This window comes from Pomacea canaliculata, linkage group LG6 (genome assembly GCF_003073045.1).
Source record: "Pomacea canaliculata isolate SZHN2017 linkage group LG6, ASM307304v1, whole genome shotgun sequence".
Taxonomy (NCBI): Eukaryota; Metazoa; Mollusca; class Gastropoda; order Architaenioglossa; family Ampullariidae; genus Pomacea; species Pomacea canaliculata.
The window spans coordinates 5,784,859-5,926,573 of NC_037595.1; the positions used below are offsets into that span (position 1 = coordinate 5,784,859).

The 141,715-nt window shown below is 39.4% G+C and overlaps 12 protein-coding genes, 2 long non-coding RNA genes and 1 other non-coding gene across 26 annotated transcripts in view; 5 read left to right on the forward strand and 10 right to left on the reverse strand.

Annotated features, from left to right (window-relative positions):
* The first annotated feature begins 1,154 nt into the window (after positions 1 to 1,154).
* On the forward strand, positions 1,155 to 13,257 carry LOC112567364. Its single transcript, XM_025244063.1, has 5 exons — positions 1,155 to 1,717; positions 1,912 to 2,287; positions 5,026 to 5,241; positions 10,166 to 11,160; positions 12,174 to 13,257. Exons 2-4 carry the CDS (start codon positions 1,943 to 1,945, stop codon positions 10,370 to 10,372), a joined length of 768 nt encoding a protein of 255 aa, XP_025099848.1. The 5' UTR covers positions 1,155 to 1,717; positions 1,912 to 1,942; the 3' UTR covers positions 10,373 to 11,160; positions 12,174 to 13,257.
* Positions 8,951 to 9,021, reverse strand: Trnag-gcc. Its single transcript has one exon. It is a non-coding gene; the product is annotated as a tRNA-Gly (tRNA).
* A 7,754-nt stretch (positions 13,258 to 21,011) lies between the features above and the next one.
* LOC112565978 (ADP-ribosylation factor-like protein 13B) lies at positions 21,012 to 32,787 on the reverse strand. The gene is made up of 9 exons (XM_025241888.1): positions 31,381 to 32,787; positions 30,693 to 30,763; positions 30,260 to 30,512; positions 29,768 to 29,873; positions 29,031 to 29,233; positions 28,192 to 28,312; positions 27,066 to 27,726; positions 26,324 to 26,521; positions 21,012 to 25,606 (listed from the first exon to the last, which is right to left on the reverse strand). Exons 1-9 carry the CDS (start codon positions 31,464 to 31,466, stop codon positions 25,503 to 25,505), a joined length of 1,803 nt encoding a protein of 600 aa, XP_025097673.1. The 5' UTR covers positions 31,467 to 32,787; the 3' UTR covers positions 21,012 to 25,502.
* Positions 32,788 to 32,936: 149 nt separating this feature from the next.
* On the reverse strand, positions 32,937 to 39,416 carry LOC112565980 (peroxiredoxin-2-like). Its single transcript, XM_025241889.1, has 6 exons — positions 39,191 to 39,416; positions 38,415 to 38,532; positions 37,492 to 37,608; positions 37,116 to 37,238; positions 36,502 to 36,667; positions 32,937 to 34,899 (listed from the first exon to the last, which is right to left on the reverse strand). The coding sequence occupies exons 1-6, from the start codon at positions 39,360 to 39,362 to the stop codon at positions 34,828 to 34,830; spliced, it is 768 nt and encodes a 255-aa protein (XP_025097674.1). The 5' UTR covers positions 39,363 to 39,416; the 3' UTR covers positions 32,937 to 34,827.
* Positions 39,417 to 40,873: 1,457 nt separating this feature from the next.
* LOC112566157 (coiled-coil domain-containing protein 181-like) lies at positions 40,874 to 60,671 on the forward strand. Of its 6 annotated transcripts, XM_025242145.1 has the most exons (12): positions 44,985 to 45,003; positions 45,621 to 45,707; positions 46,004 to 46,188; positions 46,635 to 46,872; positions 48,548 to 49,305; positions 49,859 to 49,876; positions 52,090 to 52,164; positions 54,631 to 54,782; positions 55,364 to 55,522; positions 55,845 to 55,852; positions 57,160 to 57,221; positions 57,587 to 60,671. In XM_025242145.1, the coding sequence occupies exons 1-11, from the start codon at positions 45,000 to 45,002 to the stop codon at positions 57,216 to 57,218; spliced, it is 1,743 nt and encodes a 580-aa protein (XP_025097930.1). In that variant the 5' UTR covers positions 44,985 to 44,999; the 3' UTR covers positions 57,219 to 57,221; positions 57,587 to 60,671. The 6 variants fall into 6 exon arrangements, with proteins under 6 accessions (XP_025097934.1, XP_025097930.1, XP_025097929.1 ...); XM_025242144.1 differs by having other exon boundaries at positions 57,160 to 60,671; XM_025242147.1 differs by having other exon boundaries at positions 46,635 to 46,788; positions 57,160 to 60,671.
* A 2,950-nt stretch (positions 60,672 to 63,621) lies between these two features.
* Positions 63,622 to 69,321, forward strand: LOC112567350. Its single transcript, XM_025244029.1, has 4 exons — positions 63,622 to 64,082; positions 66,803 to 66,940; positions 67,727 to 67,964; positions 68,833 to 69,321. The coding sequence occupies exons 1-4, from the start codon at positions 63,906 to 63,908 to the stop codon at positions 69,156 to 69,158; spliced, it is 879 nt and encodes a 292-aa protein (XP_025099814.1). The 5' UTR covers positions 63,622 to 63,905; the 3' UTR covers positions 69,159 to 69,321.
* Positions 69,322 to 70,529: 1,208 nt separating this feature from the next.
* On the reverse strand, positions 70,530 to 71,755 carry LOC112567354. Its single transcript, XR_003099804.1, has 3 exons — positions 71,624 to 71,755; positions 71,055 to 71,285; positions 70,530 to 70,638 (listed from the first exon to the last, which is right to left on the reverse strand). It is a non-coding gene; the product is annotated as an uncharacterized LOC112567354 (long non-coding RNA).
* LOC112567349 (basic proline-rich protein-like) lies at positions 70,631 to 81,796 on the forward strand. 2 transcript variants are annotated; one of them, XM_025244027.1, is made up of 6 exons: positions 70,631 to 70,913; positions 71,650 to 71,782; positions 74,880 to 76,631; positions 76,834 to 77,115; positions 77,579 to 77,671; positions 78,418 to 81,796. In XM_025244027.1, exons 1-6 carry the CDS (start codon positions 70,893 to 70,895, stop codon positions 78,612 to 78,614), a joined length of 2,478 nt encoding a protein of 825 aa, XP_025099812.1. In that variant the 5' UTR covers positions 70,631 to 70,892; the 3' UTR covers positions 78,615 to 81,796. The 2 variants fall into 2 exon arrangements, with proteins under 2 accessions (XP_025099812.1, XP_025099813.1); XM_025244028.1 differs by lacking the exons at positions 70,631 to 70,913; positions 71,650 to 71,782 and adding an exon at positions 74,135 to 74,280.
* A 377-nt stretch (positions 81,797 to 82,173) lies between these two features.
* Positions 82,174 to 87,051, reverse strand: LOC112567351. The gene is made up of 5 exons (XM_025244030.1): positions 86,875 to 87,051; positions 85,075 to 85,135; positions 84,631 to 84,735; positions 84,102 to 84,266; positions 82,174 to 83,420 (listed from the first exon to the last, which is right to left on the reverse strand). The coding sequence occupies exons 1-5, from the start codon at positions 86,890 to 86,892 to the stop codon at positions 83,365 to 83,367; spliced, it is 405 nt and encodes a 134-aa protein (XP_025099815.1). The 5' UTR covers positions 86,893 to 87,051; the 3' UTR covers positions 82,174 to 83,364.
* An 11,046-nt stretch (positions 87,052 to 98,097) lies between these two features.
* LOC112567353 lies at positions 98,098 to 107,061 on the reverse strand. 2 transcript variants are annotated; one of them, XR_003099802.1, is made up of 4 exons: positions 106,815 to 107,061; positions 104,197 to 105,005; positions 103,639 to 103,836; positions 98,098 to 103,092 (listed from the first exon to the last, which is right to left on the reverse strand). It is a non-coding gene; the product is annotated as an uncharacterized LOC112567353 (long non-coding RNA). The 2 variants fall into 2 exon arrangements; XR_003099803.1 differs by lacking the exon at positions 106,815 to 107,061 and adding an exon at positions 105,179 to 105,251.
* A 1,076-nt stretch (positions 107,062 to 108,137) lies between these two features.
* On the reverse strand, positions 108,138 to 113,622 carry LOC112566191 (baculoviral IAP repeat-containing protein 7-like). Of its 4 annotated transcripts, none has more exons than XM_025242201.1 (6): positions 113,487 to 113,622; positions 111,141 to 112,279; positions 110,579 to 110,773; positions 110,069 to 110,278; positions 109,446 to 109,562; positions 108,138 to 108,851 (listed from the first exon to the last, which is right to left on the reverse strand). In XM_025242201.1, exons 2-6 carry the CDS (start codon positions 112,273 to 112,275, stop codon positions 108,655 to 108,657), a joined length of 1,854 nt encoding a protein of 617 aa, XP_025097986.1. In that variant the 5' UTR covers positions 112,276 to 112,279; positions 113,487 to 113,622; the 3' UTR covers positions 108,138 to 108,654. The 4 variants fall into 4 exon arrangements, with proteins under 4 accessions (XP_025097986.1, XP_025097985.1, XP_025097983.1 ...); XM_025242200.1 differs by having other exon boundaries at positions 113,457 to 113,547; XM_025242198.1 differs by having other exon boundaries at positions 113,362 to 113,488.
* Positions 113,623 to 114,255: 633 nt separating this feature from the next.
* LOC112566192 (chromatin modification-related protein MEAF6-like) lies at positions 114,256 to 123,307 on the reverse strand. Of its 2 annotated transcripts, XM_025242203.1 has the most exons (7): positions 123,171 to 123,307; positions 122,424 to 122,539; positions 121,829 to 121,904; positions 121,204 to 121,240; positions 120,868 to 121,054; positions 120,279 to 120,319; positions 114,256 to 116,697 (listed from the first exon to the last, which is right to left on the reverse strand). In XM_025242203.1, coding segments are annotated over exons 1-7 (540 nt in total). In that variant the 5' UTR covers positions 123,252 to 123,307; the 3' UTR covers positions 114,256 to 116,695. The 2 variants fall into 2 exon arrangements, with proteins under 2 accessions (XP_025097988.1, XP_025097987.1); XM_025242202.1 differs by lacking the exon at positions 120,279 to 120,319.
* A 1,558-nt stretch (positions 123,308 to 124,865) lies between these two features.
* Positions 124,866 to 130,440, reverse strand: LOC112565624. The gene is made up of 4 exons (XM_025241181.1): positions 130,066 to 130,440; positions 128,948 to 129,267; positions 128,515 to 128,790; positions 124,866 to 128,096 (listed from the first exon to the last, which is right to left on the reverse strand). The coding sequence occupies exons 1-4, from the start codon at positions 130,138 to 130,140 to the stop codon at positions 126,551 to 126,553; spliced, it is 2,217 nt and encodes a 738-aa protein (XP_025096966.1). The 5' UTR covers positions 130,141 to 130,440; the 3' UTR covers positions 124,866 to 126,550.
* Positions 130,441 to 134,048: 3,608 nt separating this feature from the next.
* On the reverse strand, positions 134,049 to 140,669 carry LOC112565626 (sorting nexin-12-like). The gene is made up of 4 exons (XM_025241184.1): positions 140,459 to 140,669; positions 138,472 to 138,567; positions 138,069 to 138,193; positions 134,049 to 137,168 (listed from the first exon to the last, which is right to left on the reverse strand). Exons 1-4 carry the CDS (start codon positions 140,612 to 140,614, stop codon positions 137,063 to 137,065), a joined length of 483 nt encoding a protein of 160 aa, XP_025096969.1. The 5' UTR covers positions 140,615 to 140,669; the 3' UTR covers positions 134,049 to 137,062.
* Positions 140,670 to 140,738: 69 nt separating this feature from the next.
* Positions 140,739 to 141,715, forward strand: part of LOC112565625 (AFG1-like ATPase) — a 10,709-nt gene continuing 9,732 nt past the window's right edge. Inside the window, exons 1-2 of the mRNA XM_025241183.1 lie at positions 140,739 to 141,024; positions 141,602 to 141,715. The exon at positions 141,602 to 141,715 is cut by the window's right edge and continues 113 nt beyond it. Of these exons, the coding sequence (XP_025096968.1) occupies positions 140,922 to 141,024; positions 141,602 to 141,715 (217 nt within the window). The 5' untranslated portion in view covers positions 140,739 to 140,921. The remainder of the gene's footprint in view (positions 141,025 to 141,601) is intronic.

Genomic DNA, 141,715 nt, shown 5'->3' on the forward strand with positions numbered 1-141,715 from the left:
TCGAAAGGCAATGATGTATTGAAAATGATTCCTAGGTTCCTGACAGATTGGGAAAGAGTAATGGTGGATCCAGAAAGAGTGAGTGATGTTGACCGAGGTAAATGTTTAAACAAATGTTTGAAGGCTATCGGGATAACTTCATTGAGTTGTAATTTCTTCATTGAGTTGTAATTTGTTCTTCAACATCCAGAGTTTGTTTAGTGCTAGCAAACAGTGTGTGTAGTTGGCAAGCTGGGCCAGGAGTCAGGAGCTGTGTGTCGTCTGCATTCATGTGGTACTGCAAGCCAAAGTGGTGAATTACAGTACCAAATGGCTGGACATAGGCAGTAAACAATGGAATCACAAGAGCTAAGCACTGAGGCACTCCATATTGACCAGCAACAGGTTTGGATGCGAAGCGGTAGACTAACAGACAGAATGGGTGCGAGCAGGCAGATAGGATTGTGCTGGAGAGGCAAAAGGTCGTATGAAGCATCTGATGGTCCAGGTGTCAAAAGCAGCCAGTAGATCCAGCATAGACATGACTGATATGTTGCCATGATTATAAACAGATAAGTCGTTCGCCACCCGCATCAGAGCAGTCACAGCACGAATGTGTACATGTTCGTGGTCGCACTCAAGACTATCTTGTCTAGCTGTTTGCCTGCTAGTCCATCCATCGGTCTGCTCGAGCTTACTAAATGTATTTATTTATTTAAAAAAAAAAAAACAAAAACGGAAGCCATGCATAGCTACACCAAGCTTTTTTGTCGTACGCAAGAATTTATGAGGACGCGAGTTCAGATGACTACATCAACAGCCAAAGAGGCTTCTAGGAAGTAATCTGTCCAGTAAGACAGAAACTTCAAGTACATAATCTACAGAAAGAAAATCTTTTTATTTTCTACAAAGAACACTATCACACGTTGAAAAAGAGCGAAACAGAATCAGGAAAATACCTGGTCCCAACAAAGACCTCTTGGTCACAGTGGGGAAAAACAAATGAAGTAAAGGTGGATATGTCAAGGTTAGCAGGACTTCCAGAAATAAAAGTCATAGAGGTGACAACCAAGGGAATAACCGCGTGACAAGAAAAAAGAAAAAGCATCGGAAAGGGTAATGACCAGCCGTTGGGTGAAACCCAGAGAATGGCAAGTGGAACCGAAAAAGGTTATGAGACCTTGTGCATCTCCGGCCAAACCAGGACTCTTGAATAATGATGATAATAATGACGAAAGGTCCTATTGAAGAAGAGAATTGGCAAAGATGGTGATAAAATATATATTTATTCATTTGAATAACTGAACGGATGAATCTACGCTCGCGCGCGCGCTCACACACACACACACAATGTGTCATCGTTGTTAATAATAGTCGCACGTGCTAACAGGATGCTCTTTCTGAAGATGACGTCATCTGATGAGGACAACAGTCTATTGCACATCGACCAACGATGACGTCAGTCTGTGACGTCTTGACCCCCAGCACAGCGCGCGATGTCACGTGCAGATCAACGTCATCCCGAGCTCGTGGCCACCTGCAGGGGGCACTACTGTCGGTCGTGCGTCTTCTGACCAGCGCGTTGCTCGCTCTGCAGTGCGTGTGACAAGGAGGCGGAAGGCGGCCACCCGAAGCCGATTTCACCTTCGTGGAGGACTGTCTGTGTGGAGCTCACTGTCAGAAGTTTCATCATCCAGAAACGCCTGATTCGTAGGCTTCAACCTTCTAAACTTTTGACGTATGTCTTTTTTTTTTCCTCTCTCTCTCTTTCTCTCTCAGTTTCTCTTCAAAATCAATCGATTTTCGTCCACTGTCTAAACATGCACACTCGCAGACGTATACATATACCCAAGCGAAAAACAAAATAAAAACACATAAAAGTCACTATTTCATCGGTAGTGCGCGCATTTAAATAAACAACCGTGTGTGCAGCCTACCCCGGTCTACCAATTTCGCAGAAGAAATGGAGAAAGCGATGTGGACAGCCATGGCGTTAAGCCTTTGTCTCGGGAATGCCACTGCTCCAGCTTGTGCCATGGACTCGAACCGTTCTGATGTAGCCCTCAGCCTCGATGTCACTCCCATTGGGCTATGGAGTGTTAGCCAGCACTGGCGGATCGTCACCATGACCCTCAGTTCTGTGGGAGTCTTGCTCAATGTGATGGCGCTGATCATCATCGTGGTTCACAGGCAGGTGACGTCATCGTATCGCGCCATGCTCTTCAGCCTGACGGCCATAGACTTTGGCCTCATCCTGACCACCTTCCTCCTGGCTGTTACATCCATATACGAGGACACTATTGTCCAGGTAGGTGTCCAATAGAACAGAGTTTTAAATAATCACTTTTTACCTGTACATGCTTACTTTTTCAGAAACGAGAATTATTTGTTCATCCATCCGATGGACTTTGACTATTCTAGTCACGAGAAACAAATCCAGTATTGATGCAAAAACTTTCTTTCGCAAGATCAAGAGCTGGTTGCCTACACCACGCAGGTTGATGTATAGACCAGGGATATTAATTAAAAAAGAATAAAAGGTCCCTAAACCAACACCTGTGATTGGTACGAAATAGATCGTCGTCAAAACATTGTTAGCAAACTACAATCAACCTCAGCTGGTTTGAAATAATCAGACTTCTTTGTCGTGAATTTTCTAAGCAGAGCAAACGAAAATGCGGTGACTAATGAAAACCTGAAATAATGCAGACGATGGGCGCCTCTGGTTTCAGAGAAGCATGATGCTTCGTCGGCATCGACATTGCCTTTCACTTTCAGATATCTTTATTCTAAAAAAATGTCAAAGTGCAATTGGTTTAGTTCGTGCTCCTAAAGTTTAGCCTGTGGGAGCTTTCAAAATCTTAAAAAGAAAGAACACTGTGAGATTTTCGTATGATTGTATTAAATAAATTACTGAGGAGTACTGTTTAATAGTAATATTGTCACAAATTTTTTTTATGTAAAAATGATTCATTTTCCTGTGCAGCATGAATATCACAAAATGTATAATTTTTGCCGTCAGAGATGACCAAAAAAAAATAAAATAAATAAATAAAATAAAATAAATCCCTATAACAAGAGAGCTTCATGCAAAATTAAATTCGTTTAAAAATTCGTTGATCCGTTCAAATACAATGTATCCATGCTTAATAATCAAAGAGACATGTAAAATATGTTGCACATTAATCGCAAATTTTTTTAAATTCCTTTCATTTATATTAAGACATATACATTTTTATTAGCTATCATTTTATTGCTTTACTGTAACTCTACGTTGGTCCCATTCTCACACACATATATATATAGATATGTCGAGTTTGTATTTTTATTATTAAATACTTGTACCTAGGCACTTGCCCCTGACAACAAGGTCCGTATATAATTCGGAAGTATCTGGCAATAATTTTCTGCGCTGATCTTTCGTGCATCTAATTATGGAAAGGTCCATAACACACCGTATTTCCCACAGTAAACCCAATGGTCGAGTTTTCTCACTTTGTAGTTTTGTGTTGACTGCCTTGATTTCAACAAATATTTACACTGGCGCACAAGCTCATCGGTTGACCACATGCAAAATACACATGCAAGCCGGAGACCATAGGGATAGGCACATTCAGTTGAATAAAAACAAATAAAAATAAAATTAATCAATCAAACAGACATAATCAGAATTGCAAGCTTCAGCACGAGTTAGATGTTTCGTAAAACAGCTCGGGTTGTGGACACACAGTGCTAAATTAATAAACTGAGGAAAACAAAACAAAACACAAAAAAAGGAATAATGCAGTGAAGGAAAAAGAAGAAAAGGGGTGGCTGATCGAATAATTAGGCGGCAGTGGTATCGAAGGAGTAAGATCCGATTACCAACTTATGCCTGACTTATCCGATCTGTCATTCACCTATGCGCACCGAAAGAGTGCACGTTGCTCAGTTCATCATGCGATAAAATAATCATTCATCCCTCCCCTTTTCCCTCCCTCTTTCCCTTTTCTGGAGCTGTAGGTATGGTTCGGAGGTAGAGAAGCCGCCGGGGTAGCTGACGCCTAGCTACGGCCTCTTCTCTGTTAGCAAAAAATAATAACGATCATAATAATAAAATTCACTTATATAGTGCCATGTCCCAGCCCTATGGACAAACTTATGGCGCTTTACTACAAATAATAATAGGAAGAAATTGGACTCCAAAAAGACAGGAAAGGAAAAAGGATAAAGCGCGAAACGGAAAAAAGTGTGGTGCTGTTTGATTAACAACTGACCTAACACAGGACCCCATTATCAAACAAGAAATAAATACGAATTTCCCCATGTTCATAGAACCTTGTGGAAAAATCACGTAGAAAGAAAAGAAATGGAGGACCAGCTGTTCGTGAAGCCTGGTTTCACCACGGATGTGTATAGGTAATAAAGTTCGTTCTTTCACTTTTTTAACAGTCCAAGACTTAGCTTAAATCAGCAGTTTATTATATCATCCAGGATGTCATTAAGAAGAAGAGACCGAGAACATCCATGACAAACCTTTTCTCATGTCAAACTGGCTGTAGATAGCTTTTGCTGCCCTAGGTCCATCTCGTTGTCGACGTACACAAAACAGTTGACTGTGATGGTTCCGTCATGGCGAGAGAACAAAACTGAAGAGTGAGAAAAGCTGAAGTCGTATAAGCAAAACAAAACTTCACGGTCACGAAAAACAGTCCAGCATTTCACAAAGATCACAGCAGGTCAAACCATAGACTCAAAAATAAAAATTAACTTAGAAAAAAAAATATCAAAGAGAAATCTAGAGATTGTCTTCTCAAGTCGGTAAAGTGAGGAGACATTACTCTCACCTCAAGACAATCTTTGCTGCATTTGAGTAAATGTCTGACACACCCAGGGTATCCTCTAGAAGTTTGTTTTATTCTCGTCTACGTATGTAGAGTTTACTGACATGTGTGCGTGTGCGTGTGTGTATGTGTGAGGGAAAGGATACAGAGAAAGACCAACAACTCTGTGACACGATCTCTTCTATCTATTATTACTATTATTTTCTTTTTGTGTATTTCACAGACTGGAGGCACGAAAACGTCGCAAATCATCAGCGGCGCGAATTTCTCAATGACGATCACGCAGCCAAACCCCAGTGTCAAAACCGCCTGCCTCATTCTAACCGCCATGTTCCACAGCTTCCTCATCAGCGCAGCGACCACCACCCTGGCCACCTCTGTGGATCGGGCCGTGGCGGTGCACAGCCCCGTCCTGTACAGAGTGCTCAGCACCTCTAAGGTACCTATACATAGTTGTCACTTACAGAGCTAAATCTGTCCCTCCCTGCATCTCATCAAGCGCAATCTTACTGATGTACTTCAGTATTCATGACCGTGATGCCCTCATGACCTCGATCGAGGGTAGTGACAAAACAAACAAAAAACCTAAGAGTGATGGCATCAGCATGGTGCTCTTTTGTAGGTTAGGAGTGGCGCTAAGCTGGTAATGGTGATGGCGATGGCGAACGAATGGAAGTAGTGAAACACGTGATCTATTATTTCTGTATTTTTCCTCTTTCCTGTAATTTATCAAAGTGATTGATGATTTCACAAGCCCGCGGAGACGACCTTTACCAATAAAAATGTTACGTTTTTCGTTCTCGTCTTTTGCATCACACATTTAACATTTTACTGCAGCGTGGCGCAATTATATATTTGCTGAGCTGTTTGTGTGCAGCATTTGCGTGATGTATAACTGGTCTTCCAGAAAATATGATTATATATAGATAATTTATATAGTCGACCCGCCAAAGTAAGGGTATATGGAATGCGTCAGGAGTCAGTCAGATAGCCAAATCGTGAGATGAGCACCCGTCACGCTGCGACGACACCCGGCCCTTTGTCGAGACACAGGACGAAAGACTGAAGCTCGAGAGCCAACAGAGCGCGTCTGAGGCTGACCAGAACTACCGTTGCAGCTGTGAGTCTACGAGAGATAATGACTGCGACTGCAGAGACTGCAGCACCCTGCAACGACAGGCTTGTGTCGAGGAAGAGAGACACAAGACCGCCAGCCCGGAGACAGAGGGTCGGGTGTCGTCACAGCGTGACGGGTTGACTCCCAACAATCTACCTATCTGACTGACAAGCTGTGCACTGCATTTTATTTACACACTCATCCTCCATCTTGACACATAGATTAGCATTGCGCAAAAAGCAGGGGACAACAGGGACTCACAGACAAGACTATCTGCACGTTGCCTTCGCGCCTATGTATTTTCTAAGCTAACCAGTGCTCGGACAATGTCAGACACACGGGGATTTTCACAGAAATTTTACACAATTCTGCCTACCAGGGTTATTTTACAAGAGGGAAAACTATATATGTGTCCTATTTCTTGGAGGGCCATCTGTATATCATGCAAAGAGATACATACATCAGTAACAAGTACCATCAATCTCCTATAGTGATGCAGGTGGTACACGATTCTTTATCACTGTCAGGACCAACAAATAGCACAGGCGCAAAAAATTTGTTTCACGGGACTTTTTTAAAATTTCTTTTTTGTGACAATGCTTTTCTTTTTGCTTCTTTTGTAGAGCACGATGAGCTTAACCTTTGGCTGCGGTATCGCGCTATAAAGGCTTACTTATTCTACTTTTTCTTCTTCTTATTATTAACTGCAGATTTTCACACAACTGAACGGGAAGTAGCGTAGCATAATAGAGCCAATCAGAACGCACGAACCATTTCTAGCAACCTTCACAGCGACACTCAGCGTAGATGTTACAACTCTTCTTCGCTTCTGGTTTTAGCTTTAATCCATGCGCTCGGCGATTGGTTCCACTGGTTAAATGAAATACTCGTATTAATAAAAGATTTCAGACGAAATAACCCCAACTGAACTGTTTTCTTTATAACGAGAAACAAGGTTGCGAGTGTAAGTGATAGTAGAGAAGTCGAAAGCCGAGCGGCTGCGGCCTCACACAGCAAAGACAAAATTACAACTCCTTTCCCTGCGGCCTCTTAAAAAAGTGAAATCGATGTACACTGATTTCGAACAGGTTAAAAGTGCTGATGTTTATTCTCTCTCTCTCTTCCCAAAGGTAATTTGCGAAACAAAAGATGCTTTATGCTGGTCTGTCAGCCTCCAACAACATTTTAGGAAAATTTTGCGGTAACAAATTTAATCATGAAAGTGTTCGCACTCACACTTTTTTTTTCCTCAAATGCCCATCCCAACCCGTCCTTTAGTTTCCAGGAAGCCATATGGTCATGCGCACTAAGTAGCTTCCAGGAAGCCATATTGGTCATGCGCACTAAGTAGCTTCCAGGAAGCCATCTTTGTCATCTGCACGTGGTATGGGCGTCAGTTCGCACGCACCCAAGTCGGTCGTACTTCACATGCACACTTTCTTTGTTTTACATCTGGCGATTTCTGTCCTTTAAAAACTGAATGCTACAAAATAAGAAGGAAATAAAGAAAAAGTTTTAACTGGGCACCTCGCTACCCGATATGCGGGAAGCCACATGCCCTTGTTACATAATATAGAGAGTGGATAGATAAAGACGAGACGATATCAGATGATAAATAACACAAGACAATAGTTCATAACATACAATACTATTAATGCTACTACAACAATTAAACACAAAGGTCCGCTCCTAACCTAAAGCTAAAAGCCTGCTTCTACAATCCACGTGACTTACTTTAAGCAGCTAAGTCGTCCGTTCACTTCTCAACCCTCCTCAACGCACGTGACTGACGTTGCCACATCTGTCTCTGACGTATAAGGGTAAAAGCGAGAGAGAGAGCTACCTGGTTGGTTGATTTAGTAGAAAAGTGCTTGTACCTTGAGGTGATTTCTCACTATGGGGGAAGAGGGAGGAAACCGAAGTACCCGGACGCCCAGCCCTATGAACAGGTGTCACGTACAGAGAGTGAACTCTGAACCTTTTACTGCAGTGATGACAAGCGAGTGTTTTAACCACTACACTCCTGGCCACCCGGAAGTGGTGTCAAAACTGTTATCTGCCGATGACAGAAGACAGTTAGTCAGCTGTCTGAGCAATGTGCTGTGACATAATTGCTTGGTGCCGATGGGAGCATCCTCCTGCGGTCTCCTGCAGGGTCACAGAGACAGCCTTTGCTTTGATCAGCCAGGACTAATGCTGCTTCTTCGACTCCTCGGGAAACATTCAATTAGGCACAAATCAACATCAACATTAAGCCTTCCAGAACCATCTGCCGCTGATGACGTCAGATACACTATTAATGGAGCCCACAGAGAGGCTGCAGCGGCTACTTTTTGTTCAGTCTGTGGACATAATTTATAATCCTGCCCTTCTTTCTGGCCACCGACTGCACACCAGGTAGTAAACAACAATAAATGCTTTTAAGCATCGTGCTAGTAGAGTACTTAATTCTTGCCAGTGTAATAGGGGCTCAGATGCTTGCCTGTTGCGAGCAAAGTGAAGTGTAGCTTCATGGAGTGCCACCGCATTTCCTGACTTTTCCTATCGTTTCTGCTTCTTACTCGGGAGGAAAGAGCTCGCCGAGGAAACCGTGTACTTTCACCATATTTCATTTTACGGAAGAAGACAACCCACAAAGCAGGGGGCATCCTCCTGTAAAATTTATAAACGATTTAGCAGTGACGGAGGTTTCCTTTCGAAACGAATAATGGAACAAAAGTATTTTAGAGAGCTTCATGTGCTTCAGACTATTCTGACAGCAACTTGAAATTTCATATTGTACAGGGCAACCACTTTCAATTGTGTAGACACAGTAATTGCTGGGGAATGTCTGCAATTGGTTGTTAGGATATTTTGTCTTTGATGTAAGAGGCCGCAGCAGCATCCCCTAATATTACGTCATAACTAAAAAAAGAACAAAATGAATGTTGATATTTATGATTAATAAAACTCTTACTAAACTGCTAATCATAATATAGGCACTAACTACTTGAAACATTCGAAGCAACGATCGAATAATAAAAATTAAAGTTGCATCGACCGGGAATCGAACCCGGGTCACCCGCGTGGCAGGCGAGTATTCTACCACTAGACCACCGATGCTTCGGGAAGAGGTGTCGGAGGTTTATAAAATCTCTTGTGCACTGTTAAGTTTTCCCAATCAGAGTTTTCTTGTGTGTCGTCGTTGTTGTCGTTTATTTTGAGAAGGAAAAATGCTTCCACCTGAAGTTTTTCAGTTTTCAATTACATAAATTAATTTTTGTAATACTGTGACTGCGATAATTGTTAACGGATGCTTTGGCTCTGATAAAGGTGTTGCTAAGTGCATGTCATGTAAGGCCATTAGAGTGGTTGAGCATGCTATACTGCTTGAAAAGGACTTATAACTTGGGTTAATGACTTAAAGTGCTTGAGTTTAACAAATTGCTTTCTGATGACCTCCGTCCTGTTGTGTTGATGCTTGAAATTATTGGTTGTCATGATAATAGAAATGATGGCAAAGCTAGTGTTGTACTGGTTCGATTCTAAAAGCTCTGATACTGGTGCTAGCATTAAAGCAATATCCTGATGTCCTACAAATCCTATTTTTTCTGATATGTCCTTAATGGTTGCAAGATGACTTTTTGACAAATGATTAATTTCTTAAAACCTTTTTTTTAAAAGGATAACATTAACGTGCTTTGTGCTAAATCGTCTCCCATTCATTATGCAGCTCATGCCGTGAAGAACTCAACGCTTTTGAAACATTTTGCAACCTCTTCTTCTGAACTGATTTTAAACTACAATCACCAGTCAATGACTTTTTTCAACATTGCAAAAAAATTTCCTTCTAAAACAAGAAAAAAAAAAATCGAAACGAATTACACTTTTTCATGGACATGCAGACGTTTCATTAATATGATGCAGTAATGGATATAATGCCATGTGATGATGCAGAAGGCTTTGTTTTATTAATGTTTCTGTAAGTATGTGCGTCAATCTGCGTTTTAAAGCTTTAAAGTTTTACGCAAAAATTATGATTTCATGCACTTATTTTGACCTCAGCAAAATCGTAATACATAGGTTAGTCTCATAATGCCGTGGTAAGCAGCATTTCACCTGAAAATATTCAGCCAATTTTTCACAGCCTGCTCTGATGCCTCATGTATGTCATTGTGTATGTCATGTACGCCATCATGACGGGCAACCAGAGGAGAAAAGGCGAAACTATGATCTCATATAATCCGTGGCTTAATACTTATTTCAGGTCAAAATTGCCGTTGAAGTGTCGCCATCTATACTCATCGTCATTACAGGCATACTGACGCTGCCCTTTCTGCACCAGCCCGAACGAGACCCTCTTCTGCGTACCCTTGGTACTTGCAGACAACACTGTACTTATTTTCCAAGTAAGCTGGTCAGTCTGTCCCCTTCCCTTTTTCCCCAACAGGAACTGGGGCCTGGGGACTTTTGAGGGAACCTGACGGGTGGGTCACCCACGACTCGACCACTGCCAACTCGTCCAATGTCCAAGTGTCGATGATGGTCGTATCGCTGTAAGGTTTCGTGATAGCCTCAAACTTCTTTAGAGCTAGAGAGCAACAACTAAAACAAGGACAAACCTGAATATCAAACAGAACATTTATCTCAGGGCACTATGATAGTAAAAAGTAGCTTCTGAAACTGAAAGCAGCCGAAAAACACAAAGTATTTGTCTACAGGACCTGAAACAGAAGTTGCTAGAACGTTCTAGAATAGATATTTCTACACATTAATGATAGCAATTGTCTGGTCCCTTGCCAATGGTCGAGTCGTCCGTCGAGAATCTGTCATGAATCTTGTCCTGGATGTGTCATCCTCGGAGGTCTTAGCTTGTCCTTACCATGGGCAGAGCGATCAGGTGTCACAATGGTTAACGTGTTTGTCACCATCTTTACTTTTTGTGACATTAATTAATCCAACTGTATATTTTGTAAAAAAAATCCTATCTGGCTGCACACGTAGGCCTGCGTGCTGCTGCTGTCCGCCGTGGGCATGACGTTGACCTACACCAGCATCGCCTACAAGCTGACGAGGCGCGCCATCTTGGTTTTCCCCTTCTTCAGCCAGCGCACGTCTGATGACACGGCGCATGAACGTTACAACACGCGCCTCAGCGTCGTGCACGCTGCTGTACAGGCCATCTGGTTCTGCTTCGTCTACCTGCTGTACGCCATCTACATCATCTGGCTCGCCGTGTCTGGCATCGACCGCGTCATTGAGGTATGAGCCCTCGGTATGGCGGACTGGGGCCGGGCTGCACAGTGCGCTTCTAACTTCTCAAAAAGCCTTTTTAAAGTCGTGTCTAAGTAGGCTAGAGGCAAAGCATGGGAACTATAACAGCGTTTTACTCGTGATTTTTGTTTTTAAAATTCTTTTAGTGAAAACCGTTCTAGAATCATGTTGCTCACTGAGTTTTTTCAACCATTTTCGTTAAAAAAAAGTTAGAATTGAAATAAAAGCTAGAACTTTCAATTTAGAGACGTGCACCCGAACCCTGGACTAGGGTGGCTCGAGCGTTTGTGACTGGAATTCTTCTGGATGCTGTAACCCATTTTACACACTGATCAACCCGATAACCTCTATTTTTGGATAGATTAGACAGATAGATTAGGTAGATTATTGGATTGAAGTGCCTGCAAGTGGGTTACAGATAAAAGTGAATATCTATCCAAGCTCGCATCTCCTCCTCCATGCTTTCAAAAAAAAAAAAAAATGAATTAAGGACTTGGGGCGTTCTACTGACCATGTTTAAAATACATGCATGGAGGAAGAACTCCAATGCTCTTGCTTTGTTTTTGGATGGCTTGCTTGTCTGCTTTCCTGATTGAGTAATTAATTTTAGATAACCGCTGACTGTAATTATATTTTGTCCAGGTTGTTGGGTGTTTTTAAAGCCATAGAGTTAATTAATCACAGAGCAGAAAAGCAAGGGCTGATAGATATATTGATAGTGTCGTAAATTTGGTGAACTGTTGGCACTGTCTGGTTCATTTTCTCCATATTTCATTGACATTGTGAAATGTTATGGATCAGACGCAGAAAACTTTGATCGGAGCATCTTTTTTGAAGCGTAGTTTCAGGTTTTTTTGCCTGCATTCTTTGAGAAGATTGGGCGAGGGATGGAGAAACTTAGAACAAAGATACATGTTTTCTTGGTGTGACCATGTGACTGACAGTCTACATATTCAGGGCTTGGAAAGTTTATCTTAGACTTTTCTCTTCGTTTTCTGCAGGCCCAGCAAGTGCGCTTTTTGCTTTTTTCCTCTCTGCCCCTAACGAACAGCCTCACCAACCCTCTCTTGGTCTTCTTCCGTCTGCTGAAAGTGCGAGCCTTCTTAGTGCGCATGCGTTCAGAGCTGACGCACGTCCACACGGCGCACAATACCGACAGACCTCTTCAGGGACAAATGAACATCAATGTAACGCAATCTAGTTGTGAGGACAGGGATCATCTCTCGGCTGTTGGCACCTCGGAGCAGGGAGGAGCTCCAGGGGCTCTGCACTCGACACTACACCTCCGTGTTGCCGCGGAATGTGACACCACGACACCAGCCGCCGCTTCCAAGCCTGGTATCGATGACCATCGGCCTTCAACGTCTGATAAATAAAGTTCTCAGGAGTTGACGGACTAATGAGACATCCGGGAAGAAAGAAAGTGATCGATTTATTTAGTTTTTAAATTAAGGTTCGGAAAAAAACATGTTTTTTTCCTTTCATTCTTTCTTTTTCATTGGCCTTATCCTCTGGTTCTTTCTTTCTGTCTTATTATTTGCATTCTCTTTCTTTCTTTTTATCACTCTTTATCATTTTATTTCTTTTGTTTGTTCCTTCTGTCTTCAGTTATTTTTTTTTTCTTGTCTTTTTTTTTCTCAGTTTAACGTAGTTTATCAAACGTTGTCAAAATGTTATATTCGGTCCGAAACTTGACATGTTCTATACTGTTTTAAATAAGAAGGGAAAGACTGTGCTACATAAGCGAGTACGATGGGTAACAGGGGCGTTCTCGAGCTGTAGGTGACTTGTATACAGATTAAGATCGAAGACGGAAAAATGTCTGTTCTGACGAGCGTTCGGAGATCGAGTGTCCTCCGCGGTCTTCAAATTACGCCGTCCCCTTCCCATTGTAACCGCTTCTATTCCAAATAGAGCCTATGTATATTCAGCGATAGATGAATGAAAATAATGATTATGTTTCGTATATATATATATGTTTGTATTATTATGTAAAGATGGACGAATAAAACCGTAATCGCGTTGGGCTTATGTCACAAAAACCTGTTTTGTCTCTAAGAGATATCTTTGTAAAAAAAAATTAGAAAATTTAATGCTGGTTAACAAAGGGAAAATTTATGACCAACAGCTTCACTCTGAACTGTGCAGAACTGTGCGCTCATTTAAACGCTCTTTACAGGCTCCATCCTCGGACAGGACAGCCTACTACTCAGGTGCGCAAATCCCAGTTGTGTTTACCTGCGTCCGCTGAAAGCGGGTCAACGTGCTCTGATTTGAAAATGTGTTTTCACGAAACTGCTTCCAAGCCGTTTAGAGGTGTCGTGTTAGATTCAGTTTAAGAATGATTAACTCGGAGCTGTTCTAAACTTTTTTTGAAAAATACAATTTTAACGTTTTTAAAAAAAAATCAACATGGCGGTCTTGATTAAGCAGATTAATTTTTATTTATTTATATTTAAAAATTGAATCGACGAGATTGCTCGTAAAAAAAGGGACCTGATGTTGAATGCTGAATTATAAAAAGAATTGAGTTGTTTCGGTTCCGATTTGATATAAAAAAAGTTGTGGAAGAGATTGAAGACGACTGTCAAGGAAAGGTAATTTGAACCCTATTCAGCAGGTTCGAATTGCACTTCGGGTTTTTTTTTTTTTTTTTTTTCACGACCTGAAGTATAAAGATTGCGATTTGGTGGGGATGGGGAACAGGATGAACGTTCACTACTCTACCATTTTGCGAGTGATTCGTTGTGTATAAAATACCCGTGCACACCTTGCCCACCTGCACACTTCATCTCCTGACCAAGACGAGGCTAATCACCAAAAGCTGTTACTTCATGCCAAAGCAGGATTGTCCAATGTTGTTGGCTGTATTGACTGGACTCATGTAAACATAAAGGCAACTGCAATGCAGGAGCATGAGTGTGGGAGCCGTCGCAGGATGCACAGAGTTAATGTGCAGGTAAATAGTCTGTGATGCACAATATGGACTATTAAACTGTGTTGTCAGCTTTTTTGGATCAATGCACCATTCTCGAATTGTGCAAAAAACAGCAATTAGAGAGGATGTTACGGGCATACCAAGCATCTAAACGGCTGTATCCTAGGAGACAGCTGATATTCACTTCCCAAGTAGCTCATGAAACCTTTGTTACACCCACACACACAAGCACAAAGAAAATAGGTCCAACTTTAACTGTAGCTAACATTTTATTCTGGCATCCGTATGTTTCACAAACAATCATAAAACAGAAACTTATTTTACTGAATCATGTGCTGCTTATTAAAAAACATCAACATCCTTTGCACTATGCGCGCGCGCACACACACGAACACACGCAGACACATTTGAGAGAGATTAAAATACATGTAAACAAATTTAATAAAACAAACTTATACCTTGTCACACTACTTTCTCTAAAAGAAATGTTAACAGAACAGTTTTAATGCAGAAATCCGCGCGTGCAAACTTTATTACCTAGTAATTTCATCAAAATCTCTGTTCATCCATGTTTGATCATAAAAGTTGTTTCAGGAAAGGAATGTGTTTAAATGTTAAAACGAAGAACCAGAACACGCACACACGTACAGATGAAAGATGGAGTCAAACATTCTTCTTCCTGCTCATCGGAGGAGGTACCGGAGGAACAAATCGTAGAGACGCAGCATGGGTGAACTCATGCCCCCCCCACCACCACACACACCCCCGCGAGAGAAGATCCCCCAGTAAACAGTCGGTCCCCCCAGTGAACAGCCGTTCCCCCCAGTGAACAGCCGTTCCCCCAACCATTTCACGTTTTCTTTGACTTGCCTCGGTGTCGACCGCCTTCAGCGCAGAACCGTCGACTTCAGGGTGTCATGGCGGACAAGAAGACCACACCACCCCAGCTTCTGTCGGTTGACGGGGGCGAGCAGAGGCTCCTGGGGACGCACCCAGCTGCGGACGAAGTCGTTTGTCTTCTGTTCACTTTAGGAGATTCGCTTGAATCAGCTGCTCCACGAACTTGTATTACTGGACTGCTGGCAGACGATTTTTTCCAGTTTACTAAAACGAGGCAATCGTTCTAGAGGTCCATGATTTACAGAAAAAAACTAAGATCAAATAACGGTAATAAAATGAAGGATGAAAACACTAAACATATTTTAGATTGGAACACGCATTCACTGATAGATATGCTGTTTCTTAGATGATGAAATTGTGCTGAATTACCTTAGAATTATGAATAGTGCATGTTTCCTAATTCTGAGGAGACTTCAGAGTCTTTTAGACAAAAGCTAAAAGTGCATTCTCCAAAATCTGCAGGCTTCTTCATATATATATATCAATCAAAACACAGTTACACCCTCTTAAGTCTATACTCATAAATAGAGTCAAACTAAATTGTCCAATGCAAACCACCATATGTATGTGGACAATCTTCACTTTCATGTCAGCCATATAATTTTTTTCATTTTCTTTATTTGCTAGAAGAGCAGGAAAAAGAAACACTCAAATTCAGCTGAAAAGGCTTGTTACATTAACAATTTAAAATTGTATTAGCATATTTCAGTTTACTCATTTTAGCAGTTAATGTAGAGATGACAGCACTATCACATTAAATATATATTGGGTCCTTTGGTAACCAAACGTGTACCTGGGTATTGATAAACTGAGAAAAATAATCAGCTACCGAGCTCCAATGCCATCATTAAAACTCCAAAGTTTGTCATCAAAGACCTCTGTGTATCAGCAATCTTAACTGTTAACAATGGTAACAGATTATGGAAAAATTACTATGCATATCTCTTTCCCAGTAAAGAAAGCAAAACAAAAATAGTATCCCCTAAAAAACTAAAACAATTGGTTATTCTCTGAGTCTGCTGCATTCCAACATTTTTTCAGCAAATAATGTGACACAGGAGCATGGGTGGGGAAGTGATATTTTACTCTTCCTGTCACCAAAACAACAACACATGGCCACAGGATGTTTACTTATTGTGCAGCAAAACAATGGAACTCTCTCCATTTCCATATCCGCCACCTACCCGCTATTGAACCCTTTAAATGTGCCATGAACACACCTCTTCCGTAAACATATACTCTTAACAACCTTTCCCATAATGCTAGTCCTGTTTCACACCCTTCCTTTTGCAATATCATGTTACCCTCAGCTCTTGTTATTATTATTTGGTTCCTCTTTGTGTTTTCTGTATTTGATTTTATTCTTCGTTTAGTACGGTTGTTTATTCTTTTATAGTTCATGTTATTTGTTTGTTCTCCTGTCCCTGGTATGCTGTCCATGTTTCGTTCTTGTTCTTAAGCGCTAAGAGCATGCTTTACAAATGTTGCATTTTTATTATTATTATAGCTGTAACAAAGGACATTAGAGAAAATAAGAAAGAGCTTATTGTTGTGAGAGCTTATTATTGTAATAGACGACAAAACGCAAATTTGAAGATAACAAATGACGGTGGACGATGATTGTTGGGAATGTACGAGAAATAAAGGAAAGGAAATGACAGAATAAAACGTAATTACGATGAAGGCATGTGTAAAACTGAAATGATAACTAATGGTGGTGGACGAGACTGGGAAACAGATACATGTCAAGCCTTTTGAAAAGTTTTCTTTACTCTGCTTCTTCACGATCTGCTATTTTTCTGTTGGTAGAAAGCGCGATGGGAATTGTAGGTCTTTAAACGCGTTTAACTACAAGCTTCTAAACCTGTGCTTGCTCTGCAAAGCTCTAAAAACCGTTTTATAAACTGTATTAACTAAATGTATTTAAGCCCTAGAGTGTTGACATTTACAAACATGTTGTGCAAGTGGCTCCAACCTTTTTCTGCACATGATAGCTTACTAACGACAGTTATCGGCTAGAAGGAAGGACCACGAACTTGTATTACTGGACTGCTGGCAGACAACTTTTTCCAGTTCACTTTTTTAAAAATATATTTGTCATTTGGTTTTTGTTTCCCTTTTCATCCGGAGTTTCCACGCTGTGTGCATGCTTGAAATGTATGCTGAACGTAGACGGAAGCTGAATACAATTAAGGGATTAGTTTCGTTTTGTCTTGTCCACAGTCCCTTGACCATGAAATTAATATATCACGACCTAGATAGGCAAAAGGACAATCACTGTTGTTTTGTTAGAATTATGCACACGTTTGTAACGAGTAAAGTTTAGTAGGCCTGTCTGTGACAATTTGGTGGCCCCACTAACCCCTTCGTGATTTCCGTGGGAAAGATTGTGGACTCAAAGACTTGTCTGTTGTGTTTCGTGAGTAGTTGTCATTGTGTTGCTGTTGGCTGTGTGTTCACCCTGTCCAGTTTTACGGGTTTACGGGTCTCTAAGTTTCTTCCCAGGGTAGTTGTGGTTACAGCCCTATACTCCATTGGGGTCAAACAGAACTAAGAAGTTTCCTCCCACAGTATAGCATTGTCTTCTGTCCCATCCGCTGTCTTTCCCTGCACCACCAGTTTGGTTGTTTCGGGGAAATTTATTTTTTATATAGCTATCCTGTCTGTATTCTTTTGCAGAGATTCGTTTCCACTTTTGTTTTGTTTGTTTCAAATAATTGTTATTAGCATGTTGAAAAATTCAATATGTATGCCTATAATCTACGAGTGCTTTATTATCATTACTTGTTACGTCCATCACGCGTATTTTATTTGTTGTGAGGATCACTTGTATTTTTGTGATTCCGATTAGTTTAGACATGGAGTTGGTTTACTAGGAAATAAATGATTGGACGCGTATTGTCTTTGTTATTATTGTTTTCCCCTCCCTGATTTATTCATCTTCCCGCCCAGATTTTCACACTATGTGTGGTAGGTGTATGCTTCAAAATGCATTTAAGATAGACAGAAGTTCAACACGGGAGCTTCATGGCTTTGTTTCATGCTACTTTTCAGTCACAGATGTGTCACATAGACAACACAAAAATGATTTGTAGACATTTAAGATGCGACAGATGAATGGAAATAGAGTTGGGAGAGATAAAGAGACGAATTAAAGGTTGAGACCAATGAAACAAAATGTAGATGTACGTTTGTTTATTAAAAAATAACATTTACAATAATGTATTATCCGAATTAATCCTACTTGTGTCGCATTTGTTGATGATCAATGTGCATTATATAACGTAACCTCGCAGAAATTTTCTAGCCTCGTTATAAATGGAGATCCTGCACAAGAGGAAACTTTGCCACTCACGCATCTTGTCTTCTCTGAGAGATGAAGCATCTGGGTCCATAGAGCGTCGCTAAGCACTAATTGGACGGTCCACACCTACCAGGGCCCTCGCGCATTGATGCAGGTTGTTGTGGACATCATGACACCCTAAAACCTATTTCTAGCCTCTTTTTCCTGTCTGTAAAAAAAATATGTCCTGGGCCCTTCTAAAGGAAAGTTGTGCCCAGTCATCTAAGCAAAGCATATTGTATGCTTATCTTACCGACTGGTAAATGTTAATCTAAAGCCTACCGAGAAGTAGTTTATCTGTTTGTTTGTTGTTTTTTTGTTTGAGTTTTTTTTTTTTTTTTTTTTTTTTGGTAGGGGGGTCCCTTTTCCATGAAATGAGAGGAGGGTGGTTGCTACTGACGAGGTCGCGTTGCCAAGTCGTAAAGAGAGTTAATCACGACAGACAGTCGCGATCCTTTTCCCTCGTCTCCACGACAGCTCATCTTAATTAGTCTGCGAAGCTTAATCACAACTGTACCTAAGCCACCTGCGCTGCTCATGTTTTCAGTGTGGTCGATCAGATCTACTCTGTTCCTAGTAATATTTTAAGCACCAGTCAGATTAATTAGGTGGGCACAAAATACAGGTGTTTGTTGAATTCGCCGTGCTCCGAAGATTCTGTTATCTGGTGGTGACTTCGTGCTCCGTGAAGCATGAATGTCGTGAGCTTTACCAAAGAGTAATTTAATTTTTTAAGTAATATAAATTTTGAAATTGTTTTGAGCAAGCGGCATGACGCACTTCTGTCTCTCGCTTTCATCCCTCGCTGCAGATTGCATAAGCTGCGTTGTAAAGTGCACACGACTACATAATTCATATTTGAGTTCAAAGTGCTTTTTTGTGTACAGCTTCTTTAAAGTCTTTCCCTATTGCAAAATTGCATACTTGAAAACCTACGCACACCCACATTGTGGTGACTCTGTCTCCGTAGTTAGGTGTTCATCTTTAGCTTCCCTACTGATTCAAGTAGCTATAGTCCTATCAGGAACTTGTATTACTGGACTGCTGGCAGACGATTTTTTTTCCAGTTAACTACTAAAACGAGGCATGAGACTACAAAGCTTCCGGTTTAGTCACATCCATTGTTTAGGCTCGCCGAGACTAACAGCGGAGAACTTTGCAAGAGGCTAAGCGTTGGTCTTGGCAGACAGACAACAGTCCACCTATACACATCCATGCTCCTACAGAACATCTGCTGAAAGGTAGATGGGTAGATGAAGTTTCCCACCAGAGGCTTCGAGCAAGTCTTGAACCAGCGACCTTTTCTCTACTGAGCAGTCGCGAGCACTCATTTGTGTAATATTATTCGTGAACTTTGCTAAAGCCTTTGATGGGGAAGATCCCCTGTTTCTCAGAAAAATAGATTTATACAAAACAAGTACCTGATGAACCCATCTCCTTACTTCCTTTCTAACAGAATACAGAGAGTTGCAAATGTTCGATCCTCTTGTAGTAAAATTTGTTGTTTCACAAGGCTCTTAAGACCTGTTCTGCTTTCTTGCTAACTTTATGACCTTCCACTCCATATATCCCAACCATATAAAGTGTTTGTGTCCATCTACAGCCTAGGGTGCTAACAAGTCTTGGACTGAAATAAATCACATGGCACTCAACCCCCACAAAACGGAAGCCATGAACAACTAGATAGAGGACACAAAAGCTAGCCATCCTATTTGAAAATGTTCATATAAGTACATATCAACAAGCTTTTAGCAGTAAACACGGACAATATTTTGTCACTTCACTCACACTTTTTCTTTCTCGCGTTTTCTTTTTCTTTTGTTTTTCTTTCTATGGTTGCCCATTGTAGTCTTTTATTAGTTACTCCCACACTTTCATTTACAGGAAGGAAATTACCGCTAATTGCAATATGGCTATATATAGCAACAGACGGGTACTTGTTTTCTTTTAAAGGATTGAAGTAATGGCACTTGGGTACTGCTGACGTTCTTCTAATCCGGCAAGTTCAAAATGTTCAGGTGTCCCCTGGCGAGAATTCCACTCTCCCACCCATACTGATCTACTAACGAAGATGGGTTTGATTACAATCGCAATAGAAATACAACCTCAAAAATAAGGGAGAGGTGGGCGTCATTTCTTTTTCAGACCTTACAACGAGTGCAAAAGCACCCACCTTGATGTCGAAATTCTAGAAGTTAAGCCCCACTATATATCTCTGTACAAATTCCTAATGGCCAAATTAAACGACAGGACAGCTTATTGGTCTCGAAGAAAGGAGTGTGGGACAGAGGAAGAGGGGTGTTGCAGTTTCTGTATATTCTAGAGGCCCGTGATATTCATTCTGACGTGTTGCAGACTGAAGGTAAGTAGCTTTCCTCCTCTACATCCACGTACAATGTGAGAATCAGGCGATCGTGGATTGCAGGAGCAACTGCAACTTGTAGTGCAAACTGCTGTAGCTTCTTATCTCCTCAAGCTTTTCCTCTCGTCACACAGGACGACTTGAGCGCTGTACTGTCCGTCACGCCATCAATCTAACCCTCTGCCATTCTTGTCTCCTCGTTCTAGCTCCCCGCATAGTTTCCAGAAAACTGATATAATATTTATATTTAAAAAAAAACCCAACTCATTATTAACATCAGAAAAACAAATTTATCATCGAGTTCAAAAAAATCTTTCATTTCATATTTCAAAGCACACCTTTAACAACACACTGTTTTTAATAATGTGCAACTGCCTGTCAAGTGTTAGGAGGGGACCATAACCGGGGTCATGCGCTCAGAAATCCCCCTTAACCCCAGAAATCCACCTCTATAATCCCCGTAAGACACTGCCCCAGGAAGCCCTTAATGTTGGACACGTGCACGATTTCAAATATAACCAGCAAATCGCTTTTGATATTGTGGAGTGTTCTAAAAGTTTTGTTTTTTGATTCTATTTACTTGCTGGGCATCTAATTATGACGCATGCGCATTACAGAGGCGGATTTCTGAGGCAAGGGGGATGTCTGAGCACATGACACCGGCACATGTCGATATTTTAGATGGCAACCGTCCTCGCCTCGTGACTAAAAAGCGGTTTTCAATAGGAATTGTTAGGACTGCACAAGAGGCATTTGAATGTGCAAGAAGGAGTCAGCTTTCTAGTTGTATCTGCTAATGTTTCATTAGTTGACAATGATTAAGTGAACAGGATAAACAATTCATCAGGATCACACAGTGAACTTTTGTATTTCGCGTCGAATATCACAATTCCATCTCAATCCTAGTAAAATTTCTGTCATGCCTTTGTGAAAAAAAAAACCAAACAAAACAAAACAAAACAACAACAAGAAGAAAACAAAACAAACTCCCTAATACCACATCTAGAAACCATGGCAACGACCCACGCAGCTGATGCGGTTTGAGCTACCATAGACTCTATTCTCTCCGCTCTTCTATTCTTCAAATGTTCGTGATACCAGCAAGTAAGCTATAAATTCATCAGCAATAAACTATATCCACCAACTTATATAAACTGCTAAGTACACTGGTTTTAAAACACGTTACATGAGAATAGGGAGAAGGAAAGGACAAATGATCTATTCTAGAATGGTTCGACTGGGTAGAAAACAGATGTGACATTGGTTTCAGCTTTGTTGATGTAAGCTGATCATCTAATTAAGATCAGAACAAGGAGTGTGATGATGTGTTAATCTCCGTTTGCGATTTTTAAAAAAGACCATCATTTCAAAACAACTACCACCTGTCCAACCACTCGTCCTCGTCCTTTATTGTTACCCACAAAGAATTGTCGAACTTTAAACTAAAATTTCCTCTTCAAATACGGCAAAGCATAATTCTAACAGCTCTTAATACATACACATAAAACCACGTAGGATGAGCAAGACTGGCTTTATTTCTGATATGTATAACGAACGAACACAGTGTGATAACATCAGACGGGAACACTTGCTATTCCCCTTCAACCCTCACACACCCAATCCCACCTCCCATGTTTGTGTTACTCCAGCGGCATGAGCAAATGAGAAACAACACATTTCAAGAGATTAGTACTAAGTGACGAGACTTAAAATACTTTACATACACATTTTTTCGCAACACATTTCTCATTTTCATAACAAAGATATACATTTTGATATTACAATTTGTTTTAAAAAAAACTGAGCTCTGCATGACAGAGTATCACGAGGACAATTTAAAAATTTTTTCCCAAAGCTGATAAGCTGTCAAACTGTATCCTTCTATGCTAAACACACAGCAGGCTCGTCCCTGTTTGCTCCCTCAATGTGCACAGCTAAGCGGGGGTCGTAATTAGGGTCGGCGGGTGGGGGCAGCAGTATCTCGTTGCCTTTGAAAATTCTCCAAGTCTTATCCACTAGAGTATCAGGGCGTGTCTAGACATGGCAGCTATGGGACAAGACGTGACCATCATCAGACCACCTTTGGTCTGCGCCTGTTTACAATTATCCGATCCCGCATTGCTTCCAGTCACGAACTTACATTAACTCCGACATTCAATGCACATTAGGCAGATTTAATACTGCGCATGTGCACACCGCAAACAGACTTGCCTGTGGCCTCGCGCCACGTGTTTATTCCGAATTAACTCTGTACAGCTGGAATTTCTTGCTCTGCAGGAAACTGCAACAGAGTTAAAAGCAAAGCTTTCTTATAGAGTAACCAGTCGACGGCCTACCAACATGGCGCACCCGCAGGCGGAGCTATGCAGATAAGGTGATGCCACTCCGCATCTTCCGTCTGCTTACCCCAGATGGACACATTTTAACCGATGCAAAAAAGATACTAAAAAATAAAAGACCTATATTTTCCTATTACCCGAATCATTAAAGGCAATTCATTAGCCTCCACACCTGTCATTGATATAGAATGATGCAAAAACCAAAATATCCCTTCCACCCAGTTCATTAACGGAGCATAGCTCCACACACCAAACAACTAATATAAAAACAAATGCAAAAATAAAAACAAAACTAAAAAACGTAAAATATATATATCACCCGTATGGTTAAAGGCAATCCATTAACGGTACACAGTTCCACGGGTGATCGTCCTACCTATAACATACTTTCATTACTCGATACGAAAGTTCTTGCACACACTGCCGAATATGCTAATATTGTTGGCGAATATTTTGACAATGGTTATAGACTGCCAAAGAGTCACATACCCGACAATATGTGTCCCATTACAAAAGCACGAGAGAAAGAGAGAATGGGTTGGGGAGAGAAAGGTGTGGACTGCTATTCACCCATGAACTTCTCATGCTTCTAGTATTCAAAGAACGACGGTCTCATGAGAGTAAACTGGTCACAGTGACCCACAAATATGGAACGTGAGCCAAGTTATATGGAGATTTTATAGATATATCAATTAGAAAAAAATACGTCTGCAAGCTGAAAAAATATCACAGTATGCAGCAATGCCAGGTCCTTCGTCTAATTACACTGTATCTCTGTGGGTATCCAGTGTCTTTGGCCTTGTCTGTCGTTGATATTCGGGGCTTAACAAAACATCAGATGAACTGGCTTCTCTTGAATTACAGTCTGATTTTGTCTTCTTATTCAAACACTTTTTCTACCTAATAACTACCTAGTAAGATAATTTTGACAACTGGCCTATCAAGTAATAATTAAAAAAATTATTTGACTAAGAAAGGAACCATTTCAGACATTAAATACAAATGTAGAAAAGAGATCTGATCGACATATCATCTCTAAAGAGAAAAGTGTTTCTGTGGATCAAAGATGTATACATTCAGCACCTGAATCACATTTCAAACGATACGCACACTATAAAAATGCGTACATCTATCAACACATCAATTGTAACCGACAATATCATATAAAGGGCTGATTGTTGGTCAGTCCTAATGGTTTTTGCTGTAGCATCTTTTCTCCCCCCAACCTTTGTACACACTATAATATACAGAAGCGCTCACAAGCACACGTACACACACAATACACATCTACAGGTAAAAACTCAAACCCTTTGTCCTTAATTACACTATCTAAAGTAACTAAACAACAAAGACATCTTGGTCATTTAAAAACTATTTTATCACTGTTTACACTACCCAACAACACCTACAAGCATAAATGTCTAAAAATAGTTGCATAATATTCAACAACTTTTTCATCAGAAATAATGCTGGGAAAATTTCCCATGGCAAATGACAAGTGATTTTTGAGCTAAAGTCCTTTCACTTGACTTTCTCAGTTTTCTTTAATATCTATTTTTCTATTATCAATCTAATTGTACATGTGCATGTGTGTGAAAAAGGAAAATGACTGCCTTATTTTTTCCTAATTTGCTGTAGCATAGGTTTATTTGTCCCTGCTAAAATGTAGTTCAGTATATCAATTACATAAAAAAAATCTCTCTCAATTTTTTTTTACTTCAACAGAAAAAAAATTGTTACATCAAGTGTACATACATCTGAAAAGCCAAGCTCATAATACAAATTAAAAACTATGGCAGAAACTGTCTTTACAAGAGATTCAACAAGGTTACACAAAAGACTGGGGAAACCTTGAAACATTAAAAAATAAAACTGGTGTAAGCTGTATGATAAGGTGTAATCAAAAAGTTTAGGGTCACTTAGAAATGCAGTTTTTATGCTCTGCTAAAAGAGTCTAGCATCAACACTACACCCTGACAACTTTACCAGTAGGTATATTTTATATACAAAGAATTAAAAGTAAAACATTAACAGTATTCAAAGACTATATAGATGTTAAAATTTCTCTTAAATTGAACTTAATAAATTTAATATTAATTTAGAAAAGAAATAGAGTTTAAAATATATAATTATAATCATCCACATTCTCCTCCAATAAAAAATTAAACAAAATTTTTAAAAAAAACCTAGCCACAGCAATGCTAGATGAACAGAGAGAAAAACTGTGTGAAGATTATTCTGTAGCCCTTTAAAAAATGTCAGCCGAAGATTGACATCTTTCAAACATACTGGTTACTAAGCAAGTAAAAACCCCTTATATTCCACATAAGCCACAGTTAAGTCTTCCACTCTAGTATAAAATTCATAAATAAGTGTAAAAATTGTAACTCATGTAGATACACATAAATCACTTTCAATTTACGATGACTAGTGAATTTGAAGCAGCACTCAGTCAACATCACTAATGAAATTGGGCTGTTTGAATACTACAGTGTCATTATCAACTGCTGGTAGCTCTTCTGCAAGTCCCCATGTCCTGCTGCCAGCATAGTCTGAAAAGACATCGAAGAAAGAAATGTTATATGATTCTTGGTAACGTAAGCATCTGCTTACACACACAATCAGCTGTTTACCTTCCTTTCATACTATAATAAATACACAATCATGCTTTCCACATCAGGTGAGTTAAGGGTATGCCAATCCCTTGATCTGGAAAATCAGTGTAAAAGTTTTTGGCCCTCCCTCTGTGCCAAAGTAAAAGTCTGAAATTTTTTCTTTTTTTTATTGGGTATTTAAGGTAATAAGGTAACTTATTATAAAATCTAAAGTATTTGGTCATAACCTAGGTAAGTCAATGCTAACTAAAAAAATGTATGAAGAACATTACAAAATTATATGATATTAAAAGATAAAATATGCTAGCATTTGTTATACAAATATTTTATACATGGTTCTTAGCCGTTTTCAGTTGTGTCGTCTGCGGTTTACACAAAACTCCCTTCAAATTACCATTTAATATCTTATACTGACTTCATCTTATGCTGACCCATAATGGACAAACCACAGTGGAGAAAGTCACTACGTAGAAAAAATAACTAGGTACCAATGTCCTTATCACTCCATGGCAACAGTTGGCTAAGATGTGTTGGAAAAATGCAAAGTTATCAAGTAAAGCTAACAGATTATCTTTATATATGACTTCAGATAATTGTAATGTTTTATAAAGTGCTGGTGCACATTGACAAGATCCATGGTAATTCTTTACATACCTGATCCAAATGAAGTGTTGCTATGCATCTGTGAGTTACGTGACAGTTTTGTTCCTCTGGGAAGTCCATTCTGACTTCGACTAGAATCCAACGCTGAATGTGTGGGCATCTTAATTTTAACTTCCTCATATGGAGGTAAATGCTCTCTCTTGGATTTTAAAGACTGTACCTGTTGCAAGGAGCTATTTATATCTCCATCTAGATCAGAAAAAAAGCTCTGAGCTTCATGTTGCAAAATAATTATTTGTTAAAAGACAATTATGTTTAAAGATTAGTAAAACTTCAACATTTCATTTAAAGTTTAAATTTTACAATCAAATTATATTTACTTTAAGAACAAATAGCAGTTTGTTTAAATAACAAAAGAATTATGTACATCCTTGAAATAAGTCAGTTCTTTCACTTACACTCACACTTAACAAAACCTTTATTAAATAAAATAACTTTGTGCTCCCAAGTCTGTGTTTGACCTCATATTATTAAAGTCAAATTTTTGTGTTGTCGCTCATTATTACTTGCAAACATTTGACTAGGCATACCTCAATTTCTTTCACAATATCTATCATTAATATGCTTGGAAGGCAAAATGCACCTCTGTAATCAAACCTTCATTTGGAGATTAAAATCAGGCACCTACTTTCTGTTTTCGGACCCCTAAATTACACATTTTTTTATGCAATATGAAATTTCAATGCTGGTTATCTTCACAGACCATTAAAGTGTTTAAATCAATTCTACACACCTTTTTCAAGAGACTGAAGAGGTAGTTCTCCTTCTGGTGGGATTTTCTGATTGCTTTCATCTCCATCTTTACTAATGTGGGAACGAAACTTTTTCTTTTTTGATTTACGTTTTCTCGGCAAGTCTGCAGTCTCTGAGTCTCCACCATCTAGAGAGCTGGGTATGCGTGATATACCAGCTGCTAGGAGCTGACGAGATGGGAAGTCATCATGAGTAGACACCTTGATATTTGATGCAGTCCTTAAGGAATGCTCCGCTAGATCTTCTTGTGACTGTTGGCTTGAATCTCTTCCTGGCGTGGGTATGATGATATCATCGTTATCATCTTTATCAACTTCATTAACATTTTCTTTCTGTGGCTGCTGGCTATGCTGCTGAAGGTGTGACCGCATTTTTTTCTTTCGCTTCTTCTTTTCTTGAACACCATCTAAAAATGGTGTACCCAAAGGTTCTAGAGGAGGCAAGGCTGACCCACGTATTCTGGGGCTGAAAAGTCTTCCAGTTTCATCTCTAGCAAGGGAATCAGCTGAGACATTGATTGCAGGAATATCAATGTTTTGAGATTGATGTGTGGGTAGTGTTCTGGTGTTCTGAGCCTCTTTCTGATTTAGCTGTGCTTCCAATTCTTTTCTGTGCTTCTTTTCTGCCTTTAATGTTTCTTCCTTTAAAACAAGAGTTTAAACTATGACTACCAAATGATGTCACGAACCAAGAATACACAGAAAAATACTATGAAATCTTGAAGAGGAAGAAATCTCTTTGCAACAAGAGAAATCTCAAACGTTACTCATTAAATAGCAATCTTCTTAATTGGTGGCATTTTCGTTAAAGCTGCTTTCATAAACATTTTTTTCTTAGTAGCATATGAATAAACTATAAAAAACATTGTCTAGATCAAAGTTGTTTAACACTTGTTTAATAAAACAATGGCAAACATTTGTAGCACTACAAAATGCATTATTTAAGGTTACCAAAGGTTATTAATGGATCTAGATACTAATTCTATTTTTCACATATATTTTCCAAAAGAATCTTTCATATTAAGTAATAAAAATCCACAGCAATAATCAAAAAATTATAAAATAAATTTCAACAGGCATACATGACAATATTAAAAATAACCTTACCTTTTTGGTCAACTCGTTAAGGTCAAGAGGCTTGAAAGGGTCACCAATAATTGGCTCCTCATCATCACTATCCTTTTTTACAATACCCAACCTTTTTCTCTCCTCTTCTTCCTGTCTTTCCCTAGGGACCGAGCCACCACCATAATTGCCTTCTTGATATTGTAATTTACAAAATTGTCATGTGCCTTTGTAAACAATTGCCAAAACAATACAACTTGTGAGATACTGTTATAATCTCTTCCTAATATGACTATCAGAAAAAGAAAAAAAAATTTCTAGAATCTGCTTAGATCTTTTTATCTAAAAATATCTTGTATAATAGCTATGTCAAGCTTGGTGTCCATGATTAAAGAATAAATGACACAAAACCACTCCAAAAAACTAAAATCACTTCGTCACAAACAAAACAGAGAATCACGTAAAACAAACAGACAGCAAAGACATATTATAAAATGAGTTTAATAAATGGTATCAATTTCTGATCGCACACAGAGATCCTGTCATTTCTCAATACAAGTGCAACACATATAGCACTGGGACTTGCCCTAGATGAGTCTTTTTCTTATATGTATCTGCATGTTTTTATGTTTAATAAAACAGTTGTTTCTATATGCTACATCACACGTCGAGTTTTGTGCTCGGGGAACAGCAGGGGTAGGGGCTCGTAAGCCACGTAGTAAAGTGTGTGATCAACATGTGAGTATTGAACGTATGGTTCTCCTGCAACCTATGTTGACGTGAGCAGTGAGAATTGAGGTTAACTCTCACCCATATGCTTAGTTCTCCAGGGCCAATATTCACGTTTCGAGTAAAACCCAGGCACACACTGCAACACTTACCTCTCTTCCTTTTGTTTGCGAACACGTTCACGTTTTGCTGCGGCCTCGATCTTGCGCTGTTCTTCTGCATCCTTCATGTCTTTCTCCACTCTCTCCTTCAGCTCATCCCAGTGGAGTTCCACAGTAGCCAGCAGCCACTTGAGGCCTGCCCTCATGCAGGGATCCATCTTCTTACCAGTTCCTCCCCAAGCTGAAATGGCCTCCTGCAATCAATAATGCACCAAATGAATCATGTATGTGGTAGCAGAGAGTTACTTTTGGCAGTATGGCAGGTCATTTTGTACAAAGAGAGGTTCATTTATTATCATTTTTTTTTTTAAAAACCCAACGACTAAGCAATCCAAGATTATGCTGTCACATACTTGCAGACTAGCATGTCTGCTTATCAGAAGAATGTGTTATTCAAAGCATGTGCATGTATCAACACTTATGCCACAATGAAAAGCAAATGTGTTGTTGCAATAGCTAATGATGACCTGGTTTACAACATTTTAGCATGCTGCTTTGAAAGAAAAAATGTGAAATAAATGCTTCAAGGTAACACTGAAAGGTTAGTTATATGCACATGAACCATTTGTACATGCTCAGCTCTAATGTCTAGACACCTACAGAGCCAAATGATTGGCAGAAAGATTGAAACTTTTTGTTTTTTTTGTTTTTTTTTTCCCGTTACTGCAAACCACTGTACAAACTACAGAAAAGCAAGGTTCAAACAAAAGAAGCAACAAAGATCTTACCATGCGACAAGGACATTTGTTGGCATTAACAGCAGATTCCACACCAAGCTGCTCACAAATGTCCACCTCATCAAGGGCATTCGGTTTGTCCTGCTTGTTGGCCAATCTACAATACCGCACAAATCAAGATGCAAGAACATATAAAAAAATGAAAGTCAGACAAAAACATATTCCTTCTGTTATTACATAACATAGATTTCATATCAGAGTTACTGCCCCTGGCGCAAAAGCAATTTCTTTTGTAAACAAAAGTATAACTAACCACAAATAATGCAGTTGTCATTTATATATTAGTCTGAAGAAAATTTTTGTTGCCTTGCCTTTTTATGCAAATAAAAGCAAACAGGTAAATTAAAATATTCCTAAACATTTTGTGAGATGTCAAGTAGTACTGGATCCTGTGCTTGCACTTACCTGACATTTTCATAAAGGCAGTTACAAATAAGCTCTAATAAGTTTTTTTTTTTAAAAAGGCAAAGGAAGTTTGCTTACAAGAGAACAGGCTTTCCAGAGATATTTGGATGCTCAAGGCTTTCACGGAAAACATCTCGCACTTCATTAATGCGCTCTGGGGTACTTGAGTCTACAAGGTATATAACTCCATATACCTCTGGAAAGTAGGTCTTCCAGATAGGCCTGATGTTTTTCCCACCACCCAAATCATATAAAGTAACCTTGTAGGTCTTAAATATAAAGTTAACATTCCGAAATCCCACAGTTGGAGGGACTTCCTTGTCAATAGGCTCTGCAGAAAGAGAAGAAAAAAAACAACATTTTATTTATCAAGCCTTAAAGAGTACATTAATGCATAAAGAATATTAGCAGAAATAGTAGCAGCTGACAGATTCTGATTGATAATTGTCCAGCAAATAGCAATTAATTCCAGTTAACAGTTAAGAAAAATAAAAGCAGGAAAAGTAGTTACCTCCTGCAAAACTGAATGAGGCTGTAGTTTTGCCAGAATTATCCACTCCCAGCAAAGCTAAAGTAACTGGCCTGAAGTTAAAAAATTCAGAAAATTCAATTTCTTGCAACAATGTCTAACATGTACACATATAACTTATACATGCAAAACGACATTCTTTTATCTTCATTACAAGTTGCTAACTTTAAGTTTGCTACAGGTGATTAAATAAAATGTTAATCTGGATTTTATAAAATAATGAAAAATTTCCACAAATAAAGTCATTAATAATGTCATTATCTTGCAAGAATCCGAATTTCATATGCAACTGAAATGTTGTGAAGGATGAATTTTATATAAAGGTTTAAGATTTTTCATCTATACACAATATCCATTACATAAACTTTAATTGAGAAGTTTAATAGAAAGGCCAAAAGGTCATCAGAACACACTGTTCTTCAAAAGTTTTCGTGTACTTCTCAGCGCATGTTGAAGATCGCCTTCTGTACTGGTTATTATGAGGAACTTTACTTTTGCACGACTACTATAGCTTCATGTTTACAGCGCTGTCTAGCAGTTTACTGAGAAAGACGCGTACCCTATACGCCACGAAAGCAGGCACGTACTAGCTTTTAAGAAGCCCTGGTAACATATCAACTATTAATTTACGACTTTCTTAAGAAAACTGGCTATGAAATTAAAATCTTACTTCTTCGGCGCTCGACGTTCGCGGATGTAGGATATACACTTTCCCATCAGGCCGAACATCATAGGCGAATTTTGACTGAGTTGCATGTGTTTCAGATAAAAGTATCATGACCAGATTTAGTGAATTAGGGTTAGAAGATAACACAAAGCATATTTATCTCTCCTGAGCGCAGAATTAATTTTCGCAAGTATTCAGAGAAAAATACATTATCTTGTTTTTAAGAGTTCTCTCTCAGACGCCATGATGGCAACGGTATATGTTTGCGGCAGTGTTTACGTCACCAAGGAACATGCTTTGGACGTAAAATATAGAAAGGAAAAATAGTTTACAAGAGCTAATTCTTTAACATACTACATACAAAAGGAATCAATTGAAGCAGCAAAATCAAATATTTTGTTTTTCTTTTCTGAGAATGAGTACGACTTTAAATGACGTAAAACAAAAATGGAAAGTGCAGACGACAGCAGCACCCATAGAATGCTAATTGCCAACACTAGAAGAATTATGGATCAAGGAAGTCTGCCCGAACAGCATCACATTTAATCCCGAACTGCATCTCCGATTTCCTATTCTTTAATGTCGAGTACTTGATCGTCGACCTAGTTAATGCATTCGTCTTATTCTCGCAAGATGTTTTCAGTTGTGAATGGTCTCCTGGGTAAAGATGCGATGGCGCCTTTTCTTCCAGAGATGGATGACCAGACTGCTGCCAGTACATTAAGTGCTTACTTTGAAGACAAGATACAGACCATTATAACAGTTTCAGTGACTCGGTTGATACTGTGTGACTTGTTTTGTGGCACGCCCCTCTCTAACTTTCAGCCAGTGACAGAAGATAAACTACTGAAATTAGTTCGGCGTTGTAGCCCAACCACGTCTGTAGATGATCCTATTCCCACTAGTGTTGTTCTCCAGCACCTTGACATTCTGCTTCCTGTAATAGTACGCATAGTCAATGCTAGCCTTTTCTCTGCCTCTGTGGGATTTCAAAGAATGAGTTGTCGAGGCTTCAGCGAGTGCAAAATACGGCTGCTAGGATAGTTGCACGAAAGAAAACAACTGACCACATTAATCCTGTACTACGTGACCTACATTGGCTTCCTGTGGAGAAAAGAATTGAGCACAAAGTGTTAACCTTGACATATGGCTGTCTTCACGACCTTGCGCCTGTCTATCTACAAGAACTCATTCGCCGTTACCAACCTCAGCAGAACCTTCGTTCAGCAGCCCACTTCAGACTTGAACGACCGAGTGTTCAGTCAGGGAATACCAACAAGACTGCGGGTTTTCGATCCTTCTCCAATGGAGCCCCGCTTTTGTGGAACTCGCTTCCCTCTCGACCAAGGAGTCTGTTAGTCTTGCATCTTTCAAGAAAAATCTTAAGACTCACTTGTTTAAACTTATTTGAAGTTATCATTTGACCTGCAGTTTGGTGGCTGCTGGGATCACCGCGCATTGAGCGCATACTAGCGCGTTATAAAACTACATCATCATCATCTTATGAAAAACCATTCTCACTTGCTGGCATAAACAATATGTGCCCATGAAGAAACAAAAAAGTCTTATATAAGTACTGATTTATTTCAAAACATCAGCAAATATAACACAAACAGGAATCTTTAACTTCACTAAAATAGTACAAAAATAAATTTTTACTTGACTAAAAAGCAACTTTATAACGATATAAAATTTCTACAACAAAGTTAAAGATTTGTTATGCTTCTGCATTTAAACTCCTAAATAACCCCACCTCTTAGAGGACTATAAGATAGCAATGCATGCAACCTTTAGTTAAAAAAACTTATTGTTCTGCTAAAATATATCATGACTTATTAAAAAAAAAACCTGTTTAACAGAAGATAAATTGGGGTTTCTTTGAAAGCTTAATTGTAACATCAAAGTTGTTGCATGTAACCCTGTCTATGAAAGTAAATGGCACAAAAATAGCACACTATGATAATTAAAAACAGCATAGTTTGTGTGCATATGTGCTTCACATTCCTTTAGAACAGTTTATTGGGTAAAACTATGGTTTACTGTCATGAGACTATTTGCTTATCGTAGCAAAAAGTTAAATAATATGGTTAGTGAGGAGTCACAAAATAGCAGATTGCTTGGAAACACATACACAACTGAAAACTTATAACAACATAAAATAGGCATGTTTACATGGAATGACAATGCCACTAAAGAAAACTTAAACAATCCCACCCTTCCATCTTTAATAAGTAAAAATGTGTTATTAGATTCTGTTTGTGTGAACTTCAGATACTTTTCTATCCCATACCGCTTAGTACATCATGCTGCTATAACCCTCAAATCAGAACTGTTCATTTTTATTTTTTTTCTAAGAAATGGAGTCCATCCAGGATGGATACAAAGATAGTTACCTTGCAATACCAAGTCTAACTAGAAAAGATTATCATTGTTTTATAATAATAAAAAAATGTGGTTTATATAACTCATCATCACACCCATGAAGGAGAATGCTCTCAGTGCTTAAGACAAGTAGGAGATATAGAAAATGAATAACAGAAGGAGAAACAACAATGCAGACAAAGAATAAAAGATAAAAATAAAAGGACACAAATAGGAATCAGGTAACAAACAGTAAGGATGGAGCAGGTAGATTTATCAATCACAACTGTTGATAACTATATGTTGATTGGTATAAGGAGTAATGCTTGTGGAACAGATGTGTTTTTAGTGCATGCTTAAAAGTTTTGATGGTGGGTAGATGATGGCCATGGAAGAAAAAAGTTCCACTGTTTTGCAGCACAGGCACTAAAAATCCAGCGACTATATGTGATGGACCTAATAACAGGGACAGAGAGTGTATGATCATCAGATAAAGAGCGGAGTATTCTGGGTGGGAAAATGTAGAAGAATTCACAGAAATCAACAAGCAGTTTAAAGTTTTAAAACAATGAGACCATCACTGGTCCTTCAAAGCACCAAAAGAAAGTTGCAGAGGCAATAACACCAAAAACTGTTAAAAAACCCTTATCCAAGATTGAAAATTAAGCACATACTGATAGCAGTAAATTGACTATAGGATTCAACTTAACAACTATGGCTGACTGGATCCAACAAGGAAAAGTGGGTAATGGGTAAATTTTCTAAACGAAAGGAGAAGTAGGGTGAAGAATATGCATGTTTTGTAGTTTTATGATTGTCTAAAGAATAACAGGCTGATATTCCTTTTTAAACATTATGTGTGAGAACAGATTAATTAGGAGAAAAAAATGATTCAGAATATAAAACAACAAACTTGCATGATTGTAAATAAAATTTTAAATTATTTTAAAATCGTCTAAAATAAACTTAAAAATTCATAATAGGTAATATTAAATGTCTTCAAACATTTTAAAAATTACAATTTCACAAATAACATACAGTGTGAATCTACTGTTGGGAATACACTGAGACTGATTTGCAGAAACAGAATTAGAGTTCATCTTGACCCGGGTTCCTCTGCTTGTTGAAGTATTTCCGAGCACCCTTGGGATCTGGGATAATCTGGAGGAAAAAAAAAATGCAAACAGGTAAAAATTCAATTCTACTTTATTATGAATTTTACTATGCAATAATGTATTAGGATTTATCAAAATATGGGCCAGAAAACAATGGGAAAAATTTGGGTTCATCCAGAATGAAAGCCTCATTAGTTGTGCCCTTCAATGGCAATAGAGGAACTTTTTGAAAATATAGTAAAAAAGTGGAAAATAGATGTAAAGACAAAAGTCTTTCAAGTGTTGAATTTATTTAAAACTCATTAGTAGCTATGAACAGGCAGCATAAACTGTAAGAATGAACTCTTATAGCATGATGAGCCATGATCATGGCTCTGTCCGAGAAGCATGAGGAAAGCAATTTTCATCACTTTTATTGCAAAGTTCAAGCTTTCTCCTTTCCGAAAATGTATAGGTTTCTTGGTCTAATGTTTACCTGAGAGCAGCAATAATAAAAACAAACATCACCCACTGGCATCTTCACAGTTTTCAGTTAGTAGCCATTGTCTTTGTACATACTTATATGCTGTGCTAAGAGGGGTAAGTCAGTAAAAAGGATGAAAATAATCGTGTTATGCATCTTTTTCCCTGTCTTCTTCTCCTCATGTTCTATTTCATTCTGTTTTGGTTGAAGACATCTTCTTCGATCTCATTTGCCTTTCATTCCAGGCCCCCTTAGCCCTCATCTCCCAAATGGTCACCTCTACCTTTCCAGTTCAAGTTGTTCTTACTTTGAAGAAGACACATGATGTCATCAGAAGTTAACACATTCATAAATTTAGCCTTGAAGTACGCCTTTCATGGACTCCATAAAACTTCTAAAATGTGCCAAGAGAGAAGATGTAGGTTACTATCTATTAAACCAGCATAAGTAAAATTAGGTTGCTTTATAACATCATTCTTAAAATGATCCAGCTTTTTCAATCAACTGTAATTTCATATTAAAAGCAAGAACAAACATGTATGTGTGTACATGTGCATGTGTGTGTGACTTAATATCTCGGATGTACAAATCTCTTTCTGTACATCTGTGCATCATTGCTACAATATCAAGTGACAGCGCATGCTGCACTGATTTGTTCGTGCTAAATAAAATCATCTAGTCAATCTTACAAGTGTCCAACTATTATTACTACATAGTAGAAACAACCACTGGTGAACATGAATAATAAGTTTATACTTTCTTGAAATTGGCATCAGAAGTTCACAGCTACAGTACTTCTGCATGCACATGGCTGTGACTATCTTCAAGCGTTTGGTGAAATTTTGTGGGAATTATTCAAGACATCCTACAAAATGATTATAATTTATACACTTTTCTCATATATATATATAAATTCATACGAAGACATAAAAACACCTTACAAAGTCGATCACTATCATATCTGCGCACATACAGACACACACAACATTCAGAGAATGAGCTGAGATCCAAACCCATGACAGATTCTCAATGTCATGGAGACAAGTGCCACTAACTGTTACATCCCTGATATGCCAAGGATATAAGATTGTCCACAAAAGCATAAGTTAGAAGACAAGTAAATATATAATTAGGACCCAAAGGTAAACAACTTCACATTAAAGACAAATTGTAAACAAATCTGACTGTATCACTGCCAGGTTTCCAGCCTGCTGGGCAAACTTCTCCATGAGAGTCTGTGTACTGGAAGGCTTGCACTAGGCGAAGAGTTTCATCCACAGAACGCCCCACAGGCAAGTCATTCATGGTGATCTGACGCAAAATGCCTTTTGGGTCAATGATAAAAAGGCCTCTGCAAAAGTCCCAAGGAGCTTATAACTCAGCATGCAAAAAAGAAACCAGCTAAACATTCTTAGAAACCAACATGCTAAGTAACCAAGAAGACATATATAAACACACATATACACACTCTCACTACATTGAACATTTATCACAATCGAGCGAGTTCACTCATACTTGCAAAAGGTTAAAAAAAAACAACTCAGTGATTCACCATATACTGCTGAAATTCATCATGTTGTGCATGACAACTGGCCCTAAGCCCTTGAAAAATGGTTTTATTCTGATAGCACCATGAAAAGGGTACAAATAAATGAACTCTTCTGATGTTTAATATTCAGACTACTGCAAGAGCTTTCTTCTGAAATCTGACACAATATTTTGTTTTTAATTTCTGCTTCTCCACTGCTATCAAATTATATATTTCTGTTCCACAATTGTTTTAATTAGTAATGTTTTACCGAAGTGAGTGACCAAGATCTTGGAGGTAAACACCATAGGCCTTGGAGATGTCATGTGTTATGTCAGACAAGAGAGGAAATTTAATGGGGCCCAAACCTCCTTGGTCACGTGGAGTGTTGATCCTATCACAGAAAAGTAAAAGATAGTGTCTAGCAGAGATTGTACAGAATATGAATTTATTTATATTTAACATATACTTTCTTAAGTAAATTTCTACATTTCATGTGTCCCTTATAGTTAAATACATCTTTTTAAACTTTCTGTATTATATATCATATTATGGATTACCAGAGGATGCTAGCAAATGATCCAGATTATTCACACATAAAAGTTATTCTGTGCATATTTATCTCACTCATGATCAACACAACTTACCAAGCTAGATGTGTAAACTGCGAGTCAACAGAGCACGCCACAACCTCTGTATTTATCTTACGGAACTGGTCGATGTTATCACTAAAGGCAATTATTTCTGTTGGGCAGACAAAAGTGCTGAAAGCAAAAAAATGCACACATAATCAATTCTATTTGTCTATAATTTAGGCCAAAATATATTCCAAAGGTTCATGTGAAATTAGGAAAATATTCCACTGGTAGGCTCTAGCAAATGGGCGAGCTGTTTCACACTGCTGCACTGATGTAATGTGCAGACATTCCACAATAGATATGCCTTCGCTAAAATCTATATCTGCTTTGATTCCACTACCACATTTTTCATTATTCCCACCCTGAAGCCTGTCAGTAGGGTATGCAGTCATTGATATGGGCCTCTACTGATCTGGCATGATGTTTTTTTTGCACCAAATATCTATGATCCTGTCCTTAGTGACACCCATCTTCCTTTCCAAGTTAACCACAACTGATGGGTTGTCCTGGTCATGAACACATGAACACCAGTCCCTGGCTGGTACTTTCACTAAGGAAAGTTTCGCCCACTGATTTGAATTCAGTAGGAGTTTACTCCCCTACTCCTTACCTTTCCTAAGATTGATCAAAAGGAAGTTGGACCATTATTTTTTCCTAGGCTTGAATTTGTGAGATTTATTCATGAGTTTGCAACAGTTATTTTATCAAATCAATTTCACACATCATGGTTTCTTCTCAAACAAAGTTAGAATAGCAAGATCACATGCATTGATGAATCCAAAGGATAAAAAAAAAACAAAAACAAAAAAACAGACCAAAGACTAAGAAAATTTTACTATCTCTAAATAAAAAATACACACACATCCAAAAAAGATAAATAAATCAGCAATAAGTAATTGTTTATTTTTATATATCAAAATAAATTAACCTACAAGTCTAGGGGATAGAAGAAGAAGACAAGATATTTTCCTCTATAATCAGACAGTTTGATGTCTTTAAACTCGCCATTGATGACAGCTGTTCCATTCCAGTCAGGGGATGGTTTTGAAACTGAAAACATGAAAATATGATGATAACTGTCATATTTAGACATTGCATATTTGTAAAATGTGTAAAATCTAAGATTAAAAAAAAAAGTTTTAAAACCCACACTTTCTAGTTAGAAAAAGTTAAATCATGTTATATAACTGTCATTTGCACACACACTGCTTATTACAATTTCAAAATCAATAAATAGTGTTACTATAAAGCTACCACTCCCAATTATCTGGCAACCTCTCATTTTAGGCAGCATCATGTTTTGTATTTTAACTTTTGTAATTGTTAGTGGTGTTGTATATTGGATTTCAAATTTACTGTCTTCATAAGAATTTAAAAGGTGCTAGCTTGTTAGACTGGCAAGCGAACTCAGAGAAAATTTTAGCGTGTAATTAAGTCTTCCCAAAAAGCACTTGATCTGAAACCTTGTAAAGCATTTAATTCGCGTGCAGTAATATGTAACTGTCCCACCTCAAATTTAAGTTCAACTGCAGCTGGGACAGATTAAGGGACAATTTATTTTCTGGTTCACTGCTATAAAAAGCTACCTCCACTGCACTGTCAGCTTTGCGGCACCCTCGGTAAAAGATCTGATTGCACTGACGCTTAATGCAAAGAACTGGCTGAATTATGATGGACCAACATCAAGATGCCCGATATGTCCACTTACTAACAGCTTGACTCCACTGAATGGTATGCCCACTGGTTCTTCGCGTTTCTTGAGGAAACACTTGCCCTCCGGCATATGAATAGCATGCTTCGTCTGCCGTGAAGACGAAGGAAAAGCAAGTTAGTAAGGTAAAAACTGCAAAAGCAGCTGCACAACACGTCCTAGCAGACATCTTTTGCGGCTTTCCACGTTGTGGCGTCAAGGATGCGAAGTACGCACACACCACGAACTTTAACAAATTATAAACACGCTTCTGTCGTTAAAGAGGACACATTTCTTTCTAAAAATTTTGAAATATTTAATGGTAAAGCAAAACATATTATTTTGCTTACTTATTTAACTTAGATAATATTAAGCTCTTTCACATTCCGTATCACGTGATATGTAAAAAAAAGGTCATAACCTTTCTTGAGGACAAACTAATATCGTATAAGTTCGTGGTCTAGCTAACTGGTGCATCAGAGATTCTAATCGGTTTGTTTTAATAGTAAAGGTTGATCTGGTCTTAATCACTCCCCAATGACCTGAAAAGGCTATAGGGGGCGACCTAGATTTACCTTTTTACTTTCAACACCTTTCTTCTAGAATCTAGAGTGAGGGGATCGAACTGCATGGGTGGTGCGTTTGGAGATAATATACATGTACATATATAGCTATTATATATTAAGCCGTTTTCACTTACTTGAATTGTAGCTGTACAGTAACCAATACTAACATATATTATTAATCAACGCAACCATAAGCTTAAATTACTAATTGTAAGGACTTTTTACTATTAACTATAAAAACTTTTTTCCTGTGAGTTTACATGTATATGCAGCTGATCGAGTACGTGTACGCACGCTCATGAAATCGGAAACGAATAAAACATGCGTTTGTTTCTGCATGTACAAGTGTGATAAATTTAATGCAGCGCGGGGGTGTGTTAAACCTCCATATTGATCTTCGCTTTATAGTGTCCAAGCATAATTATAAGAACCTAAAAAATGTAATCACTATATATGACTGTCCGGCTTGACAAGTGCATGGTGGGGACAGGTGAGTCTAGTGTACCCTGGCCCGCGGTTTGGAATTGGGGTACGACCTTGGTCTGTGGATGTTTTTCATTCTACTTTTCCTCGTTTTTTTTTTTTTTAAGAAAGCTGGTTGACCCATACAAACTCGTTCTTAGGCACTAGGGTATGTGCGGGGTCCTCCACGCCACGATCGCAATTACGATTTTCGTCTTTTGTCATTGACAGTACGCTGCATATATACACATTACATGTATATATTACATAATCCTACGATTCATTTATTTGTCACATTCGTAAATAGGCTACAATGAAGGGAACCCTATAGGGTCTGCAGTCGTGGTTGAGGTTGAGTTGACGACGGGCTTGCGCCCGCAACATATACATTTGATATATATATTGACTGTAGCGAAACCATCGACGAAATGCCCCGCAACGACGACTGAGCGTTCAGAGGCTAGCTGTCCTCCCTGCATTTTTTGATGACGTCATAGGAAACAGTGCACTCTAAAACTCGTTTCGTCACGTCATCTGTCGTTTGCATTTGAGAAGAACGATTTTAACTCTTTTTTTTTTTTTAGTTTTTTGTTGCGATAATCATCACTCTATTTATCGAAAATTATTCACTACTCAAAATCTATTTAAATTAAAACAAAGTCTATTACTTCAGTTAAGTTCGAAACTAAAGAAAAGGATATCCGGCTATTGGAGTTGGTCGCTACAACAAAACACCGTTATAGAAGATGAGAAATTTCAATGAGCGGTAAAACAGTTTTGTCTCGCCATGACTAGTTGACAATCGCAGCATCACGGTAAATCAGAGGTAAATTGTTTTAAATCGAATGTTTCATATTAATTTGTGTATAATTAAGAGTTTTTATGTCTGCAGTAGAAAGTGCGGTTTTTTTTTAACTCTTGCAAATCTGGGACTCGAGTTAAAGCCGTTCATGGATTCTAACAGTTTCAAAGAATTTTTTTTATATCTAGACACTATTTTATTGATGTGGTCTGAACTGTGTAGTCAGTGACAGACACGGTTACAGAGATCTTGTGGAAATCATTCGAATTAAAGCGCATATATATATATTTAATTTGTTGACAAAAAGGGAATATATGTGCAACCAAAACATGTATAATATTTTTGGCAGTTTGTTAGACGGAATTGCGTTTTAGATTTTTGAAGGATACAGGGGCGATCGGATTCGAAGAGTACACCAACACGTATTTAATTGAATCTGTTTTTGACGCACACAATTTTTAGAGTTTATAGTAGAGATGTTGGGATTTAGCTAGGTTTTTTGGATAGGGACAAGGATTAGTGTAGGCTTGGGATTATAGAGCCTGGTGGATAAGTCACTAATGGATGGGGTAGCAGTGTACAATATATTTTCTCTGCATCTTCTTGCTTCCTTTTAGTGCAGATAAGAGACCAATCCGGCTATCATATAATGGCTTTAATTGCATTTTAAAACCAGATCCATCTGCTACATTTCGGGTATTTCTTCCATGGCAATGAATTTAACATATTTTCCTCATATACAAAATAATATTACTGGATTAGGGTTAGAGTACTGTTTCAAAACCTTGTATACATCTAAAGGGGACAGCCAGAACTCTCCCTCGCATACTTAATAAAACCCATTTCCTATAGAAAGTCTCTCTAGTATTAATTTATGATGAACTGTTCCTTACCTATGTATCACCTTATTGTATATTTCTGTAATATATTTACCTATAATTACATAAAGTACAAGTGAATTCCACAGAATATTTATTTTATGCTTGCATTCTAAATTTCTGTGTACCTGCTTGTCTAGATCTGTTTATAACCACCTATCTGCTTAATTAATGAATCTGATGGTAACTGGGGTGGTGCAGGAATCTCTCTTTCCTATCCGGGAAAAGAGAAACATGTCACTTCAGCAGTGGGTAGCCATTAGCTAAAGGCAGGATATGTTTTCCCACTGGACCACCCTAGTCCATATTTTTTTATGGTTATATGCTGTATATGTGTCTTGTTTTTCTGCTGATGTCACATTGGGTGGGTTTTTATTTGGGACTTTTTATGTCCCATCAGACTAGCAAAGCTTCTTTCGATAAGAGATCTCTTGCTGTATCTTTATATATAGAGCCTGGGGACTGGGCAGGGTAAGTCACTTGTTTAGGGTAGACATAGAGGAGAAAATCTTAAAAGAAATCATTGGTACTTTGGGAAGTTTGGAAAGTGGAAATGCTGTGGGAACCAACCCAGATGGTAACCAGGATGAGAAACGATCTCTCTATGAACATCTCTCTTGATCTACCAAGCCCAGGACAGAAAATAAAGAGGAAACTTCCTCAAAGACAGCACTGGGTATAGGATCAATCTAAACCCACACAAACACCATGCAAGGGCAGTACTGTTGGTCAACCTAGTGGAGGATTTCTTTTGCACAACAATATCCCTCAATACCCTCTGTCACCTGTACCTTTTAAATCCCTCCATGACCATTACACTTGCATTTACATTAGGGGGAGACATGTGCGACCTATGCTTTGCATTGATCATAATGTGCTCACCCCAACAATTGGCAAGGGACAGATGAATGAATGAACTCACATCCTACCACAAGCAACGATGCACAGCCAGTTTGCATCAGAGATACTTTGGAGAATAGGTTCTCATGGATCTCTCGAAATGGTCATTATCATCAATATTTTTCCTTTGTTTAATATTGTTAATGTATACCTATAATTATATACCTATAAGTCTGTTTTTTTCATGGGATTGATATAGCATGGTTTAAGTGGTACCCATTTGGAAGAAGGAAAGAAATCAGAAGAACTTTAGTACATATTGAAGAATTTTACTGCTTAGTCATGTTAGAAAATGAACACCAAGATCTGGAGGAACTTATGTAATGCAAAGTGGAAATTTACCTCATCAATTCACAATTTGGGTTCAGGAAGAGTTGAAATACCCGGATGCAATTTTTGTCCTCAAACACCTCCATGCATGAGTCATTAAATGTAGCAAACATCTGCTACTAGTCTTCAAAGACCAAGATTTATTGCATCAACAGGACAAAGTTTTGGAACATTCTGGACGATTATAATGAGAAGGGATGCTGAGAGCCATGCATGCAAACAGCAGAAGTGCAAAGGGAACCCTTACTGGACTAACAGAATGATTAAAATGACATTCAGAGTGGGGCAGAGATGTGTGCTGTCACTGTTGCTTTTCATTATCTTCATTATCAGATTACTAGAGAAGGTAATCTAGAGCTGGAGATGCTGAAGAAACTGGTGTTTGCTGACAGTCAAGGATTGCAGAGGAAGCAGAAAATGCAAGATAATGTGGACAGTCTGAATACAGTCTACAAAAACGATGAGATGAATCAACACAGAAAAGAGAGAGGTTTGCACCAAGCACATTGTACATCAACATCAGTGGCATGTATAAAGATAAAGATCTGAATCCAAAATGCCTCTTCCATATTAAACACCCACACACACACACATCCCAGTGGATCCCATGGTTCAGCCAGTCAACACACTATTCCTGCTCACCCTGACATCGATAGCAGACTTGGAAAGTCACCAAGACCACTTAGAAGGGCAGGAGACAAGACAAAAAGATGTGGGGACCTCAGCAGCCCATCAGGACATCCAGCAGTAGTAAGTCAAGTGGTTTGGCCACTTCACAAGAATGCCAGTTGACCAGTCAGCATTCAGAGCCTGCACTCATAGGTACTTTGGCACACAAGCAAGAGGACAGGCCTGCAGATGCAAGTTTAAAGGTATCACTAATCTCCTTACATCGCATGAGCTGTCACTGGTACCTTGCACTAAACCATTAGCTGGTTTGCCACCTCCCCCATTGTTTCCCTAGTTGATTCAAAGTCTTAAATTAAGCAGTTGAGAACGAACGGTTACTGTTGATTAATAGGTAGACAGGAGATAAAGACAAAAAGTAACAACTTGTGTACAGAAAAGCACTTTCTGCAAAAGAAGGAGAAGTATCTGTATGTCTACATTCTCATTACCTGTTCTGTTTGGTTTGAGCAATTTATCATTATATTATGTTCTATAGTTTACAGAATATTACTGAGGCAAAGAAACTTATTTACAAAGCTTAATAATAGGGTCTTGCATGAACACACTCTCTCTTTTTTTCCTGGTTATTTTTAACTATTAAATTATTCATACAGTAAGTGCATCAAAAATCGAATCACTGAAATCAACTCTTTCACGGTGATATTTTAAGGGTGTAAGTCAGTCCAGCGTATTTTTACTGTGGCAGGGAAAGCTGCAGGGATCAATACAGGTTTTGTTGTGGATACAGTCAACATTGCCCTTTCATCCATTAGAAAATCAACAAAAGAAAACACACACACAGATGCACATTGAACTCAGTTCAGTTCAATGTGCATTGAAGTGAATGGAATTTCTGTGTTGCTGTGGCTGCCTCTGGTAAGAACAGAAATAAAGCAGGAAATCACCCTGTGGAGATACAGGGAGAAGGATTGCCAAATTATAGCCTATTGACATTTTATGAAGGGGGTTTATGTGGTTGCCATAGGAACAGCTTACACATCCTTCAACAGATTTAGTGTGTCATTTGGCAAGGCCAGCGCTAGTCAGCTTCAGTGACTGCTTGCAGCTCTGAAGCCATTGATGGTAGTGTATGGACTACCTTCTAGCTTAAATGTCACACAGCTGAACCTAGAGACCATTGCTGACATTTTGGTTTCATACTATGCAGTGAACAGGCTGAGATATCAAATTTTGGCTGATTATTTTCCTGGACATAACTGATGGGTGATGTCTTAATTTTGTGAACTAAAACATCTTTCATAAATTAAGTAATGTAATTCTTGATTTGCACATAGAGGCAATGATTTAACATCAGTTATGTTAAGGCTTACATTGAAGTGCAGAAAAATGATTCCATGCAGATTTATATAAATTATGTCTTTTTTTAATTTTTGAAGCAACAGTTTCCCTGTTTGAGAGAGAACAGTTTAAAAATTATCTTAAATAGAAATGTTGTGTTGAATCTATATAACAGGCTGAGCAAATGGAAATTGGGTATTAGGTATGATTTTGTAGAAATATAATTCATCTTATGTTTATGCTCCTTTTGTGTATAAGTATGTACTGTGTTAACTTTGCAGACCTTGAAATATGTCACACTTTCTTACTTTCATGACTTTCTAAAAACAAAAAATATTAGTTCTGTAAATCAAAAACTACGCTGCCCCAAACAAGCGCTCCCACTACACTTGTTTTAATTGCTCAGAGGGTAGTGAATACTTGGCATTAGTGACAGATTTTCACCAATTAAGCTGGTTTTATAAGAGGTCAACAAGTGTCAGCCACAAAGAATCCAATTGCTTTTGTTTGAAAAGTGTTGTGAAAATTAATTGTGTTTGGAGACAAAGGAAAAAAAACCACCACAAGAAGAGCTATGTCTGAACAAAACCAGCGGGATTTACTGAAAGCTCTTGCAAGAGAACGGTTTGGTAAGCTTAACACATGATTAAGCCATTATTTCAGTGTAAGAAATGTACATGGTTTGAGCATTTACAAGATTTAAATAGTAATGATTTATATTGCCCTAAGCAGAATTAAAATTTGCCATTTCATTTTCTTCATCTCATTCTGTCTGGCAGACACATATGTTATGCATCTTCACACTTACAAGCAAATTATGAATTTGTGACCCAGGCTATTCTTGCCAGTCATTAGAACAGTTTTAGCACAAATTTATTGAGAAAGGAACTGGAAATGAAAGCTGAATTGTCATATGTTTTTGCAGCACTGATAATGGATGAGACTTCTATTGAGAGACAGGCTGCCCCAGACCCTGTGGATGTAGCTGATGGAGTAAACTCACCTGGAATAAAACAGTCTGAATCAGATTACATTTATAATGATGATTTTGAAAATGCTGACTTTAATGAAGAATCATCATCAAGGTCTTCCAGTTTAACAACTACCTCGGTATGCCATCTGTCATTAGCAGATATTGTTGCATAATTAATAATCTAAAAACAAAAAATTCTCAGTTTGGATGTTGTCAGTGTCAAGAAAGCAAAGCGGAAAAATGGAATAATTTTGCCTGTACATTAATATTGTTATTTTATTAGTGAAGAGATTACCTGAGTTTATAAATTATCTGGTTTTGATGTTGCTGACAGAATTTTAACTGAAGTATTATCTTTCTTAGAAAAAAAGCAATATTTAATCTTTTTTAAGAATGAAGAAATTCTGTTTAGTGGTCATTGAGACAAATGCTTTTATAAGTTTTTTTAAAATGCCTTTAAAACTTCTAAAAATAAAATGAGTTTTGGGGGGTTAAAGGTTTATTTTTAAAGCTCTTTAAAAAAACCCAACAAAGACATGCATGTAAAAAGCTTAAATATTGTACATTTTATTTAAACTTACAGGAGAAATCTGAATATACTAAGTCAGAGAAAGGTGAGCTTGAGACTTCAGGCAAAGCTGGTTCTGAGAAAGACGGAAAAGAAGGACAACCAGCCAAGTCTCCACGCTCGCCATATGATGACCAACAGTCGGACGATTCGGAACCGGAGCCAGAAGGTGATCACTACATTTTCACAGAGGACCAAAAAAGAGCCATGATGGAGCTCATGGTCCAGAAAGAGGAAAATGGGGAATATCCAGGTATAGTCAAACCTTACAATGCTGTGTGCCATCTTGCCATCCTTTTAAAGACCAATTGTAGTTCTAGGTTGGAAATTTTTAAAAGATTTTACAGGGCGCAATGGGGGATTCCAAATTTGCGCCACTATGAGGAACCTAAATTTTATCATATAAAAGGTGCAGTTTATTTGGAAGCACAGGTCTCAAATGTACACTCGGATGTTGTTTTTGACATTATTTTTATGCTTTAAACATCAGTTTCTTTTTTTTATTTCCTATCTGTATATAAAAAGTGTTAAACATGTAAGCTGGAACAATAGTACATTCTTGAAACTTTAGGAAAACGAGAGCCACCATGGTGCACTTAGGCAGGAAAGTGAAGCCTTGCTGACCTTGCTGTGACCGCTGCCACAGCTCCTGTACTGACTATCATTGTTCACATGATGAGGCCTGATGGTATATGGTGCGCTGCACCGAGTTGTCACAACTCTTGAACCAAAGGTTTTCAATTGTTCTCTTTTCTGAAATATGAAGAGCAGTGAATCAAAAGCCTTTCCTTTTTTCAGTAGATTTAACAAGTCGCATTTGGTTTTGGGGACATATATTGCTGCTTAGCAATATCACTAGTCTTGTGTTGTCATTTCCATAGATGTGGGTGTAGAAGTGCCGGCGAAGCGATCTGTTAGGCCAGCCTGCATCGCATTTGCATGTAAACTGGTCTCTCTGCTCTGACCATTTTGAACCAAGCCATTTCATGAACCTTGTGAACAAACACTATACCTGCTGATCTGGTGTGCAGTTCCAACCCTCTTTGATGCATTGAATCCATCGAAATACAGAAAAGATTTTTTTCAGGATGATAGAAAGAACTTTATCAGAATGACTGTACGCCTTACAGAAAAACACCTGAAGTTACCAGGTTTTTCAGTCCTGGGTCAAGTTTGTCTTTCAGGTTCTGTTGCACAGCGTTGCAGCTGGCATATCAACAATGGTAACAGTGTTTTTACTCTACCTGTTGTTTTCCATATTTCAGTAAAAGAACTTTAACTTCATATATGCTTACTATTGAAAATTATGCCCCAGAATTTATGTCTCAAAACAAAATAGTGACAGTGCATAGAAAGGTTTGACTATATTTGGACAATTTTCATTTTAGACTAAAATATTATTGGTTTGAATAAAATTTATACAAAGATTACTGTTGACAACATGCAATTGTGAGATGCATACATGCACATATTCATGCACCCACACCATCACCCCCATCCCTACATGTTACTTGTGGTATAGGTGGGCATTAAATTATTTATATAGAATAAGAAAGGACAAAAGCATCAAGTGTCTTGTTACAACTTTGTGAATAAAATAAGTTGCTGTACCAGTAAATTATATTGGTATTTGTCAGTCTATTTTTTTTTCTCGTCGCAATCTTTTTTCTTCTAGTGTGATTCATTTATACCTTTTATTTTTTTAGTATTATGGTCTATCAGCTCTATATCACAAATGTTGCTGTTAAATTTTTGAATAAATAGCATCAGCATTTTTAAAGATTTGACATATTCTCACCGATTGGATTTTGTGACATGGTTTGCTATGGGATGCTATGTAACTTGTTTTAGACAGTGTCTATTCTCTTGTTTAATTGTCTGCAGCAAGCCTCCAGGCTGAGCAGTATTTTTGTTGCTTGTGTTGGCAGACGATCCCCCAGAGTACAATGTTAAAGAACGGCTCAAAGAGCTTAACGATGAGCTAGCTAGAGAGCCATATCCAGAGGAGGATGATCGAAAACATCGTGTGGATTTTAAGGAGGAACTTGTTGATTTAGTAGCACCTCCAGCCCCAGACACCAGTGATGATGAAACTCCACGAAAAACTATTAAAGATGAGTCAGACAAAGAGCAGCCTTTTAATAACAAGGCAAATTCTGATGGCAGTGAAAAAAAACAGTTTGTGATTGAACGAGATGGGAAGTTTTTCATTCTGGCTGCTCATGAGCTGACTGCATCAGAGCGAGCCATGCTAAATGTTGACAAGGATGGCAAAGCAGCGCATGATGATGTTGGTGATCATAATGACAACCGCAAAATCAAAGTGAGAAGTAACGACAATTTTACTGCCGAAGGCAAAAGAGACCTCAAACCAACTCCTCCTTTGAAGCCCAGACCATTCACTGCCCAGCCAAAAAGCCAGTCATCATCATCAAGCTTGCGCCCGAGATCTGCAGGTTGGAATTATGGTATGTCTCCTGATGAGAAACAGCGTGCAAAAGAGAGAGCAAAACTGCGAGAACAAAGGCAGCAGGAGGAAGAAAGAAGACACAAGACAGAGGAAGAGTATCGCAGGAAGGAGGCTGAAGATGCCTATCAGGCATGGCTGCAACAAAAGTTGGAAGTGCTCAGAAAGACTAAGGATGAGGAAGACAAGAAAAAGCAAACGGCTGCCAAGGAAGATAAGGTGAGTGTGGGGTGCAGTTCCTTCTTTTTTAAGGAGACCTACTGTTTAAATCTTCTACAAGATTATTTCACAATTCAGTTTTATTTCAATTTTATTTTTAAAATGTTATTTTCAGTTTGAAAGTATTAAGAATTTTAGGCCGTTGAAAAACATTAGTAAATAGTAGAGCAGCACTTGACCCATCTGCTTTCTGCTTATGTCCAAACAGGGGGGATGCTCATGTTTTATTGTGTATGTGGGTGTGTATGTGTATGTGTATGTGGATCATGTGCATGAACACATTTATGAGTGTATATGTGCACACAGTTATGCAGGCATATCTATTTAGATATATGTGCATACAAAGCTATAGCCTTTCTTTTCGTTAGGTTTTTTTTTTTTTAGTTATGTTGATAAAGATTCCAAAAGTAACTTCAAGAAAAGCTGACACCAGGCTGCAAGAAAGATTATTTATTTTTAATTTTTTATTTGGGTTTTTTTTTCTTATTCTTTCATATCAGTGATCAGTCAACATCATTACATCATTCACTAATAACATTTTCTTTTCCTGCAGTTGGACAACGATAATGAGGTGATTATGGTGTCATTTTCTTTCTACAATATTCATTTCATTTCTTCATTTCTTTCATTGTTAGTTTACATAAATTCATAATTAACACACTGCATGGAGATGTACAATTTTCTGAAAGATAAAGTGTATTTCTGTACCATCCATCATTATCTTTAAACATTCTGTATTTTATGTGTTATTTTATGGATGCTATACTTTTAACTCTGTCATGATCTTCAAACTGAGCTTTGGTGATGGCATAGCAGCCATGAAAAGGTTACTTATCCTACTGCAATGTGATTTATCAATTGATAAATATCAGATCACCTCAGGTTTTTGTATTGCTTATATTTGTTTTCCAGTTCCCACATCCTGGCCCTCTGAATCCATTGATTCCAAGATTTTCTGTTACTTTTGCCAGGGTGGTGGGCATTTGCCTTATGTTCATGATGTAATGACACCAAAAGGGTAATGAAAAATTAAAAGGTCATTTTTCTTTGTCTGCTCAGAGTTTTCAGTTGAAAGGTCTCGTTAAAAGACACCTCTCATTCTGCTGTAAAGTGTGTATATATATATAAGGTATACAAAGGAGCTATCTTTCGCTAGGATACCAATCATGCTGCTTCAGACCTTGGCACATCACACCCCTGCCTACTGATGTGCCACCTGTTGACATTCAGTGTGAAACAAGCGTATGTGAAATAGAATAGTCAAACATCGTCTTCCTTGAGCACATTTGTTTTCAAACTCAAACTAGAAATGCAGCTTATTTATCAATAAGAAAATTTGATAGGTACAAATGTCACATTTGCCCGAGGAGGGGAAGCTACAAGAACTGGTCAAGATGTAGATAAAAATTGTTGGTGCTTTACACCAAATAACCGATTAATTAACTAATTAATTACCCAGGCTTTTTATTGCATAATTCTGCCCACATCTTACATAATGCATGTGATTTTATAGTGTGCAAGTACATATGCTTATAATTTGTATTGTACTGACATATCCTGTGCATCAAGGCAAGGTTGAGCAGTAACACAGAATTAGACATTTTATTCTTTACTTATTCCAAAAGTACTGCAGAAGTTGCATTGAGCACTGGGTTAACAAATTGTAAAGTTGTAGTAGTAAATTAGAACTTGAACTAACATAACAGTCATTTCACTATCTTAATCCTGGAACCAGAAGAAAAATTCATTGGAGTGAGCGAGAAAGTTCTCAACCTCCCATAACATTTGTCATTTACAGATTATTAAGGATAAAAATGACCTTGAAATATAAAGAATAGAACAAGGTTCATTTGACTGCGGTAATTGTATTAGAGATTAATTACCAGATTAGAATTCTCTTTATTGTTTGAGTTTTGAGGACGTGAAGTTCTAACTTGTTTGTAGTGATATTATTCCCAACCACCCAACTATTAATAACCTGCAAGGCAGTTTAGATTTTGCGACTGATTGAAAAGTGTTTTCTTACAAAATCATAAAGCATGACTTTATTTATATCTTCAGTTTCTAGCATTGATTTTGTCTTTGCAGATCAGTGATTTATTTTTCTAATATGGAAATTGCTCTGGAGTCCTTTCTAAAACAGGACTCTAATCTTTACACATGTAGTGAAAATACCTTTGGACAGGCTTCAAGAAAATTATTTAAAATCCCTTTGCTTTAGTGTATTTTGATATTTTGATTGGGCAGTACTTTCGCATAGTGTCAGCATGACAGGAACTATTTACCCTTTGTTAACCAAGCAGAAATTTCTAACACTTATAATCATATAACATAGCTGTAAAAGAGTAGGGTTTTGTAGTTTTAACATGAGGAGATTTCTCTGGAAGAAAGTTTTATACAGAGTTTGTTTTCGCAGAGTCACTGAATTCCTTGAGGGAAGAATTTGTGGATTTTGAGGAACTACTTTGAGGAAATGTATACATACATTTAATCTTCCCAAGTTTTCTTTGTTTCAACCATTGAAACCTATTTCTTTTGGGCATCTGCTATTTTTTACACATTTTCAATAAATCCTTTCACCCTTAATTTTTAGTAGCTGTTGAAATATTTCTTTATTTTTGATTAATTAAAAAATGACTGACTTCCTCAAAAGCAAAAAAAGGTTTCAAAAGAACAGAGGGATCTCCCTATGCTTTTTATCACTAGCAGTTGCTAATACTTTGTTTGTGCATGTGTTTTGCATGTCACGTGACACTTGCATATGTTACACTGTTTGTCTCCTAGAAAAAACAGGATGCAGTGGAAGGTTATCCTCATATTCCATATTTGGAGGCCTTCGAGCCAATCTTCCGGTTAAAGGTATTGCAATCAGTTGCAAATATGAGCCGTTTGATACCCATACTTTTTCCTTTTGGCCAGACGTTGGTGTTATCATGAATGCACTGTTTTTAGTTTTCTGTTTATATCCCAAAATAGTAGAACCTTCTGTCAAAAGTTTAGTTTATATCATTCAGTCTATTGAAGATTCTCCTTTTTAAAAAATCTTATTTTTAATTTTTCAACACAGTTTAATTTTAAAGTGAGTGGATTTTCATAGCAGAGCATTTTGTATCTGAGCTCTGTTCATTTCTTTTCTTTCTTTTATTTGTTTTTAGCTGAGTCATCAATGATCAGACTATAGAATTATTTATTGGGAAAACTTCTCAGTTTCCCATGAGTGTAGCTGTGCTTTTGTAGAATGCTTGAGTGTGCTGTGTGAAATGTAACTGATTAAAATATAAACACAAAATAAAAAAATCAACAGATGTGAGTTTGCTAATCAACTCCAGATTATAATTATAACTGTTAAAAAAATACTTGCAGTTAGTGCTTTTCACTCCACTCCCAAGAAATTTGACATTGTGTAGTCTGCAGCTATTTGCAAATAGAAGTCATATCCATCTTGTCAGTTGTTATATTTTAAAAGGAGCTATATTGTTATTGTATCTATAGACTGTTATATAGATATATTGTTGACTTATTTATATTTTTAGTAAATAAAGACTTAAGTACTTTCAAGAAGTCCAAGTTTCATGTCATAAGAAAGTCAGGCATAGTAACTATAAAATAAAGGCTTTTATTTCGTGCAGACATATCAGTATTTCAAGGAGAGCATAAATTTTCAAATCAGACCACAGTATAAAAGGGAGACTATTTGGCACATCTTATGTTTGGTGACTGTTTACTGATATCTTTTCATAAACAATTGACAAAAGCACTTGCATGTCGACTGTAAAAGACTAGCTGGTTGAAGACATGTATTTTCACCTCTTTGCATGGGTATGCATTCACAGCTGCATAGATACACATGCACCCTTTTGCACATCTGTTAAAGGCTTAGCAAATTTTTCATTTCTTTAGCTTACATGTGTATGTTTCATAGTTTTATGCCTGATATCCATGAAAAGGTGCTGCTAATAAACTTGCGCCATAATTTATTCATGGAAACAATGCCCCACTGCATTCTTAAGAACATCAGATCCAAGAAAACCTGAGGGGAACAGATATATAGTGGATGAGAGAACACCAGAATAGATGCTGCAGTATGGCCTTTGAGAAAATGATATTAATGACTTGATGACTGTATGATCCGAATATTAAAACATAGTCTAAGTTTAGCTTGTTAAAATTTGGTCTTTACTGGATTTCATTATTTGTGATAGTGTCTGCTATGACTCTTAAAAAATTCAGAGATAAAATAGAATTCCCTTGGTTTATTATGTACCTTTTTGGTGTTATCACACACTTTTCTTTTTAACCTCAGTTGCATGTAACAGCACTTTTTGTGTTTGGCTCGAGCACCTCTGATTATATCAAAGATAATTTATTCCATGCAGTGAATGGAGTACCATGTGTCTGATTTATTTATCAGATTCATGGATAGAATTTTTTTGATAATATATTCCATGCTGTACCCTGAACCTGATTAGTAAGTTCAACGTCAAGAAATTGTCACTCACAAAGTCTGAAAAGTAGATTTCACTCCTAAGAATATGGGACTTTTAAAAGCAGAGTTTGCTATTGCTGTCCATTTTTCATAAGATTGTAAATTTTCATCTGGCTGTCGGAATGACAAAGGGTACTCACCATTGAAAATATATTGCAGTCTGTTCAGGTGCAAACCCTCCAGACCAAACTTTAAAATATAAATTACAAAAGAGCATGCTTCTAAGTGGAGTGCATCGTAGTTCTTTACATCTGCATGCCCTTACTTTGGGTTTAGGAACCTAAAGTGTCCCTGGATTTGAAATTGTCACTTTTATTAATCTCTCTCTGTGAACTACTTCCCATATTTCATGTAAAACGCTATTATTGTATGCTGTTTTTAAATTGAACATGCTTTTTGTTTATTGAGTAATCAAAAAAAGGTCTTCTTGATAAATAATCAGAGTGTTTCTTTGCAGGAGTAGGTGGGTATTTGTGAGTTGATGCACATATTGTACTCATCATTAGAGATGTACATCCACTTGTCTGTTGATGAGACAGAAAGTCAATGGAGATGCACTTAAGGACTCGTAGCATCTGTTTGGCATCAGCATATAAGAGTACCGAAAAATTTCATCTTGTGCACATCACAAAATATTTTCTATGTAATAAAATGATTTATTACCTGCAGGCAAGTGCCCATACACAAACACATACACATTATGTTCATATGCATGCATGCACACACTACACATATACACACAACTTTCAACCCTGACATACCCCAGATAATCACAGGTAGTCACAATTTTTAAATACACAGTGAAAAGGAATGTCTCTGGGTGCTTCTACTTGTTTCAGAGTACAGAAAATGAGAAAGCGTATCAAACTTGGCTCAAGGAAAAGCAGGGGCAAATGAAACGAGAAAAATTGCTGAAAAAACGACAAGAGCAGGAAATTCAAGAGGGCTATTACATACGCTCTCGCGAAGAGTGTGATAAAGCATACAGAGAGTGAGTAATTTATATGGGGTGTTTCCTAGGTGCCTACACACAGAGTGCGAGGGACTTTTATGTGGGGTATTTTCTAGGCGACTACATACAGAGACTGGGTTGCCTTCACTTAACTGAGACTAGCACCCTTACCCAGCTCTCTGTCAGTGCACAGTGCACTTGCCCGAGCAAACCAAAGGCAGTGGGGAGGAAAGACACCACCACCCTCTGCTCATAAATTTCCAACTAGCAATACATTCCCTCCATCCCTTTAACTCTTTTTCATTTCTCACTCTCTCTTTCCCCAGTACAGTCTCAGATTATAACATAGTCCAAATAATTTCTGAATCACTAATAAGTGCACCCCAAGAAACTTTTATGTACCAGTTCCTGGAACATTTCTTAGAGATGTCATTAAATAGCCATTATCAGTGCTTTTTTTTTTTTTTAGAAGAGGGCAGTTTATCCTGAATTCATTCATGTTAAGATAGTAATTAAAATAAAAGTAGTAGGTACAACATCCAAAAATCTAAATAATGCAAAGTATTTTGATTCACTATCCTCTCTGACTTCAGAAGTCACAGAAATTCTGCTCATTTCAGATGGCTGAGGAAAAAATATGCCGAAGTTCTCAAGCAGCGTTCAGCAGAAAAACAACGAAACAAGACCTATCGTATCCTAATGAGAAAGACTCGTAAAAATGCCATGATGGTCAGATCCATTCATCAGGCTCAAGCATTTCGTTATGTTGATTATTATGGGTACAGATACTAATCTTCACTTTCTAAGACGTGATCTGTATCATGGCATAATTCATGTTCATCCGGCAGATGCTTTCTTGAAATTAAACTGCTTTATTGTTGTCTTATGACTATAGGGAGTATAATCAATTACTTTGTACATTTTTTATACCTTTTTGTGGGTGTAGATTAGGGGATTGTGGATTTTATTTTTAATCAATTTTAGAGCAAAATACTCGAAGCGATTTCTCTAGCACATTTATAGGGCCATATAAAGAGCTATTTATCACAACTGTTAATTCTGAAAATAAGGATTAAAACAGTTTTTATGATTTTCTTTCAGTGGGGAATATCAGTGTAACCAATACGTCAATGGCTACGTAGGGTTGGGCTACGTTGAACAGGAAAAACACAAGATGGTTTCTCACGTTGAAATTTCTTTATTCAACTCTTTTCTCGGTTGCTGGCCTGCCTCCTCTCTGGCCCCCACCGACTTGCTACTGTGATGTGTTTTGGAAAAAAGGCCCTGTTCGATGGTGTTGGCGGCGGTTGAAAGGAGATGATGATGCTTTCTCACCTTCTCGGCTGGGGTCTCACGGTCGCCTTCTTGGACCAGCACTCGCCCCTCTGTGGTGGTCCCTTTCAGTTCGGGGAGGCCCTGTTTCTTCCGCCACTTGTTATCCTGCCTCCTCCGCCCTCTCTCTCTCTGCACCACCAGCGCTGCATTCACCGGATTGTTGCACTCACGATAAAAATGTCCCTCTTCCCCGCACTTGAAACAGTACTTGCCTCTTCTCACCTTACTGGTCGGTCTGTCCTGTTGTACATGGGTGACACGCACCTCTGTACGGGCTTTGGTGCATCTCTCGCCCCTCTCACTTGATGAATCACATTTTGAGATCAAACTCTCAATCTGCCGCACATGGCAGTATAACTCTGGGAAGGTGGGTCTACCTTCCCAGGAATCCCAAATTTATTTCGAATGTCCATGGCGACCATCGGTTCGGAGATTCCCTTGGAGAATATATAATACAGCCTGCGGTTGCATTCCTCCTCCGTCAGGCCACCTAATGTTTTTAGCACCGACATCTTCGTGGAGAGTTGCAGAAGGAATTGTGACAGGCACTGCTCTCTGGTCGGTCTCATCTGACACAATTCGATATAGATGTCGTCTGCACTTCGTAGCTCCCCGAACAGCGCCTGCAAGTCTGCAACCAATTCGCTGACGGTGCCATACTGTTTGTCTTTGGTGTGGAGATGTGCCGCTCCTTTCAGACTTCGTCTCAGGAACGCGAACTTCTCCTCGATCAGTGCATCGTCTTGTATTTCGAGCGCCTGCACTTTCCACTTCTCGAAGGTGACCTCTTGGGGCGATGTAGGCGGAAGCCCTGTAAATGTTTTTAATTCTGGGAGAGGAACGGGCGGTAGTAATTGCACATGTATTGCCTTTGTCACTTCGTTCCTAGCACTTTCAGACCGGAGCTCTTCTAGCTGGCGGCGAAGTTCTTCGATGATGCTGTCTTTATCTGCTGCTCCGGTGCTGTTTGTGCTGCAGTCAGCCATGGTGTTCTGCCGAGGAATTAAAGTTGCTCCTGTACAACTAGCCCCACATTGGGCGCCAGAAATGTAACCAATACGTCAATGGCTACGTAGGGTTGATCAGTCTGTGTTGAAGACTGTGGCTTTACCTGAGAATTTGTCTATCCACACCATATAAATTGTATGAAAAACAACGGATGTTATATATTTAAACCCTCTTTTAAATATCTTTAGTTCTTTGACTTTCATAAATAAGAATTGACAGTTTGTTAAACAATCTACATAATTTTTTTCTACACAGTTAAACATTTTGATACAACAGCTATGTAAGTGATTGTCTTTATTTCTGTTTATAGCAGACTGGAAATTTTGAACAGTTGCTTTTACCAGTTAAAATATATATATACATTAAACTAATAGATTACTGCCATGGTCTAATTTTTCAAAAATTCCAAAACTTAGTAAGTTAACAAGATAGTGAGTATTCATGACTATGCAATGTAATTACTACTAATTTGTCAATTAGTTTATTTTTAATTGTTTCAGAAATCCTAAGAAACAAAAATCTGTCAGCAGGTGTTAGGAATGGATTCACGAAAGTATAACTGATGCAGGATACTGCGGATAATCAATGTAACTTGAATCTTGTGTAGTTAATGTAGCCCTTAGACTTGTTTTCCCCACATCTAGCTGATGTCACTATCAAAAATCTGCTCTAAATTATAATGAGGTGTAAAGTCCCCATAACAATAATACAGTAACAAGATTTGTTAAACTTTTTATACGCAGACTACAGTGTGGTAAGAGAAAGAAAAGGGGAGACTAGTCAGTGCTGTTAGAGAAATTAAAAAATTTATTACACTCACCCTTTTTGACATTGAATTTGGTGTGAAAGGTTTCAGCTCTGTACTAACCCAGGCACCATACTTTTTCATTGGAAATGATGTTGATGTGTTTAGTACAGAGTCAAACACACTGGAATTCTGGGTAGCCTAGTGCTATAGCCATTGTCTCTTGTGAATGGTGAGGGTTTTTCTCAGAGTTTCTCATCAAACGTACTTTTTGTTCAGTGTCAGTTTAGCATTTAAGGAACATTTCCCATTTTAGGTAGACTGATGGTTGTGGGCTCTTCTCTCAGAGTTGCTCAAATCTTTAATGTCACTCCTATTGTCAAGCCTGTTTCTCACTTGTCCGCAAAAAGGCATGTGTAAGTTGCTCCCAGATCTGGCCCCTAATAAACCTTGAGGAGGTGGACTGGCCAGTGGTTAATCTGCTTGACTATTAAGCAGAAGGGAGAACTCTTCCTGCCCACCCAGCAGATTGCTAGTCCCTGATTCCCAGGGAAGGGAAATGGGGGTGGAGGGAGAGGGGATTTTGAGTCGAAACATTTGTATTTGTTCATTACAATATTTTTGAGGGTATCAACTCTTTGACATGTTTCTGTTTCAACAGAGAAGTTCTTCGAGGCTCTTATAAATCAAAATGAGAATAATAACTTTATATATTTTTGAAAATTTGTTGTTCTTCTAAACATATTTTTGAAGAATAAAAGTAAGTGCAACAGAGAGTTGATTATGTATTATTGTGCTATAGAAAAAAAGAAGGGGAAGAAAATATTTTAATTACTACTTGTTAGTAGTATAATAAAAAAATGTCTCTGTATAATAAAATGTCATCATTTTCAAATTTTCTTAATATATTTTGCATCTTTAAGCAAATATTGTATTTTCAAAACATTTACTGCAATTTAAATATTCAAAACCACAAGCGTGCATGCTAGAAGCTGTGATTGCATAGACTCTTGATCGAAAGAAGCTACTAGTTCCTATAATAGTTGAAACTGAAAGATATTGCCATTAGGTTCAGAACCAGCAGATCTTAAATAGAAGCCTTCAAATGAATGCTGTAATATCAGTGCAACTTGGGAGCTCTTGCAAACACATATAATATAAATAAAATCTATTTTGAAATTGTTTCACTTACTGCAGGACTGCTTTTTTCTGTTTGACAAACTTCATTGACTTTTCAGTTTTATGTGATTATAATTGGGGCTGACACCCTGAAAGGCAGTTGCACTGGCACCACGCAGTGCCTATCAATAATTTATATCTCTAATGTATGTTCAAATGTAATGGCAGGGTAGTGCCTTCAGTGCCTATATCATCAACTCTTAGTTCTAAGGTATGTATATCTTTCTCTTCAAAGGGCAGTCTCACTGCAGTGCCTGTCATCAACTTACATTTTTTATGTACGTACATATCTAACTGTAGGACAGTCACTGCAATGTAGTCATCTTTCATTTCTGTTATAAATACATGTCCACCACAGCCACACACACAGAGGACTTACAAGGGTGAGTCAATATATCTAGAATACTGCTTCTACAATACTTTACTTCAGTAGAAATGTAAACTTGCAATAACATCATTTTTCAACATAGTCCCATTGCTTTTCACTGTCACTGCACGAGCTTCTTTATGCCCTTAAAGAAAACACAGTTTTGGGCTGAGCAGCAAGCCAGGTATGCACCGTTTCCTTCAGCTCTTGGTCCAAAGCGAATCGACGACCCCTTAATGTCTCCTTAAGTGTACTAAACAGGTAATAGTCTGAACTGGTGAGACTATACAGAGGGTGAGTTAGTACTGGAATACTCAGATCTGACTTTCTGGAGGGTCTCACTAACATGGGCAGCAGTCTTGTAGCAACAGCGTCTTTCGACACCTTTCCTCAGCGTTTGCTATGAATTGCAGGCTCCAGGCAGTCGATAAGCATCTCTCTGAACACTGTTTAGTGTAGGGTCTCTGTTCTGATGTTCTGTCTAGTACTAGTCGGACAGTGTTGTCAACAGAAACGCCAATTCAACTGCATTGTGGAGAAATGTTGACTCACCTTCAGCTGCTCTGATATAAAAATGTCTAAATTTGTCATGAGGCTAGATGAAACCAACATGAATTTGGTACAGGCATTGATCATCTCGTCATGCGCAATATGGACATAAGCACCCAATAAATTAATTCCCCCTTTTAAATTAGAGTTTCTAGCTCTTAGCACCCGAACCTCAAAGTGCCTAAGTTTCTGAGGTACAAGCATTTTCAGCTTTCACCTGGATGCCTGCATCATTTCTCAGATGTCACAAAGGCGTTTGCTCGCTGATCTGGACCATCTCATTAACATGTTTGAAAATCTGCTGCTTTGGTTATACCTTCAGAAACGTCAGTGGCATTTATTAGGCCAATTCCTTTTAAAATTCTAAAACAAATCTTAAATACAACATTTTTTGAAAAAACTATGACAGCACAATATTCTTTGAACTTTCTAGCAACTTCAAGCTTAATCTCTTGCTTGAAGTCTCTGTTCTCTTTGAATGTCTCAGATGTGGAGCTGTATATTTCATTCTGTAGTTTGACAGGGAATTTGTATCTACATTAGTCACGGACGTTTCAGTAAACGTACACCTGACAAGCCAAAGAAGATGTAAAGTAGATATGAGATTTTAACTGAGATTTGTGTGTTGTGTATCAGTGTCACAAACTCTTGAGTAGGACATCGCTTGCAAGCTGCGAGCTCGCCTTTTCTTGTATGAAGCAACAACATCTGTGATATGATTAAAGAGTAAAGAGTATTGTTCGTTTTATGTGGTGTTGCAGTTTTGTGCATGTGAGAGAGATTTTGGAAATGATTTTCCCTGTATACAGAGACTCAGAGCGCCAGTGAGTCCTAGCTCACTTACCTGCATGCAATAACAAGTGTATTAACTATCTAACAAGGGACTTTCTGCTATGGTTTGTTGAGTACAATGTATAATCATTGACTCTATCATACTCTATTGTTGGGTTCACTAGGGACGCCATGTAATTGACTTTGTGTGTGCTAACATGTTGAAGACATGCACATCCTGTATATGAATGTATTGAAAGCCATTAAAAAGTTTTCCGGATCTCTTTTTGAGAAGGTTATATGTGAAGTGAAAGGCTCGCAACGGACCCTTTCATGAAATGCAAACACGAGTAGGCAAACATCAAAAGCATTCAGCCGCACTTAACTGTATAATGGTTTTCCGTCGACTGCCGGTCTCTTCTGCTTAATGGTTTCTTCTGAAGATTGACTATCACACAGTTAGTCCTTTGCTTTGTGATTGCATCGATACCAGCAGTCTTCTGGCGATTTCAGCTCCGTTGACCCGAGTCTCTATAATTATAGTTAATTGTGATTTATTACTGACGACACAATTAATGGCTTTGCGAGGTGAAGATGTGAACTCAGGGCCGTTGACAGCCAGCAGAGACTTGCTCAAACAAGTAGCTGGTCAAGTTGATTGTTTCAAGAGTGACAAGAGGCTAAGGACAGACAAAAGCTATGTCAGACAAATCAGTTACAAAACATTGAGCTTGTTCCTAATCTCAGCTGTCTGATTGTCCACCAGCAAGTCAGCCTGACATCACCTCCCCACCACTGGCAGAAAACCAGATGAAGGTCTCTCACCATCAGCGAGTCATCATCATCAGGTGTGATCATCGTGGAGTTTGACAGTGTGACGTGTCTGTCAGCTACATACAGGAATAGACAAAGGTCACCGAGATACAACCACAGTGCGTGTAGCTCAGCACTCGCCCACAGGACTGCAGGTGGATGTGAAACGGTGTGATGTACAAAACTTACATCACGTGTTCTCTTATGTACAGAAAGAAGTTGCATTAACCAAGCAGTTACAACATGAGCATGTTCTCCCACACTGCTGTAGCTTCGTCCATCGCCATGAACTGTGGTCAGTCATGCCTAGCGCCTGTGAGCCCGACTTTACCGGTGGGGACAATCGCCATACAAATAAACATGTTGTTATTGTTGATGCTCCTCCAGAATCCAGATAGGAACTCAACGCTGATCGCTCGATCGAATGCTTGCAGATGATGATGATGATGATTGATTGATGATGATTGATGATGATGATGATGGATGGAAGATGATGAGGAGGAGGAGGAGGAGGATGATTATCTCGTATACATATAACATTCTGCTGCTGAGACAAATTTTCATATCACAGTCCAGTAAAAAAGAGTGCCAAACACTCGCACATTTGGCGTATTGAAAACATCGCACCAAGATGAACTTGGGCAGCAATAAAATTCGAGAGCAACGATGATCGAGCTTTTCAGCTTTTGAGTGGATTCAGCTTCTTGATTCCTTGTAAGACGAGTGTGTGCGGGCACGTGCAGACCGCGAGCTGGGACAGGAGGTCAGGGTATGGCGTTCACGTGTCTTTATTACATGTATCCTCCGATACATGAGCTAACATTAGAACTGCATTTTTCATGGACTTATTAAGCAGGGTAGGATGTATTTCGGAGAAAAATTCGCCAATGCTCGGACAGTATAGTCAGCATGACTTGGTAACGCGCACCGTCAGGGCTCAGGCCCCGAGGCAGATGACCTGACATTACAACGGTTCCTTAATGGGGTGCTACACTTAAGCAAGATAATGATGCCTTGCAGGCAGAAACTCGCTCATGCACCCAGAGTGTATACTCAGTACGACTTTGTAACACTCAGTAGTGCCGCTAAAAGCCAGCAGAGGCTTTTCACTTTTGCACTCAAGGCTTGTGAGAGACAAAGTTGCAGAGAAAAAAGTGAAATACCTAAATGAGTGTCTTTAGTACCTTCTGATACCCCCGCCTTTTTTTTTTTTTTTAATTTTTTTTTTTTACACACACACATATATTTAAAGACTCACACCATTACATTACTGTTTAAAAAAACCACATACACCGACATTTATTATAATGTTATTAAAGTTTGCTGCTACGGACAGTACAACACATAAATTTACATAACAAATGAGGAAAACACGCACGACAATGTAAAGTCTACGGAACTTGAAATTCAGTAAATATTATGTTTTTCATTTCAACGTAAATTTGTATGGTGCAGATGGATGGACTCACCGTTTGCTATGGTCTGTGCATGCGCATAAAAACAAAGTTCATTATCGCTATGCACATCATCTGCACAATAAAACAAGCTGTGAACGACAATTCACACGTACATGGCGATCAGGTTTTGCAGGACTAAATGAGCGATGTCTAGTCTTTCACTGCCAGCAAAACCTGGTTGTCATACACACACAAATGGTCGTCTGCAGCTTGTTTTATTGTGTAGGTCTTGTACAGCGCGGCAATGAACTTTGTCTTTCTTCACGTGGGCGTATTATTATATGAGTATTATTTCCACAGACGTCTGTTTATACCAAAACAATAAAAAAAAATTAAGGCTGGACCTTCTCGCACAGCTGTGGGCAGGGTACACAATCCTCCCTCGTCATGCCTGCACATAGAACTTGGCTGGTCTCCAAGGGACTTGAGAGCAGTGCCAAAGTGACAAAAACCACTAATCAACCAACAGTTCAAAGGCAACAGTGGCCCACCAATAACCCCATCCCTACCTTACCCCTTCCACCCGTATTCCACACGCCTACTTTCCCCTCCCACGGCATAAAATTGCCTGAGGGCGGATCTCACACGACAACAGCAACACCGACGACGCCGTGGCTTGAAGACATGCACTCGACCAAGTCAGGATCCCGTCCTCGTGCATCCACAGAACCAATAGGAAGAGCGGTGCTGTGGTAGAGGGGTGGGCACAAGGAAGGCGTTGAGCGACAACAACGAGACTTTGTCATCAGGCAACAGGACCTGTGCCAGTACACGTCCTTTTTCCTCACAGTCACCGGAAGCTGTCAGCTAACGCGAACACAATGTTGAGTAAAAAGGAAGTGACGAACTGACACAAGGCAGATCTTCGACGGTTGCACTGAATATAAGGGTTCAGTCCAAGTGTAAGCGACTACATTGACTGTGGAGTGGTGACCAAGATGACAGACCGGACAACTATGATGACGATGACTTTGGTCCTGTCGCTCTTTGCGGTGCCGGTGGTGGACGGACACGGGCGACTCATCGACCCTCCGGCGAGAGGGTCAGCTTGGCGCTTCGGCTTCAACACTCCGATCAACTACAACGACAACGAAATGTCGTGCGGAGGCCTCAATGTAATGTTCCATTTGCTCTTTACTAAGATTGACAATGTCCTCACACGATGACATCGACTTATCATCATCACCATTGCCACCACATCGACAATAACTGTTACATGGAGGCCTTGAAGTAACTTTATTATGCTGCTACTGTTCTCGACTCTCCTGTTACTGTAGCGTGTCATCTTCCTGAACCTGAATGAATCATCTCTCATCTCAACTCGTCTCTCCCCGATCCAACTTCGATTCTCGAGATATACACCAACAAACATCGCAACGAACAGGTAAAGAGGTAAACAACGCTGACGTCAGGATTGTATATGGAGCTGTGAAGGCCTCAGCCAGTGGGAGAGATTCGAACTGTGTACAAGCGTGACCTCACGACTATGACCTCTTTCTGTTTGTTCACAGCGATGTTTGCAGACATACTTCGAGAAAGTTAGTGGAGAGTTCACCCAGAGTTTGCGAGATGGCGCGCGACTGTAGTAACAGAGTTGAGAATAGCAGCACAGCAAAGTTACATTATTTACTAAACGAGTCGCTTAGCTATGTTGGTTTTTTGTTTTTTGTTGTTGTTTTTTTTCTTAGTGAGGTAGGTAGATATACTTTACCAGTTAACAAATTAATGTGGTTATTTACTGTGCGATTTTTTGCTTAGCTCTTGAAGTTATTACATCTTGAGTTACAAGTAGTGTGATAATTTAGGGATTTATTTAGCTGTAATAATGTTAACTATAAGTGCCTTGACTACCTAGCTATTTAGCTACGTGGACTGTTTATGTATTTGCGTGTTTACGGAACATTTTTTTTTCACAACAATAAACCCGAAACAAAGAGCACCAAAACCCATCAGGGCAAGTATTGGTTGTGCGGTGGGCACTGGGATTCGAACCCACGGCTACATGAAGTAGGATATTGGTGACCAGAGAAACAAAAATCTCTCGTGCGCGTGAAGTTCGCACGCATGCAAGCATGCACTGCACATAATCAGGTTGCAGATGACTGTAATCAGGATGTCAATTTTCATTACCTGTAAAATTAAGGAAAAGCACAAAACAAAGTCTGTCCCATATGTCCCACGTTTGGATATGCTCGAAATACGGAGTTGCTATAATTTTTGTACAAATACTGTATTTACCAAACCCAAAACAGAAAAATGTGTAACCGGACAACATTGATTGGGTGGGACACTAACAGGCGGGCAAGTTGTTACATGCTTGGTTCGTTAAATACTGCACATTCAAGGAAAGGAAAAAAATGGAGCAGTTTCTCTTCTCAAAAAGGAAATAAAAATGTTTTGTTAAAGTTCAGCAGACATCTGAAAGAAGGCTTTCAGGGTGTTACGGATAAATTGCTACCTGCTTTGAATGCTCTAGTGACGTCAGCGGGTTCTCAGGTGAGCAGACGACGGTGGGTCAGGCCTTAACTATATCTGTCGTCTGGTCGATGATTCATGGACATGAATTCATTTTGAACAGCTTCTGCACATGTGAATTCATTTTGAACAGGTTCTACACATGTCAGATTCGTGCCAGTGCCTTTAATTATTCGTCTGCCCCAGGTGAATGCGCTTCCCAGAATCATGGCTTAAGTACCCTCATGTAGACGTGTGTGTATGTACTGCCCAACATTTTGAGAAAGGGATGTAGTGCTTCTAGTCAACGATTTGTATCAGACACTCTGTTATGTTAGTGCACGAAGTTTTCAGATATATACATGTATACATATAACAATGTGACTTTGTCGCCAATCAACCCTTGACCTGTACCAGTACCCGTCCTTCCTGCTACAGTCAACGGAAGCTTGCCAGCCGATAACATGATGTTAGGCAAGAAGGAGGCGACAAGCTGACGCCAGGCAGATCCTCCACAGGGTCCACAGTGGAGCGTCATCTCCGCAAATCTTGATGAATACCCATATTACCCCACCCCACCTTCCGTTTTGGAAATATACGCTTACAAACACCACAACGCAAATAGGTCAACAGCACTGACGTCAGGATTGTACATGGAGACGCTGTCAGGTGGAGGTGTTAATGAATGTAACGTCGAATCATCCTTAAAATTACTACCACAACTAGAGCTGTCGGTGTCACCATCACCACCTTCACCGCCACAACTATAAATGCTTTTGCTGAGGCTGCGACCTTCTTCTTGATCTCTTCCTTCTCATTCAGGGACAGGAAAGACAACTGCATGAGTGACTTATCCTCCTTTGGTGTGTGAATTATTTCAGACGTTTCGTCTCTTTTCGCTACAAGAGTCCTCTCCACCAACCTCTTACCCAACCTCTTTCTCAACCTGACTCAGCATGCGTCTCGTGTGAATCATGGAGTCACTAATCACTGCACCCATCCTTCATTTTCACTTCTTGTGAATATAAGTGATTCCGGTGACGATCAGTCATCTTTCCTCCTCGATCTTTGCCTCCTCCCTTCCTTCCTGTCCGATTATCCTCTCAACTAAAATGTGTCTGCAGACTGAACCATTGTTCAAAATCCTTGCGTTGTATCTTATTCTCTCTGTGCTTCTTGGCTACTAACGCAGTGACAGACTTAGTTACTTAGACATGTGACTCACTTAGCTGTTGAGTCACTTAAGTGGTGTAGTAATTGAGTGACAGTTAATTTGTAGTAACTAACCTAGCTACCTAGCTATGTCGCTGTGTGACTTGTTTATGTACTTGCCTATTTACGAAGACTTTTTTTGTCACAACCTCAAACCTCGAACAAACAGCACCAGTGGTATATTCTTCAAGGCAAGTGTGGGGTGTGCGGCGACCGCTGGGATGCGAACCCACGGCCACACGAAGTAGGAGGGACCTACGCCACTGGCACCATCGTTCGCACCTACACGCAGGGGCAGACTATTCAGGTATTGTATGATTGTAGTACAGTTGCTTACAAAATGAACAGGTAAACCATACTGATTGAAAAAGCCAATTAATATAGAGACTTTACTAGCAAAGTGAGCAAGGGGCTCTCCCTATCTACAATTAATTTGAAGCAGAAGGCCAAAGTGTTTGTGGGAGGTGAATATTATTCTCACAGCTTCCACAGTGCGGGTTATGAATAGTTTCTGAGCTTTGTTTAAAGTTCAGTAATTCTTTGACTCTTTCTGTGCTTGATAATGTTTGTATTCCAAGAATTTGTGACATTGTATCTCGCAATGAGTTTTAGCAGTCATTGGCACAAAAAATAATAATAAAATAAAAAAATGCACCTAACTAGATATTTAAAAGCTGCATGTTAAGCGTTGTTCCAGTCGTGATCGTGACTGACTTTCAGAACAAAATCTGAGAAAGATAGTAAAATATTTTTCTAATAAAATGTAACACTGGATTAGCATTATTTGAAATAGAAGGTTCTCATCCTTACTCTGGAGTGATCTCATGAACCACCGCCTGACGAGGCTCATAAAGTGTTGTTGACTAACACAAGCATGTCCTTGGTATCTCATGGTTACTAGCTGAAAGGTTAAGGACCTACTGTGTATTTTACCCCTGTGGTAAGGCACTAGTCCTGTCTGGACAAACATGGCCACGAGATGTCATCAGTCTTTCATTTTCTTGTTTTAATAAGACAGCATCACGAGTTGTAGCAAGTGGTCTGCTGGTCATCACCTCGACCTTCACTCACAATTTTCAACCGTCTGCTTCAGGTGACTGTCCAGATCACATCCAACCATCTCGGGTGGTTTGAGTTTCGCATTTGCCCGGTAAGCGACCCGACAGTGGAGGTAACCCTGGAGTGCCTCGACACCCACCTCCTTCCTCTGGCTAGCAACGGTCAGACCCGTTATAAGATTGACAGAGATAGCCGTAACTACGTCGTTGACCTCGTGCTGCCGTCTGACCTGGTCTGCGATCACTGTGTGTTTCAGTGGAAATACCACACCGGTGAGTTGTGATCAGTTGACTGGTGAGCTGTGATAAGGTCACCGCTGAAATCATATAAATATACCCTCAAAGAATATTTTATATCTGTTTATTTATCATTGCTGGTCTGCGCAGTAAGTGCAATCTATCTTGGTCGTGGTGCTGCGCATTATAAATACCCATTATTATTATCATTATTATCATTATTATCATTATTATCATCATCATCTAACGCAAAAAAACCATATCTTGTTTACTTATGGAAGGAGCGAAATTTTTAGTTTACTTCTGTTTACTTTACTAGAAGAGGAATGACTTTTGTGAGAAAGTTTACCTAACTTACTGGTAGGGAAAGGGCGGACAAAAAAACTAGGCGAAAGCAGCGGCTGATTATTCCCCTTTGCTAACCCGAGAGAAAGAAAGGATCACAAACAGAACGACGAAAGAAGCAGTAAAATCGAAAATACAAACATACAAGATGTCTTTACCTATAAACTGATTTACTATAAAGTGATAAAAATACGTAATATAACCGCATTGACAGGGTAAACAAATATATATTGGGCTGGGTGTTTTTGGTGGTGGTGGTGGTTGGGGGAAGGATAAATTGTTTGTACTCATGATCATAGAGCCACATTATATCAGGACATTGTCCTTTTTCAAGACCTGTCTCGGATACCACCAGATATCAGTCAAATCTTTGTATCTCACTCCCACGTTTCAGAAAGTAGCTCAAGTCATTGTGGGGTGGGTCGGTGCTCATCACGTGAGGTCATTGTCAGGCCACCCGATGATCATGTCAGTCTCATGTCAAGACTCACCCAGAAGTGTTTTACGAAACCCCACAAAAGAAACCGTGAAATGCTATTCTCGCTTCTTGTCTTTGCAGGCAACAGTTGGGGGAGGGATCCTGACGGGGTGGAGTGCGTGGGATGCGGAGCGGTTCAGGAGGAGTTTTACGGTTGCGCCGACATCGCTGTTCTCGCCAACGACTCGTCACCACCACCATCAGCAGCAGCGAGTACGGATGCCCCTCAAATCAAACTTGTGACCACCGCAGCCCCGAGCACCTCCATGGCGGGTGTGGTGACGGAGGGACAAGGACAGCAATGCAGAGCAGTGGGGGTGTGGCGATCGGTCGCTGGAATGAACAGCTGGTGCGCGACAAACTGCGGTGCCGGCTACTGCCCTTCCTCCCACTGCCGCTGTGGCTAACCGCTGAAGCAAATGAAGATGTTGACAATATTTTTGTTCGGACACGCTCGCACGCACGCACGCACACACACTCACACACAGAACGATATCTTCCTAAGCATCTGATCTGAGAATCTTTTGATGTTGCATTGACTTATTAAACTGACACTTCAAACACTTTTAATATCGATGTAGCTATTGATCACTGTGCGTGAGTGAGTTTCATAAGTAAATATATGTGTGACATACATAATATTTCTACATTTTTACATACATAATAGTTCTACTGAGTAATTACAAGACCAAATCTCTTCTTACTGACACTCGCCAAAATCTTGCTCAGCTTCATCGCAATCTTTCTCCCCCTCTCTCTCTTGACAATTTAAACTGGGTGTTGTATCCTGTGACACTGTTCATCCATCGGCTTTCCTCCCAAATGATGCTATTCTCATCTCTGACTTATTAACCAGATCCAAAAGCATCTTCTTACTGATGCTACTTCTGAACTTGTTGTCTTCCTTGTCTTCTTTCGTATCGACTAGAGAACTCTCTTCTTGCTGGCCTTCCTGACTCCACCATCTATATTCTCCAGCTTGTTCAAAACAACATTGCCCATCTCATTTTCCGTGAGAATAAGCTTACCACAACATTCCTCTCATCACTACTGGCTCCATTTCTGAACGCATTTAGTATAAAGTTAACATCCTCTGTTATAAGGACCTTACTCTCTCTGCCCCCATCTACATATTCTACTGATTCAACTCACATCTACACGTTGCCTCATTCTCTCATGGTCTCTTCAGGCTTTGTGTTCCTTAGTCCAGACTTCTTACATGTGTTCTGGGGGTTTTCTGTCTCTGGTACTCTGAAATGAACTGCCACTTCATATTCGCCAGAAGCGGATAGTTGAGTGCTTAGAGCGCTGGTCTCCGGACTGAGAGGCCATCGAGCTGGTTCGATACCCGAGTAGCGCAGCAAACGTCCCCAGTCGACTCAGGAATGGGTACCTGACTCCATAGAGAGTTGGGGAAGGCAAAGGCACCCCCCCCCCAAACCACCTGAAAAGGTTCTGGAATTACCTTTTACTCGCCAGAAACATATTTTCTCTATTCATCTAAAACACATTTTAAAACTTAAATTACCATTTTCTCGTCCTACAGTGTCTGTCAGTGTGTGTGTGGGTGTGTTTCCCCGCATGTGTTCATGAATTCTTTTACGTGTGGACCATTGAACTGCTATTACAAAACATGTGCTTGATAAATTTCTTCTTTGCTTCTTCTTAGTAGTAGTAGAAGGAGTAGAATACTGTGCATTGCCTACAAACCTTATTTCTACCTTGTCTGTAAACGATTGCGATCACGTGTCTGTGGTATGATAAAAGTTATCCATCAATTTATCAGTATCCGGAAATGACTTGTCTGCGCATGTCGTGACGTTGGAGACTGTGCGTCGCCAAGAGATCGTTGCCATGGAGTTTCCCAGGACCTCATGACTCCATGAACTGTGGACCAGGATGCAGATAGGATCTCAGTGATTATGGAAACAAAACACACGCACACAAGCACAGTAGATAATCAGGTGGCAGATGACTGTAGTCAGGGTCTGAGTGTTCATTACCGGTAATTGTAACAGCTGTCCAACGGTTAATTACACAGTTCTGTGTAACTTGACTCAAACGTTCACCAAACGCACAACGGAAAATGTGTAACGAGTCAACCGACTGACTGGGTGCATGGGACACTAACGGACGTGGACATGTACACACGTGTTCCCGAGGTGACTATACATACTGTACACACTCCACGAAAATGTTGCCAAAAATATTTCTTTTCTTATAAAAATGTAAAAATAAAGTTTTATTAAAGTTTAGCAGACATCTGAAAGAAAGCTTTCAGGGTGTCACGGACAAACTGTTACCTGCTCTGAATGCTGTCGCGAGGTGAGAGGTTCTCAGGTGAGCAGACGACAGCGGGTCATGGGTCAACTGTTTCTCTCCCCTGGCTGGTGATTCGTGATTTCATTTTGAACAGATTCTGCACATGTGAGATTCGTTCCAAACAGCTCAATTTGTCGTCTGCCTCAGGTGAATGTGCTTCTCGGAATCATGACTGAGGTGTTGGCAGGTGTGTGTAGTGACGTACTGCACAACTTTTGAGAAAGGGATGTAACGGATAAATCAACGATTTGTATCGAAAGTCCGTCACTTCGGTGCATGATTTTTTTTTCTGTGTATACATATAAAATATTCGTAGAATACTCTTCGCTAATGTCTTGGTTCGAAACTGTCGGAAGTTAATTATTACTGTACCTAATACTTGTATTAATCGCGAGATGATTAGATCGTATCTCTTTAATTTGAATGCGTGTGCTGTAAACTTTGTTACAGAGTTAGAATCAGTACAATAATAATTATTAGTAATATAACATAATAATGGTATGTGAGCAGTTTAATCGTGTTTGCGATATGCTGACAATGTCCAACTCACTGCGTATCGTTTTGGTCACTTAACAGTTGCACCGGCTTATTGCGTCACATCCGAATACTCCAGACTGGACAGGTAAGTTGGATGGGAACAGCAACAATTTACAGGCTGTGAAGCTGGACATTGGTTTCCACACTCGGATTTCTGACAGCAGAGAAGCAGGTAATCACATGCTCACCTTGTTTTCTCCAAAGTGTGTCGCGGTGACAAGATATTGTTGTGTAGGTGTCAACTCGCTACCTGTGTGCTGTACCTTGTGTACCTGTCCTAATCGCGGCTGACTTCCGTGTCGCTCCTATCGTGTAATGGTGTCAGTGTGTGGCAGGGGATCGGACCCTCAAGCTGCTGTTATGTACCCCCCTCTCTCACTCAGACACACACATACACATTCACACACACACATACATGGGAATAGATAGATTCACACTCTCTCTCACTCTCTCTCTCACTCGCGCACACACGCAAGCACACACTCTCAAGTCTGTATGTGTGAGAGATGTGTGATACGATAATGTTTACTTATCCTAGTCCCAAACAACGTGTTCGTTTGCATGATCGATTCATAAACTACTCGGCTGTCGACTGTCCCGTGCAGGGCCACCCAGAGCCAGCACGACCCCCGGGGTAGGTGATATCTCAGGGCCCCTTGTAATTGTAATCGTAAATTATTGTCCCAGTATATAATAATATGCATACAATTCGATTGTCAATATCTGCATGTCATGCAGTAAGGTAAAATAGACTGCGAACAGGAGGAGAAGTGCACTAGGATCTACCATCACTAGTTGAACACAGAGTTGTTACACCTGAGTGGTTAGTAAAAGAGGAAAAATTAATGACATTACAGGATGAAAGTTGTAGTACCCCGCCCCTTAGAAAAAATCCCCAGCGTGAGGAATGTTACATCGACCTTTCTTTAAAAGGAAAAGAAGAAGGGGAAAAAAATCCAGTGAACAATGCCGGGCATCCTTCACAGCCCCGGGCCCGGGTACACGAGACCCACCTGCCCCTTGTCAGGTCCTGTGTCGCTTTATCGGGAACAAAGGAATGTCAAAGGTTACACGTGCAGGTGCTTTACACTCTTTACATCGATCTGCGCTTGCATCGAACATCTGTGGACACGTATGTCGGGAAGTTGCTGACATAACACACGTGGGTGGAATACCTGTGACATGAACATTAGTACATCACCGACACGAATACCTGTGACAGACAGCAACATTAACTGACAACAGACAGCAACATTAGTACATCACCGACACGAATACCTGTGACAGACAGCAACATTCACTGACAACAGACAGCAACATTGTGGGTACATCGCCTACACCACCTCGTGTGTGGCTTTCGAGCTACTTATTACATTTCTCTTTCTGGGGAAAGACCTTGGAGGTACATCAGTCCACTCCCTGGGTATGTGCTCGCGCGGGTGTGTGTTGTGTGTGTGTGATGTTCATAGTTTTTATATTAATCTATTATTCTGGTCTATGCTGATATTTGGATTGTGCTATAGGTGTGTACAGTTGTGTGATGTAATTAACAGTTATTGTTGATGATGTGTGTTGATTAAACGGTTGTTTTGTCGGCTACGTTAACAGTTGATGTGCTAATCAAGCAGTTGTTGTGTCTGCTATTCAATAGAAGGTTTGTTTGTGTGTGTGTGTGTGTGTGTGTGTGTGTGTGTGTGTGTGTGTGTTGTTTAAGCGATTGTTGGGTCTGCTATGTTAACTGTCGGTATGTGTGGTTGGTTCATGTGTTATATGTGTTCATGTAACACTTGTGTTTATCTGTTATATGTTCTAGCAAACACGACTAGTTTGTCTGAAGTACAAGATAGGCAGGAAGGGACTTGAGTTAAACCAGCGGCTTATATACAGTTCTATCATTGGTTTATATTGTTATTACTGCTGGAGTAGGCTCAAGACTTAAGTCATGTAAATCTTGTCAGCATTTCATTCATTCAGAGTCATGTAGGTTTCTAAACATATTTTTATCAGGGATAATGCTTACATGGTCCTACTCTCAGTCACCTGCGGATGTGAGCACGGCCGTGTTTTATGTACATTTTGTTGACATGGTTTCTTGTGTTATATTTTCGATTACTAGAGAATTTTTTTATATCAACATCACACTATTTATGGTTAATATGTTTGTGTGACATGTGAGATTGACATGTCGGGGCTGCGTTACTATTTTTAGTCTTCAATATTTCCCATGTGCAAATTAAGTTGGAGGTGCGGACAGTGAGTTTTGACTGTTTTGTGCGTGTCGCCAGTTTCTTTGTGTCTCAATGGCAGGGTGCAGACCATGACTCATTTTCTAAACATTATTAGTCAAAGGAAAATGTAAGATTTCTTGCGACCTACTTTTGTGAGTCACCCGCAGGTCTGCATGCACCCACGCCACGGTTGAGTTAAAAACCAGGTCAGGTCGCCAGGTGAGGTCAAGTTTTCCAACACTGTATCGAAAGCGACTGAGAGCAACTTTTCTCGGAAATCAACTTTTCTTGTCTTCCTCCTCTTAACAGTGAAAACACTTTGTTGATGAAATAAGAAAGTTTCTTTACCCTTAAAATCACTCGCAGCAAATCATTTCTCAAGGGAGAGATACTCGAGTTGAGTGTAAAAAAAATGTTCAGGTAATTTACATCTTCGTGGAAGGTATGGTATTTTTTAAATTAAAAACTTAACCAAATTCATATTTAGATAAATAAAAATAGGACCGGATATGTTTGTGTTTACCTTCCTTCCAATTTGTGATACTGCTTTTGTTGTTGGAAAACAGATCTGTTATCACTATGATTGTTATTAACCGTTTAATAGTAGTTTGGACAAAAGATCAGTCGCCATAGTTACTCGATGGGGGAATTTCCATTTGTCTTGATGATGCACTCGGGCCCACGCACTCATTCTCGGGCAAGCACACTCACCACACGACACTCTCACTTGTTCACTTTGCCTCTTATTTCTGTCTACTGAAGATTTATTGCCTCCCACAGGTTTCCAGTGTCAAGAAGTGGGATGATTGTTGTGCTTGTTATTCTTATCCTTCCGAGTATTGTCCAGAACTTATTTCAGGCGAGTGACAAAGAAAATAAGTCTAAGAAGGATGTACATTGAAACAATGATAACGAGAAATGAAGAAGGAAGAATGGATGCAAAGCAGAAAGAGAGAATGACTGAAAGGAAGGAAATTAGGAAAGCATGAAGGTGAAAGGTCATGGTTGACAATCTATAAGTTTGACAAACGCTCGTTTCAGGTGATGGCGTACAGTCTTTCTCTTCTTCAACCACCCCAGCGGACGTGAAGAAGAACAAAATGCCGCTCGCTCGCGGCAAGGCTGCCAAGGGGGAGGTCAAGAAACTGGACAAGAGTGACATTCGAGTGATGCCGAGCGCTCCTCCCTCGGATGACGACGCCCTCTTTAGTGCGGCCAAGAACATTGGGCGGCCTTTGCCCCCGTTGCCCAGCACGACGAAAGACTCTCCCCCAACAGCACCATCTGCTACGACGACGACAGTGACAGCGACGAAGTCGTCATCATCTTTACCGTCTTCTTCATCATCTTCATCTATATCGTCATTATCATCGTCGTCATCTCAACCCTCTGCAGCCTCGGCAGTGAAGCCCGGGGTGATTAAAGCCAGACGACCGGCACCACCGCCGCCGCCACCGCCACCACCTCCCCTTTCACAAGAAACACCGATACCGCCCCCAACCCATCGTATTCCACCACCTCCACCTCAAGCGTTGCCGTCTCATCCAACCCCTCGTCTTCCCCTGCCTCCGCCCCAAGCCTCACCGTCTCCCCCACCCCCTCGACTCCCACCTCCCCCGCCACCCTCATCTGCCTCGCTTCCTGCCACCCCCATGTCACCCACTCCTCCTTTGACCGGTTCCTCGCAGCTGATCCCTGGACCGAGGGTCCAGCACAGCCTCATGTCGCCCACAGCCGAGCCCCCCAAGCCCTCCTCCTCCCTGTATCCTGTCTTGCAGGACCCGTCGCAGACGTACTACTCCGAGGTGGAAGAAAACTATCTCGAGCCTGTGCCAGCAGCAGTGCTGGTGCCGGGACCGACCTGCTTTCCCAAAAGGGCATCCGCTCCCACCACCAGCGGTCTCCGGAGCGGGGCGGAAGAATCGAACCAGGAGAGGGCGACGCGGCCAGACCGACTTCCGCTAGCTCCGGAAGCGAACCGTGCTTTTGCGGGAGGAGGGATTCTGGATACGGGGTTGCGCGAGGCGCCTGATCCAGGTGACGAGGCGGAGGGCGATGTTTACGAGTTTATCGAATCACCGAGACAGCAGACGGAAGGGAGGGAAGCGATGCAGCAACATGATGTGCCGCAGGAAGGGATGCAGCAACACCAGCAGCGACTGTCAGGTCCAGTCCAGCTTCCGCCGAAGATGCAGGATGTAATCAAGCATCTACAGGAACGTCAGCGGGCACAGCAACAACAGCCGCGGCAGGAGGAAGGTGAGAGCGGGGTCACGGTGACATCCGAAGCTCGAACCGCGAGACCCGAGTCACGACAACCACGACAGTCGCAACCACACCAACACAGCTCACAACCACGACAGCAACCGGAACAGGTATCACCACCACCACCACCACCGCCGCCGCCGCCGCCAATACCACAGCAACAGCAGTTCCAGCCTCCATCTCAACCACCGCAAACCGCGGAGGTGGCACCGGAAGCGGAAAGAAGTGCACGACCTGCGTCCAGCGGGGTGAGCGATGGTCAGCAGCAGCACAGCCAGGAGACGCTGCTGCGGCGGACTGTGTCGGGGCGCGCCGCTCATTTCCGCGCCATGAGCTCTGACCGCCCCCCGCCACCCGTGCTACCCAAGCCCGGCGCCGCCCCTCGCCCCCAGCGTCCAAGCAACACCAATGTCGCCGCACTGGCCGCCGCCCTCGGCCCCCGCCTGGCCCAGGTGCAGCAACAACCGGCTTCCAGACCAACTTCCGGTAGCCTCCCGCAGCAGGCCAGACTCGCTACCATGGAGTCCGGTAAGTTGATGGCTTGTTTACCCAGTTGGTTAGTTTACTAGTGAACTGGTCGCTCTGTACACGACCTGCTCACAAACAGGCGTGAGTGTCAGGCCGTGTCAGCTTAGTCACGTGATGTGCACCCGACCCCTGGTGACCCCCCGCTGACTTCCACTCGATGTAAATACTATGAATGTTTGAACCACTTTCTGTTGTATTTCAGACAGCATAGGTGACTCGATCCAGAATATTCCCTCAGTTCTAAGTAGCGTCACAGCTCCTGCTCATCCCAAACCTGCTGACGTCACGGGTACCGTGCCTCACGTGCCGACTGACGTCAGAAACAGCACACCGGCAGTGACGCCAGCTGGGAGCTCTGACGTCGGCGTGGCGAAAACTGTTTTGGATGCTTTCATGGACACGGCGATGGTCAAGGACGTGCTGGCCATGGACATTCCGGAAGATCTCGTCAGGAAGGCGATAGAAAAACGGATTCTATGCGCTGGTGAGTTGACTGTTGATATCGATGAGGTTTCTGATTGTTAATTTGATTAACTGGCTTCTGATCGGACTCTGCGTAGACAGCTTAAAACATTACTTTCGCTCACTTTTGCTTTGTTGTTTTGTTGGTTTTTTTTTTTTTTTAAACTATGGAGCAAACAAAAAATTAGTTTGTATGAATAAATAATTCTAGAAAATATTGTGTGCGTAGTGTCTTTTGCGCGTGAACCCACGAAAAGCTCGAGCAGGATTGTATGAGAGGGGAGAGTACTCACGAAAGAAGCGTGATGGTGTGAAGAACGAGCTCGGCTGTCATGCCTCACGTGAAATCTGTTCAGCCTTAAAATAAAATGACCGAATTATTTCTGCGGCTTCTAGTGAATGTCGATTCAGATTTTTTTCTTGACATGTTTTTCGGGTTCAGGCTACAAAAGTCAGTATATATGTGTATGTGTGTGTGTGTGCAGGAGATTCGTTTTCGACCGCCAGCGCCTTGCTGGACGCTGTCTTTGACCCCACGCCGTCGCCGTCGCCGTCCGAGCCTAAGCAGACGTCCACAGGTGAGCCTCGCTATCGTTCGCTCGGTCGTTTTCCTCCACACTTCCTCTTGCTTCATTCGTTTGTTGTTTTTTATTCTTCCATATATTCTCCATATATTTCATATATTCTTCCCATCTTCCCTTTCCCTCCTATTGGGCTTGAAGAATACCGAGCTAACAATTAAAGCAGGTAGCCCTGTAAACAGTTGCCACATACAGAGAAAGAGCAGCTTGTACCAGACGAGAGCTGAACCCGAGACATCCAACCTTCAGTGTATTGGTGACAGGCGCTAACCGTTGCGACACCAAGATTTATGAGATTGAATTCAAGTTTACTTTTCCTTCTACTCCTGTTGTTATCCCACTGATTATTCTTGTTCCATTTTATTTGCGTCTCGCGCCACGTTCTCTGTTGTTGGGGGGGGGGGGTTGTTTGTTGTTTTTTTATTTGTTTGGGGTTGGTTTTTTTTTTTTGTTTAGTTTTGTTTTTGTTTTTGTTTTGTTTTTTCTTGTTTTGTTTTGTTTCAATACAGCTTTGTGTAATTCCGTTCTTTTTTTGCTGTTGAAATTTTGCAATGCATTTTGACTCAGGCCGGAGGTAGAGGGGTGGTTAGTTTGCCCGTGCGCTTTCCTAAGTCTTATGGCTGTGATGTTAGTGAAAACTTCCATATTCTCTAAAATGACAACGTTTGTTTGGTGTGACAGGTGTTCCGCGTGATATTGTTTTTCTTTATGTACAGATCGTTTATTCCCCCTCCTGTTTTCAGTTCCAGGCTTGAAGCCGGACGAGATCCACCGCCTGCTTGACCAGCGGTTCTGCAAAATCTGCATGGAAGAGGAAGTGTGCATCGTCTTCATGCCATGCGGCCATCTGGCCTGCTGCAAGGAGTGCTCGGAGCGCCTGAAGGAGTGCCCCATCTGTCGGGCCGCCATCACCCAGCGGGTGCGCGCCTACCTGGCCTGACGTCACTGGGCCCTGTTGCGCAGGCGCGGCGGGCTTTAGACAGGTGCCAAGGTCCTCATTGAATCGCGTGATCTACAAAGGGTCACGTCGGAGTGACTCGAGTTGCTTAAAATAGATGTGCAGAGGGAAGAACAAAGTGACGGGTGGAGGGGAGTCTTGCTGCCTTATGTTTCACACTAGGTCCAGCTTGCTAAAATGTTATCTGGTCTCACCCCACTTCTACTGTCTTGGTGGGTGAGGAATTCACCTGGGGTATAAACTGACTGCCTGGATGAAAGGGTTTAGTACTTCAAATTCGCCATTGGATTCTGGTCGGCGAGTGATAAGAAAAGTACCCTCATTGGGAGATTTCCTGGAAAAGTGAGTCGGTCCTGGTTCCGAGATTTCTGATCATGAACAGACGTCCGGTGTCTGTCAAGATGGCTGACATTCAGCTTGTCCTTCAGAACATTTGACTGTTTGTTCAGGTTGGAGACATGAATATCCGCAGATAAATATTAAAGTCTATTCTCACGTTGCAGTGTTTTCAAAGTTTGCACTTGTAGCATTTCCCTTGCAGTGTAGCTTTGCAACACCCTTCTCCTCGCACGTAGCAGGGGCACTGCAAGGTGACGTCATCCCTACAGAGGATTGTGGGTACTAAGCAATATAGCAACCGCTTGTGGTTACTTAGTCCTGTTACTCGAGGAAGGAGGGTGAAGAAGATAAAGAAGTGGATTAGGGGATGCCATGTCTTTCGATAAATAGAACCAGGTCCTAAATAAAGCTCGCAAAGCTTGCAAACCCTGCAACGTGCGGTTCATTGCAACGTGAGAACAGCCCCTAATGGCCTCACCTCCCTGTCCCCAATTGCAGCACACAGATCCATACAGAATATTTGTACAAGCGTGGAGACCATTTGAAATGCTATTTAAAAGTTCGAAGATGCAGTCAAATGAAATGGCTTTGCAACTATCTTCAAAAATAATAGAGAGTAAATCAAATGAAAGCATAGCATTACATTAGCCATTGGTGTCCTGTTACAGAATTTTGGAAATCTTCATCAGTTTAAGTCTGTTATAAAAAAGGAATAAACCCGTTGCAGGTTACACAAAAATCGCCCCTGGATAAAACATTTTTACAAAATAGCTACTTAGTAATGATTATTAATTTCATCGTCGTGACTGACAAATGTCTGCTGTCATTTATTTTTTTATTATTTTAGATGAAGGTAGTCTTGTTTGAATGATTATCTTAATGCAGGTTTGCTGTATAAACTGTTTAGTTTCACTGGATAGGTTAGGTGTATGAACATTTATGGAGTACAAGTGGATGTATAATATATATCTTGAGATACAAACATAACGTGGGATGAGGGTGTGAGTGGGTGAGAGAGGGCTGGTAGAGAATAAGAATTTAAGCCATTTATTTCTGTATTGACACTAGCATGTGACATTGCCCAGTAACACCATTCCTTTGTAACACAAGTCTTGGCACGAGCAGCTTCCGAGAGCTGCACGACCTTCTCTATGTCCACAAACAATCCCACAGCCTGAGGTCTTGTCATGCTCAAAGTATCTGCTGCTGTGATTACTGTACATCTCTGACAAGCTCAACACCAAGTCTTCTCACTCTTGCCTCAGACACCTGTCATGTTCGTCCTGTGGGTGTCTGTCCACAGTCCCACGTGACATCTTCAAGAGCTGAATACATTGAAATTTATGTTCACGCGGCCTTACGTTGGCGGGGTCCATACAGTTACTTCTTGTGATATATTATACTAGTATTTGATGAGTTCATTTTCAACTCAAGATCTTTCTCGCCCTCAAGTTTATTGTTGTTCTTTGCCAGTGGTTTCTGCGTCCTTTGATTACCATGATTACCTTTTGGGGGCAACAGTTTGGAAAGTGGAGTGACAGAAGGTGTGTTGGTTTACCTTCCTTACGGTGATTTTCTGTCATTGTATGGCAAGGATGCTCTTTCAAAGTGGCTTTAATATTTGCTTTCGAAAAGTGAGTGTGCATGCGTGAGATTTGCATCCATGACACATCCTGTCCGCCAGGACCTGCTTGTGCACTGGGAGAGAATTATTTTGTCTGTGGTCAGAGCCTATCAGCGCCACCTTGTGTCCACTGCCAGTAAAGTCAAAAACCTATTCTATGTCGCACGGACGCATAGTATTTTTTGAAACAGAAATCCTGTTAATTTTTTTGTGAACATTTCTTAGTTTTGACTGTTTTCATACTTTTTTTCATAAGTTTTAATTACTAATAGAGGGGATGCATTTTCAGCATGTGATTTGTTTATGTTGATTGTTTTTGTTTGTATTGAAAGTCCTGATGATGTCAGACTAAAAGCGCGAGGCAGGTGAATGGAATCGAAAACTATTGGATGAGGTTTACACGTTCAAGCTGTAGTCACCACAAAGTCCCATTTTTAAAGATTTCTGTTCTCAAAAGATCGAAAACTTAATTCAGTCCTTTTGCTAAATCAAGTAAATAATTTGATGTTTAAAAATTGTTCAACACTTGTTCAAGATATCTTTGTATTTATCGACTAAGGCAGTATGTAGTTGTACACGATTACACCGCCAGCTTCTCTGTTGCACCCAGTGTCCTATCTAAAACAATGTTAAAAAGATTTGAATGATTTTTTCCCGTTGTAAATACTGTGATACTTTGTAGCAGAATGAAGTGTGAAAGACCGCATTATTTTCTCAACCAGCTGTTGTGAGAGGGTGGGGTCACAGTCTCTGATGTGTGATGAGTAAGATGCCTCCATGATTACTTACACTGCTGAATGGACTCGAACTCTGAGGTGTTAAAACTAAGCACCTGTTGGATCACGCATTTCTTGTCGTCCTTCAGTCTATTTAGATAGCTAGCTGTAAAAAACTAAATCACATCTTTTGGCGATTAATTAAAAATATTTAAATATATGCATATATAGATATTAGGAGTGTGTATGAAGTACGCAAAAGTCGTTAATTTGTATTTAAGTAGAAGTAATTGATTATTTTGTTTGGATAATGAAGTATGCGTCATCGATTGATTATTCTCACGTGCATGCAAATACTGTTGAGAAATATGTGAAAAGCTATGAATGCTTATTTGTGTTGACTGCTTGACGAGAGATTTTTCTCGATAGTCTGAAATCCTGAAAATTCCTGGAATTAAGAAAACATGAATGATTGATCACGGTGAGTTCTTTGTTTTCTTTTTGTGTTTATGTGTTTTGTGTCTGAGCTCTCGTATCTTAGAGATTGGCAAAGTGTGTGTGAGAGAGAGAGAGAGAGAGAGCATCCGAAATCCTGTAATAAAATGTAATTCTGTAGATGTAGAAGAAATAAATTTAAAATACACCTGTCTTTTATAACTGAACAAACACACACATATACAAATCACTTCCAACTGTCAGTTTAGGCTCTAGGCCGTTAATCAGACAAAGGGAGATAAAACACAGAGACAGCTATGTAATGGGAATTTTAAATGTCTTCCAGTCCGTACAGATCATCTGTATTTTAAGGTTCGTTATGTTGATCCTTCTCTAGTAAATAGAATACAAAAAATAGACAAGTAAATGTTATGCTCTTCTTTTTTTATTATTGGTAATAAAGGTTTGACAGAAGTTTAAAAGAGGAATTTAATCTGTATACTTCCTCCAGTTCCTCATGCTTTATTCAATCAACAGTTGTAAATTGATAGAATTTCATTTGTTTCCGATGGTGTCTTGTGTCTTGCAATAAGGTGGACCTGTGACCATCAGTGCAGTGAGGGTCTCATGGGTTCTCATCTCATTCCAACAGGGGGATGTTCCCTTTACACTCAATCGCACGCGGACAACTGTGATGAAACGAGGCGGGGCAGAGGGATGGGATTACCACCCGAGGGGAAAGGGGTCACTGTAGCCGGCTCGCTCCACCTGGATGGAATCTGAAGATGAGTGCAGCTGGTTGCAAGCACCCTGTCTTCCCGACGATTCCTTGCCACTGCTCCACCACAGTTGCCCCAGGCAATTGGGTGCAGCGACGATTCTCAATGGTAAAGATGGTTTGTCTGTTGTACTCGGATGATGACCACAACTGGACCGGTGGCACGGTGGTCTCTACCAACCGCGGCCTCGCACGTCTTGCTGCCGGACACGGTTAACTCCCCCCCCCCCCTTGTCGTTGGGAGAATCGGTCTCCTGGTTACAGCACACACTCTCCTCTCTACACAACCAGACCGCAAGTGCCAGCAGGTAGTGATACGTTCTAAACGGACTTCCCCTTCTCAGACCTGCTGCCTGCGCCTGACAATCGCTCAGAGAGCGGCGTCTCTGCTGGAACACGAGGAAAAAGCCCCGACTAAACATCTACCCCTAACTATATAGTAAGAGGACACGTGACTACTCGCCACCAAATCAACCCGGCCCTGATGCTATCGCTCTAACACTAAAGGAACTACTACCCACCGCGCTATACTACTAACCACCTACATCTTACCCTCCCCCCAACCCTGTGCCTCGGTCGCCTCCATAAGTCAAGTCGTAAAAACGGACAGAAAAGTCTCCCTGAAATGTCCGCTTTCATTGACCACGGCCCACGTATAATTATCTACCACACCCCCGCTTCGGCCTGTTGTTCTGGCCTTGAACCAGGCTGGTTCATGACAACAACACTGACCTCTATTCTCGCCATTTCACGCGCAGAGAGGTACGTACACTACAAAGCAAGTTTACTTTCAGTTCCTAACCTAGCAACTAATTTACTAATACATAACACATGTAGAAGCTAAGAATCAGTGATGGTGGTATCGATGCGGCGGACTCTCACTGACAACGTGGCATCTGAAAACAAAGAGAGGTAACTGCTATATGTATACAGACACACGTATGGATTGTTTCCCTTTCTCCTTTCCCCTCTCTCTCTCTATGGATATAGATAGTTATTGGAATAATGAATTATACACAGATTAAATTGCTATTAGATGGTAGAGTGGTGTGGTGGGTGTTAGTAAAATACGAGATGTATTATTCGGTGGAAATGTCGCGAATACTGTAAACACAGGAATCATGACCGTTGAGATCATATTTGAGGTTATGCTGACACATCTTGTGGAGAATCTGCTAGGCGAGACATTGGATCCCCGCTCCCACCCCGGCAGAAATCACCGTTAGGTGGAAACACTTTCCCTCCAAGATCAACAACAACAAAGGAGAGACAGTCCACTTTTCTTACAACCCGGCCAACGGGTTTGCACCACCTGGTATTGGGCATCACGTGGTTTAGCTAGTCTGTGTACCTCCTTCGTCGTCTCATGCAGTCTAATAGATATTTTGCATTAATGTTTCACAGGGGTAGTTTTTGAGAATTGGGTAGACTGGGTCCCTAGATTTAGTAGAGGTGTGTGCGCTCGTGAATCAAAGTTGTTGTTGTTTATTGTTTATCTTGAAAGCTTGTCATAAGAATACCAATGCTGCTGTCTTTAAAGTTCAATTAAATAAAAAAATATATTTTAATGCACTCACAAAGGGTGTGGACAGGAAGACGGTCTGTGTCCTGGGTTGCCAGCAGGTACACAATTCTATTCCTGTTGCCATGCACTTCGTAGTCGTGCTCTGTCTCTAAACGATGGGACAGGTCATGACCTCTCCAACTGGTTTCAGCTGAAGCCATTGGTGGAAACAGGTTGCCTGGAAAACATGAAGGTATAAACAGATTTCTACTGCATCTACAGTCATGTACGATGGGTTACATGTCCTCCCTAAGGTGTTGCGGAGACAGCGCATTCAATTGTGTTGTTCAAGGTATTGATACACCTTAGTATGGACACTCACTATGAACTCTTTTGGGACGATGTATAAGTCTTCTGATCTTCATAAACCCTTGTTAAATAAATCTAGAAGTTTCTGTCATTTTCTAGTGATTGGGTCAGTCAGCTGTGCTTTGTCACACTATCATATCTATTTGAATCGTTTGTCATCTAGAGTTCTGTGCCTTTCAGCTTGCCACATACCTGATGTCATCAATGGCTACAAATAATGTCCAAATGCTCACCTGAGCCCACGTGGGCCACAACGATTCCAGTATGAAGTTCTTGCAAGTGCACCTGTTCACCTGTTTCTTGAACAGGTGATGATTGGTGCAATGGAATGTCATTTTCTGCAAAGTACAGCAGTCAGCGTTATTTAAATTTGTTTGTATTAACGGAAACCTACACTTGTGCTATTGTTTACCTGCGCATCGCCAATGGCTGTGTCAACTTGTGTCAACAGTAACATGAGAGAGTTTGAGATTCGCGACCCGTAGGTAAAACTTGTACTACAGTGACAAAGGCGCCCCTCTAGGATCCCCTGTTGTGGGAAAGCGATTGAGATTTACAGAAAAACAAGAACAAGTTCGCTTTTGAAGACATCAGTCCTGAATCCTATAAACTCACCAGAACGATTGCTGACACCGAGTTGTTATACGAACACATCTTACTGATTGCTTGCAACTCACCGTGGACTTCCAAGAATGTTGGCTGGTGCCCTCGGTCCTGATGGTCGATGAGCGATCTCTCCTGTAATTGTGATTTTTCTTATTTGTGTCATAAGTACTATGTTTTTTGTAACCATCGACATTTGTTGAGACAAAATAAACAGAATTGGCAGTCTTTAATTAAACCAGGGATGCCCAACCTACGGCCCGCGGGCCATATCCGGCCCGCGAAACTTCTGCCCACAGTGCAGGAAATCGGCATGTTAGTAAAAAAAAAAAAAAAAAAAAGGAAGAAGAAGTATTTATCCCCACGTAGGGGCGTCTCTCAATCTTTTTTTCGATGGACGAACATTTCGATTCAGTGCTCCGACTTGGTGTCTCTACGATGAGGCCGGACATTCAGAAGTTGGTTTCGGGAAAACAACTTCAAATATCCCACTAATTAGTACATAATTAATGGTAAGTACAACTTGTTTCTAATAAAAAAATGGTATCCGCTCTATTTTTTTTTTCTTTTTTGTATTTTTGCGGTGAAGTGGCCCGCGACACGGCTGTCCGAAATGGATATGGCCCGCAAGCCGAAAAAGGTTGGGCATCACTGAATTAAACCGACATAAAAAGTAAGTAAACAATACAAAACTGCCTTCTTTAATAATGTTTAGTATATTTAACTGTAGTCACTGCCACTAACAGTGTTCAGTACCAACTCTTGATTTTCTGTAACATTCCAGCTGGCATTAGGAATAAAAAAATTTTGAATGTTTTATTGCTATGTTTAGCTTACACATCTTAACAAATAAAATACACTAATAGTTCGTTTCGTTTAAGAAGGGAATAAGAAAAAGAGGGAAATAATATTTAACTATAGCCCTCAGTGGTCAACGTTTCAATCGAAATGTGAAGAATTTGCTCTCACTAAAGACTTCTTCTGAGTTTATTTTGTAGCGGGACACACTTAAGAATGGTTTAAAATGAGGTAGGAATATTTAATATTTGACACTCAAGTCCACAAGTAGCAGTCGTTCCAAAATTTTACTTGAAAGAATTGTTGACAAGATAAATAATAAACACATACACGAGTGCCCGAGGGCCTGCCCCCTTCTCTCGTGTTACCCTGGATTAGGACAAAAAATGTGAAGACTGAACCACTCATGTCTTCCTCTGTCTAAAGACTTTTCTTGCCACCATAATGAAATCTTGGGCGAAAATGATATACACCGCATCGGGCAAAATAAACTCTTCTAACAACATTCAAATGAATTTTGAGTCGAAAAAATGTGATACTACAACAAAATTGTTTTTTTTGTATTACATTTTTCTTTTGTTTTGACTATTTGAAATGTTGGGCTTTTCCCCCTTCCGTATTCAAGTAGTACTTATTACTTATTCATGTTATACTTATTGTCTGTATAACAAAATCTCTTCCGTTTCAGTGTTCCCTATTACTCGATAATATCAAATATATATTTCTTGGCATTATGAATCATACTTGATGTATGTTTCGGTGTTGTCACTTGAAGTAATTGCCTGAACATCTGAAGAAAAATATCTAAAATCTTTTATCTTTGTTTTGCATCGGGAAACTCCTATTTAATAGATCATCGTTGTAATTATTTCAAACAAACAAAAATTAAAATAAAGATTAAAATTATTCTAAATACTGAAGATCTTGGCATGATTGTTTGCTTATTTTGAATATTATTAAGTCTTTGTAAAATTCATCTAAAACGGTTGTGGTTCGAGAAGTTCCAGAATCCTGAATAGTTGCTAACAAGCGTTAAGAAATTGTTAACTGTTAAGAAATACTCATTGTGTACTTACGACGGCTTGCATCTTCATCAGCAGCAAATGAATTTAGAATTTTCGCTTTTTAAAACACTACAACAAAGGCCTCACCATGGACACTACCGAGATAGTGTCCTTGGTGTGGCTAACAGGTTCTCTCCTCGGTGGCTGAAGTCAACTGTGTGATGAGCCTCCCGCACGGTTCGCTCCGGTACTTCCTGCGCTTCGCGCTTCACGAGCGCCCCCTGGTGTAGACTGGCTGCTATGGTTGTAGTATTTAGGCTTGAAAATCTTCACAGCAAATCTTCAAATAAATATTTTGTTATAGATAGATACACACATACGATGACATAGAAGTGTATCAGAAGTTCAGATTTCATCGTCGTGACTCTCTACAGATGATGGAGGAATTTGCCTTCGACCTCGAAACTTCGAATCGGGACCACAACACAAAGTCTTTGTTTTCAGTTTATTTCTTGTTACTCCTCGAGGAGCCTAGGGCCTTTGTTTTTATATTTTACTTGATGTGTTTATGTCAGAACGTGTCAATATTATAAGCGTTTCCCAGCAGACAACTTACTGAATTAATTAAAGGGGGACAAATAGCACTGTATCAAATGGAAAACGGGGAGATAATTTTACAAGCCAACAGACAGCTTCTTTCTGGGGACTTTCCAACGGCCGCGTCATTGAAATGCACTTAAGTATACAGCTTTCTCTAAGAACTAACGAACACAGGAAAACAACATGAATGCTTCTGTTAATGTGAAGGAAAAATATTTTGTTGATTGGGCAAAGCAAAAGAATTGTTCAAAACTAGACTCATTAACCCAGTTCTCAAAATTTTCCACACGAGTACCACTTTTGAAAATTCGAATTGACCGAGTACCACCTCCCAACCCTACCCCCTACTAATATAATTATATACATACTAGTCTAGGACTTAGTCATGGTGCTCGGGTATCACCCGTCTACCTTCGCGTATCAGTAGTGGTACGTGTACCACAGTTTGAAAACCGATGTCTGGAATGTAGCCATATCATTTTTCTAAATATAGAAAACAGAAAATACTGCATTACAAATATAACCGACACAATGGATCTAGTCATGTTTGTACACAGTAAGCCCTATGTCGTAGAGACCGCAGTACTGACCCGGACACGATGTGACATGACAACGAGCACAGTACTGACGATGTGACATGACAACGAGCACAGTACTGACGATGTGACATGACAACGAGCACAGTACTGACGATGTGACATGACAACGAGCACAGTACTGACGATGTGACATGACAACGAGCGCAGTACTGACGATGTGACATGACAACGTCAACGAGCACAGTACTGACGATGTGACATGACAACGAGCACAGTACTGACGATGTGACATGACAACGAGCGCAGTACTGACCCGGACACGATGTGACATGACAACGAGCACAGTACTGACGATGTGACATGACAACGAGCACAGTACTGACCCGGACATGATGTGACGATGACAATAAACGAGGAAGACGTGCAACTTACCAGTCAACAATGCTCCTCACTTTGTAATCTCTTCACCTCTTCTTCTTTATTTCTTCTCCGCTGTCATCTTTCTCTCCGTGTAATATTTAGGCAGGATTTCTCTGTTATCTAATGGCGTATTGTTGTATTGTTTCAATTTGTTGACGAACAAATTCAAGTTATGATAAGTTGAAGCATTAAGCAATGTCGCAAAGATGAACTCCTTAGAAACTGAACATCTTTTCGCTTTACATCATATTTTCAGGAATTCTCGTCTTGCTTTGGAATTCTTTTCATTTCGCTTGTCCTGTCTTCGCTCTCTTGCCATTTGTACTACTTTCTACCAACACGAACATGCCACAAAATAGAATGGACTGACGTTGAGAAACGGTGTTATTTTATGTAGTTTCTTACATATTATTTGTGATTTCAAGTTATGAAACAAGTTGTAATTTAAATAATTTTTCCAGCACTTTTCCTGAACGTTTGGATAAAGTGAAATGTTCTCATGGGGCATTCAATCAAGGTGTTAGCTTTCGATATCACAGAGAACGATGTCTAGGGGACGCTGCATGTGCAGTTAGTATGGAAGTTAGTGTGTGAAATAACACATTTCTAATAAAATTTACCTTAGGATATTTTCAGTAATATTTTTATGTCTTTTACCAAGCTTAAATCTTAAATATATACACGCAGAAGATTAAAGCCTCTGTAGACAGACAGGGAAAAAGAAATCGTTCTTCCCTTTTTAAAAATGCGTTTGGGTTAAAAAAAAAAAAAAAACAAAATTACCTAGAAAAGTTTCAATTCTTTAATTTTTTTTTTTCGTTGATTTTTTTTTAACAGCTGTTACCAGTTAGACAACTGGGAATATTGCCATAGCGCTGGTGCTGCCCTTCTGTCGAGTGAACACGCGTGGTGGCAGGTCAGTGAACAAAGCGGTCGCCCTCTGGCCGTGCCAGGCCGTCGGGAGGGTCAGGGGTTAGGAATGTCTCGCTACCCTGGAGATCACAGGGTCAGAACTGCTGGGTGGTTGAGTCTGTCATTAGTAAGGCTGCGGTGTACCTAGCGAGGGGCAATCGCGTTCGATTCTGTTGCTCCCAAGCCGGACACAAGCAGTGAACGGAAAGTCCGACTTGCTGGCGCCTCTGGCCACCTGGTGCATTACTGGATGGGAGGAGGGACAGAGGGACAGTAGCAAGTCAGAGTGACCACCTGTCCACTATGTACTAGCTAGGTGTCAATTGGATGTAGCTAGGTAACAGAATGGTTAGGAGTGAGTGTGTAGTATCCTTGACCAATCGATGATCCCCGAGGATGAGGATTTAACATCATGATGGTCGAGAAATAAGAGTCTCGCACTGGACTTGAGCGGGAAGGTTGTAGAAAAGACTGACCAAGGTGACTGATATCAGATCCTTTTCTGAGAGCGAGTCTCGGAATCGTGGCTACTCCACCACAACCCGACTCAGAAGTGCGCAGACAAGGTCTGTAGCAAAGTGCTCATCACTTCATCACATCTGTAACTGTTTGATCGCAAACAGCAGATGCTCGAGGCTGGTGGATAAGTATTGGTCCCCTCATTAGGAGCTGATAACCTCTAGAAAGCAGTTACAGCCTAGAGGTGACCGGAGAGACTCGTAGTGATGCAAGGGACGTGTCTCGTGTGAAGGCACCTACGACCGGTGAGGACATCAAAGAATTTTTTATGTCAAGAAACACCGGAGGGCCTCCACATCGCGAGATATATTCATGTGTTAAGATACAAGAGTGGTGAGTCAAAAGAGTATATTGTGTTGTGTGAGGTAATTAGACAGTGAATTATATTACTTGGATTAGAGGTAAGGAATTGTAAACGAGAACCCTAGAAGACTAGCAATATTTGGAATGTTGAAGTTATTTCATTTTCTGTAACTCGTTCTTCAAATCTCTCAATTTAATAATAGTTTTCTTTAGTGTTTAGTGTTTAGATTAGAGTAAGTGTTTCGCGTACATGTACATGTCAACGCGGGTGGCCGAGGTATCGAGAGTGTAATCAGCCCGAGGGCAGATGCTGATCACGACACCTCCGTCCAGCTCGCGTACCCGTTCCCCGAGGCTCACGACACCACTAGCTACCGCTTGTTCAACCATACCACCTTCTCCACTAGAAGATCCTTCTGTCCCTCACGCTTTAGCTCGACAGAAAAGCTGCCCGATGAACCCTTGTGTCTTGGTCAGCGCAGCTTGACACCCAGAGCCACCTCGAGGACCATTTGTCCTTCAGCTTGGATTTCTCCAGGAACCGGGTAGACTCGAGATGAAAGGGTTATGTAACGGCTGGCTCTGGTCACCAAGATAGAAGGGAAGGGTGGATGGAGATCTGGAACAAAAGGTGGAAAAGTTCCAAGTCGTCAATTTTCTCCCTTTTCTTATTTCTCCTTAAAAAAACTTTAAAATGAACAAAAGTATCTTTGAAAGGTTCATCGCAAAAACAAGGCTACAAGATTCGTAGTATATCTGTGCATACATAAATAGCTTTGCATTGAATATTCCTTCTCTACAATTCTACACGAGTAAACTCATTTCAATAATTCTGTATTCACAGGTTAGTAGGTTATCTTTCAGCCAAAAGTTTGTGGAGTTCTTTATAATCTACCCTGATTAGTGTCTCAAAATTCAGTCCAAGAAAGAAAATTAAAATTCCAAGCTAAAAATATTGTAGAACATGCTACCAACCGACAATAAAGGTATCGTCTTCCGCACCAAACTGTGGATGCAAGTCCACCACTGAGGATATAGAATACAATTTGTATGAAATACGAAACATGGAGCAAGATAAGGCAATATCCGGAAAACTATCAAATTAACTGACCATGTCGGCGATCAAATATTTTCAAGCATCAAAGCCAACCTGAATATTTTCAGGCATTTTCCAGCCAAAGTAAATTTTAAAAAGGGGTATGGGAAATTAAAAAAACATTCATGCATCGAAACAGAAATTTTTTTGAACAAAGTAAAGGAGGAAAACGAATTTAAAAACTCATAAAACTACTCATAAAATAATACAGGAGGGGAGAATTGTATCTTGCATTGTACTGATCGGTAATGGTATATCTGCAGCAAGTTATTGGCACTTCTTGCAACAATTTACAAGCCTCATCGACTCAGGGATCTCTACCTGGATTGTCACCCGTCATGGAAAAAACAGCTTAGGACATTACCATTGTTCAGCTTCTGTTTAATTTACTGACAGTTCATAGAATATGATAGACTTCCTGTAACAAATTACTGACACTTTTTAATAGAAAATTATAGTTCCTTTTTGTAAAAAAAAAAGTAAATTTTCTTGTAACACATTACTAATATGTTCTGTAACAAATTATTGGTACTTCCTGTAATAAATTACCTTCATCTTCAGCGCTGTTGGTACCAGGTAGTGCTGCGACTCTTCCTGGATTGTCCCCCATCATGGCGAGTTACCCCTGACTGTTTGTTAGTTTGGTTTTGAATATTTTTGGTTAGTTACTAAATATTGTCAGGGGGAGTTTTCGCCATGATGTCCCTCTGGTGGTCATGGTCTTAGACTTCATGGGCTTCCTGTCCACGGAACAAAGAAGGTAAAGAGGCTTCTGCTTTGACACCAACCGCTCTGCAATTAGCATATCTTACATGCCTATATCGTTTATTTCAGACACGTTAGATATTTGTCAGCTATTAGACCACGGAGCCAACTGAGTGCCAGCACTTTTGCCTTTATCATCGTTGTAAAACATCTGTGTATAGAACAGCACCATCCTCTTTCACAAAAATACCCACTTACACTACCATTCACTCACTGCCAAGTGTCAGCCGACAGAAGTTCTCTAGATAGGTATATTGTTAGAGATAGGTATGCTGTTAGAATTGAAGTAGGTTTCTTGCTGGAATAGAGATAGATATGTTGTTGTTGCTGCTGCTTCCGTTATCCACGTTATTTCGATTATCATTAAAGTTTATGTGTGATTCTTTTTCAAGTCAGAAAGATGCCTATTGATGGCCAACAGGAAAACAAATCTGATTAAGTGCAGTATAAATATTTGGTAACTCTAAAATGCTAAAAAAACAAAACAAAACAAAAAAACAAGTAAAATTTACAAGATTGATATGAAATAGTCTTACAGAAGAAAGAGAAAGCAATAAACAAGTTGTAAATGTAGGATATTATTCGATCATTTGCTAAATGTAATCTCGTAATGATGCTATTGTTTACTTAGTTTAGTTATTTTACAAACATTTAATGCATGTAGTTCCTCAAACAGGCTCTGCCACTCTTCGATATGAATGATTTCTAATTGTTTATATTTGATTGACATGCCCCTAGTGTTCTTAATGGCAAAATAAGTTTTAAAATAAAGATTATTGCTTTTGTCTTCGCTATCGTTGTTTGTGTGTAACATTTTTCTAGGTCTCTACACAGCCAAAGTATTTACGGTATTTGGATTGTGGTAGCAGGATCATGGCAGCAGCACCAAGCCAGTAAGCAGACAGACAGACCCCGAGAATCAGGATGACAAGAGTGGGGTGGGGAGGAAATCAGGGTGTATGCTGTACCCGGGCCGGCAACTGTGAAGGAGGTCCGGCCTTGATCAGTGAATTATTTCCCTTTTCTTGTTATTCTAATAATTTACTATTACAATTACAAGGGGCCCAGAGAGGTCGTCTGCCCCGGGGCCCGTGCTGGCTCTCGGCGACCCTGCCAAGAATGAGTCAGCTATTTGGAAAACAGAAGCTAAAGTTACACAGTTTTGTATCTGCAAATTTGAAGTCTCTTGTCTATTATTATCTATTCACTATTATCATTACTTACCAATAAGGCAATATACCTGAACCGGAAATTCCCATTCAGGTAGAATGCACACAGGTAAGACAGGTAACAAAGTTACAAGAAAGGCTATATGGGGTGGAAGTTGCAGAATACATTAAAACTCTTAGCGAAACCCACACTAGTATGTCACAGTGCACCACGGACATGTGCTCGGAATGGTGAGAATCGAAGTCTTTAGTCCAGGCGGCTAATAAGGATGATGATTTTGAAGACGAAAGACTTAGAACACATTTGCTTCCAGAGGAAAATATTTGAAGGTCCGTACAACATTAACATTTGTTTGGCAGTTCAACATCTCACTCCTTGTTGGTGTTTATTGATCACGATTGTAGTTTTTCAATCAAAGAACATTTGTAGAATTTCCAATACAACAGACCCTTTCACAGTAGCAAATATATAATAACTTGCTTGCGGAGGTAGGGAGTCGCTTTAGTTCTTATGACTGAAGCCCTGTTAAGAGAAACGATTGCAGCTTAGTGAGTAGATCCAATATAATAGAAAATTCCAATGTCAACTAAAATACTTACTTTCAGTTGTTGTTCATTCTCCAAAAGCCCTCAGCACTACATTGTCTTTCCTACTCGAACGTGTGTTGCGCCCCCTTATAAAGGGGAGCAGCTGATCACGTGACAGACATAGTGAACACCACCAATCTACATGCAGCCAGACAGTTGACGACCTAACGTTACTGATAAGCCACACCATCGTCGATGTTTGGTTATATCGGAGGTCTCACGGCTACAAAGTCAAGAGCGGGGAACTGCACTCACTGACAGCACGTATGCACCCCGGGTAGTGGTTGCACGTCTCTTTCTCTGTACACTGAAGTACGGTACGTTTTCCACGCACCTAGATACGAATACTTCAGTAAACGTTCTGTAATTTTGTTTCCAGTTCGAGACTGACAAAATCGGAGGCACAGATGTTTTGACCTAAATCATTCAAAGGCAAACTCACACCCCAACCCAAACAAGCTCACAACCATCAGCTACAACGTTACCTCCAGAAATAGACAGCCACGTACTCGGGTATTTTACTGGCTTTTCTCCTGTGATTAATATAGTTTTAAGGTTTTTTTTTTTCATCTAATCAGTATGTGAGTTGCTCTAACCAATATGAGAGCTCATACCCTTCTCTAATAATCTGCCCATTCCCTTCCACCCATTCATCAATATGCTTGCTCGTGTATCTTTTTTTCCCCTGAGCTAAACAAAAAAGTGGCTCGTATCGCACGAAAGGTGAATTCTTCCTCTTCTTGTTCCTAATCTCCCCCAGTGGAGCATATGGCCACAAAAGGTGAATTAAAGGTCTTTTAAAACCTAGTGTACTAGCTAGGACAGGGGTGGGGAGCCTTTCCTCCAAGGGTCAGTCGATAGATGTAATATCACTAGCTGGCCGTACAAAATTCTATGCTTAAAATTAGCCTCCTGTATTTGGTCAAGCTGTAGTTTCCAAACGGTGTATTAACACTTTTGTAACATCTACAATCCCTTCCTGCCTGGCCCTGTCTGTCCTCTGAGTCACCACCATCCACCTTTTCGTACTGGGATAAGCGAAAACTATGTCACTGTGAAAAGCATAGCGAAACAACTGTTTGGAGTCTGCAAAATATATGTTTATAATTAAAATGTTTCTAGTTCATGGTTATTTAGTACACACATACCTCCTTCTGATGGACGAGTTCATGGCATTTAAAAAGTGTCTTCACACATGCTACGAACATGCTTGCACTTGCACAAATAAACTCATAAACATAAACTAGGTTTTACCAGCGAAAGCTTTTTCATTTGCTCATCCTTTGGAAATGTTGTAGGCCTGAAGTGTACACTATGGTACACAGCAATGTCGACGATTGTTGTTGTTGTTGTTGTTGTTGTTGTTGTTGATGTTGTTGTTGCTGCTGCTGCTGCTGCTGCTGGTGTTGATTTTGTTGTAGCTGACATGGTATACTCTCGGTTTGAGGTTCAGGGCACATGCATGCATAATTCTTTAAAATCGTTCATTTATCTGACGAGCAGCATGCGTGTCTGTCCCGACATGTTCTCACATGTGTCATTCAGTATTGAATGTTTCTTGTTAACCCTAACCCTCAAAATGTTTGTTATTATGATTGTTGAAGTTGTTATGAAAAATGGTCATAGATTGACTGACATCTGAGATTGCCTCCAAGGGCCGGATTAAATGATGTTGCGGGCCAGACGTTCCCCACCCCCGTACTAGGATATCCATCTTGCTAGGCGATTTATTTCTTCAACCAAATCTCTCAACTGTGACTTTATTGTCTTATTTATTTCAGTAACTGACATACGAAGCATTAGTTCAGCGAAAAAGGGAAATACAGTCAAATCTCCCTACTATGCCACCTACCGGGACCGAGCAAAAGTGGCATAGTAGCGAGAGTGGCATAATACGGAGGGTTCGTAAAAACGGCTTTATTTGCTCAAGTTACCCGTCAGTCCAAAGCTCTCAAGAATAGTCAGCTGGCGCTAGCTGTCTCCTCTCATTCTCCCCCTCACCTCTTCATCCTCCACCCCTCCCAACCACATCCACGCACCTGCATCCTGTCGCTAGTCGACCCCCTCCCGCTCTCCCTCTGTCACGTGACTGTCACCCGGCCAGCGACCTACCCCCATCGCCACCCTCCACCCTCCCTGTGTGCGTGCTAGGTTCCATCCACCTAACTGCGATGTCCCACACTACCATAGAGTATAATAATCGAGCACTGCGCGGAATTTCACAACTTGTGCCTTTTAACAATCACACAAAAGTGGCATAGTAGCGAGAGTAGGTGGTGGCATAGTAATTTTTTTTTTACATTGAATTTATAGTCGGGACCGAGCAAAAGTGGCATAATACCGAGAGTGGCATAGTAGCGGGGTGGCATAGTAGAGAGATTTGACTGTAACTGAATTTTAAAAATGTGACGTCATCAAGTACTAGCTCCTGCTGATTCAGAGCCGTCTCTCTCCCTCCCTCGGATCATTTACCCGGGTACCCAGCGAAATGACTTTGTCCAATTGTCCGTGGTCACTTCCCCTCTCACCCCTGGATTTCTTACGTAGTATTTTTCTCTCCCCTTTCGATCTTCTTTTCTTTATTTCTCCCTCTGGTCATACACTATCATCCTTACCACGTTACTTGGTTTAGAATACTCGTTAAGCGTATTAATTATCTTTACAAACAAGCAAGAAGCCTTTACAGTTAAAAACATCGAACAAAAGCAGTGACATGCAGAGCGAAAAACTCTTCACCTGCTACTGTCATTTTGACCCTGACAGGGAACAGCAAAGCTAGAGCTATAGTCGTCGCTGACATCAAGATGAGTAGATCGCCCTCATGTGACAATGAATCAGATACAGTACAGATCATAGGAGAATTCCCGAATCATCAGCAACCTTTAAAGGGTTTCCCCGTACAATCGAATCGGAAGCCAGAACATGTTTGTCATGACAGTCATAAATTGCATGTTCACTTCATGCAACCAGGTTTGCTGTATATTTTGGGTCATTCAGTGGTCATTTCGTTCTACTGGGGGAGGGGGTGATGGAAGGACTGGGAGGAAACTGTACTGCTCGGAGCAAACCGCCGTGAAGAGATGAAACATCCAAATATTACCCTAATAGAGCACCTGCCCTATGATCACCTCAACAAGCTCAGCTACCTGTACTTGAGAGTCAAGAACGGCTACTCGCAGGTCAGGTTCTTCAAGTCGAGAAGAGTTGCAACCCCTTAACAGATATCCGAGCGAAAATTATCTTCAAATGAGTGAGTTTACTTTATTACGAGATACGAATCATTAAGTTTATCAAGAGATACTAGGCGACACATTCAGTTCTGTCCACTAAGAGACCCGTTGGCGTTTTCGTTTCCCTAGCGAGGCCGCCATACTCCCCTCGCTTGCGGAAAAGTGTGTTGGCAGCCTGTCTACTGATGGGTTGTACTATCGTCCCTTTTTTAAAAAAAAATTTGTGAAGTTTGGAATTTTAATGAAATTGTTAAATTCAACCCTGCTGTGGACTTCTTCTCTGTGTTTTCACCCAGCCTCAGTAACTGTTCATTGATTTCCAGTCATTCCAGAAGTTTTTCGTTGTAAGGAAAAGGAGAATAGTATGGACAGTTGTGCTCAAATAAGCATAGTATTAAATAGTTTCAAAACAATGTATTCTTTTGTCCCATTGTTAGATACAATGATTTCACTGCCGAATACTTTGGACGTTTTCAAATATCAGTCAAGGGTCCTGGAAACGCCATCCTTATTGACCTTAATTAAGGAGCTAATGGAAATATTGTCAAAAGGCAGACACGTACATGGCTATCTGGTTTTGGCCTGGTACATTTGTTTACAATTGATGGGGCTGGGTGACGTGTTGCCTTCTTGGAGGCGGTCGTTGGCTGGAAGGTGATATGTTGACTTTTGCTTTTATCTCCACTCAAAATCCAGAATAGATTTACAATTTGTTCTTACATTGCTTGCATTACATATTCCCACTTTGAAAAGGTCAGTAACTACAGCTGCCAACCAATTAAAAATTCATAGTTGTCTCCCTTTCTCTCTCACACACAAACATGCTTTCCCAATATCAGTATGTTAACTGCATTGATGGGAGAGAGTTCTATTGTTTCTCCTTACTTGAGCGGTGATGAGACTCTGCACAATAACTAAAAATCCTGTGGCCATATGTTGTTTTGGTGACAGGAAGAGTAAGAAGACGACCATCAGACCAGAAGTGGAGTTGTCTATCTGGGACGTAAGGGAAAGAGCAGTTCAGAGAAATAGGCCACAGACAGATTTTTTTTATTTCACTTTATTCTGTATTATTTATAATATTTTTGTTTTTAATCAGTATTACTTATTAAGACGTTGTGCACAGATATAAATCACCACAAATGAAGACAATCCTGGCGTAATATCATTTATTTTTTTGAAGAAGAGTACAAACAACATGTTACATTTATAAGCTTTCTTTCACCTTCAGCAATAGCACAGAAGCATAAAACATAATTTGGAAAAGCATGCTGTTGCATATCACAACTTCCATCACACAGCTGTGAACTCTAAAAATGACAGGTGTAATAGATGTAGATGTTAGATATCACTGCAAACAGCTGCTCACCACAAACAACCATAGCCAACGAACTCCAAAAGCAAACTCAGACCTTCATTTCATCTGCTGTACTAACACATCAATAGCATCAAAATCCCACTAAAAGCAACAATACCACAGCAGCTTCAAAAACCAAATTCCCTATGCATGTCAAATTTAACAAATGGTTGTAATAGCGAAACCCATCATAACATTCTAACATTATACTGATTACTTTATTGAACTATAACTGAGCACTACAGAATCAATTTATTCTTGTTGAAGTTTAAATCTAGTTTAGGAAACAAAAACTTACTTGTACCACTCTGAACATCCCAAGCCAAATGCACCATATAACAACCGATGGATGAAGCCCATGCTGAATCTTTTTGAAATATTTGTTTTCAATCTGAGTGATATATTCATGTTTTGTTAAGCTATAGTCCTAGGAATAGGCATATTGCACAAGATCTACATTGTGCAAAAGGAAATACTGGGTACAGTATCTACTCGTGGTCCTCATCTGACAACACGAAATAATGTACGAAATATAAATACTACAGACCCAGCATTCACGTTAAGCAGCAGACATATCCAAAGTCATGGCAAAATACTGGGAATAAAATATAATAAATTCTCGCTTTCCGACAGATAATACTTGCTGCAAGATTACTGTAATTTATATAAAATATTATTCTTCTCTTATATAATAACAATAATTATTATAAGAATATTATTAAAATGCTTCCGAAAAAAGGAAAAAATAGAAATACTATGGGAGACATTTTTCGCATTAAATTAGAAATTAAAATAAATAAATCACCATTAATTTGTTTCTTTAGATAAATAATAATTTGTTTTTTATAGTAAAATAAAGTTTATCTCAAGATAAAAAATGTTTTCTTTTTATCTAAAAAAAATATTGTTATGACACTAATTTGCTTCCTAGAAGCTTAAGTAGAAATATTGCACTAATGTGATGACACAAAGGCACTTCTGATAATCGATGCTAAAAATAGTTTACCTTATTATTGTGATGGTGCTAAAATTTTGCTTAAAATACAAAAACAACAATATGTAATGATAGTGATGTTTGCCTGAGAAGCATTATACCCTAGTTGTTTTCCCTCACTTACCTCATTTTAAAAAGGTTTCAACCCTGAAAAAAGAAAAAGCCAAGTAAAACACTTATTCCTATGAGTCTGGTGGGGACTTTGGCAGTGGTGGTGGTGTAACATTTTGGCGGCTTTTGTTCCTAAGTTGTAACATAGCTATGGGAATAGGTGGTGGTTGTGGAGGAGGAGAAGAGGAGGTGGTGCTAGCGGTAGAGGTTGTAGTGCCGATGGGCAGTATCAGTAATAGTGATAAGCGAAGATAAAATACTTTTCCTGCACAAAATACTGAAATGTGAGGAACAAGTAAAAGTATCCTTTACCCTTTTGTTATGGATGGAGTGGATGGGTGGAATAGTGAAGGACCAGTTCGCTTCAGTGCCTATATAAAAGGTCTATGTTGTTACAAGAACATATACACCAGTACAAGAGTAGGTGAGTGGTGCATCGTGACAATGTGAGAGAAGATAGGGCTAAAAAGCAAGGAGGAACAACAAGTCTTGGTTTGCTCTCTTTCCAAGGCCCCGTTTGTTACTTCATCAAACTCCCGAAGAGCACTCCCAACGCCAAGATTATGTGCATTGTGCTAATAAGGTATCAGTAAGCGCTTCCAAAGCTAATTAAGGCCACAGAAATGCCGCAAGATTATGCTCAAAGAATCATAGCCAACGCCTAACATTATGCTGAAATAGACATAGATAAAGCAAAGCATTTTAGCAGTATCCTAATTAAATTACAACTAAGTACATCATTCTAGCTACATTACAATTGACATATTTGTGTACCTTGGCGCACATAATTATGCTTGTTATAGCGAATGCCTAGCACGTCAGCTTCTAGGCGACCAAGGTCACACTCATGCCCCTTCTTCACTTTGCATTGTCTTCACAGCATCTGAGCACGGACATGTATAGATGGACTGCTGTCTGTCTACCGAGACCAACGCTTAGCCTCTTGCGAAGGTTTCAGCTGTTAGTCTCGGCGAGCCTAAACAATGAACGTGACTAAACCGGAAGTTTTGTACACACCAGCCTCGTTTTAGTAGTTAACTAGGTGGGAATAATCGTCTGCAAGCAGTCCATAATACAAGTTCGTGATCTGAGGAAGAGCATGAGTGACCCGATGCAGCCTCTAGTAAGGTTTATAAAGGCAAGAAAGGGGGACAATTTCACAAGCGGAGCAAGAGTAGTGAACTCTCTAAGCGCTCAAAAACAAATCTGTTAGGAGATACCTTCATGAGAGCCAGGTTTACACTACCGCAATCTGAATACTAATACCAAGCTAAAATGATAAAAAATTAAAAAAAAATGTTTCATGATTTGCTGACCGCTGGGGATTAACATCCAAATCCGCGACTGTGTACCTGACCCTTGATGTCCATAACCGTTCTTCATTAAAGAATTGTTCTTTGTCATGTTTAGGATCGCATTTTTTCCATGTCACATCAACCAGGGGCAGTCTTATCAGTACGTGAGGTCCTGGGCAAGTGTCACATTCGGGACCGAAAGCCGTATGAATCTCCTATTGGGGGCATCCGTCAGGTGTGGGGCCTAAAGCGGTTTCCTTATAGTCGCCACCCACAAAAACCTCCTCTGCATCAACAAACCCTGTCCAACCTTTTGTAAGACAATATTAAATTAGTGCAAACACTAAACAGATGCCTCGATCTCGCTCAGGCGAGATTTAAAGATTGGCAAGCTGTGACAGAACAGTTTTATTGTTCATAACAATTCTCACATCCAGAGAAGTTGACACCCGGTGTCTTCACAAGTGAAAGCCTCTATTTGGTCCTGTCGCCTTGTCAACGAAATGAAGCAAATGTGAAGAATTTTGATTGCACGACACAACAGGCTGAAATTCATGATGTAGAGTAAACCACGTGTATAATTATCTGTAACCATGGTTTACAAACACCACATAGTCCTCCTTCTGTAGAGTTATTCTCTCAAAGTTTCTGCTGAGTTTTGTTTGTAGTATACACCACATACTACAATAAAAGTTCAATATAAACATCGAAGACCATTTTGCACCTGGCGGTCTAGTCATGTGTGCCTCTTCTTTTGTGCGAAACATTAGTCGCTCAGAGCAAAAAAAGGGCGCACTCCGAAATAATGAGACTAAAGATTTGAGACAGTGTGAGCTCCCGAGATTGGAGATTTTTGGCTTTCCTGCATGCAAACAGGACCCTTCCACCAGATAGTTCTTTTTCTACGAGGTCAATGAGGTGACTATTTTTTTAAAATACATCTACTGTAGTCAAGACTTCAGCACTCTTTAGCAACAGTCATTGTTTAACGCCATCATGACATCGATGAAGTCATTGTCATCTTTTTTTCATGAGTCGTCAGTCTCATCATGGTTACTTGGTCTTCTCTCTCTAGGGTCTAGGCTGAAGTCCAAGGGAGACAAATTAATTTTCTCCGTGTTGGAAACGGCCTGAACATGCACGCTTGAGGCTCACTGTTGATTTATCTTTTGTGCTTTTCCCATTGGTTATTGAGCTTCTTTTATTTCTTCTGAACTTGTTGGTTCGAAGGTCTGTGCACTCCCTTAACTGGACACTTACTATAGAAAATTAATGAATGGAAAATGTATCTAACCATCATGTATAGCTATGCTGATATAGTCACATAATTAAAACTATGTGTCCAGTTAAGGTCTTTTGTTGCTGGTGCACGGGTTTGTTTGGGTTTAGTATAGGATTTAAACAAATACCGCAAAGTTTGCTAGTGCCAGTCTTTGATCTGAAGGTCTAGTATGGTGCCAAGCCTCTTTTTTAATCACCTTACTAAACTCAGTTCAATGTATTATTGCTCCAAATGTGGGTGAATAACTCAATTCTGTTCGCAAGACACAACCCCCAAAAATTATCATGATCACTCGTGACGTCACGTTTGTCCACTGATATCCTAATTAACAGTTAGTCCCAGCTCTCCCATTCACTGAGGCCTTCACAACGTAAACGTATCCATGGAGAATCCTGACGGTTTTCTCTGCATGGTGATGTTTGTAGACTTGTATCTCGAAAGGAAGGTGGGTACTTACCCAGATTTAGGGAAAATAACATCTTGCACTGAGCTGTCCACAGTCACTAGACAAACGTTGTACGATGGAAGACCTACAAGTCCTTTCAGCGAGGGGAGGGAGAACAATTTAAAATTTTTCGAAGATCTGAAGGCAGAGATGCACGAGTTACACAGAGGGGAAGCTTTGTGCAGTCTGTCACACTGAAAAAGCAGGGTCCGGGGCACGAACATCTGCTCAATGTGGATAAAAATCCATGTCACAGCCCTTGCTCTGCGAGGTTCCTCACCGAACACCACCTCATTGTCACCACCCACCATTCCATTCTTTTCTTTCTTTATGTTTTTCAGATACATTTCTTTTTCTACTGTCCTCTCACAATTAAAAGGTATAAGTGTAAACAACAGCAAATTAATTCTGATGTGGTTTGACCATTAAATAAGCTTACTAAAAGTAGAGAATATGAATTAATGAAATGTAACTGAATAAATCTAAGTATTACCTACTCGTTAAAAAATATTTAAAAAGCGAAGAAAGCAATGATAATTAAAAACATGTGATATGAAAAAATAATTGTTCGATTATATTTTCGTCCTACATTTACTAGTATTTTTCTGGTTTCTTTCTGATGGTGACAGCTGCCGTTTGGTTCGTCTGGGACGCGATGTCACATTCTGTATTTAAAAAAGGCATCAGTAAAAAAAAGATAATTTAAGTGTACAAACATCAAAGTTATTACCTCCACCCAATAAGGCAAACACGTGCTACCATAGCACTTTGTGATATATCCGGGGTACATTTTTTTCAAATGTGGACTTCTTTCATTACAAGATACTAAATATTAAAATATAGGAGAAAGTATCTGTTCCGTTTGCTAGGTTACAAAAATAGGCCTTCTGACTGGAATACGTTTCATTATCATCAGAAGATATCTCCTAGGTAATTAGAATTTATGTCAATCTACATTACTATTTCAACATGATCCCGATAAAATTCACAACGTGTTTCTGAAACAAAATAACGGTGGCGCTACATTTTGTGAAGTTTTCAGAAACTTTTAACTCACTTTCATGTTTGACGCCAACTAGCCACTTTAAAAAATTGGAATGGGAGTTAAATCATGCATTTGTATTAAAGATCATTTTTTTAAAAATTGAAAGCAGAAAAAGAATAAACAAATAAAGAAAAACCTCTAAAAGGTTCTCCGAAAATATCCTTACTTGAGCGGTGACGAGGCTCTACCAGTACAGTAAGGGGTGACGAGCTCTGATTTATACCCGGCGCCTCTCTGACTTTGACCGTGGCTGGCAGAGCTTCTACAGCAGCCACGACACCTTCGGCAGTAGACGGCGGACTCTGGTCTGACGGTTCCTCGTACTGGGTTATGCTTGTAACTACAATGTCTCCTAGGTGGAGGTCTGAAAGGTATTTATAGTATATATATCTTTAAATCACATCGCAATATTTGTTTAGTCTGGCCAACTATTAATTTCTTCAAAGCATCTTGCTTTTCTGCTGGTGAGAAGAGCCCATGGACATTGACATGCTAAAAACTAGTGGCCATATGGGTGGTGCAAACATACGTAGAGTGCCAAATTTTAAAAAAAGCTCATTACGAATAAATTATTTTGCTTGCCACCTGCATTCTGTCTTTATTCTTTCCTACTCTCTCTAAACGAATACAAAGCCCTCCATAGGGTACACAAATTGCTTCTATTTCTATAGTTTCCCATATTTACCATACATGAATTGCGTCTCCGCGTGGAGTTAGCACTTACCAAACACATCTATGCTTTTCTGGATGTCCACATCAACAGACATAGGTAGACTTCGTCGTCCAGTGTGAAGTTCTTGTGAAGGCGAGGTCCCCGTTTCCTGGACGGCACGTGACATCATTCTGAACTGGCAGGCAGGAGGGGCGGGGGCAGTCCTGTAAAAACTCACCAACAGAACCTCCAGCAGGCTTCATCCCCCCGCAGCAACAACGACGGCCAAATCCATGACCAATGACATTGATGACATCGTATTTGTCTGCCGTCTTTTCTTGTTTCAGTCCAGGCTTTTTATTTTTCTTCTTTCGTTATAAATCTTCTGATGGTTTCCTGCCCTATTTCTCGTTGCTTTCAAGTTAATAGCTGTTTGCCCGTATGTCCATAACCCTTGGTGATTTTTCTCACTGCTTTATTCCTGACAAGCCAGACTAGGTAAACTCTATCATCATGTAGTCGCGATGGACTTTTTGCGCCCTGCAAACAGGGCCAGGATGGATGCCAATGAAGTGTGCCTAATGATGCGTAAATGTGATCCACTGACTGAGGGAGTGAAATTCGAGCATCCACCCCAACGGTCCACGCCATCCGAGAAGTATAAACCCTTATCTGTGATCATCTTCCGTTTACTTGCTTTGCTGGAACATTTATGAGTACAATGTCTTTTCTTGATTACCAGTATTTCAGTCCGCTGTATAGAACAAACCTTCAGCAAAGTGCCCCTACTTTACTGTGTAAGACAATCGCTAATTAAGCAATTACCGAGTTTTCGGTACACTTTGTGATGCACTCCTGCCGTGAGGTGCTGTTCCAGAATGCTGAAAACATATCAGTGAAAGAGACATCACTCAAAGCCTTTTAAAGTAAGTATATATATATCTTCGGTTTGAGATTTATTAATTTGTCAAATTGCGCGACCACTTCAATGCATTCTTATACATGAAAATTGTTTGATGTGCCATAAATCAGACTAAACAGTGAAAGGACTTACATTTAAAACAAAGAAGAAAATCAAAATTTTCGTTTAGAAATACAAGCAATTGTATCAGCAGACTAGTACGTAGTGTTTTTGTTTAGAATCTGTTCGACAGACAAATGTCGAGTAATCGGGAATTTCCGTTATGTGTAACAATTTGTCATGGAGGCAATAACTACAGGCCGGATGGAACCAGTCTGGAATAGCCCTAAATGCAATTGTACCACGGTCTACACATTGTGACCATTCGTTTTGACTTCATCTTTGTTTATGATGTCATCCTCGCTGTCTATATATATATATGCTCTTCGAGAAATAACAAGAAATAAACTCTATAAACTGCAGTCTATCGATTTCTGCTCCTCAAGGAGTAACATTAAGGAATAAACTTAACTATAAACTGTCTATCGATTTTACGCGTGTCCTGACGGGCAATGACATTAAATTCGGCGATCAACTGTCGTTGGGGGTCTAGTCGATCATCACATATACAAGGCCGATTTGTGTAAATGAAGTATAAACATGAAATAACTTCACAAATCATTTCAGTTTAGATGAAACTTCTTTTTATTTATTTATTTTTCTTTTTTGGACTGGGGGCGTCGAATCATCCGATTACCGTGACTAGTAAAGTGTATGAAGTCGATATTATTGTCACGGGGGTGGGGAGGGAAAATGTAAACCTGTAAATATTGACTTTCGCACCTCCATCTTTAGGAGAACTCGTCACCGTCTGTGCCTTGTGAACTACACACTCTTCACTCTGATATGTGGTCTTTGCTTCTTCATACACTCTGTGTGTGTATGGAAACAGTTGGCTCAAAGATGAAAGCATAGTGGTTTGTAGAAGACCGAAATTTCATTGTTGGTGTTGAAACTTGATGAATAGAATCCCACAAGAGGGTATAAGGATCTTAATTCGTCCTTGCCCATATGAAGCGCTATAATTTGGGCGCATGTCAACTACACACACTCACACGGATCGACAAATGCCAACGAGAAGATAATTGAAAAGTCAAAGACCACACACCCTGACGTACGATATACTATGCAAAATGAATATACAATGCACGAGCTCTCATATCGAAAGAGGTGCAAAAGTCTTGCTTTACAGGTCTGCGCTCAGCCTTATTCGACTTCGAAGGTTTGGCAAGTAAGGAGGCCTGCGTTTGAAAATCACATCTTATTTTAATGTGAAAAATAGTTTTCAACCGCTGTAGTATTAAAAGGTATCGATACGGTATGGAACATTTCGATCACCGTTTCGTCACTAATTCGCTCAATGATCTTCACTACAGACTGCCTGCAAAGTATACGTCCGTGGCTAAATATAGCAACATATCATGTGCGACAGGAATGTTGTTTGTCAACACGTCTGAGGTCGAACTATACAGACAGAATTATCCATAAAAATGCGGCCCTTCTGCAGACAATGTATCGGTATAATCAACACCACTACGATTGTCTTGAAATGCAAATGCTCACGTCAGTGACACCACCCACCTACTTTAGTTACATTCAACGAGTAATTATATATATATACGGAGAGCTGGATAAGCTGTCGCCATTTAAGTATTATTTTTACCACGAGACTGACAAACAGACAAGGTAAGGAAAATAAAAATTAAAAAAAGAGAAACATTTTGCTCACTGCATCTGATGGCGTTCTCCTGCACTTAGTCTTTATACACACACTACAAATTGCTGACCGATCCTATTGAAGTGGCTATACTATAATGGAACACTCCTTTGATTGATGCTGCAGCTGCATCGAGGTCGCTGATGATGCAACGGCTTTTAAGCAGACGATCACAAGAACGTCCATAAGTGATGACCCGTCAGCACAAGTGATTTCTAGAATCACGAGACCTGTGCACAGCCAGTGATCCACTGGCGAAGTGAGTGCGTCTAAACGGAAAAATCCGATGTGAAGCATATGTGATCTGGAGTTCCAATCATCTGTATAAAGCACGCAGTGTCGATATGGATATGTGTAAATAAAACAATGTATCGATAATATGGTTTTTGAGTGATAATATGTAAATAACCACCATTTGTTCGATCCATACCAGGAAAATAATATTTCTTTTCTCGACATAATCTTCGTTGCTCGTTAACATTTTTATTTTTCTCTGTATTTTTTAAAATGTTTATATGCTACATAGAGCTAATTGAGACATACTTTTTCTAAGCAACTTTCTGTAATGGAGAGCAGAGATTAACAATGAAGTGGTGGTGGTACGTCAGCGGGTACCTCTGTTTATCTTCATTGAAAAAAGTTGGCGGCTATTAACTTCTTGCTGTTTGATGTATAGCCTGTGGTGCTCACTGAATGGTGATGGCCTGACAGGACAATGAGAAAGATAAGCCAACAGCTTTTCAAGAGTAATTATTTGAAACAAAGAGTAACAACAGAAAAATGAAAAAGAACACCATAAAAAGACAATTAAAGCCCTTTCCTCGCCCTCCCTCTCCCCCTGAAGTGCAAAATCGCTGCAAGGTGGAAGAACTGTCCCATAAAATAATCCAATCACCAACCTGAAGCCAAACTGTGATTCTTCACTGTCTGCATTTTATCTACACAAATGTGCTACGTATCATGAATATCATAAAAGACTTCAGTCATGGGATAAAGTTGTACCCTGATTTTTCAATAACATATATTTTAAGGCCAAAAACAAAATAAAAAAAGAAGCTACCAAATTAACACCTTGATGGCAGCCTTTTCATTATATATTTGCATGCTGTTCTATTTAGCTACAATTTGATGTTTTTGTGCATGCATATGCCCGTGTACCCACTCACACACACTTTCTGCTACTAGTCATTAATTCTGCTGAAGCTCCTCCAAGTAAATGCAGGTTACCAGTGGTGGTATCTTAATGTTCTGCATTGCTAGCACTGTGTCCGATGATCATCACTGATTACTAAACCTTAATTTACTAACATTTGAGTGAGGTAATAGCAGTCAACAGAAGGAAAGTACTAATTTATTTTTGAGTCCCATTACAATTTAGTATACATAGCACAAAATGGGTACCAACAGTGTTCAAGCAATATGCATTTCAAAGAAAAATTGATTTATTTCATACCATATCTAAAGAATAAACTCACTTCTCCCAGAACCGAAGTATTGCTCATAATGTACAACACAAAAGTATATCAATTACAAACATTCATGAATCAATAATTTATGTATCATACTTCCAGACATAAATACAAATGAATTACAAATTACTGCTCTCTCATATTTCTTTGTAGTATTGTTAGTACTATGGTATTTCCATACCACTGCTATAATTTATCTTCTCGTAACCTTACATACAACACATTCAAAACTGATAAAGCATCGTATTATGCAGCCAAATACATGAATATCTCTAATAAACAATTTTAAATGGTCTACAAGAAATTTAAAAATAGTCCAAATACATCTGTTCTATCAGAAGCTGTTGTAAAAGTAAACTTCAAAATTGTCTGTATATCTTGCATCACGACATGTAAGTGCGGACAGTACCACGAATAGTTGATCGGCAAATAGGACACTTGCTCAGTGGTGGTGCGCAGGTTGCACAACACACAAGATGCCCGCATGGCACAAACACAACACACACTTCCTCGTCCATACAAATTTTGCAAGTGCGTTGCTCCTTTAGTTGCCTATTCTCCTCCAGCAAGGACCTTGGAGCTACAAACAGAACACCAGGAATAAAAGTATAAAAAAAGAATAAAAGAGTTTCCAGACATCAACAAATAATGCAAAAAATTGATCTTTCTTAAGTAAGCATATAACTTGGGAGAAGGCATTTTCCTGTTTTGGTTAATTTACAAAAAATATTAAATATTAATATAATCCTTCTAAGTTTGGATTGAAGAAGCATCACCTTTCAGGCCCTCTACTACAAATCTGCTCTGTGCAAGTTAAGACTCATTTTGTCATGGCAGGTCACATATTTCATTTGCCTTTGGAAAGTTTTCTAAACATGTGGGTGGCTTTTAAAAATTATCCAAATTGAACGTAATTCACGTTTCCCACACCAAGAGTGGGTCCAACAACAATGCACAAGAAATTCAAGAATTCAAAAATGCGAAAAACCCAAAACTGGAAAAAATGCCAAAAAATTTTCTTTTTCAAGTTATAAGCTTACCTTGAAACATTAAGACAAGACATGATACTTATTTCCCTTTGTTTTAAACTTGCAATGTACAGTTTTTGGTCCTATTAAAAAGCAATATGCTTATAAGATGTAGTACTAAGTGTGTTACATGCTGTCTGACATACCTCCAGTTCCTTCCTGTAATTCTCCCACTTGTCTTGCACCTCCAAGATTCCCAGCATTTGTAGGATTAATCTCAAATACAGTCTCCAGCAATGTCTCCATGTTGGGAAAGTCATCACCTGCACAACAGGAGTAGGCATATCAAAGTTACCCTTTATCTTTAAACTCATGGTCCTCAGATAATGAGGCAGCAGATAAAAATGTGGCTACAGCACTGGCATCCAAAATAAGGGGCACGCCAGTTCAATACCCGTACTGCAAAGCTCACTTTCTTCAGTTGACCCTGCTAGCGGGAATGGGTACCTGACTCCAAAGAGGGTTGGGGAAGGTAGGGCAGCAAGGGAGAGGAGATACGCACTGCCCTCACATAAAGCTGACCCAAGAAAAGTGAAGTCTCTAACACTTCACTCTCTATCAACTTGAAGAATGGTCATATGATGACCTATACCTCAAACGATAATATAATAAAAGCTTTAACATATTTCACTTTCAAAACACACTGGTACTGGTACTGGAGTGCTGGTAATGTAGATGCATGTATCACATGAAAAAAGGTCACTTCCAAGAAGAACAAAAAGCCCTGTAAACATATGAAAACATGGAGCAAAATGTTACAACTACAAACCTGTGCTTTTCAGCCGTTGCTCAATTGCACGCCGCACAAGTTCTTGAGGAATATCAAGGCTGAGGACAGCTCTGACGACAGGTGTATCCATGCGGGCAGTTACTTCCCGCTGCTCCACTGTGCGCCTACTCTCAGCACTGGCACTGCCCATGCTAGCGCTCCTCTGACGCACACCATCCTTCCTGCCAGGTGAGTTTCCCCTCCCACCTCCTTGAACAAAGGTTTTGATAACTGTAATATCTAATTCATTCATGGTAGATATGATGATCAAACTTAAAGTAGCCCTAAAGATTAGCTTTTAATTAATGATAAAAGTTACTAAAAGAAACCTACAAAAACCAATTTATTAATAGTGTTCTTGGCATAATCTAAATTTAAAATAGTTTTTGTGTTTATTTTTGGTAAAATAAGTGTTATCAACAATTGCAAAATCAACCAAAAAATATATCACTAGTACAATATAATGTATTATTTCACCAAATACTAGAAAAATATGAAACCTGACTATACCATCAAATGTAGCTGTCTGCTGAACTTTATCAGCTTCCTCAGCAAGAACTTGTTCAACAAAGTGATCACCTTTCACCTGGCGAACATATTTACATTTGGGAAACCACCGAGCATGTTCATGCCAAGGATCATCATCGCACTCCCAGTTACGAAGGCCACCATCACAGAAAAAGCACTTGACACTATCGTTGAAGCCTGTCACATAAGAAAAAATATTAATAACTACTGGATTACTTTTCTCTGAACACATTTCAGATTCCATTTTCTAAACTAGAAATCTATTATTAATTAGTACTGTCTTGGTCTTTATGCTTAATAATTCTGACATGAAATCTCTTTAACTTTTAAGGAGTTCTAATCACAGAAACTTTGCACTTATAATAATTATTAAATACAAAACTATAATTTGTGACTCCATTAATCCTCCTTGTTTATTTAGAATTTTCAAGTGTAAATCCCATTAAAGATATGAAAAGACACCATCTTGGATTCTGAATCAAAGTTTTGTAACATGTGATTGGCTTTTGTTGTCATTGTGAACATGCAAACACATAGATCTAACCTGCATAGAAAAATCCTGCTTTTGCCAGGTGCTGTGGAGTCTGTGTTTTTCCTGGAGGCCATTTTCTAAATGAGGCAAACCTGGCGGCTTCTACAGCCATGTTAGGATGCTTGGGTCGCTCTGTTACGATGCCAGTGGCTTCCAAAGTTGGAGGCAGCAATGCAAGAGCTCCTTCATCTACACCTGTTGGTAATTCTGGAGTACTTGTTCGTGGCATAGACATGGGAAGAGGAGGGGTTCTGTGACTACGAGGCATGCTGGGAATGCAGACTGCCACATTTAGAGAAGGGACAGGACTTTCCGATTGGCTGTGCCTCACCATTGGGCAGGATGGGAAAAACCGCTCATGCTCCACCAAAGGCACATCACCTACTTGCCAATTGCGCAGAAATCCTTCACAAAAAACACACTGTACCCTGTCTTGGGTGCCAGTATATACAAAGCCAGCCTCAGCCAGCTCTGCTGGATGAGCCTGAGCCGTTACTGGCCAGTGCTCAAAAGTTTTCAGCCGTTCCGTCACAGATGTCTTGCACACTTCCCAGTCCACACCAGTATTAATGGCAACCTGTGAGGGTTCTCCAATAGCATCTGCTACAGTAACAGGGCTACCCCAGTCAGTGCCACCAGTTGCAGAGGCTGCAAGAAAACCTGAAGGGTGAGAATCCAGGTCACTGCCAGCACTCATAATCTGTTCTTCACTGCCTCCCACTTCATGCAGACTTCTGCAAGCTGCGGAAGAAAATGAGGCAGGGTCCCTCAACAACAAATACTTGTGCTTCATGAGTTCTCCAACAGTGGTACAGGTAACAGAATCTGGTGTGCTGACCGCCACATTGCTCAGGTCTAGCCCTTGAAGATGCGGGCAGTTGGGTGTGCTCTGCTGATGCATCTGCACTGGGTCTATCCCTTGTGTTAGCCAACCTGACAGCACGACACAGCAAGAATAGCATTGGATACTGTCCCCTGTGCCAGTGTAGTACAGGCCAGCAGCAGCCAACAGCACAGGATGGTAGGGATCACAGTTGCTCAGCAGCCTAAAGGTTGCAAGTCTTGCCAGCTGTCTGTTCATTGTCTGCCTTGCCATCATGTGCTGAGGTGGTATAACATTTACCCTCGCAATCATGACATCTGTCATGTCACTGCAAGACAATGCACAAGGTAGATAGCATTAAAATAAATAACAAATTCAAATTATTAAAATAATATGCCAATTTGGATGTACCAAACAGGTCAAAATTATTACATGCGGAACTAGTTAAACTGTGAGAAATAGTACTGTTTCTAACGAAAGCTTCACATTTTATTTAAGATCACTGTCATTGTTAATTTTTAAAAAAATGCTTTAGGCCCTCCCCTCCTCCCTCCCCCCCCAAAAAAAATCACTTACAAGTACAGTGTCAAAACAGAGGTACTTTCCATATACACATAGTCTAAAAAATATGTGCATACAGATGTCTCTGAACTGCTGTTGTCTACTGTCGATTTATCTTTAAATAACTATATTAGTTGGTACTCGTGTTTTGGTTTACCTGGTTTACTCTGCACATTTTTAATATTATTCCTTAGCATTCATGTGGTAAGTCTCTTTCGAGAAAACTTGAGATCAAAATTACAGATGATATGGCTGTAGAACTCACAGGCTATCTCATTGTTTCTAAACGAATAATGCACAGCAATAATATTTTCTCGTGCGCTAATCTTCTACCTGAATGTATTAGGTCTGAAAATATTTTAAAACGATATGATAACAGTGTTTCGTCGAAATTCCTTACGATAATACAAACATTTAGGTTTTTAATTCATATCTCAGTATCTGAATGTCGCAGCCCTGTGCTCCTCAAAGGGTAGCAAAATACCTTGTTCCACAAACACATCCAATATTAAGGTTGACAACAGCATGTTAGAATTTATAGTCAAAGTACTACTTGGTGAACGATGAACATAATCATAAGCGATGAAATATTACCGGACGATGATTCATGGATACTCTGAATAGCGAATGAGGTAGGACAGGCAGGAATAACAGAAAACAACTCTTTACAAGCTTTTATCACATACGTCAATTGTAAACTTGGTCTAATATACATACTTGTGGTATAAACCAGAACTTTTAGCAGAAGAGAATGTTTCACTACTGTTGGACTCATCTCACAAAATCAATTTTATTTAAAATAAGAGCTCTATTTTTAAAGGGGAAAAACTCTATCGAAAATGGTTTTACCGATTCGTTGCCACTTGTTTTAATAACAGGAAAAGGTTAGTAGCATAATACGAAAAAGAGCAGTAAGACACTTCCAAGAATATAAAAATACTTGCAATAACGCAACCTCTTCCGGGTATACTCACGCTCTCGGTTAGAGCTACTGAGCTTCCGCAAGTGAATCATCGCCAGTGATTCGATTCACATCTCGGACCCATGCGTATCGCTTGCTGGCACTCGTGACAGCATCATACAGGGTATTGTGAACAATTGTTATTAGTGTCGGTTGGGTGAAGCTTACGTACGAGATATACTAGACAAAAGAAAGAATCCTAAACGGATTGAACGTTTTAAATGACCCGCGTCCCGACTCTACCACCCTCTATATGTAAAAGGACAAAATCAGCGGCTGTCTATTCTCTGCGTTCCCACACTCCTAGCCACAGAGCTTCGAGGGCCATTGTTGTTTCATCTCCATTTTGCTTGAGCTGCTCAGTCAGGACGCTAACATTCATCCCTTCACACTGCGTACTGCTCATTCGCCAAGCAATAATAACATAATGAAGTAGGACTGCAAGTTTGCTGGTTATTTAAAAGCATGTTAGCCTCTGTCCAGCTGGATGTAGTATAGGTCTTCGAAATATTCCACAATATTCATGCTACTTAAGTTGTCCATTTGCAATTAAAATCACTAGCTCTTTTTTTTTTTAAAAAGTAATCATTTTAACCCTTAAACATAGTGGCAAATATTAAGAACAAGCAACCGATCCCCACTTATAACAATAAATATAAATTCAATGCACTGTTATCTTTTGTTACAAACCTTAATCGACAGGTATTAAGAATGGGGTAATATTGAAGAAGGGCAACTAAACCCAACACAAACTTTAAGAAATCACAATCAACCAAAAAAAGAAAAAGTGTTAAAACTTTATTGTGCATTTCTCATTGAATAAAAACATTGTACTTCATTAACATTCCACAATATCCCGTTTCTTGTTCCACAGGTTGGTCATACATTTTTTTTTATGAAATGGCGCAAATCCCCCCCCACACACACACAGTTTTTCTTCTCAGCCAGCTAGCTTGCATTCTCACCCATCAATGCACAATTCACCCACTGAATCACTCCTATGAGAAGTTCACACATGATTAATTTTAAAGGAAATATGGCACACACAGACAAGTCTTACTACAGGGGGAAAAAAAATCCACACACACTGCCAATATGGCATTCATAACGTCATTTCAAGATCAACAGCTATATGTGAACTGACATTCCAAACCTTGACAAAAATGTACCCAGCATGCTAACACTTTTTTTTTTCAAAACATATTAACATTATCTTTTCTTTAACATACTGAAAACAATTTCAAACAAGGCTCAAGGTACATGAATATCTCTTTCCAGTAGTGGCTGGGTAAGCGGGAGTGGGAAGGAATTTTAAAAAGTGCAGCAGATACATTTTATTTAGATGTTGCAAAAACATCTTTAAGCATGTCTAAAGGACTAAATAATGTCACAGACCAATCCACGTCAGACCTAAAACTTCACATGAAAGAAAATATTCTACTACCATAAATGGGGACAAAGAATTAAAAAGAACATTATGAAACATTCTGAGTGACTAGTGTGTTCACTAAGTATGGGCTTGGAAAAAACTTTGTACTAGCAAGCATTCAGGGGTCAATTGTGCTTGTGAAAACATATGCATGCCACGGTTGTAAAGAAACACATGTGGCCTCATCAATCAAGGTAGCCTTTTTGTATGATTAACTAGAGTTGGATAAATGAAAATCACCATCATGTGATTTACGTATTTTTGTACTGCCTTTTGTGAGATGGATGAATGAAAATTATGATTATGTGTACCTTACATTATGTGACTTTGTTAATGCTCGGCACTTAGTTGTAAAAAATAAAGTCCACGTTAAAAAAATATGTGACCATTAGCTTTACCCTAAAGCAAGATGCCTCTTGAGGGACAAATGTGATTTAAGCACTGAATAAATGTGCTGATTTACAGGATCTTCCCCTAGGCAGGACTGCTTGGGACCCATGACTAAATGGGATGTGCCTGCCTGTCTTGGAGAGCCTGATCTGATTTGAAAAACATTGTATTTGTCGCTTGACCCAGCAACTGCGTTTAACCTCTGCCTTTGTCAGGCAATATTACCCACAGTGACCCCAGAGTGCACCATCAGCAACTGGCACATATTAAAGATACTGTCAACCCAGCAGTAGCTTCCCATGTGACATACTGCCCTACTGTTTTTAAACATTGCCTAGATAGATCCCTTGTCAGAAAGGGTGGCATACCTTAGTTTTTTTGACATATTGTGACCCTAATTTTAACTTCACAGATGTTTTGGAACAGGAAGTTTGAGCCCATGTCATAGTGACTTTTGCCCTATTGTAAGTAGAATTAACTTTAAAACCCTGATGCCAACAGTGATCATCTGCAGTATTTATATATTTACAACTACCAGAAGGAAAGATGGCTGGGCCAGGACCCAATCCTCATTCTCTTATTACGGTGAGACAACAGACCAAGAATATTGCAATTTTGCTACAGCATAAAGGCCTGTTAATTCACTGGGCTGTTTGATTGAAGACATTGTTTAAGGTGAAACCAAGGATATTTATAATTTTAATTCCAACCTGTGACAGTGGAGATTAGGTTTGGTTGTGTTTCTTTATCTCATTTATGTTTCACCTTCTCTCCTCTATTTTTCCACCTGTAATTTCCACCCAATGAGTCTGGTACATACTTCAAATGCATTGTGAAAATTGAAGTTAGTGTTAGAAGGATATTTTTCATTTTGTCACATTCAAAGTCCTTTGTCCAGGAAAGTCAAGAGTGAGTGTAAGTTACACAGATCTGTGACAACCAATAATAACACAATGATGTAAATGGTTACAATGAAATGAACAGTTGATAGCTAGCAGTGAACTTAGATAAAGAAAGCAAATTTACTGACAGTAGGGGAAAAAGAGAAGAGCATTAATAGCTGGTGTAGAAGAGAGTATTTACACTGAAATTATTTACCCTAGTGAAAGATCATAAAGGGGGAAAAAAAACAAGCCTAAAAGGTACTAAATGAATAATGAAAGAAAAGGAATCTTGATGCAGAAGCAAGTGACAAGAATTCTCTCCCTTTCCCACTCTGAACTTGACAGGATCAAGCAGATTCACTAAAAGTGCTCTGATGGATGTCATCAATGTTTTCCAGCATGCAGCATTTAGGTCCAGTCCTCTGCAGAAATCATGCACCAACAGTTTACCATGGAGCTACACACGGCCTCCTCTTGTATTGTCCAGCATTATTTCCTCTGCTACCATTATGTTTACCGCTCTGCAACACAGTTCAGTTGAATTAAAATATTATTTCAACCAATTTCTTGTAATTTTAGCTGGAATGAGTGAATGAAACATCTCTTTGGAACCGTAAACACATTTCTAATAATTCCCATAGCATAATATTTCCATAATCCACTTGCATAAGTCTGTCTATATCTTTTTCTATGGAAACAGACCTAAAATATTTATAAAAACTCAACAATATCCCTGAGACAGAAAGAAAAAATAAGCTAAAGTTATCAGCAGACAAGAAGTACACGTTTCAGAGAATTACAGAAAGATGATGTCTGAAATGTTTGTATAAATGTGCAATAGTTTCCCCAATTAAAAATATTCTTTAAAACTTTCTTACTGATGAATCTGAAAGAAAAATGTAAGAATTAATGCAGAACTTTAAAATGTATGCTGTATTCCCATACAACTGCAATCAATCGATATATTCTTAAATTAAGTCCCTTAAAATGATTCATCACACTTACTATATAAATTATATCATCAAATTTAGTCTTTATAACTAATGAAAGCAAATTCTGTTACCAAGTGATATCTGAGGTCTTAAATGTCTCTAGTATGTTATCAAACATGGGTAAAAAAAAAAAAATTTAATTAAATGAACTGAATCAAACTATGTATCACATAAAAAGTGATGTAATGTCTTATATAATGGTTCATACCTCTATATCAGGGGTCGAGAACCTTATATCTGCCAAGGCCCATTTGAAATTTATAACATCATTTGTGGGCCATATAAAATTATCGATTTGAAAACTAGCATACTATATTTGATTAAGCTGTAGTTTCACCACAAAATGTTAGCACTTTTGCAACATGTACACTCCCAGCATGTTTGGCATGGACTGTCCTCTGAATCACTGCAATGCAGGTAGATAGGTCGCGGGCAGCTGACGAGAAGCATGTAGATGTCCTGTCTATTGCATAATACATGTTCCTTGCTTCTCCCTCAAAATTTACTTTATGATTCAGTTACTATAAATTTGTTATTATGGAAGAAAACTCCAAAATTTATTGAATTTTGAGTCCTACATGCTGTTGCCATGGCTGGGCCAGACCAAAGTAAGACATATCTGCCCTAGACAGTAGTGACATTTTGCCTTAACTCTGCTTGACCTGCCTCACGAATTTGATACCACTGACCACTCTTTGCTCTTTCAAAGACTTTGCATCCTCTATGGAATTCCTGGATCTGCACTAGCATGGTTCAACTCCTATCTGACAGGACCCAAACAGTGTTCGTCTATGGTTAAACACTACATACTTGACTACATTCTGTTCATTTTATACACAAAACTATTTTCATCATGCATCCAGTCTCATTATGTTTCTTATTAAGCATATGCTGATGACATGCAGCTGTGCTGATCTACCCTACCAAGTGAGTTTCACCCAGCTATTAAATTCATTGAAGCCTGTATTAGTGACGACAAAAACTTGATGGTACTAAACAAACTTAAACGAAATGATAAAATGGGCGAATGCTTCTGCTCGAGAAGAAATTGATTATAGCTTATCAGTCCACCCAAGTATGTCAAGGCAGGCAACACCAATATCACCTTCACATCATCAATCCAAAATCTCGGATTCATTGTTACTGCAGACTTGGCCCTTGATAGACGGTTCCCAGTCACTTAATCCCCAGACACTTCATCCCCAACGCTTCATCCTTAAAATGAAATTTTAACTATAAAAATTATGAAGCCGGCGAAAAATTTAACTGAAATTCAAATAATTATCTTCATATAAACATCACAATAAGTTTTACAATTAAAATAAATATTGAAATACATTAATAATATTTAAATCATGCTATTAACTTCAACGTCATTTGAACCTCTACAACATTAGTTAAAGTATTTTAATTGTAAAACTTATTGTGATGTTTATATGAAGATAATTATTTGAATTTCAATTAAATGTTTCGCTGGCTTCATAAATTTTATAGTTAAAATTTCATTTTAAGGATGAAACGTTGGGGATGAAGTGTCTGGGGATTAAGTGTCTGGACACCTTGATAGACAAGTTAGAGATGTCTGTCAGTCTGCCCATTATGAGCTCTGTAAGATTAGCACCATCTGCCACATTCTCTCTACTTGTGCTGCCACCAACCCTGTCTTACGTTCTCTTCAGAGTTGATTATGGTAACTTACTGCTTGCAGGCTGCCACACAAATCTTATTCATAAACTCCAGAAAGTACAGAACTCTGCTGCATGTCTGGTGCTTAGAGCTAGGAAACAGTACCATGTCACTACTCTCTTTCATTTTCTCCACTGGCTACCCATCCATTCTCACATTCAGTACAATGTCCAGGGCATGTTTTAATTTCTTTGCAGACCCTGACTATTTCTCTAAACTTCTCTTCCTAGCCAGATAGCAAAACTATCTTCCCTTCCATATCTCCCACCTACCCACCATCAAATCCTTTAAATGTGAACTAAAAACACATCTGTTCCATGAGGATAATTCTTTACACAAATCAACATAAAGCTAGTCCATTTTCTAACCCTTGCACTTTTTTTATTAATTGTCAATAGTTGTGACTGTAACCTATTGACTAGTCTTCCTGCTCATCTTCCTCTGAAACTTTATGACACTCTCCATCCTTACTGTTCCCTAATTCCTCTTATGTCTTCTAAGTTTGTCTTTCATTATTTATGTCATTTCTATTTAGTGTAGACCAAGTAACTTAAAAGCTTCACAGATGGTGAAGTGTCAGCGATGTAGGAGGTGAAATAATTGGTGGCTGTTTCTCTTCATATCAATTCACTGCATTGTATCTTGGTAAAGAAAGGTGGTGAGGTAAAGTAAATATTTTTCAACAATTTTGTTCTAATTTACTTGTATTTACTACTACTAATGCTCAGGATATTTTCAACACAATTACAAAATCTGAATGTCATTCCTGGCCTTCTTGCCTGTGCTAGGACAATGAGAGGGACCAGCTTCAACAGATGCATGCATAAAGTATGGGACAAGGAGGTGCAAATGAAAGTTCCAGAAACCCCAGCAGCATTCTACTTATGCTCCTACGCCACCACCTCTGAAATAATGACCACTATGAAATGAGAAACTCGTTTTAAAATAGTGAACTTGACACCTATATCCCCACATAGGCCCAAATGCTGAATCTTTGCCCTTAATGCCATGATATAGCCTTAGTTGCTGGCATGGCATAAAACACCAATAAACAAACAAATTTGCCCTTAATGCAAACTTAGAACCCTCCCCTTCTCTACCCAGCTTTTCAGTCCATTAAAGCTACTTTGCCGCAAGCTTTAAAAATTAAAAATTATGTTGCATTAGTGCAAAAACTAATAATGAGGTTCAAACTCATTAATTAGTCATTAGACAAGCAACAATGGAAAAAGGAGGGGAGGTAAATAAGGATCTACAATTTACACCACAACTAGGTATGGAGTTCTTGAATGTAAACCAACAAAGGAAGAAAGAAAAAGTGCAGGCATGACTTCAGCACACAACTAACACACACAAGCTTGGACCTAAAGGGAACTATGTCAGCTGCAATATGTCTAGTGCCAACCAGCGACAGGCGTACTCACAGGAGTTGCTGTCTTTGCCTTTCCGTTGCTTAGGATCCATTCTGAGAGAAATTTAGGTACAGCGAATGTTAATGGATTTTTTTTTCTTTTTGTTCAGTTAGTTAAAAACTGAATCATGATTTATAAACGTTTATCTTTTAAAATATTTAAACATCAATGTGTGTGAAATGTTCTCTACCAGACTAGTATTCCACACCAAATCAAACAATTTGGTATGTCATATACAATTTTTCTCATATCATAATCTGTTTCAATGACAGTTTGTCTTGTATCGAGCTCACATACATGCATTTATGTGTCCAGATATGCATGTGTGGATATGCACATGCATATTAATTTTGTGTTGTATCAGAGAGCTCATCCATTTGTTATGACAAACTCGCTTCTCTTTTCACAGTGGTTTTGTACAAATGTAAATAATAAATATTAGACACCAGCAATTCATATACTTCCCTGGCTTTTAGACTGTCAAAAAAGATTGTGGCAAAATAGCACTTCTTGTTAACTTTCATACATTTTTACATTTATAGGACTGTTAATTACAATTAGTCAGTTTGCCATGGTTGGCTCACTTCCCTCTATGACTCACCTGTTTCGACCTTTGCTTTTCCCTTTTTTATAGCGTCCTGCATTTTTCATAATTTTGCCAGCAGCATGGTTAGAAGATGGCCCTGAGTGACCACCTACACTGTCTGTAGGTGAGCTGGCTCCATTGCTTTGTGAGTTCGGAGTGCCTACATTTAAACTGCCATTGGCATCAGGGCTTTGAGGGTCCCCTGCAAATTATAAATGCAAATAAGAAAACAAAAATACTATACTATGAGCAACACCTGAGCTTGTATCATATGCAATATGCCATCTGTACGTGTGAACCAGTACGCACACATCAATGTCAACACACAAATTTTTTTTAAAATCTACTTACTGCTTCTCTCAGACTGGTCAGTTATGCCACTCACAGCCTGTCCAACAGCAAAACAATTTTGCAGCCATTAGTAGGAACATACTTTTATGAAAAAATAAGTTGGCATGAAAAAAAGTGCAAAAATCTGTTTGTATAAAAATGTTAAGGTATTATTAAGTAGTTTCTTAAAGTACCTTTAATATACAAGGCAGAACAAAGAAGTAAAAATTCTTTCAAATGAAGCTCCATGTTATTTGTGATAAAAGATAAAAAAAAACTGAAGACATTACGATATTGGCCATACCCACCCCTGGGGTATAACTGAATGAAATTTTAACATTTCTTCATTTTGTGTGATTACCCAAGATACAGAAGAAATCCAGATCTCTTCAACGTAAACACCAAACAATTTAGACATACGGAAACAGATTCATGAACAGCGAAAAGTTTCTGAGAATTCTTTTTCTAACAGGTCAAAAAGTGGAGTATGGGAGGGGGAGGGGGAGGGGGAAAAATTGGTGTTTTATACTGAGCCAGCAACTAAGGCAAGGCAGCCAGCCAAGTAGGGAAAGGGGAAGGAGAAGGAGAGGGTAAGCTCAGATGACGATCATTATGCACATAACAACTGCTTGCACATTATACTTACTGCAGCTGATGTGACTGATGATTTAGAGAATAATCGGTCAGATTCTTTAAATTTTCTGTTACGTTTATCTGCTTTGCTGCAACAAGAAAAATACTAAATTATATGACTAAATTTAATATTTTAACCACCAACCCAACTGTTTTAGTTCATTCTTAGCTAAACGAAGGTGAATAAACAGAAAGAATACAACTTAATTAGTACATATTATGTGTTTATTTTTTTATTTACTGTAAAGGTACAATACATGCGCAGAACAGTGTAGGAATGGTTATTAAGGAAATGGGAAAGGTTTATGTAGCGTAAAAGTATGGAGGAGGGTTTATAAAGCTTAAATATAGTGTATAAATAAATATACTGTTTCTATTTCACGGATTTTCGATTATCGCGGGTGGTTCTGGAACACATCTCCCGCGTTAAACGAGGGATTACTGTCTAAGTTTGTACAATGCTCCTGTATTCTACACAGATATGCACTCGGAGCCCAAACATAACAATTTGTATGCTCCTCTATATTTACAATCTTATACAGAGTAAATCACTGTTTTGCTATTGGCTACACCCCCTACATACACAACAACACATGCTGGCTCCATACTTAGTGTTAGTCAGATAGCGATCCCAGCCTTTGATGATATTTCCATATAGTTGAGTGTCTTCCAGGTAGCTGCCTTCAAATGCATAAATCTGTCGTTCAAGATTTGCAAGAGTTTCCTTTAACATAAAAAATGCAACCTAATTAAAAAGACCAGAATGTAAATAAGTTCGTAAAAATATTTTGTTCTGAGAGCTACTGCAATTAATTATATTATTATTATTGATTGCTACTGAATATTAGTTATTCCTTTGTAAATGATAAATAACTGGAAAGCCAACAATCACAAAAGACAAAATTTCTTATGTGCATGCAAACTGTATATACAACAAATAAAATTTACAATGACTCTAACTCTAGATCGTCAAACACAAATGCCGGGTCTTTTTACCCGACTTGAAGCACCCGCTCTCGGAAATTATTCAAGGGACACAACAACATCGATCATGTCCACTATTCATAACAGAAAGTGGTATTTACGCTTACTGACCAACTTTCATCTATCTTTGCAATAACAGCAGGGATAAATAAGTTTTTATTTGCCAATTAAACAAATTTTAACTGATCAAAACTCTCTAAGCTTAAGAAACCCAGTTCTGTGCCCAAGTGACTTAAGCCGCGGTCTCTCGCGCCACAGAATTAGGCTGACTTTGATTTGCGTTATTTCCTTTCCATTTGAATTATGTCGTTTCAATTGTACCGTATAATATACTATGAAAAGTTATTAAAATAGACAATAATAATAGTTACCGCGATTTCCGCTCGCCGTCGCACAAGCTCGATCAGTTCAGACCGTGTGTCCAGAGGTTGCGAGCCTTTCGACGTCGCCATCTTTCCTCTCGACTCGAGCCAAATAAATGATGCGAGTTATCTCCCTTGGAGTGGCCCGCCCGCCCGCGAATTTGCTTTTCCCGAAGAATTGTTGTATAGCGACCTCATCCGAGCCTTCGGATTGGCCGCTAGCTCACGTGACTTACTCTCTAACCCATACAGATTTGCACATACACATATCGCACTGTTTTGGGTTGTCTGTTCATAAAAGAGTCTGATGGTGTCGAGCGACTGCTACGCTTCAATAAAGGTGAAATTGCACATTCACTGGGGTGTAGCTGTGTATGAAACACGCAGGCTAATAAATTTTACGGAAGACGCCAATATTCATGCGGTGTAAATTGTCGTAGTTAGCGATAAACATCGTCGATGATTTTATTTTTAAATCATTTACGTTGTAGGGTACTATAACTGTAACCATCTACCAAAACAAAGACAAATGACGGCAAAAGATCCTCTTATCTCAAGTGAGACTAGTGAACCCCAATATTTGAGACTGTCTGCTTCCTCCCTTGACTCCGCTTTCTGTTGCTGGGTCATCAACTTTGAATTTTCTGTGTTGATTTCCATACCATACACTGATGATTCTTTTTCAACACACTTAACATGAGCAATCAGTTCTTGTTCTTCATCTGTTAACCCATGTACTTCAGAGTTTATGATAACTGTGTGTGCTGTTAAATAACATTCCATCCCGCATAGGAAATATTAAATAACAATATGTACTTCAACGTGCATGTTAAGATCGGTATCTCTCCACCCCCACCTCCCCCCCAGAAGAAGTCTGGCAGGTTCTCAAGTTCTAGTATGGTCAATAATCACCTGTTTGGATGAACAATGCAACAGTTAATGGCTGCCAAAAGCTATTTTGTTTTTGAATCTTTTCAAAAGAAACAGCTTTTTTTGTAGTCTATATTGTTCAAGCATTCCTACTATTCTTGCAGAACTTGCAGTATCATGATAAACTTCTTAAACAGAGACTCACAAACTCAATAAACAACTGATGTCCAAGTTTTATTTTGTTGTTTTGCGGTGACCACTGGTTCTGTCTACACAGAACAAGTGGTACTCCTCTATGTAAGTTATAAAAATAATTTCTTAGCAATAAAAAGTGAAATATTTTTAAACTTAGAATTTTAAAGCCCACACTAACCTGAGCTCATAATAGCAAATTCGCAAAAGACAACAGTCTAGCTAAAAGCACACAGAAATGGCTTCTGCATTCCAAATTGGCTTCTTGACATAACAGTAATCAGTTCTGTTAAATTCTACCAGTACAACATTAGTATCATTAACATTCTATGTAATTACTCCAGAAATTTTGATTATATATGCTTATGCCCACTTGTATAATCCATGAAACATGGTGAATGAAGGAAGCTCTGTATGCAACTTGTTCATCTGACATGTGATTGTATTAACTTCAACTTCTCTGACTTGCAATGTTATGATGTTATAGAAATAAAATGTTACATTAAAAAACATTCTGTGTAAAAATGAACAAATTAAGACTTGATATAAACATAATTTCTTGCTAGTAAAAATGTTCATAAAAATGGACAACGTAAATCATAAACTAGCATGTAAACTTAAAATATCAGGACTGGCAAAAAGACAATTCTTAACATTCTTTGTATATTTTACTAACATTAAGCATAATCATAAACAAATTCAGGTTTGACTATACTGACAAATACATGCTCATTCCATTTGGTGCATATCTTGTGGTAAAGCCTCTAGCAAGTGAGTCCATTTTCTGTTATATTCTTCAATCCAGTATCATGTTGTGTTTCGGTATTTGTGTTCCCTATTATTTTGAGCAAGTTGTTTTGCCATAGCGTTTGATAGTAACTACTGTTTTTTCCTTCAGCAATCTAAATGTTATACTGGAAACCATCTGAATAATAATAGCAACATACACACAAGAAACAATATTAGGATTTACAAGAGTTCCATGCTATGTCCTGACCTGATATTATTTTCCACTTTCATTGGTCACCAAAACAGGTGAAATTATTACATAAGGCAACCCAGAGGATTGATTGAAAGCATGATGGCTAAACATCTTTACCTGAATTTTCAGGGTACTCAATTAGTTATGAGTGAGCAGCGAGGAGGATAAACTTAGTTTTAATATTCAAATGTCCAGGGCTTGGATTTCTATAACAGTGCTAAGTGTTAATATATTATACATGACTTAATGATTAGAGAAAAATATGGGCCCATTAAGATTATGAAAACTCTAGGCCGAAGTGTAACCATTACTTATTAAACTGTTTCAATCATGCAGATCGTACTCATGCTGCTTAATGCCTTTGAAATGTAGGCTTCCAAGTGTGAAGAGTAGAGGTCAATCTGTTGGCATGCAAGACTCCTCAGTGTCATCAACACTATTCTATAGACGCTATAGAACAGAATAACATGCCATGAACTGGAACACAGAGCCCTTGACTATTCCATATGAAACAAAATCCATATTTGTACAGAAAAATCATCACATAATATAGCCATGTAAGCTTTTGTCTAATTTAATGTGTTAAATCATTGAGAAATGCAGAGAATAGGACAGGGATGCAGATTTACCCTGTTTTAATCCTTTTGGGCAGTTATAACATAAAGTCAGGTCCCCACCAACCCTTACTCTGTCCTTAACATACTTTTGATAGCTTTAACCATTTTGCCAGGTATACCATTTTTCTGTAATACGGTCCAGAGTTTTTCTCTAATCACTGAATCGAAAGCTCTCTGGAAGTCAATGAAAGGTACATAGAGCTTTTCATGATTTACTAGCTGCTTCTAAATACGTGCCACCAAAGTATATGATCTATTGTGCTGATCCCTCTTAAAGCCTACTTGTTCTTCACCCAGAGTACTGTGTTGCTCAATCTATTCAGCGATTCTTTTGTTAAGTATAGAAATGTAAATTTCACTACAGATGTTAAACAGAGAAATACCTCTACAGTTTTCTCAATCTGAAGGCTCGGGTAAGGTCCATATACAAGAAGTTTTTAGGAAAAATAAATATACATTTAGTATCACCCTTATTATGTAAAGCTTGCATGGTAGCTTCAGACCATGCATCAGGAAACAAACCATTTTCAAAAAGGTGGTTAAACTGAGCTAATAGGAAAGGGGCAATGGATGCTGAGGAATATTAGAAAAGCTCACTTAGTTGGGCCCTGCTGCTTCATTATTTTTCAGTGTGAGTGTGAGAGAGAATGTGTATATGTGTGTGTGAAGGAGGATATCAAAAGCTGATTTCTGACGATGTGTGTGTCATGTTTCCAGAATCTCTAGAGCTACCATTTGGATGTGTGGTTTTTTCCAATGTTCTCGTTTTGTAGGACACATTTGCTTAAGTTTAGTGTTGTCAACTCTTCAGATGTTACAGAGTTATCAAATTCATCTGCAGAATCATTATGAAGAGGATGTGAGTCAAATGATTGCCTCCTTTTCAGTGTTGTTTCCTCATCAGGTAATACAGGGTTTTCAAATTCGTCTGCAGAATCATTGTGAAGAGGAAGTGAGTCAAATGATTGCGTAGGTTCATTTTCTTTTTCTGCATCAGATATTTCCTCAAGGCAATCTTCCAGATCCTGTGTCTGCCCACTTCCACGTAGTGGTGCAAACCATGTGAATGGCACATTCTGCTTGCCTGTTGCAAGATACATCATGTGAGACTTCATTTTTTCATCTGTTCTAGGCAAAAAATTTTGAGCCTCCAGTGAGTAGTGGCTAACTACTGCAAACTGGTGTTTGCATGGTGCACCATTTTTTCCTAACTTACATGTGCACATTTCAATAGACATGTCCACCAGATAACACGCCTTCCCACTGTGCACTTGGAAAATATTGTTCGGCAAAGGTGTTATCATGTCCTTAGTGAAATTTGTCTTGCTGGGTACGTACTTCTTGGATAAAGTCATATCCAGGCGTCCGTTGGCGACATCTATGAGCCTTCGCTCATAATATGCTGGCAAGCTTGTGAGCAGAAAATCAAGCAACTGTGCAGGACTGTATGCACGAACTCTTTGGAAGATCCTATCCTTTAAAATCCGCATGGCTGCCTCAACATAATTGTTGGTGTCATTGCCACGAACAGGCAGCTGCTCTCTGTGGCAGATGGCCCACACATGCTGACGCTCATACAATCGTTTGACATATTCTATAAAACTGCTGTGCTGCAGAGCAACAGGATCATTCCTTAACACAGTGTAACAGTCCTGCAGCTGCTGTTGATTGTCCGCGTACACAAGGTTTCGGACAAGTTTCAGGAGGTGAGGACGATCATCTCTTGGAACTGCGTGCTTACTGTCCCACAGAAACCGCCATACTGCCTGAAGGATGTGAAACACGCACAGAATAAGAATGGATTCTGGAAACACCGTTTTCAGTGCCTTTCTCTCCATTTCACAGTCATCTGTGAGAATTACAACTGGCCCTCTCTCCCCTCGTCCATTAAAGGAATCTTTTGAGAGCAGCCTCTTGTACAAGTCAAAGCCTAGCTCTAGGGCATCTGTTGACTCAGAGGTGGTTATAATGCACCCTAGTGGCAAACCTCCAGCAGCACTGTGTGTAAGAAGGAGGAAGACCCTGCAGTTGTAACGGTCTACTCCTCCTGTAGAATCAATGAAAACCAGCTCACCGCTGGCCCTATGCTTCTCGCTAATGCGCCTCATTAAAGGAGTATACACAGCAATCACAGTCTTGTCCTTAATGAGCTCCATTGATGCACACTTCAGTTTCTGTTCATTGTTATAGTTCTCAATCAGACTATTTACAGCAGTCAGGAGACCTTGTCCTGAATCTGCACCATAGCTCTTCTGGAAAACTTTGGCATACAGTCTGGAAAAAAAGGCATATTCATGCATGTTTGTTTAAATTGAGAATAGCATTTGGGAGAATTAAATTGTCACTTCTGAACACTGCATTGTCTCGTGGACTTATTTTATTAAACTAATGTTTAAACTAAAAATGGAAGTAACCATCACTTCTTGTGGACAATTGAATAATTTTGGTACCAAGAGGTCTATCAGGAAAAATCTCAATCTTATTCCAGTTTTAACTTATATTACAACCTTATAATCCATGATAAGTTGCTACATGTAATTTGACCCCATATACATTGCTTCTTTCCAACAGAAAACACAAAAACTGACCTTATTTGAAAATGTAACCTTGTGCATTGCAACATTTGAGAGTAGCCCATTCAATGTTCAATGAATGATGCACTTAATGTAGTAGCACAAGAGACTTTACTTACTTGTAAACAAAACTCAAGTCTGGACAAACTGAACGGTCTGAGGCCAAATAGATGTAATTGTCTGGGTGCTCCATATGCAGATTAAATTTGTGCATATTGAGAGCAGATGCTGGAGTGTGCCCTCTAGCAAACAAATCTTTAAATTTTTGAATTGTGTCCTCTGAGACATCCCGGTGCTGCATTACTTTGGCATTGCCTGTGATTGGATGATTATGCACATGCTCAATATGCACAATCATAGGCAAAGCTGGCAAATGATGGTCACTGCTTTTTTTCCTGGAACAAAATAGTTAGCTATGTATAATATATTGCAAAACCACTCAGAAAGTTAAATAGCATTGCTGTAGATGTAACATGACAGATGTATGACTTAATATACTCTCACCATACACACACACCCAAAGTAATACTGATATCGAAAGACAGAACTTACATGGTAGTTGCTTTGACTGTCAAGGTCATCTGAGCGGGGCAATTTGTATTTTTGGAGTTTGGCTTCTCATCTGCTGTTTTACTTCTTGGTAAAGTATTGTGCTGACACCTGTAATAGATTTTCAGTAGGGTTCCTTTCCCAGTAACTCGGGCAGTTGTTTTTACACGCCATGTAATCTGGGCCTTTTTCTTGTGTTGGTCAAACCAAGCTCTTGCATCTTCTGCAGTAGTGATGGGCACTCTTATTTCACACTTAAACTTGCCTTCACCCATTGCTGAATACCAGCAGACATGATATTCCTGTCCTTCAGGAAGGATGGCCTGCCAATAATTCAACCACAATGTAAAAGCTAGCAATAAGCATTTTGAAATTTTGAATGCTAAGTATAAACCAAAAACAGCCTGTCAAATATAAAAAAAATGTATTGTTAAAATAGCAAAGTTCAGTTAATGTTATATTACAATGAAAATTATGTTTTGTTAATAAAACAGCAATGTTTAGGAGAAGGAGAAGCAAAAAATAGCATGCAGCTGTATTTAGCATTACCCTGATTTTAACAAGTAAATGCTGTTGTTGCATAAGAATTAGAACAGCAGAGAACAGTCATGCTAAGTGCATAATGGTAATACATTATTTTATGAATGATTCTGCTGTTTTCTAAACTGTTAGAAATTCAAGAGCCTGGTTTTTGCTCTTCATTTTTCAAACATTATTAATAGCAATTACCATTTCCTCATATTTTTAATTTAATAATTGTTGTTCATGAGTAAAGAAATGTTGTTATGCAATAATGAGGCAACACAATTAAGCATTACTATCTCATTCTGAAACCATTGGGAAAATGATTTCTTTGAAAAAAATTGATAAATCTTCATTTGGGAACCTTATATATAGGCCTATATATAATGGGCAAATGTATATATTTTTGCAGGCCGAAAATAATAGAGGAAGACAGTTATGCTGCTTTCTGTGAAGAACAAAAGTATAAGGCAAAACTATACTGTCTAAACTTCCCCGATCAAAAGTACGTCTTTCTCTGGGATTAACACGAACTTTTATCGTAAGAAATGTATGTACACGTGCACATGAAGTCTGAAAATTGACAAATATATACATACCAGCAAGTCAGGATATTCCTTGATTGGTACACCTGATTCACAGGGTTTAGTTGTGTGTGTCATCTGAATCGACATGATGACTAAAATACTGGCGTTGTCGATATTGTGCCAAATGCTCGCTTAAATGATAAGCTGTACAGTAAACTGCTGCAGATAAGCGCGCGTACTTTTTAATATTTATTAAAACTGCTTATTCCTGCCACAAACTGCCGTATGTGGAGTCTTGACATCGAGCAGACGACAACCCAAAACAGTGCGATATGTGTATGTGCAAATCTGTATGGGTTAGAGAGTAAGTCACGTGAGCTAGCGGCCAATCCGAAGGCTCGGATGAGGTCGCTATACAACAATTCTTCGGGAAAAGCAAATTCGCCGCCCGCCTACCCGCCTGCTCAGAGTGGGGTACGTGGAAATGTGGTTAAATCAGAAAAATGCCTCAGCTACAGCGCATGAAGATTTTTTTTTTCATTAGCAAGACGCATCAGAAAGAAGGTTGTATACATAACAGGTAGATTTGTTGATGTCTTGATGGTACTGTCAGCAGAGCCCACTCCTACCTAAGCCCCTATAGTAATATTATTTTCCAGTTGTTATGTATGTACTTTGTTTCTTACACCCTGAATCTGGAAAGTGACAGTAGTGTCCATTTCATGATTTCGATGTCCTTTCTACTACACCATTTTCTTACCACACTGCACTTCCGTGGCAGCAGCTATACTCATCATGTACTTCTGGGAAGTAATCTAGCTGCCAGTGCGCAATAACATCCGAGGCTGGAATTAATTAGCCAGAGGGATGGAGAGCTTGTATATATACACCGCTGTTAGTTTGGCTCTGGTGTGGTTTCTTTCATTTTGGACAACCCAACGAAAACGAGTAAGAGATGGGAAAAGAGCAACAATAATAATAACAAAATATAGTTTGCAGCTGAAATTCATTTAATTTAATTGCACAGTTTCAAACACCTTCCCCCTTCATCTCATGATTTACGTAACATTACAAGGAACTCGATCAACGTTTCTTACAAGCAGGTGAAGTACAGGTATGCAAACAGAGGCGGACTGGCCAGTCGGGCCTTTGGGCAATGCCCGGTGGGCCGGTGGGCCCATTAATTACTTGTTCTATAGCAGGGGTGGGCAATTAATTTTCCCAAGTGGCCGCATGAGAAATTTGGATGGTTTTAGAGGGCCGGACTAATATAGTTAACTCAGTTTTACCCAATACTGTATATATAGTATATATACTGGCGGGCGGGCCGGTCAGAGACAGGAGGCGGGCCGGATCAGGCCCGCGGGCCGCCCCTTGCCCAGGTCTGTTCTATAGAATTATATTATAGGCCTATTTTAGTGAGAAGGGCCGCCCCTGTATGCAAACAAAATCAGTGGCTGGAGGCACTGTCATGGAGATTTATATATAACAAAGCAAAATTACCAGTATAACAATGGAAACACAAAAATTAATACTTCTACTTATCCTACAATTGATATCACAGAATAGCAAACGTGTAAAGTGAACAAGATAAAAATCCGTTATAACATACGAGTTACAACCTCTGTAGTTTTAGACTGGAATGAACATGTCTTTCGAGACAATATGTACATTTGTCGGTGTGGAGTTGTACCATGGTTAGAACAATTTCGGATTAGTTTTGAAAGTGCAAACATTGATGGTAATTAAAGTAGCTCATTTATCAATAATGGATTTTTTATTTGAATTATATTATTCATTTCCAAATCTTCATCAGAACTACTGTCTGTTTCAATTAAGGTGTTTTCTTCATGTTCGGAATCAAATTTGTATTGTTCAACGACAACGATGAAAAACTTGCCCAAGTCTCACATACCCTCCTGGTTCACCAACGGATAACGTTTGTTTATAAACGTACCTAAGTTGCTGTAACCTCTTGGTATGGGTTTCGCACTATTGATAATTTGGCGATTTCTGTTGTTGTTGTTTTTTTTTGTTTTGGGGGGGGGTGTTTTTGTTTTTGTCTTCAAATAATCCCCCCTCCCTTTTCCCCACGGCCTGGTTACGCAGCCTCGAGCTTTTCCCTTCTCCTCCCCCCACTTCCCGTGACGGCAGTGTTCATCCCCATCTGTCTGGTCATGGCCTTCCCAAGTAGGTCTGACGACTTCGTAACTTGTGGGGTAACAAAATTTCCAGTAGACAGTAGTCACTGGTGGACAGTTCCAGGCCGGCTGTTACGTATGGCATGGGAAGGAGACAGTCCTTGGAGCTGTTCGACCACTACCCTCCACAAAAACAACTTAGTACACTACTAGAGTGCTACAACTGATCAATAATAACATTAAAGTGTGCAAAATGTGGCCAAACGAATCATTACTGGTGACAGACATGATTTTCATGTTTTGTGTCCGAGTATCATATGCAGTGCGACTCGGAAAGTAGTAAAGATTCACAGGTTAGTCTAGCTCCTGCGTCTCTTGAAAGTGTCTCAAAACACTGTCGAATGGCAGTTTATTCTTGCACAACGACGAGGAACTAATTGTCTATTGACTCTTCAGTCACACGTGACGGAAAATCTGTTTCCTTCCTCTTACAGATTGACGTTATATATGTAGGGCGGCACTAGCACGGTGACTCTCGACGGGTCTTCTACAGCTGCATGAGTGGATGTGGTTAAGACCCAGAAGTACCCCGCTGCGTCACAGGTTATTTCACCTCCAGTACCTATAGAGAATATTCGGGAAACCCAAAGACTGATATAATGACGTGTAAGACCTTTTCTTGTGCCATGAGGACCATTGCTTAATTTACGGTCCACAACCGCACGGTAACCTTAGTGCCAGGGAGCGCTCGGAAGCAAGAACCAATGCAATTCATGGACCTCCAGGTTATCTGCTACCCTCCGGGGTTTTTTTGTTTTGGGACGGGGGGACACAGATTGTAGATATACGAATATGAGTAAATTTTTATGTCATCGACATATACCGCTTACGCTCGTCAATCTCAGTCACAGGTTCTAACACGTACGTCCCCACCGAAGGAGTTTGGACTCCCATCCCACTCTTCTCGATCGTTCACACACAGCCACAATTAAAGTGAGTGGCACGTTGTTCAGGAGGCATTAGTCGGTGCGCGCAATAAAGCCGAATAGCTCACTTGAAACATTGCCGCAAACGATAACATTCGAAGCTTTTCCTCCTGGGCGAACGGCCTGGAAAAGAGAAGTCGCCCAGTACCGAGCAATGAGAAAAAAAAAAAAAAAAGCCAGCCATCGATTGCCTGTGGAAAACAAGTCTGTTTTTAGAAGATATTCCCCCTTTATTATTGTCATTCTGAAATTAACTTTTAGTTGGTGGTTTGAGAAACGAAAAGAAAGGATACCGACAAGAAGAGCTTAGAATTAGTACGAGGGTTAGACAGGCGCTATCACTAGAACCAACACCTCCTTTGGTGGTTTCACTTGTGACCGGTTAGTCATCCTCTTCCAGCGATGCTCATAAAATCTTTCCGTTTGCCTCCCTGCGGAATTTTTGAAGATTTCTTTCAGTTTTATTTCATGCAAACGACTGTTCAGGTGGAATTAGGGAATGCTTCAGCTTTCCTATGCCCCTCCCTGAAATACTGACGGTCCCGTGTTTGTCGATTTGAATAGCTGGGAATGATGGCAGATGTCCATGTGCCTTTGAGAGCGGCTTTCGCACACAAGTAGTTTGAGTGGATAGGTGAAAGAAATTTCGTTCAAAACCATAGACTTGCCTTGATTTTGTAATGTGGATGCACTTCATGCTAATCCTTTCTGGTGCCCCTCGTATCAAACTGTACTTGTTTACAAAAAAGGGCAATAATAAGCATATATAAGAGATTACTAAATTTGCCAGTTGATTTCCCCCCTCCCACCCCTTTTAAGTACTGCCTTTATCCCAATGGCAAGGAAAACCCACACACAACTCTTTCTTTCCCCTTTTCACTCCTTTTCTTGAAGATCCAATGTGAAGAACAAAGCTTTTTCCAACACATGAACTGAAACATAATTTTAAAAACGTTTTTCCTTCCATATACAAATATCACAACTGTACATCATGGCCATCATGTGAGAGTTCTGACATGCTGCTTCTAAAATCCAGTCCAATAGCTACACCTGATTGATATAAGAATTACTAAATTCAGAAGAACAAATACAAAATGTTGTCACTTTACTAAAAGGAACACTTCATTTGTTTCCCCCAAAACAATCCTTAAATTCATTTTCTTTTAGAGCTGCCTCCTCCCCTTCGAGAAAGCTCTTGTCTTAAAACAGACAACACTAAAAATCACTTTTATTAAGAACATGATGCACCTCAGCAGCCGTAGTTTACAACAGTTAAGGCTAGAGACATTGTCATTTTCATGTTTATTCCCTCTAAATCCTGCTGAATTCTGATTCCCTAACATGGAGACATTTTCCCACAAAGCTTCCAAAGCAGTCAGCAAGAAAAAAATTCTCCGAGACACCTGTTAGTCTAAACTCTTTAAAGGTAGGAGTTTTGAGCATTTCACATGCATAAATAGTTCAAGTACACGTGTTCAATTCCAAAATTTAAAAAAAAAAAAAAAAGAGGAAAAAAACCCAACAAATTTTACGACATTAAAGCAGATCTTCATACTCTTGTATCCTATAATTCATTCAACAATTACATTAAATTTTCAAAACTGCATTTCAAAAAAATTTAATTTTCTTCTTTTTCATGTTAGAGTCAAGGCAGAAAGTGGCTTTATAAAAGAAGCAGGAGGAAATGTAACAAGCTGTTGCACGTGACCACAGCTTCATGTAACTCTGGTATTAGAATATTGGTGCTCATTTTGATTTGTTTAAACATTATTTATGCACAAAAACAATTTTATCAGGAAAACAAGCAGCTAATGCCAAGAACATGCATGCCTTGGTACGGATATAAGTGTTTCTATACAAAGGGTTGGAGGGTAGAAATGACACAAGAGAAAAGTATATCTGGGAAAAATGACTTGCAACTGAAAACAGAAAAGTGCGTAAGTTATACAGGTGTTTCAATCGTTAAAATGGAGCTATGTTCTTTCCGACCTGTTAAAAAGAAAATTCTAAGATAGAAATAGTTATTCACCCCCTTAAAGATTTTAATTTTTTAGCATAATCTTTGTAAATCACACTTCAAAGCCTTTCCTCTTTAACAATGCACTCTAAAGTCTTTGTGAATCAGCTTTTTAGTATAGGTTAGCGATAAAAATATTTAAAAAACACGTCACAGGATTATTTAAATTAGGAAGTTTAGAATGACATAATTTGTGCTAAACAGAGAATACAAACAATGTGAAAAAAATTAAGCAACTTCTCCATGATATAATTTAAGAAGGGATGATTTACAAAGATACTTTTAGGAGAAAAGATGGTAAAGACTGGAGAGTGGAAAAACCAAACTTGTAAATAATACTATATAAGAAGAGTTGACAACAATCAAATAGTGTCAAATGTACAGACAGCATGAAATGGACAGCTAAAGAACAAATTACAAGATTTTCTGAAAAAGAAAATGTCTACAATGAAGGTGACCACACACAAAGAACTGGTAAAAAGAGGGTGGTCAACTGTTAACAGGATGACAATGCTCTCTAACTCTTTATGGTTAAGTCGCACAAGTATAGTTGGATATACTATGTCTACCTGGCAGATGATCAAAATGAAGCAAGATGGTGGGTGAACCTTAAATTGTTAATGCATGCAGAATTTACTGCAACCTCATTTCACACAAGATCAAATGCCTAACAAATCAGAAATCTTAGAATTTCTAAGTCTTTATAAAAAACCCTTCACTGTAAGACAGTCAGCCAAGTAAACCTGACCCCTCCACAAAAAAAAAAAAAAAATCAACACAATATTTAACTTTGCAGTTTTATATACATAATTCACGGTTAGTTTTGTCGCCTCCACAACATCTATGAGTGGCCCCACAATTTGCACATTAACATCTGTATTCATTTCTGGAGAATGACATCTTCATGTTGTGTCTCCAACTCTGTAGATATTCAGTATTCCATCAATGTAGCAGAATACACTGGGTGTTCACAGACATACATTACTATCACGTGTATTCCAGTTGATAGGCGAAAAACCCAATTATTTCTTTCCAGTCTTGCAGCATTATCATTTAAACATCACACACCAACTTTACAAACCACAGAAATCAAGTTTTATGCAAAGTCTTTCCTGGTTTTGTTTTCTTTTCTGAAAATGAGAGTAATATATTTATGCTACACCAGTGTTTTTTTTCTCCTTATTAAAAAAAATAATACCACCTTAACATTATAAAGCTAGATCACACAAAAACTCAGACACTGCAGTAATAGGAGATGATCAGGACAAAATAGAAAACAGGACCACTGAATACAGACATTAACCTACCATTACAGTAGCAGGTAGGGCTCAGCTGTCAGCTAAAAGCGCTCTGAGCATGCCCATATGGATGAGAAATTCTCAAGCATGAACTACAATTTTATGGGTGCTACATTCTTATTCATGGTTCACACAGAAGCTCCACATAATATTTAATAACACTCCCTCCCATCAAAAAAAGTTAGATTTCATTCCATGTAGGAAAGAAAATAGAATAAATAATGAAACAATTTTTCACTTTCCACTCTAAAAACACGGATCTAAAACAAAACTTAGTTGACATTAAACTTGCATGAAATACAATAGTAAAATGTTCCCTTGCTACCACCCTCAATGATTTTCTTTTCAACTTTTCCTCTGTGTCAAAATTATTTAGTTAAAGCATGTTTCTGTTTACAACCGTGCGGACAAATATAAGCTACATTTTACACTAGAAAGGACCATTTGAGGGCTTATTAATGGCCTAACATTCAAGTTTGTTCCATGTAAAACTGATTTCATATTTTACCATCTACCTCCAATAATAACAGTGATCAACTTGAAGCCGAGCAACAGAACATTTCTGAGTCTGTTTGATAGCTAGTACATGAAGGGCAGTATAAACAGCTGAAGTGAAAGAGGATGACTTTAGTTGGTTCGGATTTTGCCAGGAACATAATTCTTATCGATGACTGGCTCCTGCAGAAACATATGCAAACATTTCTCATTCTGAGCAAGAGGATGGCCTGCCACTCTGCAACAAAAATATTAATGTCTTGTCAAAAGAGGATGCAATTATCACCTTTCTCAAACACATTTATCTATTTCAGGCATGGGGTAAACAGCATTTTCTATTTTTTTTCCTAAACAAGAAATGCTTTCATATAAACACATAAAACAGGATGAGATCTCCATTACAAAGATAAGATGAAACTGAAATTAAGCTCAGTGGTGGAGAATGCTCATGGAGTATACTGTCAGAAACATTATTCAGGCACAAAATATATTTTTTAAAACAATGTAATTTTCATAAACAATGCATCCACTAAAAAAAAAAAAAAAAAAATCCATAATAAAGTTTTGAAGTGATATTTGTGGCCTTCTTTAAATCTATGAAGCAAGCAGCAAATACTGGCTCTCAAAGGAACTTAAAGTTTGTTTCTTCAAAAAGTCTTTTGCAAGAAATAGAAGTTCATGGGACCCATAATGCGTAATTGATTTATAAATAATTCACTTAAGTAAATGGTTTGATATTCAGTCAAGTTGATGAGCAGCCTTGAAAAACTGCAAACCAATACAAAATTTTGGAACAACTTATAAAACACCAAACAGCGCTGTCTTGGAAAAATTTCAAGTTTCACATTTCTCACATGCTTGATTGAGCCCTAATCACAAAATCTATTCGAAACATATGCTCCCACAATTTTTCAAGTTGTCTTCCTGTAATTCATCCTCATTCTTGCTAGTTTAGTTTTTTTGGTTGCGCCCTGATTTCCAATATTTAGGATTTTTCCCATCCCAGGTCTTCCAGTATTTTTCAAGATAAATATTGGCCCTTAGATTAGCGAATTCCATGTTCCTTAAAGTTAAGTTCTCAAAAGAGAGTTTTTAAATCTGCTGAAACTTGCCTCTGTATAAAGCACAATGCACTTACTTGTTGATGAACTGCTCTAATCCTTTCCGTCTTTCCTCAATAAAATCTTCTTCAAATATACCATCATCTCCACGGAATGGTAACTGTCTTTTCAATGCCTTTCCAGGAAGTGGTGGGACAACAATCTGTCATATGATTATGGACATTTATTAACAGAAATAGCAAAATATAATAATGGCAAAGACTGTATGTCATACATTACAAGGTTTGTCAAAGTAACATATGACAATTGAAGTAAAGAAAATAATTTTGATTCCTTGATCAAAAATGTTTCAAAAACAAAAAACCTCCACATCTTGCATAGACTTGACCACTTATAAATTATAATGACTAAACAAGTGAAAAGTCTGTTGCTAGTGATTAAGTACATCTTAATTATGTAAATAACAAATGCGTTTGTTACCTTACTGTCTCTTTCAAGTTCATTTCGTAACCATTCAAAATCACTATATCGTCTTCTCACACCGGAATCTCGTAGCTTGAAAACAGGCAGATTGGTCTGCAAGCACACAAAGGATGTTAATTGAAATTAAAAACTATCAAATATTTGTACACATATATATGTGATGCATTTAAGACCAAGTGGATCACCTCAAATTTTTTGCTGATATCAATGGACATTGGCAAAATAAATTTTAGCATCTTATTCACATAAAAAAATCAGCAAACATCTGTAAACAACAGTGATGAAAAGGCAAAGTTTGCCATGACAAGGGAATCAGATAAAATTAAAAAAGCAACAGCCTCCGAACCCAATAAAGTGCCTGCTAGCTGGTTTGAAACCTGTATGATGAAAATTACTTTCTCCAATGTACCCAGGTGTAGACTGGGTATCTGACTCCTTAGAGGCTTGAGGAAGGTAAAGCAGTGACAGGGGAAGGGCAAAAGCTTGCTCCAGTAAAAGTAAGGGCCCCCAACATTGGATATATTCCTACCAGCCTTTATTTGAAATAATTTCAAAGCAAAATCAATTTTAAAAATTTGTTTTCTTACTATGTACACAAGATAATCTCTGTCTAGCAATAATTAGTCACTTACATATTCTTTGCCTATGCAATCACATTTCCATATGGCAGTTACCATGGTAATACTACAGGAAGCTATGTAGGTCTGAAGAGTCAACAGTCATTTTGCCCTACAGCAAAAGTCAATTTGTCCCAGCTGGGTCCATTTCGTCTAATGATCGAAAAGTCAAATCACTTTAAGCCCAAAAGATGAACAAATCTTCGATGAAACAAGCAGCTATTGATGTCAAATATTACCAAAAGAGCCATAACTTGTTCAAACACGATAGATGCACAAGCTCAGCTGCCTATTTTAAGGGCAGAAATTTCAGAATAAATTTAGTCACCATTTTACTAAACAAAACGGGTTGCTTGGCAATGCCCATGCAGAGAATGTATCTTACAATGGAAAACAAAAGTGATTTTTCACTTTAAATAGTCTTTTAAATTAAAGATTTTGTCATCACTTTATCGTGAACTTGTAGTTTTACTTTTTTTGGTTTGATTATTATTATTACTTGCTTGATCGGCGATTAATTCATCTTTTGGGCTTGGGACAAGCTGACTTCTTTGCGTTACCTGAGATGAAATGGAGCTAGATGGGACAAATTTATTTTTGCTGTGTGGTGAAATGGTCTTGGGGTGAAATGACCAGTCCCCATCTGAAGCAATAAATATTACTCTAGGCAAAAAGCTTAGAGGCCAATACATAACCAAAGGTCCCTATTATATGCTGTCTAAGGCTATGGCCTCAGGGATTCGATTCTCCAAAAGGACCCAACTTGAGAGACACCATATAATGTAGTGTTCAAATGGTTCTGAGGTTTGTGGTGATCTTAAGAGTTATTTTGTGTACAGCAACATCTTCACTGAATGCCATTTGCAGTTAAAAAAAAAACACTATTCAAATAAAATGTATTAAAATTTGGGTGCTGCATTTCCCCATGTATACAAGAGAATCTCTGTCTAATGATAAATACCACAGAGCGAACAAAATGTGCAATACATGCGAAATAATTACCCGGCTACAAAATAAGAATGATGAACATAAATACATTAATAAGAAATATTTTGTCACTTGCATGCTTCAAGCAAATGCACAAAATTGTTATGGTTAACACACGTGGTCGATGGGGGGTGTGACAGAACCTTGTCCTGTGTTAGAGACCTGTAGATGGCAGACAGGGAATACACTTACTACGCCTATTTAAAATACAAAATTTGAGCTGTGAAACACATAGGTTTCAATTTAAAACATATTACCAAGACATTTAGAATTCTGAAACATGCTAAAGCATTTCTAAAAATTACAAGATTCATCGTGCCAGAGAACTTCCGTCATATTAAAAAAAGGGGTGTTGACAAAAGACAATTTTGCTGTCTTACCTTCATTCGAACTTCGTAGTCCGTATATCTTTTTTTGGCGACTCCGTGTGTTTGTGGATCAAGCACATCGATCTCGAGAAAGTTTGCTGGTGGAGAATAAGCATCCTCAAGTGTCTGTTTCTTTGGATTTATACGTGCAGTCGCTGTGTTAGACATTTTGCGTTATCTCATGAGACTGCAACGACTGACGAGCTGGTTTATGGGCACACAAGTGGGTGACGTTTCACGCTACAAAGGGAAGCAATTCCCATGATCACTTCCGTTAAAACGCACGTTAGAAGAAACATCGAGACTTAAATTGATAAACACCAGAAGAAAGTCCAAAAAATGTTTATATTTTATTTTTAGATTTTCTATAATTTTAGGTTAGTATTATTGCAATCGAAAGTTATTTCATAATCATTTAAAAATGTGCCAGGTTGGCATGGCTTCCCTTGTCGCTATCAAGGGAGATTAAAGCAGTATGACCTGTCTGACCATGAGCAGGAATATTTGTCAGTTGGCGCTCAGAAGAAAATGGAGGACAGAATACCTAGTTCGATTTTGTACGCGATCAGACGTGCCAGGTACAGAATTTTTTTAATCAGGCCCGATGTTAATGTTAACGAGCAATACTTCAGACGAGCGCCAGATCTTGAGAAAGCTAGACGAAGTCCGTAACCAAGGTTGACAAGAGATAATCAACGCATGAAAGCAGATTAATATAACGTAGTGATATAAATAATGCAGAACAACTGTGTTTCTCGAGGGGAATTCCATCTTCTCTGTGTAGACCCCTTGAAGCGTCTGTCCTATGGATTCTTGCACTATGGACCTGGGATTTATTTTATTTCACCCTCTCTTTTTTTTCTTACTCCATCTCCAAATTTCACTAGTCAGAAGTGTCTTTAGTCTTGTCTTATTTGACAGGATATATTTGAATATTGCCTTCATGCCTGAATAGAGAGTTATTTATTGTCTGAATGGTGTGCATGACCAAATGAGTATGCCTATTAACTGTTGAACAGTGCCTCATAAATGCTAAATGCCAGACATCCACAAGACAGTCTTATTTATTTTTTTCATTTAAAGAATTTTATACAGAATGAACAGACTGCCTGTTCAATGTCAGTTTGTTGTCTTAGTTATCAAAAATTGTTTCAGGCCAGACAGTGGAAACAAAAGAAGGTTCCCAGATCAGTTACATTTTAAATGACCAGAATGAAAGAGGAGCATTTAGTGGACCTTTTGCTTCTTACTTTACCAAAATTAGAGCAG

Bases quoted from the DNA above. Each gene is read 5' to 3' on its own strand.
- LOC112565980 (XM_025241889.1), bottom strand. From the start codon at position 39,362: ATGTCTGCTAGGACGTGTTGTGCAGCTGCTTTTGCAGTTTTTACCTTA. The intron at 36,668-37,115 runs GTAAAACATTAC...GGACTTTTGCAG, and splicing joins GATCTTGGTCACTCACTTCG to AGGCCTTTTTATCATTGACC. The intron at 34,900-36,501 runs GTCAGATTTGTT...TTTTTCCTCCAG, and splicing joins GGAAACCTGGCAGTGATACA to ATTATCCCAGATCCCAAGGG.
- LOC112567349 (XM_025244027.1), top strand. From the start codon at position 70,893: ATGTACACACGTGTTCCCGAG. The intron at 71,783-74,879 runs GTAATCACATGC...CGCTCGTTTCAG, and splicing joins TTCTGACAGCAGAGAAGCAG to GTGATGGCGTACAGTCTTTC. The intron at 76,632-76,833 runs GTAAGTTGATGG...GTTGTATTTCAG, and splicing joins ACTCGCTACCATGGAGTCCG to ACAGCATAGGTGACTCGATC.
- LOC112567350 (XM_025244029.1), top strand. From the start codon at position 63,906: ATGACAGACCGGACAACTATGATGACGATGACTTTGGTCCTGTCGCTC. The intron at 66,941-67,726 runs GTATTGTATGAT...CGTCTGCTTCAG, and splicing joins CGCAGGGGCAGACTATTCAG to GTGACTGTCCAGATCACATC. The intron at 67,965-68,832 runs GTGAGTTGTGAT...TTGTCTTTGCAG, and splicing joins TCAGTGGAAATACCACACCG to GCAACAGTTGGGGGAGGGAT.
- LOC112566157 (XM_025242144.1), top strand. The intron at 46,189-46,634 runs GTATGCCATCTG...TTAAACTTACAG, and splicing joins CCAGTTTAACAACTACCTCG to GAGAAATCTGAATATACTAA. The intron at 54,783-55,363 runs GTGAGTAATTTA...TGCTCATTTCAG, and splicing joins TGTGATAAAGCATACAGAGA to ATGGCTGAGGAAAAAATATG.
- LOC112565626 (XM_025241184.1), bottom strand. From the start codon at position 140,614: ATGTCTAACACAGCGACTGCACGTATAAATCCAAAGAAACAGACACTT. The intron at 138,568-140,458 runs GTAAGACAGCAA...GTGTGCTTGCAG, and splicing joins ACTACGAAGTTCGAATGAAG to ACCAATCTGCCTGTTTTCAA. The intron at 137,169-138,068 runs GTAAGTGCATTG...TTTTTGTTGCAG, and splicing joins TTAGAGCAGTTCATCAACAA to AGTGGCAGGCCATCCTCTTG.
- LOC112565624 (XM_025241181.1), bottom strand. From the start codon at position 130,140: ATGTCGATTCAGATGACACACACAACTAAACCCTGTGAATCAGGTGTA. The intron at 129,268-130,065 runs GTATGTATATAT...AATTATTGGCAG, and splicing joins AGGAATATCCTGACTTGCTG to GCCATCCTTCCTGAAGGACA. The intron at 128,791-128,947 runs GTAAGTTCTGTC...ATTTTGTTCCAG, and splicing joins ACAGTCAAAGCAACTACCAT to GAAAAAAAGCAGTGACCATC.
- LOC112565978 (XM_025241888.1), bottom strand. From the start codon at position 31,466: ATGCAACTCAGTCAAAATTCGCCTATGATGTTCGGCCTGATGGGAAAG. The intron at 30,513-30,692 runs GTAACTACTTTT...CTCTTTCTGCAG, and splicing joins CTCATTCAGTTTTGCAGGAG to AGCCTATTGACAAGGAAGTC. The intron at 29,874-30,259 runs GTAAGCAAACTT...GCGGTATTGTAG, and splicing joins TCTGGAAAGCCTGTTCTCTT to ATTGGCCAACAAGCAGGACA.
- LOC112567364 (XM_025244063.1), top strand. From the start codon at position 1,943: ATGGAGAAAGCGATGTGGACAGCCATGGCGTTAAGCCTTTGTCTCGGG. The intron at 2,288-5,025 runs GTAGGTGTCCAA...TGTATTTCACAG, and splicing joins ACGAGGACACTATTGTCCAG to ACTGGAGGCACGAAAACGTC. The intron at 5,242-10,165 runs GTACCTATACAT...TACTTATTTCAG, and splicing joins GAGTGCTCAGCACCTCTAAG to GTCAAAATTGCCGTTGAAGT.
- LOC112566192 (XM_025242202.1), bottom strand. From the start codon at position 123,251: ATGGCGACGTCGAAAGGCTCGCAACCTCTGGACACACGGTCTGAACTG. The intron at 121,241-121,828 runs GTAAGTATAATG...GCTGTTGGACAG, and splicing joins CATCAGTCACATCAGCTGCA to GCTGTGAGTGGCATAACTGA. The intron at 121,055-121,203 runs GTAAGTAGATTT...TATAATTTGCAG, and splicing joins TGACCAGTCTGAGAGAAGCA to GGGACCCTCAAAGCCCTGAT.
- LOC112566191 (XM_025242201.1), bottom strand. From the start codon at position 112,275: ATGACAGATGTCATGATTGCGAGGGTAAATGTTATACCACCTCAGCAC. The intron at 110,279-110,578 runs GTATAGTCAGGT...CCTTTGTTCAAG, and splicing joins GCAGACAGCTACATTTGATG to GAGGTGGGAGGGGAAACTCA. The intron at 108,852-109,445 runs GTATGTCAGACA...TTCTGTTTGTAG, and splicing joins ATTACAGGAAGGAACTGGAG to CTCCAAGGTCCTTGCTGGAG.
- LOC112567351 (XM_025244030.1), bottom strand. The intron at 84,267-84,630 runs GTGAGCATTTGG...CATGTTTTCCAG, and splicing joins TGTGGCCCACGTGGGCTCAG to GCAACCTGTTTCCACCAATG. The intron at 83,421-84,101 runs GTGAGTGCATTA...CTTTGTTTTCAG, and splicing joins TCTTCCTGTCCACACCCTTT to ATGCCACGTTGTCAGTGAGA.